This window comes from Mesoplodon bidens (genome assembly GCF_964165515.1).
Source record: "Mesoplodon bidens genome assembly, chromosome: 3".
NCBI lineage: Eukaryota > Metazoa > Chordata > Mammalia > Artiodactyla > Ziphiidae > Mesoplodon > Mesoplodon bidens.
In genome coordinates this window covers 6,367,630-6,511,808 of record NC_138178.1, presented here as the reverse complement: position 1 = coordinate 6,511,808, position 144,179 = coordinate 6,367,630, and the positions used below count along the sequence as shown (strand labels likewise).

The 144,179-nt window shown below is 38.7% G+C and overlaps 1 protein-coding gene across 1 annotated transcript; it reads right to left on the bottom strand.

The window, feature by feature from the left end:
* Positions 1 to 34,846: 34,846 nt before the first annotated feature.
* MINDY3 (MINDY lysine 48 deubiquitinase 3) lies at positions 34,847 to 131,048 on the bottom strand. The gene is made up of 15 exons (XM_081226759.1): positions 130,743 to 131,048; positions 119,232 to 119,311; positions 115,376 to 115,436; positions 113,530 to 113,703; positions 110,227 to 110,278; positions 109,240 to 109,354; positions 106,574 to 106,647; positions 105,602 to 105,681; positions 93,139 to 93,209; positions 87,967 to 88,047; positions 59,921 to 59,993; positions 44,666 to 44,738; positions 41,945 to 42,032; positions 39,311 to 39,382; positions 34,847 to 35,786 (listed from the first exon to the last, which is right to left on the bottom strand). Exons 1-15 carry the CDS (start codon positions 130,834 to 130,836, stop codon positions 35,637 to 35,639), a joined length of 1,338 nt encoding a protein of 445 aa, XP_081082885.1. The 5' UTR covers positions 130,837 to 131,048; the 3' UTR covers positions 34,847 to 35,636.
* Between the last annotated feature and the right edge of the window lie 13,131 nt (positions 131,049 to 144,179).

Sequence of the window (144,179 nt, the reverse complement as noted above, 5' to 3'; positions counted from 1 at the left end):
TACAGTATGTAGCTCTTTCAGATTGGTTTTTTACACTTAGCAATATGCATTTAAGGATTGTCCATGCCTTTTCACGGCTTGACAGCTCCTTTCTTTTTAGTGCTGAATAACGTTCTGTTATCTGGATGTCCCACAATTTAGTTATCCATTTGCTTCCAAGTTTTGGCAATTATGAATAAAGCTGCTGTAAACATCCACGTGCAGGTTTGTGTGTGGACATTTTTTTTTTTTTGCGGTACTCAGGCCTCTCACCGTTGTGGCCTCTCCCACTGTGGAGCACAGGCTCCGGACGCGCAGGCTCAGCGGCCATGGCTCACGGGCCCAGCCGCTCCGTGGCATGTGGGATCTTCCCAGACCGGGGCATGAACCCATGTCCTCTGCATCGGTAGGCGGACTCTCAACCACTGCACCACCAGGGAAGCCCTGGACATACATTTTTGACTTCTTCATATAATACCAAGGAGTACAATTGCTGGATAGTATGGTAAGAGTATGCTTAGCTTTGTAAGAAACCGCCAAACTGTCTTCCAAAGTAGCTGCACCATTTTGCATTCCCACTCACAATAAATGAGATTTCCTGTTGCTGTAGCCCTATTCAGTGCTGTGGATTTTGGCCATTCTAGTAGATGTGTAGTGGCATTTCATTGTTTCAACGGATTCTATTTTTAATGGTTGCTAAGAATTCCTTTTTAAAAATAGATTGGCCCTTTCCGAGACCTCATCCTCCTGCATCACTAAGGCCTTTGGAGCTTCATCTCAGATTAGACACACCAACAAACAAGGCCATTGCTAGCAGACAAAGTCACCCAAACACCGTGTTTACGCCACTTCAGTCCACTTGCTGCTCTCCCTTCTGGTCATTTGTCTCTGGGAGTAGCCCTCTGACTCTCCTTCATCCTGCTAGTTTCTTGGAAGTAGCATATCTTTTTTGGTAGGTTCCAGTCCTTTTTTGTTGATCGTTGTTCAGCAGTTAGTTGTGATTTTGGTGGTTTTGTGGGAGGAGGTGAGCTCAGATCCTTCTATCCCACCATCCTCGCCCCAAAGCCATGCTGCTAGTTTCTAAATAAGAATATTTCCTTTGGCATGACTTGCTGTTCCCACTCTATGCTTAGTCTAATAGAATGTGTGAACACTGCAACCATCATACTTAGGCTAAGAAGTCTCAAATTTACATCTCCAGTCCTAAGTTGTCACCTAAATTCTAGCCCTGTATTTCTAGGTACCTAGAGAATGCCCCCATCCTGAATATCTTACAATTCTTTCTTTTGCTGTCTCTCAAATTATCTGTGTGTGTCTGTCTCTACTTCCCTCTCTGTGTCCTCACGGTGTCTTTCTCTGGTATCTGCAGGTGTGAGTCTTGCAGGATGACTCTCTGTTCCTCACACCCTACCTTGAATCCATCAGCAGGTCTTCCATCAAAATGTATCCACCGACAGGTTATCAATGTCTCAACTCCTCTCCTGCTAGCACCCTAATCTAGACCAAAATCTCTTCCCTGGAGCCCTTCAGTAGCTTCCAAACTGGTCTCTCACCTCCACTTTTACTCCTTAATAATATATCCACCATAGAGCAGCCAGAGCAATCTTTTTTCGCCAGTTTTATTTAGATGTAATTGACATGAAACATCATTAAGTAAATGTGTGCAGCATATTGATTTGGTACACTTATGTACTGCAACACAAGTGATTTTAAAAATCAGATCCTATTACTTTCTTGTTTAATATTCTTTGGTGGTGCCCCATTGCTATCAGAATAAAATCCAACCTTCTCACCATTACTTAAAGCCTCTATATTATCTGACCTCTGTCTCCCTTCCCCAAACCAATGTCTTACCTTGTCTCTCTCATTTCCAGTTTTCAAATATGCAAAACTAGTTCCCACCTCAGGGCCTTTGCACTTACTGTTCCCTCTGCCTGGAACGCCTTCCCCAAAGGCTCCCTTCCCTAGCTCATGTCCACCATTCACGTCTTGGATTTCCCCTGACTTCCCCTGACTTCTCAAAGTAATGTGGTTAGCACCCTCCCCTATGAGTCCCATTCACTCTCTCTCCCATTTCCTTGTCTTATTTTCTTCGTGTCATTTATAAATTGTTATCCGAAATTATTTGCTTACATGTTTGCAGTCTGTTGCTCTCCAGTAGAATGTACGCTCTCTGAGGACAGGGTCCTTGTCTTATTCCCCACTGGAACCTAGAGCTTAGAACAGTGTCTGCATAGTGAGAGCTCAAAATATATCTGTAGAATGAATGAATGTATTTGAAACTCAACCCCCCCACCCATGCCAATAAGTCATCATCCTGTTTTTTCCATCCAACTCCAAACGATTTTGTTTCTCAAATTCCATTTTTTTCAATTCCCTAAATCAGTATTTTGGAGTCATCTTTATTTCCTCCCTCTTTGTGTACCCTGTATCCAGTACAGCCCTCAAAGCAAGTCCTTTTGGTCTTTCCTTCCTGTGATTTTTCAGATTCCTTCTTCCCTTCCCTAGTCATGGCCCACATCATGGATCTATTTTTCCTTCTTTCGTCTTTCTATATTTTCCTAACGTTCTGGAGAACGATGCCAGACTGATGTTGCTAAACACTTGTTTTCAAATTTTATGCCCAAATCGGGTACATTCCTTTCTGGAATTGGAGGCAAGTACAAAAATGCTGCTCCGTATAACTGAGGCTAAGTCGAAGCATCGAGAAGTGAATGTGATTGGCTCTTGGAGTAAGGTATGTGTGAGGTATCACGTATGTGTTTTGCCGTTGATACCGGTATCCTTGAATTTCATCCAGAAACCATCACTTTAAATTTAAAATAGCAGAAGCTTTGTCCTTGGTAATCTGGTGGTATTTATGTTTGACACAAGAATTGCATACATCCATACCATGTCTTTAAAGAAGACATTTAGAGAATGAAATCTGGTTTCTTGGTCTAGCAGTGTCCAGAGAGCTCATTACTTGGATTCTAATGGCCAGTTCCACTGATGGAGATGAAATATTCTTAGACTTGGAGAATGATAACACACTAGGTATTTTCAGTTTGCTGAACATGTCCTTTTGACAGTGCAGAATTTCCTTTTCACTGACTCTTTGTGCACCACATGAACTGCCGTCTGGTCTCCTGTTGAGCCTTCCCACCACGAGGACCTGCTGCCCCTATGTGTATGGTTCCAAGTTTTGATACAGATTTCCCAAGAAAAATGAATGGGCGTTATCACTGATAAATCACACTGTCACAAAGTTGGTTCGTGTGACGTGAACTCCCAAATTAGTTCATACTTTATCACTTGGATACAGTGATGAATTTGAGATGTTGGATGTTCAATCTGTATTTGGTCCAGATACTCCCTGAGGTGTTCCTTTGGCTGCCCACAATGACCCAGACACCCCAGTGCTCACATCCTGGTGTAGTTGCCTCCCTCACTGCCTCTGATCTTGGCCATGTGTCTAACATTGACCAATGGAACATCAACAAATGAAACACGAGTCGAGGCTTGCTTGGCATTTACAATTTGAAACTTGCCCTCTCGGGACATTCCTTTTTAGAATCCAGCTTCTACTGTGTTCAGAAGGCCAAGCAGCTATAGGGAGAGGTCCACATCGCAAAGAACTGAGAACCCTGGATGTAACCCCAGCTGAACTCCCAGCCAACAGCTGGCAACAATCTCAGCTCTGTAAGCAAGGCCATTTGGAACTTCCCACCATGCCAGTGTCCTGGACCCAACACAGAATTTTCCCATCTCAAAATACCTTTGGCATTTATACCCTAATTTCAGTTGCATATACTCCTTGACCTACAAATAACAATAGTAGACATCATAGCAAACATTTATGCAGCATTTGTTATGCACCAAGCATACAGATGACTGGTTTACTGTTGTGCAGTCTCAGTGCTGTGGTATTTTTTCCCCCAGTCACTGGTTTAAACCATAATTTGTCAAATCTCCTTTTCCTATCCTGTGACAAATTCTTGGCTAGAGTAGTTCATTCAACAAATGCTTACTGAGTTCCCACTGTGTGTTAAACACTGGTGATATAGCAGTGAACAAAACAAGCAAAAATCCTTGTTCTCACGGAGCCTACCTTATAGTGGAAAATGTAGGTAATAAACAAAATAAGTATCAGATTAGTTAGGTGGTTTACATATAATGCAAACAATTTTAAACAAGGTTATATTGTATGGCCTCTGTAGGTTGGCTGCTTCTCTACTCCATGTCTCCTTCAAGGTCAAGGAGACATCCCTTCCTGGGACATGCTGGTCTGTGGCAGAGGGAAAAGAGAGCTGCCTCTTAAAGCTTCTGCTCAGCAGTACCATGCATCAGTGCCTCTCACGTTTTATCACCACGTGAACAATCCTGACAGCAAATAATTGGGAACATAGTCTTCCATAACTAGCAAAATATTTTAGATATACACAAGGGCTGAGTTGAAAAATAAAGAATAAAAAATGAGGAGGAGAGTGCTGGGGACCCGGAAAAGGAAATACATTTTAATAGCATGGTCAAGGGTGAACTTGTTCAGAAGGTGACATTTGAGCAAAGATTTGAAGGGGGTAAGTGGGTGAGGTTTGGACTATCTGGGTAAAGAGAGCTTTGAGAAAAAGGAAAGCAAGTGGAAAGGCCCTGAGGCAGGAGCATGTGTGGTAACTTGAAGAACAGAAAACAGGCCAGTTGTGTCTTTGTAGGAAAATTACAGGAAATAAGATCAGAGAGAAAATGGGGATGGGGTGGGTACAGATCATGTATGACTGTATCAGCAAGTGTAAAGACTTCAGTTCTGATTCTGAATGAGAAGGGCAACCACTGGAGGGTTTTGAACAGGAGTGACGTGAACTGAATTGCATTTCAGTAGGATCTTTCTGTCTGCCGCATTAGAGACAGGCTGTAATGGGGCAAGATTGGAAGCCAGGCTACAAGTGGGGAGGCTTTTTGCAATAATCCAGGCAAACAAGAATGGTAGCTTGTTCCAGAATGTGTGGTGTACTGGGGTGGTGGTGAGAAGTGGTTGAATTAAGGACATATTTTAAAGGTAAAACTAACAGCCTCCTTTGATGGTTTGATTGGGGTGTAGAGAGAAAGAAAGGGAATTAAGGGTAACTTTTAAGAGTCCTTAACTTTCAGCTCACTTAGTTATTAAATCAATCCAGCCTGAAGCTTCAATTTCAAATTCAATGACAATATCACCTCCCTCTCTTCCGCACCCTCACTAGGCTAGTACCGATTTGAAGTGAGACTCGGACTTCTCAGACTGGGGGGTAGGGAAAGTATTTGGAATGATGCTCCAATGTGTGGAGCAAGGATGGAGGAGAGAGAAAGGGATGGAGTTGGAAAGTTGTGCAGTCCCCTCTTGGCTGGTGGTCACTCCTTTCCTGGCTACACTGACCCACTGATATGCTCATTTCACTGGGTTCCCACATGATGCTCTCTCAAGGGCGTACATGGGTGAGTCCTTTAGACTGTACTGCGGAGCTCCCTTCGGTGCAGTTACCTGGTGTGTGAAGTACTAGTCCCTGGTGGTGCTGCTCTAGCTGGGCCACCTGGAGGACAGCTCCAGCACAACTACATCCCCTGGTGCCTCCAGCAAGTGGACATGATGCCTGCCCCACCACCTTGTCACCGCTGTCCCAAGCGTCCTCCTCCTTGATATCCCCATAGCTTCTGTCTGAGGAGGTGCCTCATTTTGCCAGCGCCCACCATCTCAGAAGTGTTTCTCTTGGGGCCTCACTCATTTGGTTTCAGGGAGGGGAGACCCTTTTCCATCTATGCCCAAACTTGGTGTGAGGAGAGGATGCTTTTTCACCATGAATGTTCCACTCCCACAGGGATGGACAACCAGAGAGAAACCTCTCTGCACCTCTTCTTTCCCTTCTCATTTTCTTTTTTTTTTAAACTGAGGTATAATTCAAAAATATAAAGTTATTTATTATTGTTTGGCTGTGTTGGGTCTTTGTTGCTGTGCGCGGGCTTTCTCTAGTTGCGGTGAGTGCGGGCTACTCTTCTTTGCGGTGCATGGGCTTCTCACTGTGGTGGCTTCTCTTGTTGTGGAGCACGGGCTCTAGGCACACGGGCTTCAGTAGTTGTGGCATGCAGGCTCAGTAGTTGTGGTGCACAGGCTTAGTTGTTCCACGGCATGTGGGATTGTCCCAGACCAGGGCTCAAACCTGTGTCCCCTGCATTGGCAGGAGGATTCTTAACCACTGTGCCACCAGGGAAGTGCCGAGGTATAAATGACATGTGACATTATATTGGTTTCAGGTATACACATAATGATTTGGTATTTATACATATTGTAAAATGATCACCCCAATAAGTCTAGTTAACGTCAGTTACCATTCATAGATAACATATTTTTTCTTGTGATGAGAACTTTCAAGGTCTACTCTGTTAATACTTTCAAATATGCAATATAATATTACTAACTATAGTCACCATGCTGTAAATACATCCCCAAGACTTATGTATTTTATAACTGGAAGTTTGTACCTTTAAAAAAATTTTTTAAATTGAAGAATAGTTGATTTACAATGTTGCATTAATTTCTGCTGTACAGCAAAGTGATTCAGTTATTTATATATATATGCATTATTTTTTATATATTCTTTCCCATTATGGTTTATCATAGGATATTGAATATAGTTCTCTGTGCTATACAGTAGGACCTGGTTGTTTATCCATTCTATATATAAAAGCTTACATCTGCTGACCCCAACCTCCCACTCCACCCCTCCCCCTTCCCCCTCCCCCTTGGCAACCACCAGTCTATGCTCTATATCCTTGATTCTGTTTCTGTTTTGTAGATAGGTTCATTTATGTCATATTTTAGATTCCACATATAAGTGATATCATATGGTATTAGGCTTTCTCTTTCTGACTTACTTCACTTAGTGTGATAATCTCTAATTGCATCCCTGTTTCTGCAAATGGCATTATTTTGTTCTTTTTTATGGCTGAGTAGTATTCCGTTGTATATATATACCACATCTTCTTTATCTGTTCATCTGTCAATGGACATTTAAGTTGTTTCCATACCTTGGCTACTGTGAATAGTGCTGCTATGAACATAGAGGTGCATGTATCTTTTTGAATTACAGTTTTGTCTAGATATATGCCCAGGAGTGGGACTGCTGGATCATATGGGAATTATATATTTAGTTTTCTGAGGAACCTCCATGCTGTTCTCCATAGTGACTGCACCTGTTTACGTTCCCACCAACAGTGTAAGGGGGTTCCCTTTTCTCCACATTTATTATTTGTAGACTTTTTGATGGTGGCCATTCTGACTGGTGCGAGGTGATATCTCATTTTAGTTTTCATTTGCTTTTCTCGAATAATTAGTGATGATGAGTATCATCATCACTAGGCATCATGATGATGCCTTTTCTCTACGTCCTCACCTACACTTGTTATTGCTTGTCTTTTTGATAATAAGCGTTTTAACAGGTGTGGGGTAATGATCAGTGATCTTGAGCACTTTTTCATGGACCTGTTGGCCACCTGTATGTCCTCTTTGTAAAAATGTCTATTCAGATCTTCTGCCTCTTTTTAAAAAAAAACAGATTGTTTTTTTGCTGTTGTGTTATATGAGTTCTTTATATTAATATATTTGGATATTAACTCCTTACCAGATATATGATTTACAAATATTTTCTCCTGTTCAGTAGGTTGCTTTTTCATCGTGTTGATGGTTTCCTTATCTGTACAGAAGCTTTTAGTTTGATGTAGTCCCACTTTTTTGTTGTTGTTGTTGCTGCCTTTGCTTTTGATGTCAAACCCAAAAAAGTCATCGCCAGAACTGATGTCAAGGAGCTTACTGCCTATGTTTTCTTCTAGGAGTATTATGGTTTCAGGTTTTTTTTTATAACAAATTTAATCAGTTATACATATACATATGTTCCCATATCCCCTCCCTTTTGCGTCTCCCTCCCACCCTCCCTATCCCACCCCTCCAGGCGGTCACAAAGCACCGAGCTGATCTCCCTGTGCTATGCGGCTGCTTCCCACTAGCTATCTACCTTACGTTTGGTAGTGTATATATGTCCATGCCGCTCTTTCACTTTCTCACAGCTTACACTACCCCTCCCCATATCCTCAAGTCCATTCTCTAGTAGGTCTGTGTCTTTATTCCTGTCTTACTCCTATGTTCTTCATGACATTTTTTTTTCTTAAATTCCATATATATGTGTCAGCATACAGTATTTGTCTTTCTCTTTCTGACTTACTTCACTCTGTATGACAGACTCTAGGTCCATCCACCTCATTACAAATAGCTCAATTTCATTTCTTTTTATGGCTGAGTAATATTCCATTGTATATATGTGCCACATCTTCTTTACCCATTCATCCGATGATGGACACTTAGGTTGTTTTGATCTCCGGGCTATTGTAAATAGGGCTTCTATGAACATTTTGGTACATGTCTCTTTGAATTATGGTTTTCTCAGGGTATATGCCCAGTAGTGGGATTGCTGGGTCCTATGGTAGTTCTATTTGTAGTTTTTAAAGGAACCTCCATACCGTTCTCCAGAGTGGCTGTACCAATTCACATTCCCACCAGCAGTGCAAGAGTGTTCCCTTTTTTCCACACCCTCTCCAGCATTTATTGTTTCTAGATTTTTTGATGATGGCCATTCTGACTGGTGTGAGATGGTATCTCATTGTAGTTTTGATTTGCATTTCTCTAATGAGTAAAGATGTTGAGCATCCTTTCATGTGTTTGTTGGCAGTCTGTATATCTTCTGTGGAGAAATGTCTATTTAGGTCTTCTGCCCATTTTTGGATTGGGTTTGTTTTTTTGTTATTGAGCTGCATGAGCTGCTTATAAATTTTGGAGATTAATCCTTTGTCAGTTGCTTCATTTGCAAATATTTTCTCCCATTCTGAGGGTTGTCTTTTGGTCTTGTTTATGGTTTCCTTTGCTGTGCAAAAGCTTTTAAGTTTCATTAGGTCCCATGTGTTTATTTTTGTCTTTATTTCCATTTCTCTAGGAGGTGGGTCAAAAAGGATCTTGCTGTGATTTCTGTCATAGAGTGTTCTGCCTATGTTTTCCTCTAAGAGTTTGATAGTGTCTGGCCTTACATTTAGGTCTTTAATACATTTTGAGCTTATTTTTGTGTATGGTGTTAGGGAGTGATCTAATCTCAAACTTTTACATGTCCCTGTCCAGTTTTCCCAGCACCACTTATTGAAGAGACTGTCCTTTCTCCACTGTACATTCCTGCCTCCTTTATCAACGATAAGGTGACCATATGTGCATGGGTTTATCTCTGGGCTTTCTATCCTGTTCCATTGATCTATCTTTCTGTTTTTGTGCCAGTACCATACTGTCTTGATTACTGTAGCTTTGTAGTATAGTCTGAAGTCAGGGAGCCTGATTCCTCCAGCTCCAGTTTTCGTTCTCAAGATTGCTTTGGCTATTCGGGGTCTTTTGTGTTTCCATATAAATTGTGAAATTTTTTGTTCTAGTTCTGTGAAAAATGCCAGTGGTAGTTTGATAGGGATTGCATTGAATCTGTAGATTGCTTTGGGTAGTAGAGTCATTTTCACAATGTTGATTCTTCCAATCCAAGAACATGGTACATCTCTCCATCTATTTGTATCATCTTTAATTTCTTTCATCAGTGTCTTATAATTTTCTGCATACAGGTCTTTTGTCTCCTTAGGTAGGTTTATTCCTAGATATTTTATTCTTTTTGTTGCAATGGTAAATGGGAGTGTTTCCTTGATTTCACTTTCAGATTTTTCATCATTAGTATATAGGAATGCCAGAGATTTCTGTGCATTAATTTTGTATCCTGCAACTTTACCAAATTCATTGATTAGCTCTAGTAGTTTTCTGGTAGCATCTTTAGGATTCTCTATGTATAGTATCATGTCATCTGCAAACAGTGACAGCTTTACTTCTTCTTTTCCAATTTGGATTCCTTTTATTTCCTTTTCTTCTCTGATTGCTGTGGCTAAAACTTCCAAAACTATGTTGAATAAGAGTGGTGAGAGTGGGCAACCTTGTCTTGTTCCTGATCTTAGTGGAAATGGTTTCAGTTTTTCACCATTGAGGACGATGCTGGCTGTGGGTTTGTCATATATGGCCTTTATTATGTTGAGGAAAGTTCCCTCTATGCCTGCTTTCTGCAGGGTTTTTATCATAAATGGGTGTTGAATTTTGTCGAAAGCTTTCTCTGCATCTATTGAGATGATCATATGGTTTTTCTCCTTCAATTTGTTAATATGGTGTATCACGTTGATTGATTTGCGTATATTGAAGAATCCTTGCATTCCTGGAATAAACCCCACTTGATCATGGTGTATGATCCTTTTAATGTGCTGTTGGATTCTGTTTGCTAGTATTTTGTGGAGGATTTTTGCATCTATGTTCATCAGTGATATTGGCCTGTAGTTTTCTTTCTTTGTGACATCCTTGCCTGGTTTTGGTATCAAGGTGATGGTGGCCTCATAGAATGAGTTTGGGAGTGTTCCTCCCTCTGCTATATTTTGGAAGAGTTTGAGAAGGATGGGTGTTAACTCTTCTCTAAATGCTTGATAGAATTCGCCTGTGAAGCCATCTGGTCCTGGGCTTTTGTTTGTTGGAAGATTTTTTATCACAGTTTCAATTTCAGTGCTTGTGATTGGTCTGTTCATATTTTCTATTTCTTCCTGATTCAGTCTTGGCAGGTTGTGCATTTCTAAGAATTTGTCCATTTCTTCCAGGTTGTCCATTTTATTGGCATAGAGTTGCTTGTAGTAATCTCTCATGATCTTTTGTATTTCTGCAGTGTCAGTTGTTACTTCTCCTTTTTCATTTCTAATTCTATTGATTTGAGTCTTCTCCCTTTTTTTCTTGATGAGTCTGGCTAATGGTTTATCAATTTTGTTTATCTTCTCAAAGAACCAGCTTTTAGTTTTATTGATCTTTGCTATCGTTTCCTTCATTTCTTTTTCATTTATTTCTGATCTGATTTTTATGATTTCTTTCCTTCTGCTAACTTTGGGATGTTTTTGTTCTTCTTTCTCTAATTGCTTTAGGTGCAAGGTTAGGTTGTTTATTCGTGATGTTTCCTGTTTCTTAAGGTGGGATTGTATTGCTATAAACTTCCCTCTTAGAACTGCTTTTGCTGCATTCCATAGGTTTTGGGTCGTCGTGTCTCCATTGTCATTTGTTTCTAGGTATTTTTAAATTTCCCCTTTGATTTCTTCAGGGATCACTTCGTTATTAAGTAGTGTATTGTTTAGCCTCCATGTGTTTGTATTTTTTACAGCTCTTTTCCTGTAATTGATATCTAGTCTCATAGCATTGTGGTCGGAAAAGATACTTGATACAATTTCAATTTTCTTAAATTTACCAAGGCTTGATTTGTGACCCAAGATATGATCTATCCTGGAGAATGTTCCATGAGCACTTGAGAAAAATGTGTATTCTGTTGTTTTTGGATGGAATGTCCTATAAATATCAATTAAGTCCATCTTGTTTAATGTATCATTTAAAGCTTGTGTTTCCTTATTTATTTTCATTTTGGATGATCTGTCCATTGGTGAAAGTGGGGTGTTAAAGTCCCCTCCTATGATTGTGTTACTGTCGATTTCTCCTTTTATGGCTGTTAGTATTTGCCTTATGTATTGAGGTGCTCCTATGTTTGGTGCATAAATATTTACAATTGTTATATCTTCTTCTTGGATCGATCCCTTGATCATTATGTAGTGTCCTTCTTTGTCTCTTCTAGTAGTCTTTATTTTAAAGTCTATTTTGTCTGATATGAGAATTGCTACTCCAGCTTTCTTTTGGTTTCCATTTGCACGGAATATCTTTTTCCATCCCCTTACTTTCAGTCTGTATGTGTCTCTAGGTCTGAAGTGGGTCTCTTGTAGATAGCATATATATGGGTCTTGTTTTTGTATCCATTCAGCCAATCTGTGTCTTTTGGTGGGAGCATTTAGTCCATTTACATTTAAGGTAATTATCGATATGTATGTTCCTATTCCCATTTTCTTAATTGTTTTGGTTTCGTTATTGTAGGTCTTTTCCTTCTGTTGTGTTTCTTGCCTAGAGAAGTTCCTTTAGCATTTGTTGTAAAGCTGGTTTGGTGGTGCTGAACTCTCTCAGCTTTTGCTTGTCTGTAAACCTTTTAATTTCTCCATCAAATCTGAATGAGATCCTTGCTGGGTAGAGTAATCTTGGTTGCAGGTTTTTCTCCTTCATCACTTTAATTATGTCCTGCCACTCCCTTCTGGCTTGTAGAGTTTCTGCTGAGAGATCAGCTGTTATCCTGATGGGGATTCCCTTGTGTGTTATTTGTTGTTTTTGCCTTGCTGCTTTTAATATGATTTCTTTGTGTTTAATTTTTGACAGTTTGATTAATATGTGTCTTGGCGTATTTCTCCTTTGATTTATTCTGTATGGGACTCTCTGTGCCTCCTGGACTTGATTAACTATTTCCTTTTCCATATTAGGGAAGTTTTCAACTATAATCTCTTCAAATGTTTTCTCAGTCCCTTTCTTTTTCTCTTCTTCTTCTGGAACCCCTATAATTCGAATGTTGGTGCGTTTAATGTTGTCCCAGAGGTCTCTGATACTGTCCTCAGTTCTTTTCATTTTTTTTCTTTATTTTGCTCTGCAGCAGTTATTTCCACTATTTATCTTCCACCCCACTTATCCGTTCTTCTGCCTCAGTTATTCTGCTATTGATCCCATCTAGAGTATTTTTTATTTCATTTATTGTGTTTTTAATCAATGCTTGATTCATCTTTAGTTCTTCTAGGTCCTTGTTAACTGTTTCTTGCATTTTGTCTATTCTATTTCCAAGATTTTGGATCTTGGAAATAGAATCTTGGATCATCTTTACCATCATTATTCTAAATTCTTTTTCAGGTAGACTGCCTATTACCTCTTCATTTGTTAGGTCTGGTGGGTTTTTATCTTGCTCCTTCTCCTGCTGTGTGTTTTTCTGTCTTCTCATTTTGCTTATGTTACTGTGTTTGGGGTCTCCTTTTTGCAGGCTGCAGGTTCGTAGTTCCCGTTGTTTTTGGTGTCTGTCCCCAGTGGCTAAGGTTGGTTTAGTGGGTTGTGTAGGCTTCCTGGTGGAGGGGACTAGTGCCTGTGTTCTGGTGGATGAGGCTGGATCTTGCCTTTCTGGTGGGCAGGTCCACGTCTGGTGGTGTGTTTTGGGGTGTCTGCGGACTTTTTATGATTTTAGGCCACCTCTCTGCTAATGGGTGGCGTTGTGTTCCTGTCTTGCTAGTTGTTTGGCATAGGGTGTCCAGCACTGTAGCTTGCTGGTCGTTGAGTGAAGCTGGGTGCTGCTGTTGAGATGGAGATCTCTGGAAGATTTTCGCTGTTTGATATTATGTGGAGCTGGGAGGTCTCTTGTGGACCAGTGTCCTGAAGTTGGATCTCCCACCTCAGAGGCACAGCACTGACTCCTGGCTCCTCAATTTGGGATGATTTGTTGTCTATTCATGTATTCCACAGATGCAGGGTACATCAAGTTGATTGTGGAGCTTTAATCCGCTGCTTCTGAGGCTGCTGGGAGAGGTTTCCCTTTCTCTTCTTTGTTCTCACAGCTCCTGGGTCTCAGCTTTGGATTTGGCCCCGCCTCTGCGTGTAGGTCACCGGAGGGTGTCTGTGCTTCGCTCAGACAGGACCCGGTTAAAGGAGCAGCCTCTTCGGGGACTCTGGCTCACTCAGGCCGGACGGGAGGGAGGGGCACGGAGTGTGGGGCGAGCCTGCAGCGGCAGAGGCCGGCGTGACGTTGCACCAGCCCGAGGCGCACTGTGCGTTCTCCCAGGGAAGCCGCCCCTGGATCCCGGGACCCCGGCAGTGGCGGGCTGCACAGGCTCCCAGAGGGGCGGTGTGGACAGTGACCTGCGCTCGCATACAGGCTTCTTGGCGGCGGCAGCAGCAGCCCCAGCGTCCCACGCCCGTCTCTGGGCTCCGCGCTTTCAGCCGTGACTCGCGCCCGTCTGTGGAGCCCCTATAAGCAGCGCTCTTAATCCCCTCTCCTCGCGCACCAGGAAACCAAGAGGGAAGAAAAAGTCTCTTGCCTCTTCGGCAGCTCCAGAGTTTTCCCGGACTCCCTGCCGGCTAGCTGTGGCACATTAGCCCCCTTCAGGCTGAGTTCTCGCCACCAGCCCCAGTCCTCTCCCTGCGCTCTGACCGAAGCCCGAGCCTCAGCTTCCAGCGCCGCCCGCCCCGGCGGGCGAGCAGACAAGCCCCTCGGGCTGGTGAGTGCCGCTCGGCACCGCTCCTCTGTGCGGGAATCTCTCCGCTTTGCCCTACCCAGGTATGTGGGGAGTTTCTTGCCTTTTGGGAGGTCTGGGGTCTTCTGCCAGTGTTCAGTAGGTGTTCTGTAGGAGTTGTTCCACGTGTGGCTGTATTTCTGGTGTATCCGTGGGGAGGAAGGTGATCTCCACGTCTTACTCTTCCGCCATCTTACCCGGAAGAAGTCCTGGTTTCAGGTTTTATGTGCAAGTCTTTAATCCATGTTTTTAAAATAAATAAATTTATTTATTTATTTTTGGCTGTGTTGGGTCTTCACTTCTGCGTGCAGACTTTCTCTAGTTGCAGTGAGCAGGGGCTACTCTTCGTTGCAGTGCGCGGGCTTCTCATTGCAGTGGCTTCTCTTGTTGTGGAGCATGGGCTCTAGGCACACGGGCTTCAGTAGTTGTGGCACACGGGCTCAGTACTTGTGGCTCATGGGCTCTATAGCACAGGCTCAGTAGTTGTGGCTCACGGGCTTAGTTGCTCTGTGGCATGTGGGATCTTCCCGGACCAAGGCTTGAACTGGTGTCCCCTGCATTGACAGGTGGATTCTTAACCACTGTGCCACCGGGGAAGTCTCTTTAATCCATTTTGAGTTAATGTTTGTTTATGGTGTAGCATAGTAGTCCAGTTTCATTCTTTTGCATGTGGCTGTCCAGATTTCCCAACACCATTTATTGAAGGGACTGTTCTTTCCCCATTATATATTCTTGGCCTCTTTGCCATAATTAGTTGATCATATATATGTGGATTTATATCTGGGCTCTCAATTATGTTCCATTGATCTATGTGTCTGTTTTTATGCAAATTCCATACTGTTTTGATTACTATAGCTTTGTAATATAATTGGAAATCAAGAAGCATGAAGTCTCCAGCTTTGTTTTTTCTCAAGATTGCTTTGGCTATTTGGGGTCTTTTGTGGTTCCATATACATTTGAGGATTGTTTCTTCTATTTCTGTGAAAACTTCCATTGGAATTTTGATAGGAATTGCATGAAGTGTAGAGTGCATTGGGTAGTATGAAGTGTTTAATGCTATTAATTCTTATAATTTGTGAGCCCAGAACATCTTTCCATTTATTTGTGTCTTGAATTTCTTTCTTTCTTAAAAAAAATTGTTTATTTACTTATTTTTGGCTGTGTTGGGTTTTCATTGCTGCACTTGGGCTTTCTCTAGTTGGGGTGAGCAGGGGCTACTCTCCGTTGCAGTGCGTGGGCTTCTCACCGTGGTGGCCTCTTCTGTTGTAGAGCACGGACTCTAGGCATGCAGGCTCAGTAGTTGTGGCTCGTGGGCTCTAGAGTGCAGGATTAGTAGTTGTGGTGCATGGGCTTAGCTGCTCCATGGCATGTGGGATCTTCCCAGACCAGGGCTCGAACCCATGTCCCCTACATTGGCAGGCGTTTCTTTCTTTTTTTTAAAAAACATTGTCTTTTTTAAAAAAAATTATTTTTATTTATTTATTTATGGCTGTGTTGGGTCTTCGTTTCTGTACGAGGGCTTTCTCCAGTTATGGCAAGCGGGGGCCACTCTTCATCGCGGTGCGCGGGCCTCTCACTATTGCAGCCTCTCTTGTTGCGGAGCACAGGCTCCAGACACACAGGCTCAGTAGTTGTGGCTCACGGGCCTAGTTGCTCCGCGGCATGTGGGATCTTCCCAGACCAGGGTTCGAACCTGTGTCCCCTGCATTGGCAGGCAGACTCTCAACCACTGCACCACCAGGGAAGCCCGGCAGACGGTTCTTAATCACTGCACCACCAGGAAGTCCCTTTGAATTTCTTTCATCAGTATCTTAAAGTTTTCAGTGTACAGGCCTTTCACCTGCTTGGTTAAATTTGTTCCTGGGTATTTTCTTATTTCTGATGTGATTGTAAATGGGAATGTTTTCTTAATTTCTCTTTCTATAGTTTGTTATTAACGTATAGAAATGCAACATATTTTTGTATACTGATTTTTGTATCCTGCAACTGAACTGTTTATTAGTTCTATCTGGATTTTGGTGGAGTCTTTGGGCTTTCTCTGTATAATATCATCTGCAAACAGTGACAGTTTTGCTACTTCCTTTATAATTTGGATGCATTTTATTTCTTTTTCTTGCATAATTGCTCTAACTAGAACTTCCAACACTGTGTTAAAGGAAAGTGGTGACAGTAGGCATCCTTGTCTTGTTACTGATCTTAGAGGAAAAACGTGTAGTTCTCACTTGTTGAGTATGATGTTAGTTGAGGGCTTGTCATGTATGGCCTTTATTATGTTGAGATACATTTCCTCTATACCTATTTTGTTGAGATTTTCCATCATAAAAAGATGTTGAATTTTGTCAGATGCTTTTCTTGCATCTAGTGAAATGATCATACGATTTTTACGCTTCATTTTGTTAATGTTTTATATCATATTGATTTCAAGGACGTTGACCCATTTTGCATCCCTGGAATAAATCCCACTTGATTATGGTGTGTGATCCCTTTAATTATTATTGAATTCTGTTTGCTTCTATTTTGTTGAGCATTTCAGCATCTGTGTTCATCAAAGATACTGGCCTGTCATTTTCTTTTTTTGTGATGTCCTTATCTGGTTTTGATATCAGAGTAATGCTGGCTTCTTAAAATGAATTTGGAGTGTTCCCTCCTCTACTATTTCTTGGAAGAGTGTGAGAAGGATTTATATCAATTCTTCTTTGAATATTTGGTAAAATTCAACAGTGAAGCCATCTGATCTTGGACTTTTGCTTTTGGGGAGGTTTTTATTACTGATTTAATCTCCTTACTAGTAATCAATCTGTTCAGATTTTCTATTTCTTCTAGATTCAGTCTTGTAGGTTTCTAGGAATGTATCCATTTCTTCTAGGTTGTGCAGTTTGTTGGCATAAAATTGATCACAGTAGTCTCTTATGATCTTTTTTATTTCTGTGGTATGAGTTGTAACATCTCCTCTTTCATATCTGATTTTGAGTTGTCTTCTCCTGTCTTACTTGGTAAGCCTAGCTGAAGGTTTGTCATATTTATGTATTTTTTCAAAGAACCAGGTCTTAGTTTCACTGATATATTTTATTGTCTTTTTAGTCTTTATTTCATTTATTTCCACTCTGATCTTTATTTCCTTCCTTCTACTAATTTTTGGCTTTGTTTGTTCTTCTTTTTCTAGTTCCTTGAGGTGTAAAGTTAGGTTATTTATTGGAGATTTTCCTTCTTTCTTGATACATGCATTTATTGCTATGAACTTCCCTTTTAGAACTGCTTTTGGTGCACCTCATAGGTTTTGGTATGTGGTAATTCTGTTTTCATGATCTAAGGCATTTTCTAGTTACCCTTTTGATTTTTCTTTGACCCATTTGTTTTTCAGTAGCCTGTTGTTTAATACTCACATATTTGTGAATTTTCTGATTTTCTTCTTGTAATTGATTTCTCGTTTCATACCACTGTGGTAGGAAACAATGCTTGATATGATTTCAATCTACTTAAATTTATCAACTTGTTTTGTGCCTTAATATATGATCTATCCTGCTTTATGTTTCATGTGCCCTTGAGAAGAATGTTTACTCTGTTGTTTTTGGATGGAATGTTAAGTCCATCTGGCATAATGAGTCATGTAAGACCGATGATTCCTTATTGATTTTATGTCTGGTTGATCGATCTCTTGATGCAAGTGGCTTATAAAGTCCCCTACTATTATTGTATTGCTGTTTATTTTTCCCTTTAGGTCTGTTAATTGCTGTATATAGTTAGGTGCTCCTAGGTTAGTGCATACATACTTACAAGTGTTATATCTTCTTGCTGTTTGACCCCTTTATCATTATGGAATGCCCTTCTTTGTCTCGTATAAGAGTCCCTGTTATAGGATAGAAAGCCCAGAGATAAACCCACGCACATATGGTCACCTTATCATTGATAAAGGAGGTAAGAATATACAGTGGAGAAAAGACAGCCTCTTCAATAAGTGGAGATGGGAAAACTGGACAGCTACATGTAAAAGAATGAAATTAGAACACTCCCTAACACCATACACAGAAATAAACTCAAAATGGATTAAAGACCTAAATGTAAGGCCAGACACCATCAAACCCTTAGAGGAAAACATAGGCAGAACACTATGACAGAAATCACAGCAAGATCCTTTTTGACCCACCTCCTAGAGAAATAGAAATAAAAACAAAAATAAACAAATGGGACCTAATGAAACTTAAAAGCTTTTGCACAGCAAAGGAAACTGTAAACAAGATGAAAAGACAACCCTCAGAATGGGAGAAAATACTTGCAAGTGAAGCAGCTGACAAATGATTAATCTCCAAAATATACAAGTAGCTCATGCAGCTCAATATTGGGAAAACAAACAACCCAATCCAAAAATGGGCAGAAGACCTAAATAGACATTTCTCCAAAGAAGATATACAGATTGCCAACAAAGACATGAAAGGATGCTCAACATCACTAGTCATCACTAATCATTAGAGAAATGCAAATCAAAACTACAATGAGGTATCACCTCACACCTGTCAGAATGGCCATCATCAAAACATCTACAAACAATAAATGCTGGAGAGGGTGTGGAGAAAAGGGAACCCTCTTGCACTGTTGGTGGGAACGTAACTTTCCCACCAACGAAGTCGGAATAGACTGGACTCAAGGTCCTGTGAGCCCCTGCTCTGCCACCCACTGCTATAGGACCTGGAGCCTGAACCTCTGGGTCTTGCTTTCCCATCTGTGCAGTGGGGATAGAACCTGACATCTACCAAGTACTGTCTACCTTTTGGGACAGCCCCTCCTGCCTCCTGTTTGAAAGTTTCCCCACCTTGGATGGGGCTGTCTGGTTTTGGCTCCTAAATACCCCATTCCTGTTATGACACCTTTACCTTTTGAGAATATTGACCTGGGATGTTTGCGTTTGGCCTTCTCCCACCTCCCTTTCTGTCAACTGTCACCCGCTTTCCACAGCCTGCACCTCGACATCCAGGCACCAGACCTCTACTCCTCAGTACAAGAATCTAACCCACGTCCCTGGTGCTTCTGCTCCAGAATTATTACCTGCCTCCCCTATGGCCAAACCAAAGCTACTATCCCCTCAAGGTTTGGCTCTGTATTAGGAGAGAGACAGAACCCTTTCCTCCTAGAGCCATCTTTCTTAGCCCAGTGTCTGAGGTGTTTACCTAATCTTGTAACTGACTCTATTTCAAATTTCACCAATCAAGATTCACTTGGGTTACCCATTATCCTCATTTATTGGAGTATGGGATCTGCAGATAATGTGTTACTTTAGTCCATATGCATCTCTTATCCTAGTTGTACTAGGTATTACATTTACTGAGGACAAGTGGAGGAAAGTTTTCGAACACCAGCAGTTTAAGAGAAGAATCAAATCATGAAATTTCACTTCCTCAGATGAGTGAAGATTATAATGGATTGCAAATAGGTATTATATTGAATAACAATTCAACATACCACTCTGAAGTCTCAACTGTGTTCCATAAACTGTTACTAGAATTACAGATACGAATAAGATCTGGTGGCTGCCTCTGAAAACTTATTGCAGTGATTATTAACATTGTAAGTGGGCTCTCAAGCCCACTTCTGCTGAAAACTGTTGCCCCATCCCACAAAACGTTGAATTGTTTGAAAGCTTGAACATTTTAAATGTAGTTGTATTTTTCTGTCTATTCCCAATTGATTTGTGTACCGTCTCCTTTATAAAGTTAGTATTTTTGGTTGATCAGGATCCTGACTCGTTTGTTGGCAAGTGAGGAAGCTGATAATCAATAATAACGATTAGAATACCCACCACTGGGAATTCCCTGGCGGTCCAGTGGTTAGGACTCGGCACTCTCACTGCTGGGTCCCAGGTTGAATCCCTGGTGAGGGAGCTAAGATACTGTAAGTCGCTGGGCATGGCCGGAAAAAAAAAAAAAAAAAAAAAAAAGAATACCCACTATTTATTTCCTTTGCACCAGAAAATTTATGCATAATATTTAGTATTCTTACAACCCACTTCTTGGGTGAAGAAAACAATATAGAAACCAAGGAACTGATTCAAGGATTCGTAGTCAGTGGTAGGACGTGTGTCAGAGGTCTACCCTGCCTTCAGAAACATCCATTATGTCATCTTCTGGCTCCAGCTTCTTGCAAGGAAATAATCTGTATTTCAGTTAGAATTTTGGAATTTTGCCATGGGAAAAAAATGGTACTCACTTTCTAGGATTTGTAAAAGTAAGTAGATAAGAAGTGTGACAGAAAACAAACAAGACTACATAAGAAATGTAGTAAATAAAGAGAAACTTTTTTTTTCCAGAGCAATGTGATTTTGACATGGCATATTTCCCCTATTAAATTTTAACAAGATTATATATGTGTTTATAGACAAAATGTTTTAATTTAACTCTACATGACAGCTGGAAATTGCTCACATTTGCTTTTTTGCTCAAAATATTTGTTTAGAATTAGTCAATTGATTTAATATGTAACATCAGTGTGAACAAGAAAAAAAGTGCAGTCGACAGGGAAGAAAATATTATTGTTTCATGTGACCATTGTGTTGATAGAATGAGTTAGTGTTCTTCAGTAGAGACATTTCGTGTTAACTCTGATGTGGAACATAGTGAAAAAAATTGTACTGTCAATCTTACACTCAGATAAAAAAAACCTTTGTAGCATAACAGGTTTTTTTAAATTCATGCTTAGAAAATTAAGTCACATAGCTTGATATGATAAATACTGTATTACATTACAGCGAGTCATGTAATGTATTTTCTTCTTATAGTTACAAATTCTGGGCTGGTATAGATTTGGCCGTGTGGTGCAAGCGTCTCCCAGGTACATAAAGCAATTCCGTCATCTTCATAAGGAAGTGGTGGGAAGAAAAGAACAAACGTTCATTTGATCATCCAGTATGATCCAAAGCTAGATATAAAGCTAGAAGGCTTTATATTTAAGATCTTATTTAGTATGTACAGTAATGCTTCCTAAGGTCTTGTGAATGATAATGAGTATCATTTTCATCTCCATTTTACATATAAAATGCATATAAAATATTTAAGTAAATTGCCCAAATCCATGCTGGGAGCAAATATTCAAAGTGAGACTGGGTTCCTTTTGTGTCTCACTGTACTGAGTGTGCAAAATCATCCCTATTTGCAGGTGTAGGTGACCTTGACTGTTCTCTGGGCTTAGTGCCACTGTGGTTTGCTGGCATTGAACAGCAGTGTCACCAGAGATGGTTAAGCCTGCCTTGTGCCTCAGCCCTGCCATGTTCTGATTGTGTGATTATGGGCAGTAAGTTCGTCTCTAAACCTCAGAAACTGCACCTATACAACGGGGAAACTTATACCATAGGGTTGTTGAAAGGTCACAGCTGATTCAGAGACACTAAAAAATGGTTCCTGTAATTATAATTTAAAGACACTGAGAAAATGATACTGGACACATGGTAAGAACTAATGAAAACTTTACCCACAGTGTGACTATTTTTTTCTAATTGCCCTCTTTTTGTTTTTTTCCTGAGTATTATCAATAATCTTTATTCTGGGGACTTAAGCAAGTGAAAATGTTTTCAGTCAACTATTATTGAGTGTACCTCACTTTGCGAGGTAGGTATAATTATTCCCATTTTATAGCAGAGGAATTAGGATTCAAAACATTAAGTGGACTGGAGAGAGTCGATAAATGCTTTTGCTCAATGAATAAATAAGTAAAGTAAGTGACAGAGCCAGGATTTAAAACCAGATTTTATAAGCTTAAGTCCAGTGTTCTTTCTGCTTTATTGTTTGTCTTCCTGGAAAGGATTGGGTGAGCCTAAGCCATCAATGGTATCCTGTGCTATTTATTCAAGAATTAATGCTTGATTTTGAAAGAAGAGAATTATGTTGGTTTCATTAGCCTTTATTTAATGATAGATAAAGGACGTGTGTACCTTTTGCTTAGCCTATAACTTATAGGCTATCCTTAAAATTATTCCCCTATCCTTCAAATTATTTTTAGATATAACTGGCACATAACATTGGATTAGCTTTAGTTATAGAAAATAATGATTTCATATATGTGTATATTGCAAAGTGATTACCACAATAAGTTAACATTAATCACCATGCATAGTTATAAACTTTGTTGTTCTTGTGATAAATTTTACCTCTTAGCAACTTTCCAATATACAATACAGTATTATTAACTATAGTCATCATCCGGTATGTTACCTCATCAGGACTTATGTATTAATGAGAAGTTTGTACCTTTTGACCCCATTCACCCATTTCACCCACTCCCTACCTCTGGCAACCACAAATCTGTTCTCTGTATCTATGAGGTTTTTTTTCCCCTCCAGATTCCGCTTATAAGTAAGATCATACAGTATTTGTCTTTCTCGGTGTTACTTATTTCACTTAGCATAATGTCCTCTAAGTTCATGCAAGTTATTGCAGATGGCAATATTTCCTTTTTTTATGGTGGAATAATATCCTTTTATGTATATACCACATTTAAACAATTCATTTATCTGTCAGTGGACACTTAGGTTGTTTCCCTGTCTTGGCTTTTGTAAGTAATGGTGCAATAACATGGGAATGCAGATACCTTTTTGAGAGAGAGAGATGAAATTTCCTTGGAATTCATACCCAGAAGAATTATTACTGGATCATAAGGTAGTTCTACTTTTAGTATTTTGTGGAACCTCCATACTGTTTTCCATAGTGGCTGTATCAATTTACATTCCCACCAACAGTGCCCAAGGGTTTCCTTTTGTCTGTATCATCTGCAACATTTGCTGTTCGTTGTCTTTTGCTAATAGCCATTCTAACAGGTGTGAGGAGATACCTCACTGTGCTTTTGACTTACATTTCCCTGATGATTAGTGATGTTGACCACCTTTTCATGTACCTGACGGTATTTGTATGTCTCTTGGAAAAATGTTTATTCAGATCCTCTGCCCATATTTTAATCAGACTTTTTATTAGGTACATGAGATCTTTATATATATATATATATATATATATATATATATATAGGTTGAACCCTTATCAGATATACAATTTGCAAATATTTTCTCTCATTGCCTTTTCGTTTTGTTGATGGTTTCCTTTTCTGTACAGAAGCTTTTTAGTTTGATGTAGTCCCACCTTGTTTATTTTAGGTTTTGTTGCCCTTGCGTTTGCTGTCAAATCCAAAATATCATCACCAAGACTGATGTCAAGGAGCTTACCACCTATTTTCTTCTAGGAGTTTTACGGTTTCAGGTCTTACGTACAAGTCTTTAATCCATTTTTGAGTTAATTTTTGTGTCTGGTGTAATGTAGTGGTCCAGTTTCATTCTTTTGCATGTGAGCTGTCCAGTGTTCCCAGCACATTTTACTGACAAGACTGTCCTTTCCCCATTGTATATTCTTGGCCTCTTTGTTGTAATTAATTGGCCATAGATATGTGTAGACTTGTTTCTGAGCTCTCTATTCTGTTCCATTGATCTGTGTATCTGTTTGTAAGCAAATACCATATTGTTTTGATTACTATAGCTTTGTAATATAATCAGAAACTAGGAAGCATGAAGCCTCCAGCTTTGTTCTTAAGATTGCTTTGGCTATTTGGGGTCTTTTATGGTTCCATATACATTTGAGGATTGTTTCTTCTATTTCTGTGAAAACTTCCATTGGAATTTTGATAGGAATTACATGAAGTGTAGATTGCTTTGTGTAGTATGAAATGTTTAATGAGATTATTTGTTACAATTTGTGAGCCTAGAACATCTTTCCATTCATTTGTGTCTTCCATGTCTGTCATCAATGTCTTAAAGTTTTCAGTGTACAAGTCTTTCACCTTCTTGGTTAAATTTGTTCCTGGGTATTTTTATTATTTCTGATGTGATTGTAAATGGGATTGTTTTCTTAATTTCTCTTTCTGTAGTTTATTAGTGTATAAAAATGCAACAGATTTTTGCATATCGATTTTGTATCCTGCAACTCTACTGAATTTATTAGTTCTATCCATTTTTTGGTGGAGTCTGTAGGGTTTTCTATATATATCATCTGCAAATAGTGACAGTTTTACTACTTCCTTTACAGTTTGGATGCCATTTATTTATTTATTTATTGTCTAATTGCTCTGGCTAGGAATTCCATTACCACATTGAATAAAAGTGGCAAGAGTGGGTATTCTTGTCTTGTTCCTGATCTTAGAGGAAAAGCTATTAGTTTTTTTACCAATGAGTATGATATTAGCTGTGGGCTTGTCATGTATGGCCTTTATTATATTGAGGCATGTTGTTCCCTCTATACCCAGTTTGTTGAGAGTTTTTACCATAAATGTATGTTGAATTTTGTCATTTGATTTTTCTGCCTCTATTGATTTTTGATTACTGTTTCAATCTCCCTGCTAGTAACGAGCCTGTTTAGATTTTCTCTTTCTTCATGATTCGGTCTTGACAGGTTTTATCTTTCTAGGAATTTCCACTTCTTCTAGGTTGTCCAATTTATTGGCATACAATCGTTCATAGCAGCCTCTTATGATTCTTTGTATTTCTTGGTACAGTTGTGTCTCTGCTTTCATTTTTGATTTTTTTTTTTAGTCATCAATTTTATACACATCAGTGTATACACGTCAATCCCAATCTCCCAGTTCATCACACCTCCACCCCCACCCCCTGCTACTTTCCCCCGCTGGTGTCCATATGTATGTTTTCTACAGCTGTGACTCAACTTCTACCTGAAAACTGGTTTGTCTGTACCTTTTTCTAGGTTCCACATATATGCGTTAATATACGATATTTGTTTTTCTCTTTCTGACTTACTTCACGCTGTATGACAGTCTCTAGATCCATCCACGTCTCAACAAATGACCCAGTTTCGTTCCTTTTTATGGCTGAGTAATATTCCATTATATATATGTACCACATCTTCCTTATCCATTCATATGTTGATGGGCATTTAGGTTGCTTCCATGACCTGGCTATTGTAAATAGTGCTGCAATGAACATTGGGGTGCATGTGTCTTTTTGAATTGTGGTTTTCTCTGGGTATATACCCAGTAGTGGGATTGCTGGATCATATGGTAATTCTATTTTTAGTTTTTTTTTTTTTTTTTTTTTTTTTTTTTGGCGGTACGCGGGCCTCTCACTGCTGTGGCCTCTCCCGCTGCAGAGTACCGGCTCCAGATGCGCAGCCTCAGCGGCCATGGCCCACGGGCCCAGCCGCTCCATGGCATGTGGGATCCTCCCGGACCGGGGCGCGAACCCATGTCCCCTGCATCGGCAGGCGGACTCTCAACCACTGCGCCACCAGGGAAGCCCTATTTTTAGTTTTTTAAGGAACCTCCATACTGTTCTCCATAGTGGCTTTATCAGTTTACATTCTCACCAACAGTGCAGGAGGCTTCCCTTTTCTCCACACCCTCTCCAGCATTTGTTCTTTGTAGATTTTTTGATGAAGCCCATTCTAACTGGTGTGAGGTGATACCTCATTGTAATTTTGATTTGCATTTCTCTAATAATTAGTGATGTTGAGCAGCTTTTCATGTGCTTCTTGGCCATCTGTATGTCTTCTTTGGAGAAATGTCTATTTAGGTCTTCTGTGCATTTTTGGATTGGGTTGTTTGTTTTATTGATATTGAGCTGCATGGGGATTTGGAGATTAATCCTTTGTCCATTGATTCATTTGCAAATATTTTCTCCCATTCTGAGGGTTCTCTTTTTGTTTTGTGTGTGGTTTCCTTTGCTTTTCAAAGGCTTTTAAGTTTCATTAGGTCCCATTTGTTTATTTTAGTTTTTATTTCCATTACTCTAGGAGGTGGATCAAAAAAGATCTTGCTGTGATTTATCTCAAAGAGTGTTCTTCCTATGTTTTCCTCTAAGAGTTTTATAAAGTCTGGTCTTACATTTAGGTCTCTAATCCATTTTGAGTTTATTTTTGTGTATGGTATTAGGGAGTGTTCTAATTTCATTCTTTTACATGTAGCTGTCCAGTTTTCCCACTACCACTTATTGAAGAGGCTGTCTTTTCACCATTGTATGTCCTTGCCTCCTTTATCACAGATTAGTTGACCATAGGTGTGTGGGTTTACCTCTGAGCTTTCTATCTTGTTCCATTGATCTGTATTTCTGTTTTTCTGCCAGTACCATACTGTCTTGATTACTGTAGCTTTGTAGTGTAGTCTGAAGTAAGGGAGTCTGATTCCTCCAGCTCCATTTTTTTCCATCAAGACTGCTTTGGCTATTTGGGGTCTTTTGTGTCTCCATACAAATTTTAAGATTTTTTGTTCTAGTTCTGTTAAAAATGCCATTGGTAACTTGATAGGGATTGCATTGAATCTGTAGATTGCTTTGGGTAGTATAGTCATTTTCACAATATTGATTCTTCCAATCCAAGAACATGGTATATCTCTCCATCTGTTGGTATCATGTTTAATTTCTTTCATCAGTGTCTTATAGTTTTCTACATACAGGTCTTTTGTCTCCCTATGTAGGTTTATTCCTAGGTATTTTATTCTTTTAGTTGCAGTGGTAAATGGGAGTGTTTCCTTAATTTCTCTTTCAGATTTTTCATCATTAGTGTATAGGAATGCAAGAGATTTCTGTGCATTAATTTTGTATCCTGCAACTTTACCAAATTCATTGACTAGCTCTAGTAGTTTTCTGTTGGCATCTTTAGGATTCTCTATGTATAGTATCATGTCATCTGCAAACAGTGACAGTTTTACTTCTTCTTTTCCAATTTGTATTCCTTTTATTTCTTTTTCTTCTCTGATTGCCGTGGCTAGGACTTCCAAAACTATGTTGAATAATAGCGGTGAGAGTGGACATCCTTGTCTTTTTCCTGAATTTAGAGGAAATGCTTTCAGTTTTTCACTATTGAGAATGATGTTTGCTGTGGGTTTGTCGTATATGGCCTTTATTATGTTGAGGTGGTTTCCCTCTATGCCTACTTTCTGGAGAGTTTTTATCTGGAGAGTGTTGAATTTTGTCAAAAGCTTTTTCTGCATCTATTGAGATGATCATATGGTTTTTATTCTTCAATTTGTTAATATGGTGTATCACATTGATTGATTTGTGTATATTGAAGAATCCTTACATCCTGGGATAAATCCCACTTGATCATGGTGTATGAGCCTTTTAATGTGTTGGATTCTGTTTGCTAGTATTTTGTTGAGGATTTTTGCATCTATATTCATCAGTGATATTAGTCTGTAATTTTTTTTGTAGTATCTTTGTCTGGTTTTGGTATCAGGGTGATGGTGGCCTCATAGAATGAGTTTGGGAGTGTTCCTTCCTCTGCAATTTTTTGGAAGAGTTTGAGAAGGATGGGTGTTAGCTCTTCTCTAAATGTTTGATAGAATTGACCTGTGAAGCCATCTGGTCCTGAACTTTTGTTTGTTGGAAGAGTTTTAATCACAGTTTCAATTTCATTACTTGATTGGTCTGTTCGTATTTTCTATTTCTTCCTGGTTCAGTATTGGAAGGTTATACCTTTCTAAGAATTTGTCCATTTCTTCCAGGTTGTCCATTTTATTGGCATAGAGTTGCTTGTAGTAGTCTCTTAGGATGCCTTGTATTTCTGCGGTGTCTGTTGTCTACTTTTTCATTTCTAATTTTATTGATTTGAGTCCTCTCCCTCTTTTTTCTTGATGAGTCTGGCTAATGGTTTATCAATTTTGTTTATCTTCTCAAAAAACCAGCTTTTAGTTTTATTGATCTTTGCTATTGTTTTCTTTGTTTCTATTTATTTCCTCTCTGATCTTTATGATTTCTTTCCTTCTGCTAACTTTGGGTTTTGTTCTTCTTTCTCTAGTTCCTTTAGGTGGAAGCTTAGATTATTTATTTGAGATTTTTCTTGTTTCTTGAGGTAGGCTTGTATAGCTATAAACTTCCCTCTTAGAACTGCTTTTGCTGCATCCCATAGGTTTTGGATTGTAGTGTTGTCATTGTCTTTGTCTCTAGGTATTTTTTGATTTCCTCTTTGATTCTTCAGTGATCTCTTGGTTATTTAGTAACGTAGTGTTTAGCCTCCACGTGTTTGTGGTTTTTACATTTTTTCCCCTGTAATTCATTTCTAATCTCATAGTGTTGTGGTCAGAAAAGGTGCTTGATATGATTTCAATTTTTTAAAATTTAGTGAGGCTTGATTTGTGACCCAAGATGTGATCTATCCTGCAGAATGTTCCATGCGCACTTGAGAAGAAAGTGTAATCTGCTGTTGTTGGATGGAACGTCCTATAAATATCAATTAAATCTATCTGGTCTATTGTGTCATTTAAAGCTTCTGTTTCCTTATTTATTTTCATTTTAGATGATCTGTCCATTGGTGTAAGTGAGGTGTTAAAATCTCCCAGTATTATATATATTGTGTTACTGTCGATTTCCTCTTTTACAGCTGTTAGCAGTTGCCTTATATATTGAGGTGCTCCTATGTTGGGTGCATATATATTTATATTTTATCTTTTTTTTTTTTTTTGCGGTTCGCGGGCCTCTCACCGCTGCAGCCTCTCCCGTTGTGGAGCACAGGCTCCGGACGCGCAGGCTCAGCGGCCATTGCTCACGGGCCCCTCCGCTCCACAGCATGTGGGATCCTCCCGGACCTGGGCATGAACCCGTGTCCCCTGCATTGGCAGGCGGACTCCCAACCACTGCACCACCAGGGAAGACCGCATATATATTTATAATTGTTATATCGTCTTCTTGGATTGATCCCTTGATCATTATGTAGTGTCTTTCCTTGTCTCTTGTAACATTCTTTATTTTAAAGTCTATTTTATCTGAGATGAGGATTGCTACTCCAGCTTTCTTTTTATTTCTGTTTGCATGGAATATCTTTTTCCATCCCCTCATTTTCAGGCTGTATGTGTCCCTAGTCTGAAGTGGGTCTCTTGTAGACAGCATATATATGGGTCTTATTTTTGTATCCATTCAGCAAGCCTGTGTCTTTTGGTTGGAGCATTTAATCCATTCACGTTTAAGGTAATTATCATTATGTATGTTCCTATGACCATTTTCTTGTTTTGTTTTTGTTTTTGTAGGTCCTTGTTTTCTCTTGTGTTTCCCACTTAGAGAAGTTCCTTTAGCATTTGTTGTAGAGCTAATTTGGTGGTGATGAATTCTCTTAGCTTTTGCTTGTCTGTAAAGCTTTTGATTTCTCCATCGAATCTGTATGAGATCCTTGCCGGGTAGAGTAATCTTGGTTGTAGGTTTTTACCTTTCATCACTTTATTATGCCACTTCCTTCTGGCTTGTAGAGTTTCTGCTGAGAAATCAGCTCTTAACCTTATAGGAGTTCCCTTGTATGTTATTTGTCGTTTCTCCCTAGCTGCTTTCAATAATTTTTCTCTGTCTTTAGTTTTTGCCAATTTGATTACTATGTGTCTTGGCGTGTTTCTCCTTGGGTTTATGCTATATGGGACTCGCTGTGCTTCCTGGACTTGGGTGGCTATTTCCTTTCCCATGTTAGGGAAGTTTTCGACTATAATCTCTTCAAATATTTTCTTGGGTCCTTTCTCTCTCTCTTCTCCTTCTGGGACCCCTGTAATGCGAATGTTGTTGCGTTTAATGTTGTCCCGGAGGTCTCTTAGGCTGTCTTCATTTCTTTTCATTCTTTTTTGTTTATTCTGTTCTGCAGCAGTGAATTCCACCATTGTTTCTTCCAGGTCACTTATCCATTCTTCTGCCTCAGTTATCCTGCTATTGATTCCTTCTAGTGTAGTTTTCATTTCAGTTATTGTATTGTTCATCTCTGTTTGTTTGTTGTTTAATTCTTCTAGGTCTTTTTTTTTGTTTTTCCGGTATGCGGGCCTCTCACTGTTGTGGCCTCTCCCGTTGTGGAGCACAGGCTCTGGACGCGCAGGCTCAGCAGCTGTGGCTCACGGGCCCAGCCGCTCCACGGCATGTGGGATCTTCCCGGACTGGGGCACGAACCCGTGTCCCCTGCATCGGCAGGCGGACTCTCAACCAGTGCGCCAGCAGGGAAGCCCTTCTAGGTCTTTGTTAAACATTTCTTGCATCTTCTCGATCTTTGCCTCCATTCTTTTTCCGGGGCCCTGGATCATCGTCACTATCATTATTCTGAATTCTTTTTCTGGAAGGTTGCCTATCTCCACATCATTTAGTTGTTTTTCTGGGGTTTTATCTTGTTCCTTCATCTGGTACGTAGCCCTCTGCCTTTTCATCTTGTTGATCTTTCTGTGAATGTGGTTTTTGTTCCACAGGCTGCAGGACTGTAGGTCTTCTTGCTTCTGCTCTCATTTCTGATGTTTGAGTTCTCTTTTTCTTGGTGAGTCTAGCCAAATGTTGTCAATTTTGTGTATCTTCAAAAACTAGCTTAGTTTCAGTGGTCTTTTTTTTTGTGTGTGTGGTACATGGGCCTCTCCTGTTGTGGCCTCTCCCATTGCAGAGCACAGGCTCCGGACGCACAGGCTCAGCGGCCATGGCTCACAGGCCTAGCCTCTCCGCGGCATGTGGGATCTTCCCAGACCGGGGCACGAACCCGCGTCCCCTGCATCGGCAGGTGGACTCTCAACCACTGCGGCACCAGAGAAGCCCTCAATGATCTTTTAATTGTCTTTTTAGTCTATTTTATTTCTGCTTGATCTGTTATTTCCTTCCTTCCACAAACTTGGGATCCATTTGTTTTTTGTGTCTTTGAGGTGTAAAGTTAGGTCGTTTATTTGAGATCTTTCTTGTTTCTTTACATAGGCGTTTATTAGTATGAACTTCCCTCTTAGAACTGCTTTTGGTGTCCCGTAAGTTTTTGTATGTTGTATTTCCATTTTCAGTTGTCTTAATTTTTGATTTCTCTTTTGTATTCTTCTTTGACCCATTGGTTGTTCAGTAGCATGCTGTTTAATATCCACATATTTGTGAATTTTCCAGTTTTCTTCTTGTAATTTCTAGTTTCATACCACTGTGGTCAGAAACAATGTTCGATATGATTTCACTCCTCTTAAATTTGTTAAGACTTGTTTTGTGGCCTAACATCATATACCCTGGAAAATGTTTCATGTTAGCTTGAGAAAAATGTGTATCCTGTTGCTTTTGGATGGAATGTTCTGTATATGTTAAGTCCATCTGGTCTAACATGCAGTTTAAGTCCAGTGTTTCCTTTTTGACTTTATGTCTGGATGTTGTATCCGTTTATGAAAGTGGATTATTAAAGTCCCCTACTATTGTTATACTGATGTCCACTTCTCCCTTTAGGGATGTTAATATTTGCTTTATATATTTAGGTGCTCCTATGCTGTGTGTAATTTACACGTTATATCCTCTTGTTGGATTGACTTATCATTTTATAATTACCTTTTGTCTCTTATTACAGTCTTTGTCTGGAAGCCAGTTTTACCTGATTAACGTTTAGTTACCCCAGGCTTTTTTTTTGTTTTCCATTTGTGCAGAATATCATTTTACATCCCTTCACTTTTGAGTGTGTCCTTACAACTGAAGTGAGTCTGTTGCAGGCAGCGTATAGATGGGTCTTGTTTTTTGTTTGTTTTTAAACCTATTCAGCCATGATATGTATTCTGATTGGAGAACTTAGTCCATTTACTTTTTAGGTAATTATTGATAGGTATGTACTTACTGCCATTTTGTTAATTGTTTTCTGGCTGTTTTGTAATTCATTTTTTTTCTTCTTCTCTTGATCTCTTCATTTGTGTTTTGATGATCTTCTGTAGTGATATGCCTAGATTCCTTTCTCTTTATCTTTTGTGTATCTATTACAGGTTTTTGCTTTGTGGTTACCATGAGGTTTAAATTTATAACAGTCTCTTAAGATAATAACAACTTAAGTTTGAATGTACTCTTAACTCCAGTCTTTTTAATACCTGGAGAATTTAAAGCAATGTTTCCCTTTTCTTTTTTGGTGTTAATAATTTCTTATTTTGTTCTTGATCAGTTTTGTTAGGTGTTTTTATTCTTTTTTATTAGTTTCCCCCCTCCCCCCAGAGAACTAACTTCTGGTGTTACTGACGTTTTTCATATTACATATCTGCTATTTCATGGGTTTCACGTTTTATCTTTTATTCTTACAATTCAGTGGTTTTTAATATATTCTGTTGTGTAACCATTACCACTATCTATTCTAGAACATTCCTATCACCCCAAAAGAAACCCTTATACATTGGCAATCATTTCCCAATTGTGTTCCTCCACTCTGTCCCCATCCTAGGTTTTTGTGGCTGCTAATCCCTTTTCTGTCCCTATGGTTTGCCTATTCTGGACATTTCACATAAATGGAATCATAATGTGTGGTCTTTTGCAACAGGCTTCTTTCTCTTAGTGTGTGTTCCAAGTTCATCCGTGTGGTTGCACATACCAGTAATTCTTCTTAATTTTCAAATTATTTTTCATTGTATGTATATACTACATTTATTTATCAACCCATTGGTTAATGGACATTTAGGTCGTTTCCATTTTTGGCTAGGATGAATAACACCACTATAAATATTTAAAGAAAAAATTTTGTGTGTATATATATGTTTTGCTTCTCTTGGGTGTATACCTAGGAGTGGAAATGCTGGGTCATATGCTCACCCTTGATTTAACTTTCTGAAGAACTGCACTACTGTTTTTCTAAAGTGACTTCACTATTTTATATCCCCACCAACAATTTAAGATTTCCATTTCCTCCACATCTTTGCCAACACTCGTTACTATCTAGCTTTCTGATTTTAGACATCCTAGGGTAGGTGAAGTGGTATCTTATGGTTTTTATTTTAATTTCCCTAATGACTAATTTTGTTAAGCATGTTTTTGTGTGTTTACTGGCCATTTGTATATCATCTTTGGAGATATATCTCTTCAAATTATTTGCCCATTTAAAAATATTTTTAATTTATGTGTTATATAAGATTTCTTTATATATTCTGGATACAAATTCCTTATGAGGTATGGTTTTCAAGTATTTTCTCCCATTCTGTGGGTTGTCATCTCACCTTCTTGATGGTGTCCTTTGATACACAAAGGTTTTAATCTTGATGAAGTTCAATTTATCTTTGCTGCTGCTGTTGTGTTTTTGGTACTCTAAGAAACCACCATCTAACCCATTGTGATGACGATTGTTTTTTCTTTTATAGTTTTAGCTCTTACAATTAGATCTCTGATAATTTTAAGTTAACTTTTACACATGGTGTGTGAAGTCCAAATTTGTTTTGCATGTCAGTATCTCTTTTTATCTCATTTACTTTACTTTCAGTTTCTTGTTTTTGAGATGAAAGCTTATTTTTCTAATTTCCAAACTTTCTATTTTTCTACTGTATTTATTTAAAGTTATACATTTCCCTTTAAGCACTGCTTTATTTACATTCCACAATTTTTACTATGTACTATTTTCATTATCATTCAGTAAAAAATATGTTCTAATTCCCACTGCCAAGTCCACTTTGACCCTTGGGTTATTCAGAAGTGTGCTGCTTAATTTCCAGACTTTTGGGGATTTTCTAAGTTTGTTTTATGGCCCAGCATATAGTTTGTTTTGGTTAAGTGTCCCACTTGGACGTGAAAAGAAAACGTATCTGCAGTTGTTTGTTTGATGTCGTGTTTGACAGTTGTCAGTTAGATCAAGCTAAGGTCCCAGTCATGCCAGTCATGTGAGTTAAGAAACCTACAGTTTCCCAGCTGGGCCTCCAGATTGAGAGGCAGATAAGCCATGCCCACTGTATTCTGTTCAAACTCCTGAGCCACAGGCTTTGTAAAATGATTATGTTGTGGAATTTTGGAATGGTATGTCATGAAGCAACTGTAAGGAGAAATGACTATATTGTAGGCGCAATGTTTGAGAAGAATCTATGCTTTTTCATAATCCTTATGGAATATAGGACCAGAGTTAGAAATTAATTCTAGCATGTGTTTTACAGCCATTTGGTAATAGGCAAGATGATGTACCAAAAATACATTTTACAGCTGTAACTGTAGTAGCTAGTATCACACTCCTGAACACAGTGCTACCAAAAGTTGTTATATATAGAATTTTGTGTTTTCTTATGCTAAAATCTAATCATTGTAATTGTTAATGTCTATAAAAATATAAATAAAACCCCCAAGAGACTTATAGAGGAAATACATATTCAACTATACTGCTGAAGGTAAAGTTCAGTTCTGAAATTCATAAGAGGATATCTTGTTGGCTTCTCAAGTGAAGGAAAGAAAGTATTTTCTGGCTATTCACATTTCAAATCGCTGGGCAACAAACCTATCAACATCTAGTAAATCTCTCTCAGAGATGAACAGGATGAGGCTTCTGCAACTTTGTCCACTGATGCAGACAGGTGCCCGTCAGGTTCTGGTGCTCCTGGCTGTCTGAGTTACAGAAGTCCTAGGTAAGCATAAGGTTTGGTGTCCCTGTCAAGGGGTCATGTGCATCCGGTAGGCGTCTGTTCTATGCTGTGCTCTCAGGGTTACTGGGCGGATCATTTTTTTTTTTTTTTTTTTCTGTACGCGGGCCTCTCACTGCTGTGGCCTCTCCCGTTGCGGAGCACAGGCTCCGGACACACAGGCTCCGCGGCCATGGCTCGCGGGCCCAGCCGCTCCGCGGCATGTGGGATCTTCCGGAATAGGGGCACGAACCCGTGTCCCCTGCATCGGCAGGCGGACTCTCAACCACTGCGCCACCAGGGAAGCCCCGGGCGGATCATTTAAAAGTATTTATTTTGAGCCATGAATGTGAAAAATCAAGGATATGGTTGAAGAAAAAAAGTGTTTATTTAGGCCATCAACTAGGATCGTAATAAATAATGCAATATACTAATGTAATAACAGATGTTCTCATGCATTTATCACATTTAAAATATACAAGAAAGCTGGCTTACAGGGCTGTTGGGACAAATTTGGAAAAGTGTATTTGGCAATACAGTGAAAGCTGACAGTCTTAAGACTATCAGATTCTTTTCTCTATATGTCTGTGAATAAATGGTAATGTTCCCTTATAGCTTCTACTTTTTATAAACATGCCAGAGCTAAGCCCATTGTCAAAGGTCCAGGTTGACAATTTGTTATTTATCAATCAGTGTTTCTAATGGAAACCAGATTTTAGAAAATAACAAAGATAAACTCTTTTGCATTTCAGCTTGGAGGCTGATATATTGCATGCCAGAATCATTTAAACAATAAACTGTGCCTGAATGAAATAAAACCCCAAAGTAGAAGTTTATAAATAGTAACTTTGATACTCAATATAAAAATGTTATAATATGATGTTTGATAAATGACCAAATTATCTGACTGCAACAGTGATAAACTTTGATTACAGCTTAGTTTTGCTAGTAAATTTCACATAAAGAGTTTAAACAGGGTAACCTTTAACTTAAAGCTTTAAAACAAATAATTTAAACATATCTTAAACACTGAAAATGTGTTTTCAATTGTTATCTACAGTTACCAGTGTATAGCTTAATTGAGCCAATCGCCAGTCTTTCATCCCTCTTTCAACACCTGCTATTACAATCTTCCTTATAAATACTTCGGCAAATCAGTTTAGTGAAGGAGACCGATCTGTGGTCCAGAGTAATTCAATGTATGGCCATTTGGTTTGGAGACAGCGTTTAATAGGGGTGTCATCTGTCTGTAGCATGGGATCTTCAAAACCCATAACAACTGCGGTTCCTTCCACATACATTACCTGTTGAACAAAATAAAGCCACCAAGGTCAAGCAATCAATATTCTTAGCAAAGTCTTGTGAGGGATACAGCACTTTTCATAGGCTAGCAAACAGGGCACTGTGTACCGTTTCATATGGAACTTTATATCTAATTTTATTTTGATAGAAATTATAAGCTAGAATATCTGCTTCCTGATTAATGTGAAAATAAATCTGGAAACGAGATGGTGAAACAAGCTGAATTTAGATTATAAGATCATGATTTATAAGAAGCATATGCAAATCCCAAGAACATACTATTTCTGATTAAAGAAAAATCATTCTTCCAATAATATATACCCCTTGAATAAATTTACCATTTTCTTTATATAACATTTACATAGTTCCTATTGCTTTAATATGGAGGCACTCGGCTATATATTCTGAGAAGGACTTTATTTTCTACTTTCAATTTAAATGTTGAATTTCCAGAGCTGCAAGCAAACTGGATGTTTGTCAATGAAATTTTCTATTACTGTACTAAATACTTCTGAAATGTTGTTCATGAATATACTTTGTTCTGCATGAAAAATCATGGAGAAAAAAAATTAAAGGACGTCAGGTCAGAAACAAAAATCTCTATATGTAATAATGGCAATGACTATTAAAAAGATACACTGGCAGGTGGATATCAGAAAAGTTTTATTCTGATTTCTTTGAACAACTTTTAGAAGTCATCTGTGAAGTAACATACTAGCTAAAGCCCTAACTCATTATAAGCACCCACTGTATACATTAAAGCATTCAGTCATGAATTTTGCTTTGTACCAAGAGAAATTCTGATAATTTAAAAGGAAGATACAGACGAGAGCCCTCTTCCAAAGTATGTGTAATGATTTTTTACACTCAGTGGCTGATACACATGATTGTAATTACATTCTTCCAAGATAAAAGCTATAAACTATTTGACCAAGGAGCCAAGAGAAACAACTTGATTAGCTTAAGTTGGAGTCTCCTTAAAAAACATTAAATATGGGAATATTTTCTATTACTAGGCCAGATAATTTGGTTTCATAAATCTCCTTTTTTAGGAGGCTCTAAAGGCATACTTTAACAAATACTTTTACTTTTTTGCATCTTTACTTTGGTTACTGTATTACTTTCCAGTTTTGATGGAATAAATTTACTATTAAAACTGTAAGTCATGCTTTTCAGCTCTCCAAAGCAAAACTTTTTGCTGAAAAATTGTCCACGAAGAACATCCATCCCTTGCTCATGGTGTTAGAGCAGACCTGCTTGGGTGGAGTACCCCGACCTGCCGGTGTGGCCTCCCTGGCCCGTGCCCCCTGGTGGGTCACATTCCCTTCCGCTTGGCCAGCCTTCTGTTGTCTGTTTCCTCAGGTATTTTTAATAGTACCTTACTCTCTGGTCTACCAGATTTCTAGCTCCTGAGTAACTTTATGGTATACCTCTGCAACTTAATGGCATACACGCTGCGTGTTAAGATTGCTTACATACTATTGTCATGTTAATAGTTCATCTTTGATTTCTGACCTCTTTGTTAGTATGTCAGACGCTTGTCATGAGCACGACTTGAAAACTTACTATATACAGGTAGCGTGGTCAAGCAGACCAAGGACACGATTGGGAATCAGGAACTCAGTTCCAATCCCTGCTCTGACAATGACTTGCTCTGTGACCCTGAGTGAGTCACTTAATCCGCCTGTCTCAGAGGCCTCATCTGTAAAATACGGATAATATTTGACTGACCTACCTTGCAGGGATTGTGTAGGCAAGTAACTAAGTAGTGACTATAAAGTACCTTCTATTACAAGGCTACATAAAACTTCAAAATCTAGAGGAAACACTCATTTACACATATGAGAACAGAGCATACAAGTTTGCTTATTGACAATTTATATTTTGCTATAGATATCAGTAAATCATTTTACTATGAAAAAGATCTTCAAACCTAATGTAATAAAAGTTCTAATTTATATTATGAAAATAAAAGTAAATTTTAGTCACAGGTTTAGATTTGCTCTAACTGAAATTATGCATCTAATATACATTATGATCTATTTTCTCTAGCCATCCTCAATTTAGATACATCTGAAACCAGCATGGGTATTTCAAATTAAAGAGGCATGTTAGCCACCAAATGTAAAATAGATGGCTAGTGGGAAGCAGCAGCATAGCACAGGGAGATCAGCTCGGTGCTTTGTGACCACCTAGGGGGTGGGATAGGGAGGGGATATGGGGACATATGTATACGTATAGATAATTCACTTTGTTATACAGCAGCAACTAACACTGTAAAGCAATTATACTCTAATACAGATGTTAATCATTTAAAACGGAACCACCTGCTTCAGGACAATGGGGCCAGTTGCTGGCACGAAGAAGACACCCCTACCACAGTATTTCAAGAGACTGGAGGCCATTCATGAGGGAAGTAAAATAGGGGTTCAGCACCAACTGTCTCTATGGCACCTTCCAACTCAAAAGCCAGTGGGAGCTCCCAGCTGTGAGGGGTGAGTCTGTTGACGCTGCCGGGAGTCGCCCCGCTCTCTGGGACACAGCATGCTCAATTATCACACTTTCTGTCATCATTTGTTCAAGTCTTCCTTTACTCCCTTAGTACAGTTTTATAGTTTATTATTTTACTTGTATAAATACTTGTTTTTTTTTGTTTGGTTTCTGCTTTCTGAGATTTAAAAGTTATAGTAAAATAAAGGAATAACTTAAACTTCCGTATTCCCCCCCACACACAAAAGGCATGTTAGGCTTTATTCCTTCTAATATTAGCTATATCTACTGTGACCGTTACTGGCATAAATGCAGACATAGGAGCTATATCTTAGGTGTAGACAAAGCTCATTAATCAAAGAGGGTGAATTGGTGAGACCAAAGTTTTGATTTAAAGCCGGTGAGTATATCTGGACGTGAAGCACTGATGTGCCTTTGTCCGTGGAGCAAAGCACAGTGGGTGAGCCGCGCGCGGGCTCTGAGGGGGACGCCCTCGGCTCCCGTCCCAGCACCGCCGTTTCCCGGCTGCCTGACCGCGGCCAGCTGCTTACCTCTCCCATGCGTCAGTTTCCTCCACTGTAAAAGGGGGATATACAGGCACTACTTACTTCATGGGATGGTGTTAAACTTCACATAAAACGAAGTGCTTAAGACAGTTCCAGGGAAATGCTCAATAAATGCTAGGTGGTGTTATGGATATTAATTTAAATCCTTTAAAATATTTTTCTAAATCAAAAATCTCACTCTTAACCCTTCTTTCTCCATTTAAACGGATCAGTAACTTTCAGCACACTGAGCTCGATTTAGTAGTATCTACAACACCCAAGGGTAACAACATGTATGTAGATGGAGTTACCTCGTCCCCGTGACACCACTGCTCCAGAATTCCAGTGAAGATCTCACTGAGTCCAGGTCTCAACTATGCTCTGAAGAGACTCCTAGAACAATTTCCTTCTTTATGGGGATCAAACAGTGTTATAAACTCCTGCAGTTTACCAAGCCAGCTGAAGACGAATGACAACGTGAGTTATCATACCTTTTCGCTGTAATTTGATTGCTTCAGTCCGTTGTAGTGGTAGACAGTAAAAGACTCTGGACCACTGGAACCCTGTTAAAAACAAAGAACAATTAAAACTTTGAATCTTTATATCAGGCAATTTCTAATAAGCAATTGAAAGTAAAATGGAAGTTTCTTAATGCCACGTCCTTTGATTACAGAATCATCTGACAAAGCAAGATACTTAGACTTATGCAGGTAACTACCATAAAACCTAAAGACTGAAATTTGCTTCTGGGGAAGAGAGTGGAAATTGGGGCAGTGCCGATTTTTATTATAAGCTCTTCTACAGTTTATATTTTTAAATACGTGCATGCATTACTGGAATTTTTTTTAAAAAAGGACACAGTTCTAAAATGCAAAAAAACTTCCTAAAATGTATCTCTGCTTTTTTCCTGCTTGTAAATAATTTGTTCCTCTCAATAAATACAGAAAAGCAGTGACACCACTTTCACTCAGATTACAAACATATGCACCAATCCTTCCAATTCCATCCATAGTATCAAATTGGGGGTTTCCATCCCCATAAATATCTTCTGAATATTGTGAACTTTAACTGTGAAAAGGAAACATAGTGCTTAGAGACTTAAACAACATTCAATAGAGAAAGGAAGCTGAATAAATCATTATACTAACTTCCAGAGAAAGTGATCATGTCATTCCCACTGTTCTAACTTTGGTTCTCCGTTCGCTAAAGCTCAAGTTCACCTCTCTAAACGTAGCCTTGAAGGCCGTTAACGGTCAGGCCCCTGCAGGTGCCTGACTCCCAGTGATTCCCTTTAGTGCCTACGGCTGAGTGTCCCCGTGCCCATCCCCCTTAAGGATCTTCCTGGTCATATCTGATTGTGACAAAAGTTGGGCCAGTGTCCCTCCTTGGAATTTTTTCCAGTTGGAACCAAGAGAAGAAGCTCCTTTCCAATGAGAAGGGATGAGGTGGGGATGAGGCTCCTTCCAGGCGCTGCTTCCTCTGTCCTCCCCCTCCCAGTTCCCATCTTTCCGGCCCACGCCAGGCAGTTCAGGCTGGGATTTGCAACCAAGAATCCTAAACTACAGGACCTAACCTACCCTTCCAGTCTTATCTCCAACCACTCACCTTCCTGAATTCTGTTGGAGACAAGCATATTCCTCATCTTCCCATGAAGAGACCTTCGGTTGTTGGCGCTTTGCACATTTGTGATTTTTTAAAACTCTTTTCTCATTTTTCAAGATCTGGTTCAAATCTTACTTTGTAAAGTTTGCCTTAAATACACTATTTGGGTTCCTTATTACTTTGGGGTCTTTCTAACAATTGTCTCAATTAATTTGTGAATCATATACTACCCTGCATTATCTCTTCAGTTGTTATTCTGAAAGACTGTTTACATTTTTAACTGTTTTCAACTTTTCATGTCTAAAATCTAAGCTCTCAATTTTTTGTATCCCCTTCAAATGCTTTACAAAACAGGAAAATCTAGAATTTATTCAATCATCTTAATTGTATACATGAGTCAGTGCAATTAGTCACTTAGATAATTTGGCTGTTGATTTTCAGAGTTAGTTAATATACTTTAACTTACAACATAAATATTTTACTACAATTGAATACAATTTATATCTCCAGTTCTAGAAACTAACAACTGATACAAAATAAATAGCAACGAAAGGTAGTGTAAAACAGTGGTTAAAGTACTTGGTCTCTTTGCGTAGATAACCTACACTGGATCCTGAATTGGCCTCGTGCTAGCAGTATGACGTTAAACCATTTTCCTAAGTTCTCTAATCCTCCATTTCCTCATTGACAAAATGGGGGAAAAATAATACCTAATTTGTACGGCACACGGTGCCTGGGTGCATAGTACATGCTCAATAAATGGTAGCTGCACCTGCTAGTCTCACCATAAACCATGCTGGTATCTGACGAAATGATCACAATACACCTGGCTAAATAATTTGGGTGAGTGGTAAAACCCTGCACTCAGATAGGAAGACAAGCCAGGTGCAGGCTGTAGAATTAGCCAATGACACAGACATAACTTGAGCATACTGAGACGGGTAAAGATAGAACCTTTTAACTCAGCTCCTGTCACAGCCAGTGGAAGGCATGTCCCAGCATGAAGCAGCACAGCTCCACTCCAGTAAAAGGCTTTCCTTTTACTCAACTAAAATTCTCCTCAAACTTAGCACTGGTAGCAGTTCGCACTACATACAGGCTCCTTTACCTTCTTTGCTAGTATTTAGAAAGTTCTAAAAAGATACATACCAATGAATTAACAGCAGTTACCCGAGAGAAGGAAAATGGGGGTGGGAGTGGTTTAAGAGAATCTTTCTCTCTTTACTCCACAAACTTCTGAATTTGAATCTTCCTTTAGAAAAACAATATCAATGTGTCTATATTGGTGTATATACTCTCTTCCACCACCCCTGCCCCCCAGTCAAAGTTTTGCGTTGCTGTACGGGAACACACAACTCTTCTATCCTCTCTGTTGGGAAAGTATTTACATGATAATAGTGCTTTATTAGTCTAATATCTGAATGTTAGAACATTTTTAACTCGTAGAAAAAAATGCTGAAACAATCATAATATGATCCTCCCAATAGAACAAAACAATAAATATATTTCTTCAGCTATGTTACCTGATCAGGAAAAAATTCTTGAAGAAATGGACCCAATAATATGATTCCTAATCCTTCTGGATCTAATTTATTCTTCATGAGATTTATACTATGGGGAGAGAAAAAAGAAAAACAGTGGATACCAATGGGGAAAAAAAGCTTATTTTTCTTCTTTCATGATTAAATTACTAGTACTGTAACACATTTGACTGCCAAAAATCCTGACAGCTGTTCTTTTTAGACCCTTACTGACAAATACACAGGATGACATCTAATTTGCCAAAACTCGGTTATTTTTAAACCAGAGTAATCTGTTACTATTTAGAATTTAAATTATGATGATGACTTTGGAATATTGTTCCTTATTAGGTAAAGTAACTTAAAAACCCAGGCTTGTAAAAACAGGCTTTTAACCTCCCAAAGGCACATTCTCTTTGCTTCATAGCTATGCCTGAATTTAACTATCAAAAGAGGCATTTAACTTAAAATAAACATTTTTTTTTTTAAGCCCAAAGAGAAAAAGAAACAGCATCAAAAGCAGTGGTACATCAGACATCAGATAATCAAAAACATCTCCGAAAAAGCTTACTTTCAAGAACCAAATGAGGTGGAGGCTTAAAATTCTTAGTGTAAACTGAAGGTTAAAAAAGGTAAGATAATTCTCAAAGAGTAAAGTGTAGGTGTAACGATCAGGTGTAGCCGAGGCTGCTGAAAGGTATTATGCGTGACTAGAAAGAAGGCAGAGAAAAGTGGACTGCAGTTTGAAGAGAGTTTTAAAAATGAAAATGGTCTTTTCAGAAAATTTTCATTCTCCATGTTATCTTTCAAACTATAAGTGTCAGGTTAAATACAACTTCTTATACAGTTGACCCTTGAATAACATGGGTTTGAACTGCACAGGTCCACGTATATGTGGATTTTTTTTCAATAAATACATGTACCATAAATAAATTCTCTTCCTTAATGATTTTCCTAATAACATTTTCTTTTCTTTAGCTTACTTTAAGAATACAGTAATATAATATATATAACATACAAAATATAAGTTAATAGACTGTTTATGTTACTGGTAAGGTTTCCAGTCAACAGTAGGCTATTAGTAGTTAAGTTTTGGGGGAGTCAAAAGTTACACACGCATTTTCATCTGCGCGGGGGTCAGTGCCCCTAACCCCTGTGTTGTTCAAGGGTCAACTGTACAACATGCAAAGGATATGACACTTTAATGGGTCTGAGTAATGCCAGGAGGTTATGACATGAAACAGAGAAAGGCAAGGTCATATTATATTTAATATAATTTATTAGTCCTTGATAATAAGGCCCTGTTAGTTTATGGGCCATCACATATTATAAATGTGACTAGACCAAAGGACCGAATAAATAACTCAGTGCAATCTTTCAGCTACTTCTAGAAAAACAGTTTGACTCTACTGTGCTAACTTTAAAATTCAGGGTGTGTTATGTATTCTGATGAAACAAGGAAAATTAAGTAGATGACATATAGGCATCTACATTAAGAATCTGAAACAAAAAACCAACTTTGCCTTTTTCCTCCTTTCCACCTTAAGAATTGTTAGTAACCAAAATTACCTCAGTTCAATTCCCTTTTGCATATTAGAGCAATGTAAACAAGGTCTCCACTTGGAAATCAGTTAAGAAATATGGTAGTTACTATTATATCATTTATTGGACTAGTTCAACTGTCTCTGAATTTCTCCTCTTTAAGTTGGAATCAACAATTATGTCTACTAAGTAAGGGTAACATCACAGTGCTAGGTACTGACATTGAGACATATTAATTCAGGTGTGATTAGTTTGCAAATGTTTATATGTATTTCATACTTTCAAAGAAAATACACCCTAACTATTTTAAAACAGAACAGGATCAAGTTCTAAAAACTGTGTACCAATATGTTTTATGCTGCTTTTGCTGAATCCTTTCCTTAAATGTGTGTAAGCTAAAGTTTGTTCATTGTCAGATGCATTTTCAGAAGGGGGAAAAAACAAAACAAAACAACAACAACTGTGCAGAAAAAGGAAAACAGTGTAGATCAAATGTGATTTTTAAATCACCTATATTTGATCATTATATATTTGATTACCATATTTGATCAAAAGATCTATCCACTTAACCAGAGAAATATTTTCCCATGGATAATAAAGATCCCAAATTTATGGAAGAAGTTATAGATGTAATAATGTACATTATTAACGAAGACAACGACTGATATTAATGTTAGGCAATACTGAAAATTATATTCTGTAACATACTGGGGCCACTTACAAAGGTTTCAGATCATTTAGAATGTTCAGGGTCTTTAAGACTGAATGTCAGAGGCCTGCTGGTTATTTAAGCAGGATGACTAGCAATATAGACATTCTACGTAACTGTCACTACTTTCGCTGAAGGTACTAAAGACATGCACAAAATTTCAAAATATGGAAGAAGTTTCACAGTGAGAAAAAACATATTTAATATGGAAGAAGGCATTTATATTTTTAGGACCCTTTTATAAAACTAGACCATAAGTGCAGAGTGGAAAAGGAAGCTCATTTTAAGTAAGTCAAGTCTCTGCTATAATACTGATTGGTCTGACTGCTTCCTAAATCGTTGCTTAATATAAAGTGCTATGTTTATATATGCATGAACGCTTAGATTTTTAAAAAAGAGGCAATAATGTGTGTATAATGTTTTACATTTAACAGAATCAGAGTTGGTTAAATAATACTTCGTATGTAGCTTACTATTCAGGGTCTGAAACGAGGTCCAATGCTTTCATCACATCTTCTAGAAGTGAGTCAGGTATGAATCCATTATCTGGAAAAGAATTACAGAAGCAATTTGGATTAAGTTTACTTCAAGAAATGCTATTATTGCTGCTCAGACAGACTCCAGCAAAGAATCACTTAAGAGGGATACAAAGAATTAAGAAACAACATATTAAGTTTATTTTGGGCACATTATTAGGTACTCTCTTAGTTTTCTTGGGCACATAGGCAAAGATTTATTTTCAAGGTTAGTTTCCTAATACAAAAATGAACCACATGACTTCTCCCTGAGAACTCCAAGGAAACCTGAAAGCCAAATTACTTCTTAAACAGACTTACAAATTTAAATGATACAAATTTTTTTCTACTTAAGAATTCTTTAACAGTTATCCAATTAAAATAATTTACCAGTAAATTCTTTTTGTCGCAATGTTATTTTAGCTTCTTGCAAGAACGTTCATGATCCACTGTTATTTAGATCTCTGACAATATACGATCAAGAAAAGATATCTCTTGACTTACATCAACAGACCTGATTTAAATAAAAGCCATAGATTTAATAGCGAAAAAAATTCAAAGTTGGAACGCAGAGTAGAATCAAATGTTGATGCCGAGTAGTTTATGGAAAATATTCCTTTTCTTGGGCTCGATGAGGAAATAGCATTGGTAAATGGCCCGAACTCAGATGATGCAATAGGACGTGACACACACAAAAAGCTTGTAGGGCAGTTTGAAATCACAGTACTTATAAACAAGCGACTTGTTGATTCCCTTAAATGTACAATGCCTGACTTCCTCCACCCCTTTATTCTTTCCTGAAGACTGTCTCAGCTATAAATCAACTTCCAACACAATAACCTTTTCAGGGATTAGGATAATTAAGGAAAAAAAAAAAAAAAAAAAACCTTGTCCTGCAGGACAAGATGCCTGAAAGCCCTGCTTCTATAATCAAACTACAGAACAAAGTGGAGTTGCTCTTTCTGCACACATCGTGTGTACTATCAGCGAGGAAATAAAGTTAAGATTTTTTTTAAAGTCTTTTCTTAAACCTCATAAGCACATGCTTACCCATGTGAAGACAGATTGGCTTTGACTAAGAGGCTAAGAATCATTTAGGATAATTAAAAATTATCCTAAATATAATTTTAGAAAGTGAACATTTAGAATAATTCCAGTTTGTCAAGTTACCAATAATTGAAGGTATAGAGAACAAAAAAACTTGTTTGAAGGCACCTGTGAAAAATATTCAAGCTTTGTAAGCCTAAGTTTGATGAGTCTGAAAGGTAGAAAATTACTCATTTTGCTTAGTTAGGTCACAGCTAAAAGCTTAGCATTTCCAAATGTAAAACAGGCTTTATCTGGCTACTGGCAGTCAGGAACAGGTATCTGGATAGGTTTCTATGTTTATGGGCTATCATGTGTATCCACTTGACAGAAGCAGTGTGTATTACAATATTCCTCTGAAGCTCTGAATGGCAGGCAGCCTTATCTCTTCTTACTGTATGTAACCCGAGACTCAGCTCCCATCCCCAGAAAGGGCTAATGGGCTGTACACAGACACAGACAGCAACTAGGAAAACAACACAATGACCTCCTAACTCAAACATGATTAACCTCAAGCTTAAACATTCTGACACATTTTTAAGGGGCCTAAGAGATTTACAACTTGTAAACACAGACATTCTGGAGTACAGCAATGACCACACCAAGCCAGTGACTCTAGTTTTTGTACATACAGTATTTTATAACTGGAGACTGCAGAATCATTTTTTTCAATACCTCAAAGACTTTTAATACACCCAAGATTAGAAGAGGAGATTTGGAATTAGTTACCTTTTTAAAACACTGATTTTGAAATTACTTTATTCTTTAATAATCATACCTGTCAAGACAAATTCTTTAGAAAAAGCAGCCTTAAGTCTAAGCAGATCGAAACTCACACCATCTAGTATTTAGTCAGCTGGTTCCTCAGAGAATATGGAAACAGAGACACAATGATAAGAAGACCTCAATACCAACAGCAGAGGAAATCTGAGCATACAATTTGTTGATTGCTCAAGCCGACCTAAGAAGCACCAAAGGAAAAAGTAGAACTTGAATGCATCGTAATTTAACCACATGAATATAAAATGGACTGGTACAGGCTTTCAAGCTCAGAAGAATGGGGAGGATGGGCGGGGAGGACAAGGGGGCACTGCCCGCGGCTGTGACGGTACGCGGCTACGGTGTCAATATTCACATACAGTTAAACTGTGTTTAAGACATTTGAAAAGGAGCAAAAAAGCTGTTCGTTTATAAATTTAAAAAAGAGGGTTTTTTTTTTGTTTCTTTAAAACCCAGTAAACAGATGGCAAGAAGCGCCCAGCTCCTAGAGCTCAGGAAGAGGAACTCTGCGCAGAGCAGCGCTGGGTAGGGGGACCCGTTCAGAATGGTGAAGGAGTCAAGCTGGCCTCGAAGGAGAAGGAAGGACCCATCGTGACTCCCGTTTGGAAAGACGGGTTGTCGGGGGGAGCTTGGCAGGCCTCCTAGCAGAGGCACCAGCTGAAGGGAGAGCTGCGGGAGAGAGCCGGTGTCAGGAGGCCACGGCGGGACGAGAAACAGCGTGAGAGGAGATGGGGACCCAGCACTGGGGACCGTAACGTTTTCAAACCCCCGTAGGTGAGAAAGAGTACAGTTTCTTAGGAACAGAGGAGACAATGAAGATCAAGTTGAGGAGAATTTAAATGCTGTTGGTTTTAGTAAAAAACTAACAAATTATTTTAGTTTTACTCAATGTTGTATCATACTTTACCTAGCTATTATTATTGACGATTTAATACCATATCCCTACAATTTAATAGAACTCTTAGTGAAAAAAAGTATGTGGCTTTTGCCCGGAGGCAAGGTTAGGGCATTTTCGTAGTCGCGCTTGCCCTGGTCTCCTGGCTCCTGTCTCCCTGCTGCTTCGCGCCTCTGGCCCCGTAAACGGAGGCCAGGGACACACAGGGATGCCATGACCCGGGGGCCGAGCACCGTGCTTGACACAAGTAGCTGCTCAATAACATTTGTTACATTCAATTATTCAAGCGAATCCTAACTTCAGATTTCAGGCACCATGGTTCAACCAAAAACAGCTCTGTGAATTGTACCTAGGAAGTTTACAAAGAAATGAGTAGCTGCTTTATGGCCTGTCCTGCAGAACCACTTCAATTATGTGATGGAAAGTTGCAAACCAAACCACACACGGTGCACAGGATACAAAACAACTATGGCTGGAGCAGCAGGAAACAGTGATGAGAACGGTACAGCAAGGTGAACGGCAGCGACGGAAGGGACGCTAAGGTAGAGAGAAGACAACGTGATGTAAAAGGAAGGGGAAAGACAGGACTAAACAAAAGGCAACTTCTAGATAACGTCGAAGGATGGGTGTATACTAAACTATCTACAAGTAAAAGTATTCTTAAAGATTCAAAAAATGTACCACACTGAAATCATTCAGACAAAAGATGCTATCAATATATTTCAGCAGCCTAAAAAGAATACAAGGGCTCTTTAAAATCAAAATATATATCCCTTGTCCAAACAGGGTTGATGAAATCTACAACGGGGCAGGGTGAAGAAAGAGAATAAGAGGGAGAGAGAGAGAGAAAACAAAACAAACCCCATTACGGGTGATGCTAAAAATTTCAAATATCATCTGTGTAGAATTCAGTTCTTTGGAGATTACTGAATAAGCTCTATGCTACACAGTTTTGGATTTTTTTCTTTTTTAAATAACAGTATGGTCAACTTATTGAGTACCTGAATAATGATGTAAAGTAGATACAAAGCCTTACATCTGAGGAAACTGAGGTTAAGGAACTTGCCCAACATCACACAGCTGAGTTTACAGAGGTGGGATTTAAATCCAGGTTGTCTGATACCCACTGGAATGCTTTTAGCATTTTAGAAAGCCATTTTCTGATACGTGGAGGCACTCCAAAATTCCTCTCTTGTCCAGTATCTTTGATCACATTGCTCAATTTACCTCTGTCCTTACTCTTTTATTGTTGTTTTTAAAAATTACTATAAAACATGTATCTGAATACAAACCAAATACCCAAACTTTCCCCCACAAAAGAGATGTAAAAAATAAAATGAAACAAAACATAAAAACAAACGCCACCCCCCAACCCAAATCCCCAGGAAACAAAACTATGGACTTCCTCTAAAGCCCACATGTAACACCTTATATAGGGCCAGTACCTGATTCTCTTTAGGATCTGAGCACGCACACTAGTGTTCATTTCCATTTCTAAATTTGGGATTCTTCAGTAAAGGGACCACGTAATTAGAGATAGTATGTCAAGGTCCTGCTTGAAATTAAAATTCTGGAAGTATTACAAAGGAGAAACTAACAGCTAAAAATATATTTTTAAACTTATTTGATATGTATGCTTGGCGTCAAAATAATTATTGAGCTCCTTAGATCCTAAAGACTCTGAAGTAGAGACTAACTACTCAGTGGGAATGACAGTCAATATCATATCCTTATTCCAATAAATTAAAAATAGTTAAAAGTAGACAAAGAGGTTAAAACACAGCTCTTTATGACCTCAGCCTTTTAAAAAGGTACTGGTAGTGGAGAGAGGGGGAAAGACTGCTTGACCTTCTGGAAGAACACCACGAATCTGGTCTCAGTTCTCACAACTAGGCATGCAGCTCTGAAGAAGTGACCTAAACCCTCACAAGGTTGGTTTTTCTTAAGAACAAAATGGTGCTGGTCATCCCTGCTTATCTCCTAGGTTTATGGAAAGGTTTTAATGAGACCATGCAGGTAAACTGCCTTATAAACTGTGATGTTTCATGCAAAGGCCAGCCATCATGATTATTACTATTTTTAGACAGGTCCTCAGTTACTAACGGTCTTTTGAAACCTAAACCTGATTTATAAGTCACCTGTTTAGAACACTGAAAATAACAGTCTCACGGAGGCAATGCTGTAAATGGTGATTAGCCTGCAAGTGCATTTAATTCATAATATGCCTAAAGCAGGCGCTAACAGTGCTGATTACAGGTCTACCTACCTGACAGGCACGTGCAGACACCAGGGGTGGGAGCGAGGGTGAGACGGGGAGAGTGAGACAGACACCGAAGTACCCACGGGTACCAGAGCCTGAATCCTCTTTTCTTTAGCTTCCTTCTAGGTCAGGTTTTCTACAAATATTCTAAAGAGGGGGACAAACGGCAACTGTCACCACACCAGCCTCTGCTAAACGGAAACTGGAACTACCCAGAAACTTGTAAGTACTGTTAATATAGTTTCTGAGAAAGCCAGATCTGTTCAGATCCTGAAACAAAAGTGTGCTATGTTGGGGGAAGGGTGAATCAAATCAGTAAATTAGCTGATTAGTTTGTGACTAAAAATGAAGAATTTTCTATTTTTAATCTTTCAGCTTCCTAGAGTGGACGGTCTATAGCTAAACCATAAACTGATATTCAAATGAGAAAGTGGAGTTTATTTTCTCCGTAAGTCATAGACAGAAAGAGATAGCTTTTCTAAGATGACCGAACAAGTTTTGTTTGCTTCTTAACAATTCAGATTATAGTCCTGCTAAGCTGTCACACATAAAACTATATAGATGAAAACTAATTTATTTAATCAATAATTTTCTCTCTCTAGTAAAAACACAGCAAATTTATTTTCATATGTATTTCTCAGGACTCAATTCTGAAAAATTGCCACTGATCATAAATTATGTTTTAATATCGCCAATAAGATAGTCTAATTTTCCTTGTAATTTAGTAGACAAAATGGAGCCCGCTACCTCGTTAATGATTTTAAAAAACTGAAATTGCAAAAAGCAAACAAATCTACTAATTGTGACTATAAGATACTAAAGCTTAGTTTTAGTATCTTTGTATTCCTGACGGAGTTGTTTCAAACTGGCCTTCTAGATAACATCAGGCTCTTCAAGTCCACGTCTCCTATGGCTGTGAACACTCCTTCTTGCTCTGAAGGCGTTTCTCTATGCCTTTGTTCCTTCACAGTTATTATCTCCTAAGATATTCTGATACTCTCCTTGTACATTTCCTTTCTCAAGAAACTCATTCACTTCCAATTTCAATTTCAGTTCTAAAACTCTCACTAAGGAAACTAATGCAGAGGGATCCCAAAAGGCAGATTACAGAAAAGCCATACGTTTGGTTTGAGAATGGTCTGTAGTGGTTACACTGGGGTAAGAGTATGCTTGATATCTTGGACAATCATTTCAAATCAAAATTAAGCAGCACTATAAAGACCTGACTGGAAACTCCGGAAAGATACCCAGTTTATCCATGCCATCTTACATACTTCATCCTATAATGTATTCCACTCTAGAAGGAATCCTCCTCTCATACAGTAATTACGATCAATATGGGTAGAAACATGTCACCTAACATATCTTGAAACAGAGCAGGCATTTACATGTGTATGCGTATACCACTTCACGACCACTCCCCCCTGGGATATGAGGTATAGAAAAGGCAAACATCTAGAAGCAGGGTGAGAGATGGCAGGGGAAAAAAACCAAATACTTTACATAAATCCTTAAGAGGAGGGTATGCCACAGGAAATCGCCTGACTCATTCTCTGAAATATATTTCTTTAAAATATAAATCCAAGCCTTGACTGTTAATTTCCTTGATCATTCCAATAACCACTTGCCTCTAAGCATCACTTCTCTTTAGTAAATGCTACATAATTATTTTTCTTGTGTCCTGTCTTTCCATTCAAGTCAAACACTTTGCTGGCTATTCCTTGTATATAAATTTCTATCTCCTACCTCGTGTTCATAGGTATCATTTTCTCTTCTTTGTGCTTCCATTTGCCAACATGATCGTACCTCCTCAGGTCTTCATGATAGCTCTCTAGCTAATCTCAGTTCACTGTGATCACATTTCTTTTAATCTTATATTATTTATATCAATCTTATTTCCATTTTAACTTGCTACAGTTTCCAAAAACTGCACTCGATTAAGTTTGATCCTAACTCAAAATATATTAAAAGCATTTAGGAATAGAAATGATTTATTTCCTATCTCTTCCATCAGAGGGTTCATATTGGTAAGAGAATGACTGTATCTGTCACCCTCCATGACATAGTTCAATGTGCTACATATCCCAATGATTCCAGCTGAAGTTGTTAGCTTACTATAAGACGAATTTCATTCAGTGGTGGGAAAATATAAAGAAGTAAATTACTTTTACTTCTAAAGACTTAGAATGAAATGTTATTGGAAGTTTAAAAGATTATTAATTCCAAGAAGAAAGCAACATCTATTTTTCTTAAGTTAGGGAAAAGGCATAGTGGAAGAAGCTAACTGAATGTCAACTCACCAATACCAGCACCAATTAACTTGAGGTGTAGAGAGAGAGGAACTCATATTTATAAAGTACCTACTATGTGTTAAGGACTGGGCAGGTGCCTTCTACAATGCTATTCATTTAATCTTCATAAGGTCTCTCAAGAAACAGGTGGTTATATTATCATCTGATATATAAGAAAACAGATTTATAGACTGAAAAGTAACTAAAGTTATATGGTTACTAAGATTCCTAGAATTTGTATGACTTAAATTTTCAGAGACGGAAGGAATAGGTCTCCAAGAGTTAAAAATTTCAAGACAGAAGAAAGTGTATTTATAAAGACAACTGAGTCCATTCAGGAGTTGATAAGGATTAACCCAGCAACGTAGGTTCCTTCCTGGTAATTTACAATGGAACATAAGGCATGGCTTGGTTTTAAAGTTATACCGGAAAAGTCAGTGAGTTAGCTGTCATAGTTTAGTCATAACAATTATCGAAGTACATAAATGCAAAGATGATTAAAATAACCTAGCTAACAATGACAGAGTTGACATTACAGTGACATATATGTGAGCTTTTAAGACAACCTTTGTTAGTGCAGTAGAGAAGCTAAGCTCAGGATCAAAAGGGAATCCTAAAGATGATTTTTCTTATCCTTCTTCTGTATTTTCTTCTGGCACAGTCAATTACACAGAAATGTTCTGGGGAGTGACGTCAGCAAGATGGAGGGCTAGGAGACCCCAACTCATGCCTCCCACACAAGAAGCCAACAAAAACAATAAACAAACAGCACAAACTGAAGAAAACAGCCCAGGGAAAGTACTGGGCTACAAAGAAGCAGCAAAAAACCCTGCGGAGCTCCAAAATAAATCAAGGATAGCTGCACAGGACGGTACAGGAAGTGTACTACCCGAGTCAAGCCATTACCCAGTCAAGAGCAGCCTGGCACCAGGAGGGACAGCCTCAGAGAAGTGCACCACAGGGGGAAAAGGAGAACCCCTGCAGGCCTCTCCACTGGGGACATGTGCAGCCTTTGCTGCAGTGGTCTCCTACCAACATCGCTCCCAGCTGACGGAGCTGCCCACAATGCTCCCCAGCCCCTGCATCTACTCCCAGAGGCTAGAGCTGTGGCTGGAGGAGAACTGCCCTCACGGACCCCAGTCTCTGCTGTACCCTGCTCTCTGGAATGAGGTGCGCCTCAGCACCTCACCATACACAGGACTGGAGCTCTGGGCCTCATCCATGGTTTCAGGGTAGTGGCTTTGTCCCACCATTACCAGCACAGTGTCTGCTGCCCTGGGCCCCACCTACTGGATACCAGGTTATAGCTCTGACCCATCATCCTCAAGGATGCTACCATGACTGAGCCCTGCCCCCCGCCCCCAGGTTGAGGCTCTGACACATCAGTGCTAAAACCGGGCTGCAATGCCCTGAGCCCCGCTCCTGATGCTCAGCTTTAACAGATCAGCATTGCAGTTGTGCTGCTGCTACTGCCTTGTGACTGCCGCGTGGGGCCAAAGGTGAGACTCCGACCCACCATCCCCAGTCTAGGCTGCTACTGCAGCCTGGGCCCAAGCCACCACCACAGCTTGTCATCCCAGGGCCTGTGCCACTGTCATACACCCCCACACCAGCGAGCCACCATGGGGAGCCCCTGAAACTCAGGTCCCAGGTCCACGGAAGAGCTGTACGTATGTATACCGCAGACATCAGTGCCATACCTGCAGCAAGTGCACCTGTACCTCAGGACTACTGTGGTAGTTCTGTACGCACCGGATCCTAGGACCCTGGCTCTGATACTGTACTGCTCCACAAAGGACCCCGAATGAATAGCCAAAACGATCTTGAGAAAAAAAGAACAAAGCTGGAGGTAGCACACCTCCCGATTTCAAACTATATTACCAAACTATAGTAATCAAAACAGTATGGTATTGACCTAAGAACAGTCACACAGATCAAAGGAACAGAACAGAGAGCCCAGAGATAAACATACACTTAAATGGTCAATTAATTTACAACACAGGAGCTATGATATACAATGGAGAAAGGCCAGTCTCTTCAATAAGTGGTACTGGGCAAACTGGACCACTATCTTACACCATACACAAAATTTGATCTATTTTGAGTTAAGACTTGAATGTAAGACCAGAAACATTACAATTCTTTTATTATGTAGCAAACACAGGTGGTAAGCTCCATGACATCACTCTTGGCAATGATTTTTTGGATTTAACACCAAAAGTGGGGGAGTAGGTGAAATGAGTGAAAGGTGTCAGAGGTACAAGCTTTCAGTTATAAAATAAGTGAGTCATGGGGATGTAAGGTACAGCATGGTGACTATAGTTAATAATACTGTAGTGCTTATTTGAAAGTCTCTAACAGAACAAATCTTAAAAGTTCTCATCACACACATAAAAAATTTGTAATTATGTATGATCAATAGGCCTATTGAGGTGATCATTTTGCAATATATAAAAATATCAAATCATTATGTTGTGCACATGAAAGTAATATAATATTAAACATCAGTTACACCTTAAAAAAATAAAAATCCTGTAGTGGTGGTGTGTAAATCACTTTGAACTCTACCATACAGGCTAAGAGACAATGGTTAAAAATAACTACATCTACAATATTATGTTAATGGATACACAATATAAAGAGATGTATACTGGGACATCAAAATAAATTATGGAGGTCACGTAAATGCCTTGAACTTTCTTATGTAATTGAAGTTAAGTTGTTGTTAGCTTAAAATAGTTATAAGACTAAGATGTGTTACAAAAGCCACATGATAACCAAAGAGCAAAAACCTTTAATAGACAGACAAACCATAAAGAGAAGAGAATCAAAGCATACTACTATAAAAAAATCAAGTCACAAAGAAACCAACAGAAGAAGAAAACTACAGAACTACAAAACAGTTAATTAATTAACAAAGTGGCAATAGTAAGTCCTTACCTATCAACATTTACTCTAAATGTAAATGGTTTTATTTCTCCAATCAAAAGACATAGAGTGGCTGAATGGATAAAAGAACAAAACCCAACTCTATGTGAGTCTATAAAGACTCACTTAAGCTTCAATGACATGGACAGGCTGAAAGTGATGAGACGAAAAAGATATTGCATACAAATGGAAAACAAAAGAGAACTGGGGTAGCCATCCTTATGTCAGATGAAATACCTTCTAATCAAAAACTGTAACAAGAGACAAGGTCATTATGTAATGATAAAGGGTTGACTATATCAGGAGGATATAACAACTATAAACATATATGCACCATATATTGTAGCTCCTAAATGTATTAAATGATTATTAACAAATCTGGAGGGAGAAGAGAGAGCAATGAAATAAAGCAGGGGACTTCAATACCCCACTTTCAACAACAGTTTGATCATGCAGACAGAAAATCAGTAAGGAAATAATGGATGTGAATTACACTTTAGACTGCATGTACCTAACAGACATATACAGAACACTCTATATACCAGAAGCAGAATATGCATTTCTTCTCAAGTGTACATAAAAGATTCTCTAGGATAGATCACATGATAGGGCATAAAACATGTCTTAGCAAATTTAAAAGGACGGAAATCACACCAAGTATTTTTTCCTACCACAATGACAGGAAACTATAAAAAAACCACAAGAAGAAAATACAAAATATATGCAGATTAAACAACATGCTCCTGAACATCCAATGGGTCAAAGAAGAAATCAAAAGGTAAATCAAGAAATATCTTGAAACAAATGAAAACGGAAGCACAATGTATCAGCGCTTAGGGATGCTACAAAAGCAGTTTTAAGAAGGAAGTTTATACAGATAAATGCCTACATTAAGAAACAAAAAAGACCTCAAATAAACCACCTCACGTTACACCTTAAGGAACTAAAAAAAGAAGAAAAACCACAACAGAGATATATGAAATAAAGAACAGAAATATAGAAAAAAAGCAATAAAACTAACAGCTGATTTTCTGACAAGATAAACAAAACAGAAAGAGGAAACATTGTAACTGTTACCACAGAAACACAAAGAGAAGAGACTGCTATGAACAATAACACACCAACAAATTGGACAACTGAGAAGAAATTGATTAATTCCTAGAAACATAAAACCTACTAAAACTGACTAATGAGGACAAAGAAAATCTTAATAGGGCAGTAACAAAAAGGAGACTGACAAGGTAATCCAAAACCTTCCAACAAAGAAAAGTCCAGGAACAGATGGTTTCACTGGTGAATCTATGAAACAACTAAAGAGGAATTAATGGCAATCCTTCTAAAAATCATCCAAAAAATTAAAGATGAGGGGATACTTTCAAATTCACTTTGAGACCAGCATTACTCTGATACCAAAGCCAAATATGGACACTACAAGAAAAGAAAACTGCAGATCATAATCCCTGATGAATACAGATACAAAATATTAGCAAACGGAAGTCAACAGCAGATTAAAAGGACCATACACTATGATCAAGTGGGATTTATTCCAGGGATGCAAGGATGGTTCAACATGTGCAAATCAACAGATCTGATATACCACATTTATAAAAGAAAAAAATTGTATGATCATGTCAGTATGCAGAAAAGGCACTTGATATAATACAAAATCCTTTCATAATAAAAACACTAAAAAAAATGGTACAGAAGGAATGTTCCTCAGTGTAATAAAGGCCATATACAACAAACCTACAGCTAATATCATACTCAATGGTGAAAAGTTAAAATCCTTTCCTATGAGAACAGGAAAAAGACAGGATTGCCCACTTTTGCCATTTCTATTCAGCATATTATTGGAAGTCCTAGCCATAGCAATTCGGCACAAGAAAGAAATAAAAGGCATCCATATTGGAAAGGTAAAAGTAAAATGATCTGTTTGTGGATAACTTGGTCTTATATATAAACCCTAAAGACTCCACTAAAAAACTGTTAGAAAAAATGATTTCAGTTAATTTGGAAGATACAAAATCAACATAGTGTTATCAGTTGCATTTCTATACACCAACAAGAACTATCTGAAAGTGAAATTAAAAAAGCAATTGCATTTACAATAGCATCAAAAACAATGAAACGCTCAGGCACACGTTTAACCAAAGAGGTGTAAGACACTGAAAACTGTAAGACACCGATGAAAGAGATCGAAGAAAACACAAATAAATGGAAGGATACACTGTGCTCATGGATTATATCAAGAATTAACAGTGTTAAAATGTCCACACTACCCAAAGTGATCTACACAGTCAGTGCAATCCTTACCAATATTCCAGTGACATTTTTCACAGAAATAGAAAAGACTATTCTAAAATTTATTTGGAACCGCAAAAGATACTGCACCACCAAAGCCATCTTGAGAAAGAAGAACAAAGCCAGAGGCATCATGTTACCTGATCTCAAGCTATACTGCAAAGCTCTAATAATCAAAAGAATACGCTACTGGCATAAAAACAAGCACATAGCCCAGTGTAACAGAATAGTAAGCCCTGACATAGATTCATGAATATATGGTCAGCTAATTTTTTTTTTTTTTTTTTTTTTTTTTTATGTGGTACACGGGCCTCTCACTGTTGTGGCCTCTCCCATTGTGGAGCACAGGCTCCGGACGTGCAGGCTCAGCAGCCATGGCTCACAGGCCTAGCCACTCTGCGGCACGTGGGATCTTCCCAGACTGGGGCACGAACCCGTGTCCCCTGCATTGGGAGTGCGTAGTCCTAACCACTGTGCCACCAGGGAAGCCCTGGTCAGCTAATTTTTTATCAGAGTGCCACGAACATACAATTGGGAAAGGATAGTCTCTTCAATAAATGGTGTTGGGAAAAATGGATATCCACATGCAAAAGAACGAAACTGGACCCCTATCTTACAGTATTCACAAAAAACAATTTGAAATGGATCAAAGACTTAAGTGTAAGACTTCAAACTGTAAAGCTACTAAAAGAAAATGTAGGGAAAAAGGTCCTTGCCATTGGTCTTGGCAGTGATTTCTTGGATAAGACAGCAAAAAAACAGGCAGCAAAACTAAAATAAACAAGTGGGACTGCATTAAACTAAAGAGCTTCTGCACAGCAAAGGAAATAATAAAATTGCAACCTATAGAGTGGAAGAAAATATTTGCAAGCCATATATCTGATAAAAGGTTAATACACAAAATATATAAAGCAAAATATATAAAGACCTCAAGAGCAAAAACACAAATAATTCAATTAAAAAGTTAGCAATGGACCTGAATAGACATTTTTCTAAAGACATACAAATGGCCAATAGCTATATGAAAAAATGTTCAGTATCAGTAATCATCAGGAAAATGCAAATCAAAATCATAATGAGGTATCACCTCACACCTGTTAGGATGACCTTTATCAAAAAGACAAGAGACCGGACTTCCCTGGTGGTCCAGTGGTTAGGACTACGCACTCCCAATGCAGGGGGCACGGGTTTGATCCCCGGTCAGGGAAGATCCACATGCCGCATGGTATGGCCAAAAAAAAAAAAAAAAGACGAGATTAAATGTTGGTGAGTTTGTGGAGAAAGGGGAAACCTTATGCATTGTTGGTGAAAATATAAAATGGTATCTCTATTAAAGAAAACAGTACAGAGATTCTTCAAACAATTAAAAACAACTTCCATATGATTCAGCAATTCCACTCCTGGGTATATATCTGAAGGTAGTGAAATCAGTAGTTCAAAGAGATATCTGCACAACCACAATCACTGCAATATTATTCACAACTGCCAAGCTATGGAAACAGCCTAAGTGTTTGTCAACGGATAAAGATTACAGTGTGTATGCGTGTGTACACACACACAATGGGATATTATTTAGCCATGACAAAGAGCGAAATCCTACCTTTTGTGACAACATGGATAAACCTTGAGGACATTATGCTAAGTGAAGTAAATCAGACATAGAAAGACAAATACTGTATGGTACCACTTATATGTGGAATCTAGAAAAGCTGCATTTGTAAAAACAGAGTAGAGTGGTGGTTACCAGGGGCTTGAGGTAGGTTAATTGGGGAGATGTTGTTTAAAGGTAGAAACTTGCAACTAGTAGATAAATAAGTTCTGGAGAACAATGGTGATGACAGTCAACAATACTGTATTATAAACTTCAAACTTGTTAACAGGCCAGATCTTAACTGTTTTTACCACAAAAAAGAAGTAATTATGTCATGTGATAGAGATGCTAACATAGTAAAAATCACTTTGCAAATATCAAAGCAACATGCTGTACACCTTCAACTTACAGAATGTTACATGTCAATTATACCTCTCAATTGTTAAAAAAAGAAACATTCTGAAACATTGATCCATTTGAGTAAATAAATAAATAAATGACTTAAGCTCTTTGAAAAGTTATTCAAGAGGTGGTATTTTTTCCTGTTTAAAACCATCAGAGGTCAAGATTCAAGTAATCATAACTTTAGTACCACAAGAAACACAAAACCCTATACCATGTGAGAATATGATGATCACTGAAGTTTCCTATTTTTCTTGGTTCCCATTTTCACCATTTCCTATTTAAAACTGTCAAGAAACGCAAGCTACATTTCTTTCAATCATCTCATAACTCCTTAAAAATAAAATTCAGGGGGCCTCCCTGGTGGCGCAGTGGTTGAGAGTCCGCCTGCCGATGCAGGGGATACGGGTTCGTGCCCCGGTCTGGGATGATCCCATATGCCGCGGAGCGGCTGGGCCCGTGAGCCGTGGCCGCTGGGCCTGCGCGTCCGGAGCCTGTGCTCCGCAACGGGAGAGGCCACAACAGTGAGAGGCCCGCATACCACAAAAAGAAAAAAAAAAATAAAAAAAAATAAAAAAATAAATAAAAAAAAATAAAATTCAGGAAAGTCTCAATATATTTCAAACATATGAAAATATAAAACACAGAGTCCATGTTAATGAAAATTAACATCTTTTACCTTCTGGATCGTAAGTTTGAAACACTCTTCTGGCTTGTTCTGAAGGAGCCTCAGGGGCAACTAAAGCCATATCCTGAAAACATAAAACAGCATGCTATCAATGAGCTACGATATAATGGCATTGAACATAATGACTGATAGTTTTGCCTTATAGTATTGTCCAAGTGACACGGCTAACTGGAAGCAGACTCTAGTTTTCCAATAGTTAAAGATTAAATCCAGAGAGATGGCAGCAAACAATGACGTAGGAATGCGCGTGAACTTTACTACTTGAGGAGGTACGCTGCCTCAATACCTAGGCACAGATCAATAATCAAGGTCTGCATGTTCAGAAGGTTAACGTTTATGAAAGGAAATATCAGAAACGTGGATTTCTGGTTCCCATAAAACTAACTCTCCATCATGACTGGTTTCTTTACAAAGTAAGCAATATTATAATTTACCAAAACTAAGCACAGAATTCACTGTTATCTTGGACTCTTCACAAACCTTTACTCCACATATATCAACCATTGTGAAACTACACTTGACTGACATGAAACTAGAATCTAGGTTCTAATTGTTTTCCTCTGTTCATAAATCTGGTCCAAGCATCTTCCTCTAATTGTGTTCACTCAGACACACCTCATCAGAGAACAAGTTTCCAAACACCCCTTTTTACTATCTTGAATCCTTTTTAGGAAGTGGGTATAAAGGGAACATATCTCAACATGATAAAAGCTATTTATGACAAATCCACGGCCAACATAATACTCAATGGTGAAAAGCTAAAAGCCTTCCTGCATATAAATTAATGAACTTAGAACACTCCCTCAACACCATACACAAAAATAAACTCAAAATGGCTTAAAGACTTTAATATAAGACAGGACACTATAAAACTCCTAGAAGAGAACGTAGGCAAAACATTCTGACATAAACCACAGCAATGTTTTCTTAGGTTAGTCTCCCAAGGCAATAGAAATAAAAGCAAAAATAAACAAATGGGACCTAATCAAACTTATACGCTTTTGCACAGCAAAGGAAACCATAAAGAAAAAAAAAAAAAGACAGCCTACAGAATGGGAGAAAATATTTGCAAGTGTGCAACTGACAAGAGCTCAATTTCCAAAATATATAAACAGCTCATACAACTCAATAACAAAAAAACAAACAACCCACTCAAAAAACGGGCAGAAGGGGCTTCCCTGGTGGCACAGTGGTTGAGAGTCTGCCTGCCGATGCAGGGGACACGGGTTCATGCCCCGGTCCGGGAAGATCCCACATGCCGCGGGGTGGCTGGGCCCGTGAGCCATGGCCGCTGAGCCTGCGCGTCCGGAGCCTGTGCTCCGCAACGGGAGAGGCCACAACAGTGAGAGGCCCGTGTACCGCAAAAAAAAAAAGAAAAAAAAAAAGGGCAGAAGCCCTAAATAGACATTTCTCCGAAGAAGATATACAGATGGCCAATAGGCACATGGAAACATGCTCATTGCTAATTATCAGAGAAATGGATTCAGAACTACAATGAGGTACAACCTCACACAAGTCAGAATGGCCACATCATTAAAATGTCTACAAATAGTAAGTGCTGGAGAGGGTGTGGGGAAAAGGGAACCCGCCTGCACTGTTGGTGGGAATGTAAGTTGGTGCAGCCACTATGGAGAACAGTGTGGAGGTTCCTTAAAAAACTAAAAACAGAACTACCATACGACCCAGCAATCCCACTCCTGGGCATATATCCAGGGAAACCCATGGTTTGAAAGGATACATGCATCCCAACACTCATAGCAGCACTGTTTACAATAGCCAAGACATGGAAGAAACCTAAATGCCCATTCACAGACGAATGGATAAAAAGATGTGGTGTACACACACACACACACACACACACTCACTTACTACTCAGCCATAAAAAAGAATGAAATAATGCCGTTCGCAGTAACATGGATGCACCTAGAGATTATCATACTAAATTAAGCCAGAAAGAGAAAGTCAAATACTGTATGATCTCACTTGTATGTGCAATCTAAAATATGATACAAATGAACTTACTTACAAAACAGAAACAGACTCACAGACACAGAAAACAAACTTATGGTTACCAAAGGGGAAAGGGGGTGTGGGAGGGATAAATTCGGAGTTTCGGATTAGCTGATACAAACAACTATATATAAAACAGATAAACAACATGGTCTTCTGTACAGCATGGAGAACTATATTCAATATCCTGTAATAAACCATAATGGAAAAGAATATGAAAAAGAGTATATATATTTGTATAACTGAATCACTTTGCTGTACACCAGCCTTGTAAATCAAACTATACTTCAATAAAAAAAAAAGAAGTTGTGGGGTATAAAAGTCAAAAAGAATTTAAATTGCTGTTTCTCTGTGGAAATACATTTTTGTAAGAAATGCACTAATTAACTTTTATCCTAATCATCCCACCCTTACCTCAAAGATGAAGGAATAAACTCTAAGAGTCAATTAGAGTAGTTCTTTTTTAAAACTTAATTAATTAATTAATTTATTTATTTATTTTTGGCTGCGTTGGGTCTTCGTTGCTGCATGTGGGCTTTCTCTAGTTGTGGTGAGCTGGGGCTACTCTTCACTGTGGTGCGTGGGCTTCTCTTGTTGGTGGCTTCTCTTGTTGCAGAGCATGGGCTCTAGGTGCGTGCGCTTCAGTAGTTGTGGCACGTGGGCTCGGTAGCTGTGGTACTTGGGCTCGGTAGTTGTGGCTTGCGGGCTCTAGAGTGCAGGCTCAGTAGTTGTGGCGCACGGGCTTAGTTGCTCTGCGGCATGTGGGATCTTCCCAGACCCGGGCTTGAACCCGTGTCACCTGCATTGGCAGGCGGATTCTTAACCACTGTGCCACCAGGGAAGCCCCTAGAGTAGTTCTTACTGGGCCATGCCTGAACACCTCAATAGTATGTTCGGTTCATACAGGAGTAGAAATCAAATGGGTATGGGAATCAAAACAACGGAATATATACAAGCTCCTACACAGTTTTAGTGTGTTAAAATAAATGATAAAATACTTTTTAAAATCTGTTATTTTATAACATAGTAAAATTTGGTAAGGTACAATTATTTCCCTTTTACCATCCTGTGTTAGCAACTTTTAGGGTCTCCTTTGCGTGCATTTTCAACGTTATTTTGTAGATAATACACATGTCAAGGGACATGCTTTCATCTGGTTCAACCTTCAATGCCTTTCTGATTTTATGATCCAGTCCTTTACTGCTGGACACTTGGATTGTGTCTAATCTTCTGTCATAACCAATGCTGCACCAAATAAACTTGAACATGTAATTTCATACATGAACAGTTGTATCTGCAGGACAGAGTTCCAGAGTAGGATTGCTGGGCCAAAGAAATTAAAATTAAAATTCTGGTAGAATACTGCCAGATTCTTGGGTTAACTTTGTTCATTTAACCTATTTTTAACAATATTTCTTAAAGTGCTTTTCTGTGTCCAGTACATCACCAGGACAGTCTTAGCTCTATAATTACCTTTATACCAAGGCTAGGATTGTAGCATCAGCTCTCAGGTTTAGGGAGCAATTACTAGCACAGGGCTATCATTATTATTACTCCTTAGCTTCTTTTACCACTCCCAAACCTTCATTGCAAACATTTCTACATGTATTCCAGAATAAGCTTTAGCCCCCTGAACTATTTCCAACTCTCCTTTCTTTCTTCAATTCTTCCCTTTAGAATGGCTGTTGGAATTTGTGGATGAGTACTACCACTGAAATTCTCATGGAGGAGGAGGTATACAGCTGTAGATGAGATTTTACGCAAGGGGGAACATTTGGAGACACAAGATGAAGATACAGTCATTCTTCCTATTCACAATCTGTTGCATTTCAACCTTTATTACTAGTAAGTGATGAGGCAAAGTTTGAAATGAGTTTTAAAACACCTACCTCAGAATTGCTAAATATTAATTAAAAGTATGATCTAAATAGAAGGAAAGGGAATATTGTTTTTCTTGGTCAAAATAAAACAAACACTCTTTTAGGGGAAGAGGTGGCAAAGAATATGAATGAAGCATCATTTTAATCTTCCTAAGTTTTGGGAAATTACTACCATTTATAAAGTTGGGGGAACAAGGAAGATTCCATTTTTAGCCAGAGAAAAAGGTCTGCATCAAATTCTCCAGCATTAAAGATTTCAGAAAATGCAGGAATGCAAAAAAAAAAAAATTTTTTAACATGAACTACCTGATGCCTCATCTCTAAGTTTCAAGTGCTACAAATAAAAAATATACTATGCTTATGCAGAAAAAAATTAAACTTAATAAAATGTTTACTGCTTATCATCTGCCTCTGGTTATGAACATATAAAAAAATTAGGCTTCAGAAAATGTGTTCTTAGCTCTTGTTTGAATAGGCCTGGCCTGATATAGAAAGATGAGTTGAAGCCTAGGGAAAACTCCTGGCATACTCTGGTTTAACAAGTGTTCATTTAGAGTAAGGGCTGCCACATGTTTTCTGTAATGGGCCAAAAAGTAAATATTTTTGGCTTTGCAGGCCATAAGGTAGCATGATAATACAGTGCATAGGCAGCAAGATGGTACGATAATATAAACAAATGCACATGGCTGTGTTCCAATAAACTACAAAATAGGTGGTAGGGCTTGATTTGGCCTGTGGGCCATAGTTTGCTGACCCATGATTTAGAGGATATATTATATTTTTTCCCCCAATGCTCTAACACTTAGTACACATGCCTTCTTTTGACACATCTGCAGATATAATGACATCTTAATCACCTTACTAGGTTTTACCAAGATGATATTTTGGGTCTCATCTGAGAGAGAGAAAAGAGGGTAGGAAGTTCCAGCTGGCAGGAACGGAATCATGAGAGGCAGAAAGGTGTGAATTAATGCAGCACAAGGGGAATTGAAAGAGCTGAAGAGGACTGAGAACTGTGAGAGGCAAGGAGTAGTTAGGCAGGGAGGTCAGCTTTGACGGGAGAATGAACTGACTCCGAACATGCAGAGTTTGGAGGTGATGCGCATGGCTGTCTTAACGCTCGGCACACTACGATCACCCAGTTGCCCATCGTAGGCTTCTCATGCGCCAGGAGAAAGAGGCCATGGGCCCTAGAGAAGGTCAAGGCTGGAGAGCCTGCCAGGTAAGATATGGAAACAGGTGAACGCAGATTACTTCAAAGACGTCAGAATAGAGTATTTCCAAAAAGGAATTTAGAGAATTTCTTGCTTGAAAGCTTATAAGTGTGAAAGTATCTCAAAACTGTGAGGAAACAACAAAAAACCTCCAGATGTAAACTACCAAAACAGAAAATCCTTTTTTCTTCTCAAAATACAACCCAGTGGTAGTGGTCAGGTTCCACATAATAAAACCATCAACTCTAACTGTCATGACTAATAAAGCAAATTGTGTCTTGAACGATTAAGAAAAAAAAAAATCTTGCTTGCTCCTTTGGTCTCAGTGATATACTAATAGCTAATGTGCTAAACTCCTTAGGAATTAACCATTCTTAATCATATCACGTATTTTAAGATGTGTTTATATAAGAGGGGTGAAAAAAAAGGCCAAAACAAAAACAAAAAAAGATTACAGTAAATTCTAATGAAAACATTCTAAAAGTTTTCAGCTACTAATCAAAACCAGTACAGTCTTCCAAATTGATTATTGCTTGCTTATTTTGAATGTTTACAATGCTTTTTAGATTACTGTAGAAAAAGATCTCTTAGTTAAAGCTTGTTTAAATTTATATAATGTTTAAACGTTTATAGATGAAATCAGGACAAGTTACAAAAACACCTTCTATTCTCATTAAAGCGCTTCATCCTGAACTACTTTTACCTTCCTAATTCGATTTAAAATAACAAATTCCAACACTCACTTTTACCAATTTATTTAACTTAAACACTTCTGAACAAGGCTTCTGGTTTAAGACCTGGAGCAGAATGATCCATGTAGTAATTTTGGTAATATATTAATATTATATATATTTCATATTTGCATAGCAAGTTTGAACAGCAAGTATAGAATTCCATTAATTGAGAAAGAGTCCTTTACAACCTTAAGATATACAACTTGTGTGAGATATAACTGCCAAATTTTTCTCATTGCACATAAAGGAAATGATTTAATTAGAAAGGATAAAGTAAAATAGAACTCTTACATAAAGACTGTGTAGGTGTGAAGAATAATACAAAGAAGAGGATTCTACCCTCAGATTTTCCATTTCCAAGACTTAATATGGCAATGGCTTTTAGATTACATATTTAATATATTTTTCCCATATAACTATCCACACGGCCGTAATGTTTTGATACTGTCAAGCCTATTAGATGAGATAAAGACCTAGTCTATACATTTAATGTCACAATCTAATGGAAGAGAGAAAAATATGTTCCTATGTTTCCACGAATATTATCTTAAAATTACCTTTTCAAATAACATTCAAACATACATTAAGCCCCCACCCTCAAAAAACTGTTGAGTTATAAAGAAGTACAGATTCCAATGATGTAATTCCAAATTATCTAAGTCAGCAAGGATACTTGTAAGCATTTTCTTTTTTTTCATCCCCAGCTGTAGCACTTAAGATTTCACTGTGTACTGCACCTGAAACTCCTTAGGGTACTCCCACTAGCAAGAGATTCTAAACATGAGTCTAATATTTAAATAATATTTTAATGCACTATGCTTTTAAACTCTGATTTATCATCAACATTATTTTTACTTTAAAAGTAGTTCTCTACATTAGTCAAATATAATCAGATGCTTTTATCACAGGAACGTTAGGGCAAACAACCCCTTCTCAGCCAATTTACTGGTCAACAGGGATTGCTAAACAATATAGCGTTTAAAATTATCTAGCCTCACCCAACTTTCCTTAACTGGCAAAGTGCTACAGAAGAGAAGAGGGGAAAAAAAAAAAACCCAAACAAACAAACAAAAAAACCATCAAGGTGTAACGGGACTATCTAATATCCTAGAGTCATGAAACAAATGTCTCTTTTTCATGTAGCTCTGTCTGTTCACCATAAACCTTTTAAAATGTTGTAACATTAGCTACCCTTCTAAACACCTACAGAAATATAAGGAAGGCTCGTGTTCAGTTCGTTAGCTAGGTCTAAGTATGTAGCTCATTACTGGAAAGGTCTTTAAAACTTATTTATTATACCTTTCATCATTATCAAGAGCAATCTGCTATCATGAGTCATCAAGGAACCTCTGAGAACTTTATCTTCAGCAATGATCACGCACACATAAATGACATTCTAGCTTGCAGACAACATTTTATAGTGCTATTAAGAGTCCTTCCAAAAAAATAATAAAGTTAACTGGTATATAATTTCCCTTTAGGCTTTAAGTAAAATTTTGCTTTAAAAATCACTTTATTGGGCTTCCCTGGTGGTGCAGTGGTTGAGAGTCCCCCTGCCAATGCAGGGGACACAGGTTCGTGCCCCGGTCCAGGAAGATCCCACATGCCACGGAGCGGCTGGGCCTGTGAGCCATGGCCGCTGAGCCTGTGCGTCCGGAGCCTGTGCTCCGCAACAGGAGAGGCCACAACAGTGAGAGGACTGCGTACAGTAAAAAAAAAAAAAAAATCACTTTATTATATGTTCCATATTGACTCTTCACTAACTACCTAGGAAAATAATTTGGGAACCACTGTGAAACATATTGTAAATCAGTTGTCAAATGCTCTCAAGTATATAATGTGCTTCAGTGCCAGTGTTAGAAACAGAATTCAGTTAATGCCATTAATTGAAAGTAGGTAGGACAGTGGTCTTTTTTCTTACTCTTCCATGATTTCCCAAACAATGCGCAAAAGGCCCGGCTACTCCAAAACAGCCCACTGCTGTGTGCTGACTTGTGTTGTGTCAGCAGATAAGTCAGGGTAGGAAACAAAGCAAAGCCCTTTGGGATTCTTTCTACACAGAAACACACACTCTAAATGTGTAAGTGGAATAAGGTAGGAGGAGGAAAGCCTCCGACAGATATGATGTGCCATGGTCATTACCATTATTAATATTAACCACTGGACTTCTTTTTCTCCCTATTGCCATGACCGTACAACTCACAGTAGGGGCCCCTCTAGCCTTTCTCCACTGGTTTCTGCCAGGGGATCCATCCCTCAGGCCCGAGGCGTCCACTCTCTTATGCATCTAGAATCACCTTCTGTGTTCTCTCATTTACTATGGAGAACTGAATGGACCGAGAGAAGCTCTTTGCCATTTAACCACTGTATGTCATTAAAAAAACAGCTAACATAGCCATTACTCTCTAGGCACATGACACCTACAAAATTCAAGAAAAATGATTATCTGACTTTTTTAAATGGTAGAAGTTAATACTATATAATCACCTGGGCGAAAATCAATCTGACCGTCAAAAATTCCTCCTTATTTCTAGGCAAAGACTCTTTATATCCTTTACATTAAACTCTGTTAAGTCACCTGGACCCACAGTTACCCATGGCGGTAGATTTGGTCCTGCTGTTCTCAATTCCTCACACTTCCCTGTGACAGTACAATCACTGCTTGTTGCTATGGGACCCGCAGTACCTCTTTGTGGGTGTCTACTTCCTAGCCGCACTGACTAGCTAATCAGGGATTAGCCAGGTCGGTTTTTGGCCAGAGAAATACAAGCAGAAGTGACATTCTGCCAGCTCCTGGCAGAAGCTTTAGGTGCCGTCAGTGGCTGGGCCAGGCGTCTTCCTCTTCTCCCTCTGCCAGGAGAACTGCCCCGTCCTGACAGAGGCTGCTCCTCCGTCCAGATCACAGCAGGGGAGAGGCACCTGGAGGACACGTGCAGCCAGCGTACAAATTAAGAGCAAGAAGCTTCGGTGTGTGTGTGGGGGGAGAGGGCTATGGTGGGAACAGGGTGCCCCAGCACAGGCCAAAAGAGGGTGCCCTGTTTGCAGTTTAAACATAATAAAACTGACTTGGTCGAATTCGTCTTTATCATCATCACATGCAGGCAGTTCTAGACAATTTCAGTGGTCAAACATCCCTCCTACCTGGGGTGGACTGCTCTCACTGCCTCCCCTCCCCCCTTCTTGACTACTACTGCGTAAATCACTCAAATTTTAGGATTGTTTGTGACTGCAGGAAGCTGGCAAAAAGAATTAAACCCTAATATTCTGGCTGGGGTTTCAGCTTGCTTATGTCACATGTATAGTATCTGCTCGTCCCATTCAAACTTGACCTATTTTTTCCTCTTCTATTCCTCCATGCTACCCACTGACACTGATTTTAACAATACAAGCTGCATATAGAGAATCTCCACATATACACACTTCCTGTGTTTCCTATGAAAATGGATGCCTAGAAAGATGACTGACATTGTAGTCCACACAACACTGGTCACTTAAGCTTGGTAGGCTTGGATTAGTATAAATGCAAAGTGAGGGACCTCCCTGACCCTACATTCCCCCAAATCCTACCTCCTTTTCTATTATTTTCAACAGGGTTTGACTGTGAAAAATAGTGAAAATACTCAATTGTTAATACTCTTAAGTTTTATCAAGCTTCACAGAGAAGTTCTTACTATTCCTTAAGTAACTGTTCTACTTCCATGAATAGGCTTTACATTCATGACCTGGATGTTCATGTTTAGCCTTTCATATCAAGATAAGCATGCAAACATAGTATAGTAAAGACGGTCTGGGGAGAAATGATTATTTCAGCTGGTACTGCACCTGATCCCAATTTTTGCTTCCATCTTAATCTCCTAGCACAACGAGTATGGTTCAGCCATACTGAACCAGTTACTATTCTCCAAATATAGCCCGAAGTTTCCCATCCCACATCTCTTGCCTTTTTGCTTACTCTTTTCCCAAGCCTAGAATACATTCTTCATTTCACCTCAGTCTAATACACATCATGTCCTTTAATTCAAGTATCATCCCCCGGCACCCCCTCCCCTCTTTCAGTCTCTGTTTCACACTAGAATAATAATTTGCTTGTTTTCCTAAGGGACAACACTACTTTCCTAAGTAGCTAAAAGCTCGGGAGACAGAATCCTTGCTTTAGCCAGTAGGTGCTATTTTCCTCTGGCCCCAGAGTATAAAATGTAGATGAAAACGGAACGTATTTTACAGGGTTGCGTTGAGGATTGAATGACAAATGCACGCAAGATGCTTATCACAGTGCCTGACACGGAGCAAACACTCAGTAGAATTACCTAGTAAACTACTGTAACGTATCATTATTATTATTTTTGGCCGCACGGTGTGGCATTCAGGATCTTAGTTCCCCGGCCAGGGATTGAACCCGTCCCCCCTGCAGTGGAAGCGTGGAGTCTTAACCACTGGACCGCCAGGCAAGTCCCTATAATGTTATTATGAATCTTGCATTTCAACAGTACTTAGCACCATGGCCAGTGTTTGCTCTACTAGGTACTGGGGGAACACAGATAAATCAGGTAGTACCCCTGATCACAAGAAGGTAGAAAGTTTAAAGAAATTACAGGAGCGTAAGGGAGTAAGAGAATCAGCAATCACATCACAAAAGATGTCAAGCAAGGCTGGACCATGAATGCTGAGCAGGATTTTGATCACCATCTGGGCAGATGATAACATAAACAAAAGCACAGGAAAATAAACAAAATCATAAACTTGTTCATACTTACTATCATACATTAAATATATGCTATAAGGCCTTTTCTGCTACCCACTCCATTTGCTACAATTATTTTCATCAATTCTAGATGGACAGGTAGAGATGTGGACTCATCAGTGCTGATTCTAATGAAAACTCATGGACTTCACTCATAACAGAACGCCTTTAGGCCTTTATATCAGCGATGCTTATCTGGCTTGGACAATTATCTGGGTTCTACTGTAACAAAAAGTTATAAGAAATAAATTCAAATGGAAAGAGGAACTAATTTCAGTAAGCTGGGTGACATCACTGACATGATTAACTAAGAGAAAAAAATTCATAAAAACCAATACAGAAACATGACAAGTTATGATTTAAACTATAAAAATTAATACTCTAGCTCTTAAATCCATTTCCTTTCTGTAGCAGATAAGGCATGAAATTTAAACAAATGCACAAACTCTAAAATTTACTTAGGATAAACGGATGGGATGACTAAACCGCCTTAATACATAGGAAAACCCTATTATTTTACAAAATGCCCAACTGTGAATCTAATTATATTCCAACTCCCAAGACTTTTACCCAGTAATTAAAGATACATAGAAGTGAATTTTCTTTATAATAAATAAGATCTATAAAGCATCATTTTACTTCATTTCCTTAAAACTGTGTGGATACATGTAGAGGAATGTATTAATGGTAAAGTAGAACTGTCCAACTTTTGAACACCCTCAAAAAGGGCTCTATCATGTAACTGCAGTAGTCTTGTTAATGTTACACTGAAGAGTGATACACAAAGGAGCCTGCTCTGTAGAAAGAAGTCTATCTAGATTCCCAGGAACAGATACCACTGTAAGAACAGTCTGCTCATGCAGGAACAGTTAAATGTTTTGTTTCTCCTTTGCATTAAGTTCAGTTTCTCTATATACTGTGCCTTTAAAGAGAAGTGTGTTTTCATGTGTTCTTATCTAAAAGGAAAACTGCTTTATCATAGGAAAGGTCAAAGGTGACACTGTATACACATACAAAGAGTCCTTTTATAACCATAAAAGAGAACAAAAAGGAATGTAAAACTCATCTTCCCAACTTCAAAAGAAAGTCTGAAATGGATTACCACGGAAAGTAGTCACCGATCTTCTGAAGATGAAATTAGATGTTACAGGTAGGTTCCAACTATTTTTATGTTGTATCAGCAGCTGTCATCCCAGAGATTCAAATGCACGAAACCAAAAATGACAAATTTATTTGTCTAACATTTTATATATATAATTCTAATAATATTAAAGTATCATATTTTCAAACTTAAAGCCCTTGTCTTGAATTTGCATTGAAAATTAATTCCAAAATTAGTTCCAATTCAAGGGGGAAATATGTAAGTGACCAAAGTAATTTAATCTTAGGCCCCAAATATAAAAAAGGAAGTCAATGAGGCAAAGGGAAAAACGATGATTAGAGAGAAGAAAAACATAACAGGACAAATGTCCAAATGTTCTATCAGGTAATACTTGGGCACTTAAAGTATATTAACATGTCTCAGTATGAAAAGGCCTGGCTTCTAAAAGAAGAAAAGATTTAATATATTATAAAACAAATGTTACACCATCTTGTTTTAACAATAAAGTTCTAAATTCCTTAAGCATCTACTGTTCAAGATCATTTCTTTTACCTGTGCAGGAGATCTAACTCATGAAGAGTACCATGGTTACCATGGTATATCTGAATACCCTGCCCATGCACACAGGGCTCGCTCCCTCCCGAGGTACGGATCCAAAGGTTTTACTCTGCCATCATCGTTCAGAAGGCCTGCTTGGAGCATTCTCTACCTTACTTAATAGAAATTGTCTCCTTCTCTGAAGAGGTCCATGGACGTACACTGTACTACAATTCACCTCACCCACATCCTTCCCCCCCACAAGGTCGTTTTACTGTCAAACCATAAATACAACATTGAGATGAAATCATTTAAGCAACTGATCCTCCCTAACCATTAAAAGGATGTCTTTTTGCCTTGCCATCAACCAATTGGGAAATAATGTTGCAAGAATTCGGGGGGGTAGGGGGTGCTGAATTTCGGGCAGGGGCTTTGGGCGACTTAAAGGAACCAAGTGGAACCTTCCTCTTCTCCCTGGGAAGGTCCCACTTTGGGACAAGGACAGGTAAAAACAGCAACATTTAAACAGCTCAGTTTTAAATTTTATTACTTTGTAAAAATCTTTTTTTTTTCTGTTCCTTTCCTCCATTTGACATCAGTAAAAGTTTTAAACACCACAAAACTGATTTGGTTGTAAATGGCAAACGGTACCAAAACGAAATGAAACCAAAAATCCAAAGGACAAACAGAAAAAAAGCCTAAATAAACCCTCAAGTTTGGTCTTGGGGGTTTACATATCACAAGAACCGTCAACTCAACCCCCATGCAACGTGAGTCCTTGGAGAACTGCTGGGTCCACACGAATGACACAGGAGACCAGAAACGACGTCTTTTGTTAATGAACACAGCAAGGGTGACACTAGCTAACTTGTTTTTTTAAATACAGTACATTGTACACAGGTCCCAAGAAAACCCTGCATAAGCCCCTTGTGGAGACTTGAGCCAAAGCACTGGCTGTTTATAAAAATATTGTGTTGCTACAAAAGTATAAATTAATGCTACTGGTATTAAGAAATATTAAACACATAAAACTTATAAGGATTAAGGAAAATATTCATTAGTACCTGTAGAAAACTCTGGCCTAAAAAGATATTTTTTGGTGTGTTTCTTTTCTTGTAATTTTTTTTTGGTATTTTTTTAAGATGACTTGAGTTTCTTGCACTCAGAGAGAGAGACACAGTCAGCTGTGCCTGTGGCATTGCCTAGAACGTCTTAGCTACTGAGAAAGGCTGGGGGTGCACACGCATGGGTACTGAGTGGGGCCCGGGAGGGAGGGCACCAAGGCTTTCTCAAGACTCACCTGATGTGAAAGAATCACTGATGCGAAGTCACGGGGAAAAGAAAAAGGCAGGATCATCACAGAACAACTGAGCATAATTTACGCTTTTAAAAAATATCTCTGCTTCAGGTGGTTGCACAAAATGACTTCCTGATGCTTGGCATCTGAATGGCCCTGGACGCACTGCCCGGTGGGGCTGGGAGCCTCCAGCCCCGTGCCAGTCCACGAGCTCGCTCACCGCTTTGGAACCCGGCCCCCCGGCTGGGTGGGAGGGTAGGGACCGGCTGCCACCTGGGTTGCTCGAGGAGCCCCCCTTCCGGCTGGCCTCAGACCCCGCGGTCTCTTGCCAACCTGGACTCCAGGAAGCGCCACAGGGATCCCAGACCGCTGAGGCTGCGGACCAGGCCGGGCTGTGCCCCTTTAAGGAACTTTGGTTCGAAGAGTCAAGGTGCCCGGTGGGACGCGTGGGTGGGGAAGACACCCATGGGTCCTGATGCTGACACCCAACTGCAAACTTAGCAAATCCTTCTCTGTACAGGAGGTGAACCTGTAAAGCGTCGCCCGCGGTGGTGGAGGGGCATGAATACAACAAACGGCAACCCGCTGACCTTCACCCTCATCAAAGCGGGAGCAGGTGCCTCTTCGCACAGAAACCACAGGGTCCCTCCAGGGGGTGGCGGGGCTCCACCGACCACGATCCTCAAACGCAAATGAGAGAGGAAGAAAACAACAACAACAACAAAATCCTCCAGCAAACCCTGAAAAGGGGAAACGGGGAGGGAAACAGAAGAGGGCAAACACTGCCTCACTGGTGCACCGTAACTGGCCTAGCAAACATGAGCCACCGTGGAGAGGGGTCAGGCCCCCTCCCAGTTCTCCCACTGCCCGGCTGGATACAGGGGGCCGAGGCGGGGCTGGCGGGGCTGAGACAGGAGCCCCCAGCCACCGTCTCCAGCGGACAGCCTGAGCCTTACTTAGCCTCCTGGTTTCATCTAAACCAGCAGCCTTTCTAGAGGCCCTCCCTCAGGTACGTCCCAGGGACAAGGCACTGCCGCTGTGCCCAAGGCGAGGGCAGAGCCATGAACCTGGCCGGCTCAGTGGGCAGGAGACTGGCCGTGCTTTGGGTGCCTCCGCTTCCCGTCTCTGCAAGCACATCCACCGTCACGGCGACACCCAAGTACGGGCCCCCTTCCGGGCCATGGCTCACAGGACCTCCCTTCTCCATCTGCATCTCAGGTTCATTCCAAACCTTTCTTGTGAACCTGTGCCCCCAAGGGTGCATGCTGCATCCGTGACAGCTCTTCAGGTGCCCACTTTCCAAGGAGTCTAGTCCAAGTCCAGGTGCAAGCCTAGGGGATCCCTAAAGGCAGAGGGTCTGTTTCACAGTGGAAAACACGCCTTGCAGAGTTTTTCTCTGGTGTTTCTTGAAAAGTGCAGGAGAGAAAGGAGCAAACTGAAGGAGAAGACGCTTGCCAGCCTACAGAGCTGGTGTCAGAAAAAGTCCTTCCCAGAAATCTGAAGATGCAGAACGTCTCAACTGTGTCATGGGACTGTCCTCTCTTCACCAGGAAACCTTCTATTGGCGGGTTCTGGGAAACCCCTGCTGCTTGATGACTCTGAGTTCCTAAAAGGTCCCTGCAGTTAGATTCTGTGCTTTTCCCCCTCAGTATTAAGTAGAAAACTCCTATTTATGTAGGATAGCAAGCTACATTTTTTTCAACCACATTCTCTAAAATACATCAGAGTACAGTATCATGTCTGTTGCTTCACACAGATGTTAAGATTAAAAAGATGACCATGTCTACATTGGATAGAAAAGATGATTTATAAAACATGGCAGAGTTCAATTTAAAAATTTAAAGATTACATACAGAAGATGTTCATAAATTATCTGAAGTTTTACAACCTGTTCATAAAGATTATTAAAATTTATTTTCAACACTGACATTCAAATAAAACTCAGTTGTGAAAAATCTCTCCCAGTCCTACAAAATGTGTTCAGTGATTCTCTATGGGTCAAGAAGACGGCTCCAATGATATAAAACTAAGTTCTGGGCCATTGGACATCTCAAATATCAAGTGATTTTATTAAGTAAACAGATTGGCACTGACATTTAAAATGACAAACTTACAACTCTTCTTAAAAAATTGTAATTACTTAGACTCCTAAAGATAAACTGTTCATCTCAAAAAGAAAAACCAAAACAGCTATTTCATGAATAGAAACAATTTTCTTACCCATCCTCAAACCATGAAGGCAAATTTTAAATATGATAGCATATATAATGTGACAATGTTTACTTACAAATACTCATCAAAATTGTTCTTATTCACTAATCTGGAGAAAGAACCTGTGTATGTTATGTGTATTTAAGTTGATCAGGCAGAAGAATAAAAGCAAGTTATTCTGTTTTTGTCTCCATATAGGATACTGCATGCATTAACTGTTATTTCTTGATTTATAAGCTTAGGGATCTACTGAATAATTTTTTTTAACTTTACGGGAGTATAATTGCTTTACAGGTATGTTAATTTCTGCTTTATAACAAAGTGAATCAGCTATACATATACATATATCCCCATATCTCTTCCCTCTTGCATCTCCCTCCCTCCCACCCTCCCTATCCCATCCCTCTAGGTGGTCACAAAGCACCCAGTTGATCTCCCTGTGCTATGCGGCTGCTTCACACTGGCTATCTATTTTACATTTGGTAGTGTACATATGTCCATGCCGCTCTCTCACTTTGTCCCAGCTTACCCTTCCCCCTCCCCGTGTCCTCAAGTCTATTCTCTATGTCTGCATCTTTATTCCTGTCCTGGCCCTAGGTTCATCAGAACCATATATTTTTTTTAGATTCCATACATATGTGTTAGCACACGGTATTTGTTTTTCTCTTTCTGACTTACTTCACTCTGTATAACAGACTCTTAGGTCCATCCACGTCTCTACAAATAACTCAACTGTGCTTCTTTTTATGGCTGAGTAATATTCCATTGTATATATGTGCCACATCTTCTTTATCCATTCATCTGTTGATGGAAATTTAGGTTGCTTCCATGTCCTGGCTATTGTAAATAGAGCTGCAATGAACACTGTGGTACATAACTCTTTTTTTTTTTTTTTTTTTTTTTTTTTGCAGTACGCGGGCCTCTCATTGTTGTGGCCTCTCCCGTTGCGGAGCACAGTCTCCGGACGCGCAGGCTCAGCGGCCGTAGGCTCACGGGCCCAAACGCCCCGCGGCATGTGGGATCTTCCCGGACCAGGGCACAAACCCGTGTCCCCTGCATCGGCAGGTGGACTCTCAACCACTGTGCCACCAGGGAAGCCCCCCATAACTCTTTTTGAATTATGCCCAGTATATGCCCAGTACTGGGATTGCTGGGTCATATGGTAGTTCTGTTTTTGTTTTTTTAAGGAACCTCCATACTGTTCTCCATAGTGGCTGTATCACTTTACATTCCCACCAACAGTGCAAAGGGTTCCCTTTTCTCCACACCCTCTCTAGCATTTATTGTCTGTAGATTTATTGATGATGGCCATTCTGACCGGTGTGAGGTGTGAGGTGATACCTCGTAGTTTTGATTTACATTTCTCTAATGATTAGTGATGATTAGTGATGTTGAGCATCCTTTCATGTCTTTGTTGGCAATCTGTATATTTTCTTTGGAGAAATGTCTGTTTAGGTCTTCTGCCTATTTTTGGATTGGGTCGTTTGTTTTTTTGATACTCAGCTGCATGAACTGCTTGTAAATTTTGGAGATTGATCCTTTGTCAGTTGCTTCATTTGCAAATATTTTCTCCCATTCTGAGGGCTGTCTTTTCGTCTTGTTTATGGTTTCCTTTGTTGTGCAAAAGCTTTTAAGTTTCATTAGGTCCCATTTGTTTATTTTTATTTCCATTTCTCTAGGAGGTGGGTCAAAAAGGATCTTGCTGTGATTTCTGTCACAGAGTGTTCTGCCTATGTTTTCCTCTAAGAGTTTTATAGTGTCTGGCCTTACATTTAGCTCTTTAATCTCTTTTGAGTTTATTTTTGTGTCTGGTGTTAGGGAGTGTCCTAATTTCATTCTTTTACATGTAGCTGCCCGGTTTTCCCAGCACCACTGATTGAAGAGGATGTCTTTTCTCCACTGTACATTCTTGCCTCCTTTATCAAAGATAAGGTGACCATAGGTGCCTGGGTTTATCTCTGGGCTTTCTATCCATTGACATATATTTCTGTTTTTGTGCCAGTACCATACTGTCTTGATTACTGAAGTTTTGTAGTACAGTCTGAAGTCTGGGAGCCTGATTCCTCCAGCTCCATTTTTCTTTCTCAAGATTGCTTTGGCTATTCGGGGTCGTTTGTGTTTCCATACAAATTGTGAAATTTTTTGTTCTAGTTCTGTGAAAAATGCCATTGGTAGTTTGATAGGGATTGCACTGAATCTGTAGATTGCTTTGGGTAGTAGAGTCATTTTCACAATGTTGATTCTTCCAATCCAAGAACATGGTATATCTCTCCATCTGTTAGTATCATCTTTCATTTCTTTCATCAGTGTCTTGTAATTTTCTGCATACAGGTCTTTTGTCGCCTTAGGTAGGTTTATTCCTAGGTATTTTATTCTTTTTGTTGCACTGGTAAATGGGAGTGTTTCCTTAATTTCTCTTTCAGATTTTTCATCATTAGTGTATAGGAATGCAAGAGACTTTTGTGCATTAATTTTGTATCCTGCTACTTCTACCAAATTCATTGATCAGCTCTAGTAGTTTTCTGGTAGCATCTTTAGGATTCTCTATGTATAGTATCATGTCACCTGCAAACAGTGACAGTTTTACTTCTTTTCCAATTTGGATTCCTTTTTCTTCTCTTGTTGCCATGGCTAAAATTTCCAAAACTTTGTTGAATAATAGTGGTGAGGGTTGGCAACCTTGTCTTGTTCCTGATCTTAGTGGAAATCGTTGCAGTTTTTCACCATTGAGAATGATGTTGGCTGTGGGTTTGTCACATATGGCCTTTATTATGTCGAGGTAGGTTCCCTCTATGCCTACTTTCTGGAGAGTTTTTTAAATCATAAATGGCTGCTGAATTTTGTCGAAAGCTTTTCTGCATTAATTGAGATGATCATATGGTTTTTCTCCTTCAATTTGTTAATATGGTGTATCACATTCATTGATTTGTGTATATTGAAGAATCCTTGCATTCCTCGGCTAAACCCCACTTGATCATGGTGTATGATTGCTTGGATTAATATGCTGTTGGATTCTGTTTGCTAGTATTTTGTGGAAGATTTGTGCATGTATGTTCATCACTGATACTGGCCTGTAGTTTTCTTTTTTTGTGACATCTTTGTCTGGTTTCGGTATCAGGGTGACAGTGGCCTCGTAGAGTGAGTTTGGGAGTGTTCCTCCCTCTGCTTTATTTTGGAAGAGTTGGAGAAGGATAGGTGTTAGCTCTTCTCTAAATGTTTGATAGAATTCGCCTGTGAAGCCATCTGGTCCTGGGCTTTTGTTTGTTGGAAGATTTTTAATTACAGTCTCAATTTCAGTGCTTGTGATTGTTCTGTTTATATATTCTATTTCTTCCTGGTTCAGTCTCAGAAGGTTGTGCTTTTCTAAGAAATTGTCCATTTCTCTCAGGTTGTACATTTTATTGGCATATAGTTGCCTGTAGTAATCTTTCATGATCCTTTGTATTTCTGCATTGTCAGTTGTTACTTCTCCTTTTTCATTTCTAATTCCGTTGATTTGAGTCTTCCTTTTTTTCCTGATGAGTCTGGCTAATGGTTTATCAATTTTTTTTATCTTCTCAATGAAACAGCTGTCAAGTTTTATTGATCTTTGCTATTGTTTCCTTCATTTATTTTTCATTTATTTCTGATCTGATCTTTATGATTTCTTTCCTTCTGCTAATTTTGGGTTTTTTGTTTTTCTTTCTCTAAATGCTTTAGGTGAAAGGTTAGGTTGTTTATTTGAGATTTTCTTGTTTCTTGACGTAGGATTGTATTGCTATAATCTTCCCTCTTAGAACTGCTTTTGCTGCACCCCATAGGTTTTGGGTGGCTGTGTTTTCATTGTCATTTGTTTCTAGGTATTTTTTGATTTCCTCTTTGATTTCTTCAGTGATCTCTTGGTTATTTAGTAGCGTACTGTTTAGCCTCCATGTGTTTGTATTTTTTACAGTTTTTTTCTTGTAACTGGTATTTAGTCTCATAGCATTGTGGTCGGAAAAGTTACTTGATACGATTTCAATACTCTTAAATTTACCAAGGCTTGATTTGTGACCCAAATATGATCTATTCTGGAGAATGTTCCATGAGCACTTGAGAAGAAAGTGTATCGTGTTGTTTTTGGATGGAATGTCCTATAAATATCAATTAAGTCCATCTTGTTTAATGTATCATTTAAAGCTTGTGTTTCCTTATTTATTTTCATTTTAGATGATCTGTCCATTGGTGAAAGTGCAGTGTTAAAAGTCCCCTACTATGACTGTGTTACTGTCGATTTCCCCTTTTATGGATGTTAGCATTTGCCTTATGTATTAAGGTGCTCCTATGTCGGGTGCATAAATATTTACAATTGTTATATATTCTTCTTGGATTGATCCCTTGATCATTATGTAATATCCTTCTCTGTCTCTTGTAATAGTCTTTAAAGTCTATTTTGTCTGATAAGAGAACTGCTACTCCAGCTTTCTTTTGATTTCCATTTGCATGGAATATCTTTTTCCATCCCCTCACTTTCAGTCTGTATGTGTCCCTAGGTCTGAAGTGGGTCTCTTGTAGACAGCAGATATATGGGTCTTATTTTTGTATCCATTCAGCCAGTCTATGTCTTTTGGTTGGAGCATTTAATCCATTTACATTTAAGGTAGTTATTGATATATATGTTCCTATTACCATTTTCTTAATTGTTTTGGGTTTGTTATTGTAGGTCTTTTCCTTCTCTTGTGGTTTCCTGCCTAGAGAAGTTCCTTTAGCATTTGTTGTAAAGCTGGTTTGCTGGTGCTGAATTCTCTTAGCTTTTGCTTCTCTGTAAAGGTTTTAATTTCTCCTTCGAATCTGAATGAGATCCTTGCTGCGTACAGTAATCTTGGTTGTAGGTTCTTCCCTTTCATCACTCTGAATATGTCCTGCTACTCCCTTCTGGCTTGCAGAGTTTCTGCTGAAAGATTAGCTGTTAACCTTATATGGATACCCTTGTATGTTGTTTGTTGTTTTTCCCTTGCTGCTTTTAATATTTTTTCTTTGTATTTAATTTTTGTGATTAATATGTGTCTTGGCATATTTCTCCTTGGATTTATCCTGTGTGGGACTCTCTGCTCTTCCTAGCCTTGATTGACTATTTCCTTTCCCATATTAGGGAAGTTTTCAACTATAATTTCTTCAAATATTTTCTCAGTCCCTTTCTTTTTCTCTTCTTCTTCTGGGATCCCTATAATTTGAATGTTGGTGCATTTAATGTTGTCCCAGAGGTCTCTGAGACTGTCCTCAATTCTTTTTTCTTTATTCTTCTCTGTGGTATTATTTCCACTATTTTATCTTCCAGGTCACTTATCTGTTCTTCTGCCTCAGTTATTCTGCTATTTTTTCTAGAGAATTTTTAATTTCATTTATTGTGTTGTTTGTCATTGTTTGTTTCCTCTTTAGTTCCTCTAGGTCCTTGTTAAACGTTTCTTGTATTTTCTCCATTCTATTTCCAAGATTTTGGATCATCTTTACTATCATTACTCTGAATTCTTTTTCAGGTAGACTGCTTATTTCCTCTTCATTTGTTTGTTCTGGTGGGGGTTTACCTTGCTCCTTCATCTGCTGTGTGTTTCTCTGCCTTCTCATTTTGCTTAACTTACTGTGTTTGGGGTCTCCTTTTTGCAGGTTTGTAGTTCCCATTGTTTTTGGTGTCTGCCCCCAGTGGCTAAGATTGGTTCAGTGGGTTGCATAGGCTTCCTGGTAGAGGGGACTGGTGCCCCTGTTCTGGTGGATGAGGATGGATCTTGTCTTTCTGGTGGGCAGGACTGCATCCAGTGGTGTGTTCTGAGGTGTCTGTGTCCTTATTATGATTTTAGGCAGCCTCTCTGCTAGTGGGTGGGGTTGTGTTCCTGTCTTGCTAGTTGTTTGGCATAGGGTGCCCATCACTGTAGCCTGCTGGTTGTTGAGTGGAGCTGGGTCTTAGCATTGAGATGGAGATCTATGGGAGAGCTTTCACCGTTTGATATTACATGGGGCTGGGAGGTATCTGGTGGACCAATGTCCTGTACTTGGCTCTCCCACCTCAGAGCCACAGGCCTGACACCCAGCCGGAGCATGAAGACCCTGTCAGCCACATGGCAGGTATCAGCTCCATGGACCGTGGGGGCCTTCAGGGGCACCCAGGTGCCAGGGGGGGACCATCCTCCCACAGCAGCCTCCAGGGTAGGGCCCGTGTCAGACCACCGGGATCTATTGAATTCTTGTGATCGAAGACAACTTGGCACACTTAAGTCCCCTTTTCCCCCTTTATCAAGTACCAACATGCTTGTATTACAATGTGAAATAAATCTTCAGTGTTTTCTGCTAATTTATTTCTTTAACAGCAATCTATAGAGCATGAACACTGTGCCTGACACTGTTCTTGGTGTTAGGAAACAGAAACAAAACAGACCAAAATCCTGCTGTCATAAAGCTTACTAGTGAGACAGGTAATACATAAAACAAATAAGTAAGATATATAATATGTGCCTAGTCACCAGGATTTATTAAAACCTTACATTTCAATAAAAAGACAAACAACCTAATTCAAAAATAGACAAGGGACCTGAATAGACAATTCTCCAAAGAAGATATAGAAATGGCCAAAAAGCACATAAAAAGATGATCAACACCATCAGTCATGAGGAGAATGTAAATCAAACCACAATGACCACTTAGCTGCAACTAAGAGTCCACATGCTGCAACTAAGAAGTCTACATGCTGCAACTAAGAGCCTGCAGGCCGCAACCAACACCCAGTATGGCCAAAATAAATAAATAAGTAAATATTTTTTTTTAAAAATCTATTTTTCAGGGAATTCCCTGGTGGTACGGTGGTTGGGACTCTGCACTTCCCCTGCCAATGGTGTGAGCTCAATCCCTGGACAGGGAACCAAAATCCCGCAAGCTGCGTGGTGCGGCACGGCGCACCCCCCCCAAAAAAATCTATTTTCGAGAATGAGTGGGAAAGAGAATCTTAATGAAAAGGGGAAAAGGATGGGGTTGAGCTTTTAGAAAAGGTGGCTAGAGAGGGCCTCACTAAGGAGGTGACACTTGAATGCTGACCTGAAGGTAGGAAGGAATCCTTTATACAGACACCTGATGCAAGATCCTAAAGGGAGGAGCCGGGGCAGAGGGCCTGCCTCACTTCTGAGGCAGAGAACAGGTCACCGTGGCCAAGCAAGACAGGAGGGGAGAGCAGTAGGAAATGAGATCAGAGGGCAACGGGGAATCCGACAAGCAGAGGAAGGGCCTAGGGGCTCATTCTAAGGACTCGTGAAAAGGGAGCCAGCGACGTGAAGTGACTTACATTTGAACGGGCTCATTTGAGTCCTGAATTGAGAAGCTACTGCAGACCCATGAAGGGCAACAGCATGGTCTAGTCATCAGTTAGGAGCCACGGCAATGATGGAGGAAAGAGAATTCTCCAATCTGTCTTTCAATCCTTTCAGTAAGTTTTCAGTTTCTCTTTCGTCCTTCAACTGTTCTGTCCTCATGGCCTCCACAGTTTCATGGATATAATAACTTCTCTTATGGTTTTTGGTTTTTTGAAGTTTTGTGTTGATGCCTTCACTGTCTCTAATCTTTTCGGTTCCTTTTTCCTTATTTGCTCTTATTTCTGTTTTTCTTTTTCTTTTTTTTTTGGCCAAGCCACTTGGCTTGCAGGATCTTAGTTCCCCAGCCAGGGACTGAACCCGTGCCCCCTGCAGTGAGAGCGTGGGGTTCTAAGCACTGACTGGACTGCCAGGGAAGTCCCTGATTTCTGTTTTTCATGTTAGCATTCCTCAAATGTCTGATGATCCTTGGTGGTCTGCTAATATGTGGAAAAACTAAAAAGCACTGTCTGTGTGGGCAGGACTTGGAAACCTCACTGTGAGATTATTTGGTTGGGCCATTTCATTGCAGTATCTTGGCCTGGTCAATTTGGCCAAAGAAAAATAAACTGCTTTAATCATGAGTGGGTACATTCAACAAGTGCAAAGCTGCTGAGATCTAATCATTAAAAACACATATCTCAGGGCTTCCCTGGTGGCACAGTGGTTGAGAGTCCGCCTGCCAATGCAGGGGACACGGGTCCTGGTCCGGGAGGATCCCACGTGCTGTGGAGCGACTGGGCCCGTGAGTCATGGCCGCTGAGCCTGTGCATCCGGAGCCTGTGCTCCACGGCGGGAGAGGCCACAGCAGTGAGAGGCCCGCGTGCCGCAAAAAACAAAAAACAAAACCCCCCCCCCACATCTCATGAGGCTTCTCACCCCTCATCTATCCGAGCCAATCTATCACCAAGTCCTGTCAGCTTAACTCAGGTATAAATCTCTCAAATTTATATACAGTTGATCCTTGAACAATGCAGGGGTTGGGGGCGCTGACCCTCAGCACCATCGAAAACTCACATTTAACTTATAATCGGTCCTATGTATCCATGGTTCCTCTGTTATCTGTGGTTCCGCATCCACGGATTCAATCACCTGGGGATCCAACCAACTGGGAATTGTGTAGGACTTACTATGGAAAAATAATCCATGTGTAAGTGGACACGCTCAGTTCAAACCTGGTGTTGTTCAAGGGTCAGCTGTACTTCTATCCATCTCTATCATCATTCCCCTGGACCAAAATACACTCTTTGCTCACCAGGAAGACTACCGGAGTCTTGTTCACCTACCCCTAGGATATCCTTCAGTGTCTGTCTTCCACAATTGGCCAGAGTGATCTTTACAAAATGCATTTTTAGTCCTGTTCCCTTCCTTCATATCTCCCCCCCCCAAACTACTCCCACCGATTTTTAAAGTCTAGTGGCGGTCCTTACTCTTAGAAGAGAGTCGCACGGGCTGCCTACCTTTGCAGCCTCCCCCCGCCCCCGGCCCTGCCCCCAGTTCTCAGCGCTCCTGCTCTTCTCTCAGTCGTTCACACCACAGTCCTTTCTTCTACGGCTGTTTGCTTGCTCCAACTGTTTCTTTAAGTAGGGAATGCTCTTTTTTCCCTCTCCCTGTAGTTTCATCTTACTGATGCCTCAGGGCTCATTTTCAACATCAATTCCTCAAGGAGATGTTCCTAATCTTCCTTAAAGCTTTACAGACCTGTGTTTTGTTAGCATCCATCACAGCTGTAATTTTATAAGTGTGACTCTTTGATTAATGCCTCCCCCATTAAAATGCACACTTCCATAAAAACAGGTGCCTAATCCTTTCCCTTACCATGTATTCACAGCACCCTGCATAATACCAGGTGCGTATTATACGCCCTGTAAGTATCTGACAAGTGTGTATATACGTGAAGGCAGAGAACTGCAACTATTACCACCTCCAGTGTGTAAGTCACATGAAGAAGGCAATTGCTTTTCAAAGGCATTTTACAATGCCAAATTACAGACTGCCTTGAAAACTGTGACCTTAAAACATGCTTTTTTACTTCATCATAATCAGTACAAAGAAATCAGCACACAAAATACATTTCCAGACAAACACAGCAGTTTTACAGAAAAAGATATAAACATTCACATTAAGGTCTAGGGCAGGTGGGGGTTGGGGAACAAAACTCTGTCGTTCATTTCAGGCCAAGAACATAAAGTGAACCTACCTACCAGAAACAAAGAAACCAAAAATCAAACAGAATAACAAAAACAAAGCCATAGCCAAAATTACTTGTGCAAATACATAAATATCCAAAAAAGAATGACCAAATAATGGATCTTCTTGTAACATAAAGAAAAGCAAAATTTACAGTATTTTCTATACGATAAAGACTATATAAATATTGCTTCATTTAAAATAATTTAAAATTGGACCTAGTAAATGCTATCAAGTATCATCAATGTTATTTACCATTTACGTGTTCTTCCAGCTTTAGAATACTTTATTTCAAAGGGAAAAGTTTTTTACCTGTAACTCTATAACGATAACATGTTCAAGCAATCCAAATTCAACTGTGCTAAAATTCATGGAAAAGGAAGTACCTGTGCTTTTAAGAAGCTTCAGAGTGAGTCATGAGGAAATATTTTTAGAAGATATAAATGTCACTGGAACCTAACTGTAGAAAATTCGTGCAAAGGCTTTATTCATTAAACTAATGAATTCTCTACACTATGTGCCAGTCTATATACCAGATGGGGAAAACACAAAGGTAAGTATCAAAACAATCAGTACAAAATTTAAGAGTTCTAAAAGACAGATAAGGTATTTGGAATACCTGGTTTTTATGGTTTATAACAGTAGAAGAACCTGAAATCTTAACGTAAGCTTTTCTATAATCACTTTATGTCTGTGTGCACTTTCCTATCAGGATTATTAGTAGCTTCAAGGATGCAAATACATGAAGACAGATTTTAAAACCTTAACTGACGTCCACGGTGTACGCTGAGTGTGTTTTGTCAGGTCCACAACTGGTGTGGCAGGGTTTTTAAAGTTTGTCTATGTAGTTCATAGCTCAATTCCACTTTTCAATGCAGTGGCTGAGGCCTACGGATAAGAAGATGAATGAGAGAGTCCCTGCCCCACACAAGGCTCACTGCCGACCACGGGCCATGCAAAGAAAGGCGTGGGAAGTAGCAACGGTGCATCACGTGACACATTCAACAGCACAATGGACCCACTGCTATGGGAACAACAAAGAATACCAGGACAGGTAGGTAAGGAGTGTCTGCTCCATAGAAAGGCGGGTATCATTCACTCCCATGACTCTCTCAATATACCTAACATTTCGATGTTTGAAAACAAAATGTCTGCATATTTACATAGCGCAAGTGACACTGTTCCTTCTATTAACCTCCCGTGAAACCGCTTCTGCTGTTTTGACAACAAAATCATTTCTTAATTATCAATCATAAAATTTAAGGTTTAACATATTTTTATCTCACTATATCTTTTATATTTGACACATATAGTTTGACAGAATTTATTAGTTTTCCTAATGTTAAAGAATAGAGTTGGTGATAAAAATAATAATTGGCTTGAAAATACATTTCTGTATGTGAACTGGAATTGATTTCCTTTTCTGGAAATTGATAACACTTGACACTGAAATGAGTCAAATGATGAAATCCTCAGGCAGGAATTAGTTGTTTAGGTTCTGTAGTTTACATTTGCTTTTAACTTCTTCCTCTCTACGTCAGGAGGAAAAGACAGAGCAAAAGCTGCCAGACGAAATGTAACAAATCAGTATGGTCTGCACTCTGACGGCTGTACTGTATAGCGTTCCCTGTTTAAGGACAGGTAAGTATGCATCTCTCACTAAATCCACTAGCTGGACGTCTGCCAGCACAATAAAAGTGAACACAGTAATAAATGAGGAAATAGATCCACAAAACTTAGCACTGTCCGTTCAGCCTTTGGTACAACTTATACAGTTCATACTTCTTACAGACACAAATAAAGGACTTTAACAAGTACAAGCTGAAAAGGCACGCTGAGTAATCAGGAAAGTGCAACAGAATTAAGAAACGTCAAAAATGTAATTATACATTTTCTTCCCTTAGTCCAACATCTAGCAACTCTTTGTAGGCATACCAGAAATGTTTAATAAATGTAGAATAATGAAAATGGCAACGATGATGATGACAACAGCTAAGAGTTACTGGGCATTTAACTTGTACTAGGTACTGCTAATTGTTTAATATGTAAGCCTGACAACAATCCTAAGAGCAAGGCACTATTCTTAAACCCTATTCTGAAGACAGGGGAGAAGAGGCTGAGCCATGTTAGGAAGTGGCATGGTTGGGATTCTCACAAAGGCTGTCTGACTTCAAGGCTCTTAACCACTCGATTGCGGAAAAAGAAATATTATAAAGGCTGGGATTTAGCAACACTTTTGTTGCAAGAATTTTATAGCAAACATATTCAAATGTATTTAATCTATTTCAATATTGTAATACTGTATCTACTAAAACTGTAGGAAATATTCCATCCTGAAAGAGCAACTGACTTCTATACCACTGAACTATTAATAGATTTTAAAATGCTTTTTCCTAGATGTTATGACTAAAACTATTTTATATCACGTTAGATTTTTATCCTCTCTATAAAAGAGTAACCCAAAACATTTAATGTCAATTATTTTCACCATAACACAAGCGACTTCTGAAAAAAATCAAGAGCCAAAGTTCTAAAGTTGGAAAAGATAAAGAAATTCTCAGTAAATCATGACTGATTTTACTGAAATGATTCCAAAACCAAAGCAGTACAACTTAATGTCCTTTAGTATTAATTTTTTAGATTTTGAAACAATCCACTTCACAGTGGGAATACACTGAAGTCTGTACAAAGATCCAAACTAAACATGGACTTATATTACTTGTTTGCCTGATGTCATACTTAGAAAAAAAAAAAATCCTGCTATAAGCATACCTTGGCAAAAAATACGGTGAGGTGAGTTTCACTGCCAACAATCCAAATAGGGAATTTTGGAGATTTCAAGTAAGAACCAACCTAGAACAAATGTAGCAAAATAAATAAACAAATGAAAATTTTATACCGCCTGTTAAATATCTGCCAACGAATATTTGAAGCATAACTGAAGTGTCTAATTCATATTTCAAGGGAATAATGGATTGTGCCAGAATGCCTTACCCGTAATGGTCAAATGCTAAGTGTAAAAATGAATGTTATAAAGACTGTCAGGGCTAAGTTTTACTGCACCTTTCCACTAGAAGAATAATACAGATTTAACAAAGCTAAAAAGAATTAGTTTAGCTCTAAGAATCATTCTCAGGTTTCACTAAAGATCCTAGATAAAATGACCACTTCTAGAATTTCAGCTTGGTACCTCAAACCCTAAAACTATGAACTTGACAACAATTACTTTATCAGGAAAATAATTATAAATTAACAAGTGAGTAGATATATGAATAAATAAGGGGAAAAACCTTAAGAACATTCTGTCTTCAAAGAACCTGGGGCAACACAGTAATCTCTCTAAAGCAAAACACACACTCCCAAACATTTAAGAATATAAAAGAATCCTGTCATTTGATTCTTCATGGTAGGAAGTAAATTCAAAGTTTTACAGTATTAAGTCTCTTTAAAATAGGTAAGAAGTTATACTTTATAGCCTGCCTTTGAGGTTATATATTTAATATAAAAATGACAGTACCCAAAATTTGAGAGTAGCATTTTTTTGTGCGTGACAGAGGGAAAAAAAAAAGCTTAAAATTCAACCGACTTGTGAAATCCGATCATGTTCACATTAATCTCCCACACTCTTAGATGGACAGACTCTGACTGAAAAACAACTAACCTTACCAATCACATTTGCTGAATTTTCTTTTCTCACACAGACTCCCTAGAACTGGAAAATTCCAAGTGGCTGCTCGCAGCAGTCCGGCCAACTATTTGCCCCTAAGCAGCCAAAAGCCCTGCTCTGGTGCCCGGCTTTCAACCACCCTTTGGAACTGACTGCTATCGTTAGGAGGGAAGTGGGAAAGAGGCAGGTACTCCTTTGTATTCGGGGATCGTAAAGCTAGTATCTCTGACCTACGACGGGAGGGATGAGAGGGATGTGCTAACGGCAGTGGTGAACCAGCAGAGGAGGAAGGATGGTTTGAGGACAACAGAAAAGTGTTAACAGCAAAAGGACAAAGAAACAGGAAAAGCTCTGGTCACAGTTCAGAGTGAAGGGATTTTAGAGGCGTTCAGTGCAAGGCCTTCCACTTTACATAAGGAAGCTGCAAACTCCACAGGACCTGTGCTTGGCCTGAATTCAGACAGCTAACTAGTACAGAGCTGGGGTTAAAGCTCAGGTTTTATAATTCCTCATGTGGCAGCTTTCTATTACATCATGCTGCCTCTTGTGGTGAAAAGCTTAGGTGCTGTTGAACTTCTCTTTTAGAAAAAGTGTGTGTGTATATATATGCGTGTGCGTTTAAGGTAGAAGTAAAACATGAGGATAAAATTACAAACACTGGGATCAAAGGGTAAATGAGTGCTGAGCTCACGAAGTGTCTGTAATAAGAAAAATAAATAAAAGAAGGCATACATGGAGCAAGCACTTTGGAAAACAGTTTGACAGTTCCTCCAAAAGCTACGTATATAATTACTGTATGACCAAGTAATTTCACTCCTGGGTGCACACTCAAGACAAATAAAAACATGCTCACAAAAGACTTATATATTAATGTTCATAGCAGTATTATGCACAGTAGCCAAAAATCAGAAACAAGCCAAGTGTCCATCAACTGATGAACAGAAAAATGAAACTGGCATAAACAGATACATCATACAATAGAATATTATTTGGTCATACAAAGGAATGAAGGACTAATACATGTGAAAACGTGAATGAACGCTGAGAACATTATGCTAAGTGAAAGAAGCCAGACACTGAAGGCCACGTACTGTAGGATGCCAGTTACATGACATGTCCAAAACAGGCAGAACTGCAGAGACAGACAGTTGCCAGGGGCTGAGGAGGAATGAGGAGGTGACAGCTGAGGGGTTCAGAGCAGCAGGGTCCCCGACCCTTTTGGCCGGTGACATGGAAGACCAGTTTTCCATGGGCCGGGGTGGCAGGGGAGTGGGGGGTGGGGATGGCTCAGGCAGTAACGTGAGCGATGGGGAGCGGCGGGGAGCGGCCGATGAAGCTTCGCTGGCTCGCTCGCCCGCCGCTTACTGCCTGCTGTGCGGCCTGGGGTTTGGGGACCCCTGGTTTAGAGGATCTTTTTGGAGCGAGGAAAACATACTGAAATTAGACAGTGGTCATGATGGCACAGCCCTGTGAATATACGAAAAACCACTCAATAACACACTTTAAAATGGTGAATTTTATGCATGAGTTATATATGAGTTTTTTGAAAGGGGCACAGCCAAAAGCACTCAGAGTCACCTTTTATCTCGCGCGCGCACGCATACAGGGGCAGGAGAGGGAAGGAGAGGGAAAGAGAGAGAGAGAGACCTAGAGAGCCCGTGAGAGAGACTGTTTCATTTGTCTTAATGAACACAGGAGCAAAATGATATGAAAATGTTCATTTCAATTCTAAAGGGCAATTTGCTGCACTGTCAAAGAACAGGGAGATGTTCAGATTCACAAAACTAATACAAACACAATTATTCCCTTAACGCCATTTCTCTAAATGTTTGATAAGTGAATGTATATATTTTTTCAGAAGGATATCTACAGTTATATACAGATGAGTACCAGAGTGTAAGAGTGAGTGTTTTGTTGTTTCTTTAATGCTGTCTTAACTCAGCTTTGAGGCCCTGATTGGGGGCTGGTCAATTTCCTTAAAAAAGACAGCTCATAAGTCCAAACCCCAGCCACCTGACGTGTCTCCCCACCCCAGGCCACTCTGCATGGCCCTAATCGCTCTGGAGCCAGGCCCCAGACAACAAGGGACAACTCCCAAGCCCAGAGCTCACCCAAACTATTCAAACCAGCCAGGTCACAGGGAGCCCAGGCAACCCAGCTAACTCCATCCCAAGTTCCACACGTAAGCTGCTCCCTAGGGCTGCAGCCTGCTGTTGCCTTGTCCCCAGCTATAACTCTCTTCTTGGCCCTGCCTGGTAGCATTCTCTTGTTTGGAGCTGTAGGTCACAGAGTTCTGCCTTTCATCTATCTGAGTATCAGTGTGCTGTATCCCACCATTAAAAATATCTTTAAACCTAGAAAACACCACAGTTACTGCTAGAACACTAGAGCAGTAACACTAGGTTGGCACTAGAGCAATAATACTGGAGTAACAGGAGAACATACAGCAGCTAATGATGTCCCACTAAGATTTTGGGGATAAAACAGACATTCCTCTGTTCTATCTAACAGTTAAAGAAAAGCAAATGCACATATTTAGAAAATTACAATTCTGGTGAAATTGTCTGCTCATTCATTCAACAAATATTGACTGAGCATCTAATATGTACCCAGAAAGACAATGTGCCTGCCTTCAAAGAGTTTATATTCCATTAGGAACAACAGAAAAACAAATTCAAGATTAAAAAAAAAGATAACTAAATCAATAAAAAAGATCACTGCAAGGTGATTATTCCTATGAAATAATGTGAAAAAAGAGTCACTGAGGGAATGGTCCAGGAAAGGGTCTTTGAGGCACAGTCTGAAGTAGAGTCTGAAGGAGAGAGTGAGCCATCCATTTAAGAGCTGGAGTATTCCAGGCAGAAATGAAGGAAGTATGAAGGCTCATCAGGCAGGAAAGGGCCTGGCGTGTATGAAAAACTGACAGGAGACCAGCGTGGCTGGAGCACAGCAATGGAGAGAGTGCAACGCAACTCTGGAAGGACAGACAGAATCCAGACCATCAGGGCCTTAAGGCCACAGGGTGAAGATTTCAAAATATATCATCTTCACACCCTATCTGCCTGCAAAACACACACCACACACTTTTCAGAAAAGAGCTTCACTGACGTATCTTTGTATATATTTAAGGTGTACAACTTGATACTTGGATATACGTATACACCGTAAAAAGGTCACCACAATCAAGCGAAGTAACATATCCATCGTCTCTACGTGGTTACCATTTTTTATGTGCACACAGACTTTTAGGAATATGAACGTCTGTGGGTGTGCTGGGGAGGAGGAGACGCAGTTTGATTCTCCGGTCGCTAAGCTGCCTCAGAATAGCTTTACCTTGTGTAGTCAAAGTCACTGAAAATATAAGAGTTGCTACTGTTTGACAGTACAATTACTACTAATGAATAAGGGCAGGATGACACCTATTTGATTATCATATCCGTGTCACCCCTGTCCAAGTGTTGTCATGAAAGAGGAATGCTGTCTGGTAAAAAAGAAAGGGAGGGGAGGAAGGGAAGGAAGGAAGAAAGGAAAAAAGAAAGAAAGGCACCGTTACTGTTACTAAAAATAATCACCACCAGAACCACTGCTATGGAACCACCATTCTAAAATGGAAAAGAATATGAGATCTACTTCTTTCTTTCCCCCAAATCAGAACATCTTATTAAGCACAAATCATTAACGATTTAAACTCCATTTAAAACTATTTGGAATATCCAATAGTTATTTCAGATTGTGCAGGAAAGCTATGAAATATATATCAAAAAACGAGAGTTTCAGGGCAGTTCCTAATTCTAGCACATGTTAAAGAGTTTAATGCTGTGAAGTGCTTAGATTTTGCTTTTTAGTGTGAAATCAGTTTTCAGATGAAAAACACAAGTTAGAATTTCAGGCATTTAGCAGATTCTTTTTCTTTGCCTGATAAAGTATTATCAGTTGTTTCAGCGAAGCATGCTGTTAGGCATTCTTTCCCCTCAGTTTACCCAAAACTGTATTTATATTCGATAATGGATATCTGTTTTTACAAATTATTTCATGCTGGGTTCTGACCCCGACCCTCAAAAAGGAACAAGCCTCAAAAAATAAGGAGACTCAGCATGATCAGCCAGCTTCGCTCCATCCTTGAGAAGCCTGTCAGGTCAGGAAGGGAGGTCAGAAGAGAACTGAGAGGACACACTGTCGGTAGTGAGCTAAAATACGGTGTCCCACGAGCAAAATGCTCTCTGCAACAGTGGACGTGTGAATACAAACCATTCAAAGTACCTTAAAAATCAACTTACCTTACAGTATCTTAACGCTTCCATGAGTGTTAAGAATCCTACAGCTGCTTGTTCATGGATACCAAGAAGTTCTGCAACAAAAAAGTTAGCACTGCATTAGCATATAAATCTGAAAGGCACTTCAATGTAAATATATATGTACACATATATATGTTCTACACCAAAACTTTTACTTTTACCCAAAACTATACTTTAAAGCCCAGCATATATTTATTGTTAGGAGTTCACATCAAGTCATCATGACAGTACTACTCATTATAAAATACCATTAAATTAGGTAGTGGGTAATGTGATCCTTCAGATGTACATTAAAGGTATTTATAAAACTTTATATTCAATGTTAACTTTTGATGGACATTTGATACCATTCCCCTCTCCTATAAACAAACACAAGCAGCATGCTTAAAAGTGGGGAAGTAAGGATGAACAGAACACAGTAACTGCTTTACAAAGGCTAAGAGCTTATCAAAGGAGGCAGATGAAAAAACCTGTGCTCTGTTTACATGAACACACACATCTTATAGTAGTATTAAAGCACCTGCTTACTGTGTTAGGGAAGGTGTACACAAGTGGTAACATCTGAGTTGAATCTTGTAGCATATGTAGGAATTTTCCAGGCCAAGAAGAGGATAAGAAGAAAATTCAAAGCAGAGGAAATGGCAAAGAAGTATGATAAATCAATGTATCTAAGGTGTGAAGAAGTTGTCAAAGCTTCCTTAAAGGTTTCTAGCCTGGGGAACCTGATAAATGGTGATTAACTAAGAGAAAAAATTAAGAAGAAGTAGGTTCTAAAGTGGCGTGAAGAGAGAATATGAGTTTGGTTTTAGACAAGCTAGGATTGAGGCGCCATTAGGACTTCTAGCTAGAGATGGATACACAACTAGAAGTAAGGCTCAGGAACACGGAAGAGAAATCAGGGTTAGGTGTAAAGTTTGGGGAATCACCCGCATAGAGATGAGAGCTGACATCATGGAAATGGGTAAGAAAGAACAGAAAAAGCAAAGAAAATGAAAAGACAGATTATTCCACATCAGAGATGTAACTGTGATGGTAATAAAGTCTTTTCAGACTACAGCTTTCAGCTAAAGTACATCAAGTACCACTATAATAGTAATTTGGGTCCACACATATTTCTAAAAAGCATGTTTTTTTCCAGTTAAAAATTATGTCCACTGTAAACACAATGTATATATAACTCTACATCCTTTTTACCATCTGGTTATATATCATCCATTTTCCTATTAGGATATTATGTTTTTCTTATCAATTAATGTAATAATATCAACTTATTTGCTTTTGTTGTAAATATTTTATTGTGTATCCTGAAGTACAACATCTGGATGGTGTAAACCAAGAACTTGTTTAAGCTTCAAGATTTGTAAATTCAAAATTAATAGAAGGCACGTATACATATAGTCTGTATTTTTCCACAAACTTCTTACAGGCAGAGAAGACAAAGCGATAGTTCCCAAATTTTGGTTACGATCCTTAGGGATGCCTAAGGCCCTTTTAGAGACTACATGAAACTGAAATGATTTACATGAAAAGACGTTATTGTCTTTTTCACTCTTACTCTCTCATGAGTGTAGAGTGGGGTTTTCCAGAGGCTAACTGATACGTTACTTCCCAACAGATTGAATCTATAAACAGATATGAGAATCCAGCTGTCTGCTAATAAACTAGACATTAAAGGGATTTGCAAAATTTTAAAACAATGTCACTCTTCTTACGAAATTTTTTTCTTATTTGGGAAGATAGTTTAATTAAAAATATTTATATTTAAAGTAATTTTAAAATGAATACATCTTTTAAAATTTCTCAGTCTTAATTTTTAACAAAAAACCCAGTGATTATTATTTTCTTATAAACCAAATAAGCAAAAGCTTTTTGGGATCCTCACTATATTTAATAGTGTAAAGGTCATGAGACCAACAACTGAGAATCGTTGAATTATAGCCGTCAAAGGAAAAAGAGGAAGTGAGGGTGAGCAGCCCACATAGGCAGAGATGGTACTCCACAGCCTTTCAAAGTTTTTCCTCCTCTTCCTTCCAAAATGTAAGCAGCACTAAATGTTTCAAGTTCAAAGAATACATGTTAAGAAACATTTTCACACTTTAATTTCTAAAATCAGTTACCACCACCTAGTGTTACAACTTGATACTACATCATCTATTTCCTTAGAATTTTAAACAAATGTCTAGAATAGTATATTTATAATATCATGCTACTAAATATAGCAAATTAGCTGTTCATAATTCTTGAATAATGAATTGTTCAGATTAGGTCAGTAATCACATGTTTAGGTATGTTGTTTGAATGGTAGCATTTTAAAAATGTGTCAACTCCTATTTCCTTAAACAGGACATGTACTTATAATTTTTATCTTCTTTTGATAGCTAAAGTACATCATTAAGAATATTTATTATTGTACAAAGTCGTAATTATAGTGAGGATATACTACCCTCATATTAAAACTTACAGAATTTAGTTATAAGAGACTTAATAAGTCTCAAAGAAGTCTGCTTACATTTGCAGAAAATTCTAATAATTAAGTCATTACATTTCAGAATTTTCTGTCTAACTTCGTTTTCTTAGCCTAGCATTTAAGACTAATCATGGTGACTGTCTATCAACGCTTCTGTTCAGTCAGTGACACTGCACCTAAACGCAGAGCTTTATATTCCTGAGTTTGCTTTTTTATACCCTTCTCCTCCACTCCCAACTAACGCTTCTCACTACTGTCAGGGTGTCTACAGAAGTCCTTCTTGGGCCTTTCAAACTTGACGCTGACTTGGAAAGCAGATAACTGCACTACATTTATTTAACAAACATGCTCTGGCTGCCAGGTATGAAAAAGAACAATGCTAAGCACAGTACAGGAATACAAAGGTACCACTGGGAATGTGAAGACGAAGAAGCAAAGAGCCTCTCTGCAAACCATGTATCTGATGAGGGGTTAATATCCACAATATATAAGGAACTCCTACAACTCAGCTGCTAAAGACCAAATAACCCAGAAAACAAAACAAGACGCCAAAACAAAAAAATCTGGGCAAAGGACTTAGACGTTTCTCTAAAGAATACATAAAATGGCCAACGGTATATGGAAAGATGCTAAACATCACTGATCATCAGAGAGGTGCAAACTGAAACCACAACGTTAGGCTAACCATTCTCAAGAACACGAAAGATAAATGCTGGGGAGGGTGTGTGGAATCTGAATCCTTGTACACTGCTGGTGGGGATCTAAAATGGAAAACAGGATGGAGGTTCCTCAAAAAATTAAAAATAGAACCACCATATGATCCAACAGTTCCACTTCGGTGTACTTAGTCCAAAAGAATGAAATCAGGATCTCAAAGAGATACCTGCATTCCCATGCTCACTGCAGCGCTGTTCACAATAGCTGAGAAACTGAAACAACCTAAAACTCCAGCAACAAATGAATGGATAAAGAAACTGTGCAATATCCATACAATGGAATATTACTCAGGCTTACAAAAGAAGGAAATCTTATTATATGTGCACATGTATGAACCTCGAGGACCTTATGCTAAGTGACATACGCCAGTCACAGAAGGAGAAATACTGCATGATTCCACTTAGATGAGGTTTCTAAAATAGTCAAACTCATAGAAGCCGAGAGTACAACGGTGGTTTGGCCAGGAGCTGGGAGGGGGAGGAGATGGGGAGCTGCTGTTCCACAGACAGAGACTTTCCGTTATGTAAGATGAGTAAGTCGTAAAGATCTGCTACACAATCTTGTACCTACAGCTAATACTATACTTAAAAATTCGTTACAGGATAGATCTCATGTTAAATGTTCTTACTACAGTTAAAAAAATTCAACCCCTTCGCCCCCTCCAAAAAAAACAAAGGAGAATGTGGTAAGTGCCATGAAGGCAAAGTGCTCAGAGGCAGGATGGATGACCTGCAGCTGTGGGAATCAGGAAGTGCCCCAGGGAAGGGAGGGCACATGAAGTGTGAGCTGAAGGACTGGACAAGCACAGATGCGAGGGATACAGGTCTTCAGGCACAGGGAGTGGCATGAACAAAGAAATGAAAGCAAGTAGCATGATTCTGTTCAAGCACAGGTTCACGATGGCCGAAAACTTAGGCTGGGGTGAGATTATGTAGGGTCCCTGAGTAAGTAAGGTAAAGAATCTATAGTTAAAAATATGGAGAAAAAAGAAAAAGAGGACTTTAAGGATGTTAAAATACCTAAAATAAAAAACAATACAATACAGAAAAAGGCTTGGTTGTCTCACTTATAGGTAAAGGTGCATGCCATCTGAGCCATAAACTTTGTGAAATCTATTTTTGAAGTGAGGAGCTTTTTAAAACCCCCTTATTAGCTGTCTGTCGTACCCCTGAGAAGTCAGGTTGCTAGAGAGTTGGCATCTAGCCAGGGCTGCCAGATCTAGCAAATAAAAAGATGCCCAGTTAAATATAAATTTCAGATACAAAATATAATTTTTCAGTATAAGCATATTCCAAATACTGAATGGGACATACTTACACTAAAAATGATTGTTTATTTGAAATTCAAATTTAAATGGGAGTCCTGCATTTTGTCTGGCAACTTAGTTCCAGCTAACTTAATATATTTTTACAACTAATAGAATTTGGAGAAAAGGAGCACTTCTGACTTTCCTCACATAAATTCTGATAAACCAAATACGTTTCAAATTTGTATAGCACCTGGCCACTAACTGCAATTCACATTAATTACTTAAAAATATGAAAATTTCAAAATGATCTTAATCTTCAGAGTTTAGATTCTCATACTGTCTATGTATCATGAGTCTAAATCAGCTTTCAATTAACTATGCCTGGAAGGACTGCCATAGTGATTTCTATCAAAAGAAAAAAGAAACGAAGAATGTGGGTTTCTGATTTATAAGACCTGACTCTATTTCAATCCCATAAAATGAAGAAAACATTAAAATAAAAATAATCATCAAATAAACATACGAAAGCAATAAATGTACAATACATACAAAAAGAGAGGGTACGCAAATGCTGAGGGATTCGTTTACGAAAGAAAGGAGGCCATGGGAAGACTGATCTATGGGAAAATAAAATCAAAGAAAACCTCAGCTCAAAATACAGGCAACAGTAAAAATGAAGATATCTGGCAGGTTAATAGGGGCCAGACCACAAAAGGATTTTAAGACCTTGCTAAGAAGTTTGGACTTTATTTTAAGGGCATGGGGAAGCCAGCTATTGAATGATTTTAAGTGAGAGAATATCATGATCAGATTTAGTGTTTAAAATACCAGGCTAGTTACTGTGAAGGACTGAGGCGTGGCCAAGAATGAATTCAGTGATTAGTTCTATTGCAGTTTTATCTGTACTCTATGGCAGAAGCAGAAGCTAGTCTTAACAACTGAGGTAGAATAATGTACATGAATTCAAGAACTATATGATCAACAATATATACTTTCATTTAAAGATATAAAAAACTATCTAGATGGGAAGACCTAATATTGGAAAGATGTCACTTCTCTAAAATAATACACAAACTTACTGTAACCTCAAGCAAAATGTTTAGAGACTTCTTAAAACTAGAAATTAAAAAGCTGGAAAAGCAGTTAATTGGAATAGATAGTATGGAAAGGACCATGATAAATTTGAAAAAGTACAATATTAGGGAACGTGCTAATAAATATCAAAGTGTGTTATATAACTATGTACCAGTGTACTTTTGGCATAAGAACTCACAAATAGATTAGTGGAATAGAAGACTCCAAAAAATGACTCATACCTATGGGAAAATCTGTTATTTGATAAAGCAGGTGCTTCATATCTGTGGAGAATTGACTGGAATTAGGATATTAGGAAATTCTTTGGGAAAAAGTAAAAAGATAGATCCCTACTTCATACCACTCATAATCAGATGGATTCACGAGCTAAACGTTAAAAAAAATAACATCTACAAAAGCAATTGAAGAAAATACTAGAGAGTATTAGTTTTAATCTTGGGTAGGAGAAACATAAAACAGATACAAGGAAAAAAATTTAAAAACAAAAGCCATAACAGAAGAGATCAAATGATTTAATCTCATAAAAATGAAAAGCTTTGGTATAAAAGATACCAGTGGCAAAGTTAAAGGAGACAGAAAAGGCTGAGAGAAAATATTTGCAACACAGATTTAACACAGAAAGAACAAAGAATTTATAAAGCATCCCTAGAAATTGTAAATAAAAGAAAATAAATAACCTCTCCCCCGAAAATGCCAAAAAATAGAAAAAGACAATTCCCAGAAGAAGAAACACTGAAAGTTGAGAAACATATGAAAAGATGATCAAGTGCAGCCTCACTAGGAATCAGAGAAACATGAATCAAAACAGGCTACCAGGTGTCAATAAACTGATGGACGAAACATTAAAGACGGAGAGCTCTGAGTGTCGGCCAGTAAGCAGAAAAACAGGAACTCTCCTACGTGCTGGAAGCATCAGTTTATACTTCTCTAGTTGGTAAAGCAAATCTTAGAAGGTAATTTGGCATTATCTATCAAAGTTTAACAGGTGTTCCTTAAAAGGTTAAATAAACACAGAATTATCATATGACCCAGGATTTTCACTCCTGGGAAGATGCTAAAGAAAAATAAAAACATATTCTCACAAACATTTGTACATAAATGTTCCTAACCACATTACTCATCACAACCAAGTGGAAAGAAGCCCAATGTCCATCAACTGATGAACGAAAACAGAAAATGTGGTATAAAGCATACAATGAAATATTGTTCAGTAAAATGGAGTGGAGTGCTGGTACATGCTAAAACATGGATGAACCGTGAAAACATTATGCGAAGTGAAAGAAGCTGGTACAGAAGACCAGCTATTAAGGACAGGATTCTGTTACCAGAAATGTCCAGAACAGGCAAACCTACAGAGACAGGAAGTAGATTAATGGCTGCTAAGGGTTTGGGGGAAGTGACTGCTAATGGGTTCAAGGATTATTGCGGAGATGATACAAACGTTCTAAAATTGATGTGGTGATGGCTGCGCAACTCTTAACATACTAAAACCAGTGACTTGTATATTTTAAATGGGAGATGTGTACGGTATGTGAATTACATCTCAATAAATCCATTTAGTTAAAAAAAAAAAAAGAAAAAACCCAGAAGCCTAAATTTTTTTTTTTTTTTTTTTTTTTTTTTTTGCTGTACGCGGGCCTCTCACTGCTGTGGCCTCTCCCGTTGCGGAGCACAGGCTCCGGACGCGCAGGCTCAGCGGCCATGGCTCGCGGGCCCAGCCGCTCTGCGGCATGTGGGATCTTCCGGGATCGGGGCACGAACCCGTGTCCCCTGCATCGGCAGGCGGACTCTCAACCACTGCGCCACCAGGGAAGCCCCAGAAGCCTAAATTTTTTTTTTTTTTTTTTTTTTTTTTTAAAGGACTCTTATTATTTCCAGTTTTTTTTTTTTTTAATTTTTTTTTTTAAACCCACATTTGTTTATTTATTTATTTTTGGCTATGTTGGTTCTTCACTTCTGTGCGAGGGCTTTCTCTAGTTGTGGCAAGCGGGGGGTCACTCTTCATCGCGGTGCGCGGGCCTCTCACTATCGATGCCTCTTTTGTTGCTGGAGCACAGGCTCCAGATGCGCAGGCTCAGTAGCCGTGGCTCACAGGCCCAGTTGTTCCGCGGCATGTGGGATCTTCCCAGACCAGGGCTCGAACCCGTGTCCCCTGCATCAGCAGGCAGACTCTCAACCACTGCGCCACCAGGGAAGCCCCTAAATTTTTTTAACATACGTTCTGCTTTTAGGAATCCATCCTACAGGAATACTTGAATTTGAACAGAGAGATATATACACAAATGTTCACTGCAGAATTGTTTGTAACAGCCAAAAATGGTAGACCCATCTAAACGTTCATAAAAAATAAACTAGGGGCAAAAGATAAACTGGGGAAAAAATGTTTACTACATATATGACAGATCAAGCATTGATATCCTTTATAAATAAAGGTGAGAAAACTGTCCATTTATCTTTCATTGAAACTTCTTGGCCTTTCCTGGATAAACACGTAATGTCCATTTTCTTTCCCACTGCCAGATTGATGATTATTGCTAGGAAAAAGCCTAATTATAAGCTTTACTGGTTAGATCCACTCTAAATAATTCTACATAACCTCATCTCAACTCATAATTCTGATTGCACATTGAAAAGCTTTTCATAATCCATCTTTATATTCCTTCTTACAGCAGTTGATTCAAACTCTCTCTCCTTTATATGCCTCTTTCTGTCCACTCATTCTCAGCAACTTCAAACTCTCTAGAGTTCTCCCACTTCAAATCTTGCATATTTCAAAATGCCTTTTTCTTTTCTCAGCACTCTTCCTGTTTCAGAAGAACTGTGCATCCTTCCAACGTCACTGTTACTCTTGACTCCATTTACTCTCTCTTCTATTAAAAGCAGTTCCCTTTCTTACGAACAATTTAGGTGACTTCTATCCCTTAAAACAATACCTGTGTATACCATCTCTTGGCCTTATTTTGACCAGGCAATGAACTCCTGTTTCCATCCTTTCACCAGCAAAATTTCCTTGCTTACACTGCTAAAATATTTACTCCCTAGGATATGGCTTCTATCTCAATTGCTCTTTTAAAGTAAAGAGCTAAATTGCTCTTTTAATTGCTAAATTCATAGCCTACTTCTAGTCCTCATTCGCCTTGATTGAGGGATACAGCACAGCTCATTCACTAACTCTGTATCAGGGACAAAAATCTTTGGATTAAATTCTCAATCTCAGCTTCCCTCTATAAATGAGGCAAATAACTACCTCTCAGGGCTACTGTGAAACTTAATAAAATAAACTTCTTCCACATCATCCTACATATTTATTTTCACACTGAAGACTCTGTTAAGTATAGTTTAAGTGGCTGTATATCATGATGATTAAGTATGCTGGTTGCAGGAAACCAGACTACTGTGGTTGAAATCCCAGCTCTGCTGTTTATTAAACTGTATGGATGAAGCAAGATACTTAATTCGGTGCCTTAACTTTCCTTTATTCTATGACCTTCATAGAGTAGTTATAAGAACGAAGTGAGAAAATGGAAAAAAAAAAAGACAGTCATTAAATACTAAGAACAGAGCTTGGCATTGTTAAGATAATGTTTGTCACTGCTGCATAATGGGCATTCTTAACAATCGTCAACAGTTGTAACTGCTCTTTAAAGAAAATGAAATACTTGAGGAAAAGGATTGTTTTCTGTCACCAAAACATACACAGTGACTTAAAGCTGGCTTCCCATGATGCTTCTTTCACATGTTCATTTATTCATAAACTTTATTTGAAAACCTATTGGTTATTTGTACCTTACCCTCATCTGTCTAATTCATAGCTGAATTCTACAAGTTCTACTTTCCTGTAGGCTCTTTCACAGAGGAAGAGTGGTCCAGGAGGAAAATGTGCTACGGGGGACTGAGCGCAAGCCTTGGCTATGGTCAAAAGCTGTGTATGCCTGCCGTTGGACACTGGGAAAATCACTAAATTATCGGAGCCTCAGTTTTCTTACCTGTATATATTGAGATTGAGAAGATACATATCCAAAACATACTGCTTAGCACAAAGTACCTAAACCCTAGTGCCTCTGTTTCTCTTCCTCTGCCATGCCTATTTCATCTTCTTACCTCCCAGCTGTCTTGACTATGTGCTATAGCTTTCGACTTGTCATCCCATTCCCTTCCAATGCATTCTACAAGCTGACAGATTAGCGTTCTTATCTTGTGTCTCACGTTATTGCTCTGTTTAAATGCCTTCAATGACTCTCTTCCTAACGTTTGCCAGCTAATGTTTGAACTTCTTCGAATCAAGATCCTCTGGGTTCTTACCCAGCCCTACGTTTATGATCTTCCCTCCCACTGTCTCCTTCACAGAAGTCAATGCTCTTGTCTCCTCAAACCTGGCTGCACATTAAACTCATCTAGGGGTAATTTTAAAATGATCCATGTCCAGACCCCACTACCTAGAAATTCTAATTTGTTTATTTATTCTCAGCTGTGGCCTGAGCACTGACTTACTCTTAGGCACCCTAAGTGATAACACATAGTCGGGATTAAGATACACTGTTTTAATCAGACTCATCTGTCTCCCTGTCCCTAGACACACAACCTATATTTTTCCCTCTCTCTCATTCCACGTGGTCCCATTAAAAGGGTAACTCTTACTTTACGGCTCTCCACCTATCACAAAGGTTTTCTCCTTCCCCTGAATTCTATAACACTTTATTTCAACATGCTTCATTTTACCTCGCATTATAGTTATTTGTGTGCATGTTCTTGTTTTCCTCTTTTGAGGGAAAGCCAAGTTCTTCCCATGGGTCAGTTGAGGCATTTTAGAAATTTAACCTTAGTCTTTACAATCTAACAACCCTTTGAGGATGATATTACCTCCCTATTAGCCAAGAGAAGTAAAGCAGCTTGCCTAAAGATTTATAAAACTAGTAACTCTTTAATTATAATTTTTCTTTGTATATTACATATATCACAACCTCCTCCCATGTTGTCAGACAGAAAAATATCCAATAAATGCTGAATGAATGTATGGATTTTTATTGTAAGTTTGGTGACTGAAAACAGATTCAACCTTAAGTCAACATTCCTAACGATTAAGGGAAAATGCACACTTAATCGCAGAGAATGCAAAGAAATATACCCTGCCTATTTTCTTTTCCAAGATAATTATTTCAAAGTCATTGCTTAGTTTTGACATTTAAACTATAGTTTAAAAAAAATCCACAGCAAGACAACAGCTTTGAAAGCTAATATTTCAAGAAACAGAAAAGGATGAATTAGTACACATCAAGAACCTAAACTGGAATAATTGACCAATATCCTATAAAGGAAGTACACAGCATGAAGAAGAGCCTATGGGAGACTTGAGAGGCTGACATGCCTTTAACCAGCAGGATTAAATACTTTCAGCTATCAATCAGAATGAGGGCTCAAGAATAGGATGGGGGCTTCCCTGGTGGCGCAGTGGTTGAGAGTCCGCCTGCCGATGCAGGGGACACGGGTTCATGCCCCGGTCCGGGAGGATCCCACATACCGTGGAGCGGCTGGGCCCATGAGCCATGGCCGCTGAGCCTGCACGTCCAGAGCCTGTGCTCCGCAACGGGAGAGGCCACAACAGTGAGAGGCCCGCGTACCGCAAAAAAAAAAAAAAAAAAAAAAAAAAAAAAAAAGGATGGGCGATGGGCTCAATTACCAAAAAAAAAAAAAAAAACAAAAAACAAAAAACAAAAAAAACAGAGCAAGATAACCTGGCTACTTTTTTGTCAGTGAATTTTACTGTTTAAGTTTTGACCTTTACCAGAAGTCACCTAAATTAGGTTCTCATTCTAACCTCATCACTCAGATAATTTTGCATATATTATCTAACGTAAGAAGGAAGGGTAGCTCTTAAATCTCTTAAACAGTAAAATGAAGGGTTGGATTGTGTTAAGGTGCTTTTTAATTTTGAAATTCATTAATTTTTACTGATTTTTTCCCTTACTATTGTATTCTTTCATGTTTCTGTTAACTATGTGTCTTTCTAAAATTTGAGAGAACTTCAAATTTAAGATCAAGATTCACTCATTTAAATGGGAGCAAAAAGCAGTAACTATTATTTTCTCAATCATAATCTTTGCTTCTGTCATTTGGTGACAGTTTTATCTAATTATAGAAGAAAAAATAAATTTCCCTGTGAGCCATGATGCTTTCTGTTCTGAACCACATACTTCAAGAGGAGGTACATGGCAGTTATTCAGTAGAAATGAAAGCAGGCTGACTGAGTAAGAACAAACCAAAGGGAATCTCTTCAGGGCTGTGTGTCAGCCCTGCCTACTGGATGGCCTGGCCAAAGGGGTTTCATGCCAACATCCCTGGCAACAACATGAAGCTACAGGCAAGAAATGATGAAGGCCAGAAATGGAGGCGATGGTGGTTTAAAATGCTCAGAAAAACTTAAATGTGCCCCACATTTTAAAGGAAATTACGAACATTAAATGTAATACAGGAAAAAACCCACTAGCCTCTTAAAGCAAATATTTTAAATCACAATACTTGTAATTCTCAATTTCAAGCAAAATGCAATAGCGTTCCAGACTCACAGATACCACTGGATAAATATGTACTAACTTTACGTATATTAAGAGGATTATTTATTACTTTTTCTAAAGAAGTTAGTCCTACAATCCTAGTTTTATACTAGAGAAAACTAAAGGCTTGAGAAGTAACTTGACTCAAGTCATGCACTTGGGATTTGAACCCAAGTTTGTCTGCCTCCAAAGTCTACGCTCTTCACATTACAGCACCTTGAAAACTGTAAGGGATTCTCCTATAATAAAGCATTTATCTTAACCTCTAAGTAACGCAGAGCCACTAAACAGATTAATTAACCATCAACTGTATTCTAGTGAAATATTAATCATAAACGAGATGAACACAATGAAGAACATACTTACTCATTCCTGAGCATTCTCTATCACCGTCCCATACGTTAGAAACTGCGTGTCCCGTTAGAAGGAGGTTAATTAAACTTTGGCTATTAACAAAAATTAAAAAGTAATTAAAATATGAATACACTAATTTTCAAAACAAATGATTCCTAAGGTAAGGCATAAAATAATGACTTTTTGCATTAAATTATATTGTTTAGAAAACCAAGTTAGAGAGAAACTTTATAGTTCTCATTTTATGTACTTTGCTGAACAACTACCTTGCTAAATGTGTCACTTGCTGTATCACCGCAATGGTATCTATTGTTCTACATGTGCATATAAACTTAACAACTTTTTCCAAGACATCGTATTTAAATGGATGAGAAAAAACGATACTTAGACTAACACTTTACTTAATATTTATAATCGTCTTAAAAAATATATATGTAATTGTAAGATTTGTGTTTGATGGAAGATACGTAAATTTTAACCCCTGAGGCAGAAAGATCTAAAGAAAAGGACTTATGTTTTAGAGTGAGTTAACAATCGATCACTGTGCTATTAATTTTAGTACAAATAGCTATAAAGAGCTTGAGAGGGAGGGTATTCTCAGAGAAAAATAAATAAAAAAATTTTTTCACCCAAGCAGGAAAGCATTTACAAATAAGGGTATACTTATTTCTAAGTCGAAATGAGTCAATTTCATCTATTAGAAAATTTCATGAACAGAATATCAAGCAGAATTTGTTAAAATATCCCCAGTGTCATCTTAAAATATTTCCTATAATAAATCCAATGCACACATAAACCTAAAGTGGAACTTGACACTTCATACCTAAAGCAAACACTGCATAAAGCATAAGACTGCTCAAGTTCATACACGCTACGCTGCTAGCACTGAAAGACAAAATTATCTGACCCAGTAGTGTTTTATCTGAGGTCAAGTCCCTAAAAACAAAAGTCCCTATGAGGAAATAATAGATTTTAGTTAATTACCTGCCATGTCCATACACAGGATCTATCAAAGGTTCACTTGAATCTTCAATTTCATTTTTTATGTTTTCAATGCCCTAAAGAAACCAAGAATTCATTGGCTTATTTTAAAAACTAAAAATGAAAATTATGGTAGTTTAAAAACTGATCAATTTATACTATAAATTAATAAAACACAATTACTTAATTAACTTTTCTCCCAAAGAATTACCCAGATTTGAAATGGGGGGTGCATTTGAGATGATAATGGTGAGTAGTAGTCAGTCTAAGAATCTTTTCTTTTCTTCCATGGGCTCTACATAAGAACACAGGTAACAGATCCAATGTTGGTATGTGGGTTAAAGGGGTAGAGAGAGAAAAAGAATGTTTAAGCTTCAAGAGGAGGGAGGAGAAAATTATTGTGTCCGAAAGTTAATACTCACTTAACTTCAGGTGAAACTGTATTCAAACCTAATATACCTGCTAAGGCGTCTGATGTGTATTTTCTTAGATCATTAAAAAAACTTATTGGCACTAAATACATACACACATGAATGCTGATAAAGATATGAATTTAAATACACAACAGGTATATCTGGTACATAAGAAAATGGAAGGTTTGCTTCTGATTGTGTGTTCTTACATATTGGTAATTCAAACATGCACTGACAAAATAAAATGTATACTAGGGGGGCAGGAAGCTTCCTATTTTCCTGAAAGCCAATTTTCAGATATTTTTAATCCCCCAAAAGAGCATCCAAATCCCTGACGTCTAGATACTGGATAAGTACAAGAAGAGCTAGGCATTTTAACTCCATCAATTCCAAAATGACAAACATAAACTGCCATTCATTGTGCTATTCACCTAACTGTAACCATTGGTTCTATCTGACAACAGGCCATTTCTAAGAATTAAAGAGATGATAGTCAATAATCAAAATAGTAATGATTGTGTAAATATTATAGAAGGATACAAACAAGTGTGAGATCTTGCACTGGCCTTCTTCGTAAACAACTATACAAAACAGACTATGATACAGCCATGATGAATAATATGAGCAAATGACATAATTACTGGGGAGAGAGGGCTCATCGTTTTAAAGACCAGCTCAAGGAAGAACAACCAGACATGATGGTTTTATTGGCTGTAAAGGACAAGAGACAGAGGAGGCATCAACATTTTTGAGCATAAAAAACTGGTAGAATACTGAACGGTCACAGCGAACTCATAAGAAACCAGTCATCTTAGATACCTCCACAAGTGCCATTCCCCACTGCTAACGAACTACCAAGTACTTTAAGTTCCTTCTCTTAAATATTCTCCTAAATGTGTTAAAGTTTCTAAGTTTAAAACATGCTTCTAAACAGGCTCCTTTTCTTTTCCATGGTCACGGCTCTGGCTTAGGTTCACCTATTGCAGTAACTACTTTTCCACTTTTTCCTGACTCTAGTCTTGTACTCCACACACCAACCCCCTCCAGTACAACTCTCATACCAATTTTAAGAATCTTTTATCAACAAAAAGATCTCGTTACCCCATTGTTCACAATTTTTGTTTTGTTCTAAGTTTGGCCGCATGAAAGGAAATCCTAAGTATTTCTGCACAGTATACAAGGATCTCCATATTCTGAGTCTTTTCTATGTAAATGCCCAGTCTCATCTTCCACAATTGCCTTTCTGGTATATTATGCTACACTAATACTGAACTACTTAGAGTTTCCCAAATGTGTGTTATATCCCCAATTACAAAGGCATAATCGTAAGCCTTTATACTTGCAGTTCCCACAGCTTGGAATATCTTCCCACAGCTATTCCGTCCAGAAAACTTCTCCTCATCCATCAAATGATCCCTACAATACAAGGTCTGCCCTGGACTTCACCAAATGAACTTTGGCATCCCTTCACCTATTTCCCACCATGCTTTGTGTATGCAACAAACAAATAAACACCAAAACACACTGCCATGATGGAAGTAACTATTAATGTGTTCACTTTTTTTTGTTTGTTTACAACACTGAAGAAGAATGATTTAAAAAAACTGTATCCCATATTATAAGTTTAGTTCCTAGCACAGAGTCAATGCCCAATAAACATTTGTCAAATGAATGACGTCTGATTTCAGATACAGCAAATCTAGCAGGATAACTGAGACTTAACAGGCTGCTAGAGATGTGAGGTTGGCATTTGGGGAAAAGGGTAGGACTGGAAGTGTACATGTTGGAATTAACCACATAAAGGTAAGCTGAGAGAATAAAAGGTAAACAACAGGAAAAGATGGAAATGAAGCTATAAGCAAAAATGTAATTATGAGGCATTACAGAAAGAGAACTAGTGATGTATCAGGTAAGTTAAGAAGGGAGTGGGGTTTAGAAAGAGCTTCCAGAAGGGGTAAAGGGGTCAAGTGCCAGAAACTGCTAATATCAAAGAAAATTAAATTCCAAAGAACTGACTGTTCTTCATCATTAGAACATTACTGATAATCTCTGCAGTCCAGAAGATCATGGGTGAAAGCTGGAAAGTGGTTAAGTAACAGATGAGTGAAGAAAGAGAAGTCAATTCTTCATTATCAGCATAAGAGATTTTAATTCTGAGATTTAGAAACAACATGAAGAATAAAATTTCTCTTCACCTCAGGAAAAATACTAAACTCAAACTAATAAAAAAGAGAAGAAGTATCTTCTTCAACAAACCTTTGTCAGTAACACAGAATACAGAAAAAGCAATACTCCAAATTTGTTTCCCCACACTGAATACTGGTCCAAGACAGCATCTTTTAATTCTGATAAACTTCTGAATGATCTTTTTCTGGGGAGGGGGAAAAGAATTAAGTATTAACACCACGATGAGACTGACTACATTCATAAATAGGAAAAATTTTTAATTGTCTTCTACATTAAGATACATACATACAAACAGGAGATTTTTGTAAGTGTATCAAATTTTCAAATACAAATTTAGCCATTAAAGGCAAAAGCTACTGCTGACAACTGTCACTATCTATAATAGATACCATTAAAATAGAATGCCTACATAGTAGGGACCTCTTCATCTCTTAGGTGAACTGTCTGGCAATAACAACTTCTTCAATGATCATACAGTTATTTAAGGAATGAGGTGGCCCTCTTCTAGGACATGGTTAAGAACAAAGAAAACTTGACTTTTTAAAGCCTGAAAATTATTTAACAAATACCTGAACACCAAAGATAAGGTGTACATTTGTGGCTTCTTTTAACATAATGTTATATTGCAAATCAAATGCCACCTGTAATTCTATCAACATAGCTATCCTTACCTTTTATTTTATAACAAAAAATTTAAATACTCTGATGAAAATATGGCACTTTTAATGAAAATTATAGAAAGCATATTTTGGCAAACAATAAATAATAATGCAAATATTTATCACACTAGAAATCTTTATATTCACTCAGAAGTTAAAATGATTTTTTCATTATAATGATGAAAAAGCTTTTAATGTTATGAAAGGGTATATTTCCATAGTTAATTTGGGAATCAGAATATTTTAAGTACACATTTACAAATTAGTTTTTTTTTGAAATCTGAAAACAAATTAATCCTCAAGCATACAAATCTAACTACCTTTCCACAGTATGAACAGACTTAAAATGGCAACGTGTCCACAAGGTAAGTATTTTAAATGTTTCAACGTTACTTACTGAATTAATGCATGAAATCGCTCAAAGCCAAGCTCTTCGACAGCCAAGGCAGCTATACATAAAAGACACTTTTCAGCACTACACATGGCAAATAAATGACACAAGATACACACAGCAGGCTGTAAATACTTTCAAGCAATTAAAAGTTTCCCTCTTTCCTTACTCCCTTAAAATTCTCAGCTTATTTTCAACTTTACTGTAACATAAATTTGTATTTCAACATCTTAGTTACCATGATTTTTAACTAAAATGGATTTAATCCTGAGAATGGAGAAGGGTGATTAAATAATAAACATTTCTTTTTTAATTCAGTTGTGCTGAAATCGTTAAAATATGAGAAATTATTGACAATCATAGTGCTTCACACATAGTTGTAATGTGTCCTGCACTTTAAATAATCTTTCAGTTCATAGCGCCAAGTAAAATCCTCATAGCTAACCTTCCTCCTACATAATATAAAATCTTTAGGCTTGATGCTTAATTATTAAACAGATATATATACAAAGGCAGAGCGCTTTGAAAGTACACAGGTTCAACGACAACTTTAAGTTTGTTTCCGCGTTTATTGGTATAACTGTTGGGAAGTTTTCAGTAACTTATTTAGATTATGTTTATTAATACAGGACAATTATAAATTTTTAAGAAATCAAAGGTAAAGCTTACTTAACACTTTTCTAAGGGCCAGGCCCCTTTCTAAATGCTCTACGGGCCTCAACCTCATTTAATCCTCAAACAACCCTATTACCCCATTTTACAGAGGAGGAACCTGAAGCCCAGAGAAGAATCCTCCCAAGAGCACAAAGCAATAAACAGCTGAGCTGAGATCCGAACCCAGATAGTCTCGGCTGCCCAAAGATGAAGTCTTTAAAGATATCCTACACGGATCAAAATGCCTACTCTCATTTATCACAGTGGACAATTTCATATATATTTTATACAGTAAATCTTAGTACTTTCAAATATTAATTCTCACTAGAGAACTGAATTGATTTCTTATGAAATCAAAATTAAAATTTTGATTTACAATGTAAAATGTCACATTATTCTAGCCTTCCAAAATCCAGTTTTAATTTTCAAATGTTTCAAATTACTTTTTTAAATCTTTAGAAGGCCAAAAGGATTCATTTAAATAATCATTTGATTTGTGTGTGGGAAACAAACTGAAATTGAACCTGAATATTCACTATTGCAAACAAGTGTGCATTACCAAAAGCCAAAACTACACACCACACAAGCCAATGAAATTAATGTTTGTACAGAATGTTAATACTGACAAGGAGGAAAACAGTTCATTTTTAAAATTTCAGGATAAAATAAAAATTCTACCTAATCTTTTCCAAACCGTAATTGTTCTGCAGTGCCTGATTATCTAAATCATTTTACTGGGTATATACTATGAAAGCTGACATCAAGATAGTAATTTAGAGAAAAGAGGCAAGCAAAATAAAAAGCTTAGCAGGCAGGATGGTGGAAAAATATAACACAAGAAAAAGAACATAGCTGGGAATAAAGGAAGGAACAGGTAAAACAGATTGTTATATGGAATAAAAATTTTAATATAAGTTCATTTCACTGTCAACATCTAAGGTGAATTTTCAAATTTTCAGCTACCAAAACTTTTCAAATTTATACCACATTAAAAACAAATATAAAATATAGTTTCATTTCATGTCCATTTTTAAAATGAGACAAAGTAAATTGGAAAATTACTAAACTATGTCTTTTGGAGGGGAATTCAATATAATATGCCCACCTAAATTAATTACTGAAGTGCCAAAGTTAATGAATCATGAGGCCATTTAACCTAAAGCGATTTAGCCTATCAACACAGAAATGTACAGCACATCCCAGGGAGCACACAGTATACTAAGATACTAATGAAAAATGTTACAAGAAAAGATCTCACTATTTTCTTATATATTAATACGTAGACCAGTTTTAAGCGCATATTCTTTAAAACCACTTCTAACTAGTTCAATTACTCCTATTAAAATTTTAGTATCTTAAACAACACTTTTAACCATGCTTACATGCAAGCCAGTAAAACGTGGAAAGTGTTTTAAAACCAGTATCGATGACACATTTTTTGACTATCAACCTTGTGAATACTTTCCACTTGTTTTCTTCAACTGTCATTATCAACTCTAAAAATATATTAAATTCTCTTTGAAAGGCTATGTTTGAAAGGCCTGAAAAGGAAATGCCATTCAACTGTTTAAATTTTAAAAATTATTCCTTGCAAATGCACTATTAGTAGAATCTGCCACTGTAACTGCAAAGGTGAGAGAGAGAAGGCGCTGACATCACAGAGATAGTTCAGCTCAAGGAGGCAATGTGCCTCACAGACAATCCCCCCAGGAAAGCCAGGTGTGCATCTCAAGCAACTGAAATCTACTTTCTAGAAACTGGGTGTCTAGTTTCTCTAAAAACAAGTTCCACAGAGATGATAGTTAATGGATTGTATCACAGGTAGATTAAGTCACTTATTCAATATAAGCACCTGGAACTACCAATTATCAAAAGCAACCTACTGGCAAGTTAATTCCTGCAAAGAAAACCAGAAAAGCAACTGTTTTTATCTAGTTTCTGTACCATCAGAAGTCTCCATTTTACTAGCTCATTTTGGCAGTTTTTAGGTCAACTATGTAAGAATTTTCAAATACTAAAGACCACAGAATTCTTGTGAATGAGAACAGCTGTTATTTAATTTATCTTAAAGAGAAACCTTCAAAGTATGAAAAACTTAAATGAATGCAAAATTAAAACTATCTTTTAAAATAATTCATCCATAGTAACCATGTCCAAAAAGTTCAGGAGGAGAAGAAACAACACATAGTGAAGAAAAACGTCCCCTTCTTCACTTTAGGAAACAACTAAAGATATTTAAGACATTTTCTAATGTTAAAAAAAAAATCTCCTTTTTCCCCAATACCAGAGAAAACATTAAGGTATTTGAAATGAAAGAATATGGAAACATGTTATTTAAGCTTTCTAAATGCGACTTCCAAAGCTCAAAAGAGATTGTCATCAAGCAGAAGTTAACTACAACTTTTACGTAAGTTTATTTTTAGATGCATTTCCTGTTTTTTCAAAAATGAAAGAAAAAATAAACAATGTAACATCCTCTAGTTAATTAAAATAATCAAAAGGGAAATGAAAAATACTAACAAAGCTCATGAAATAAGCTTAGGCTAAAAAAGAGACCTTATAAAATGTTTAAAGCTTTTTTCCTTTAAAATTTTCAATAGTTTTATTTAAACAAACATACAAGAAATTACTTCAGGAAATCAAAGTGTATCTTACAAGAATGGTCCACTTGGCAGCTAGACTGTGCAGGACTCCCAGGAAGACCAGCAGTCTCTTCAGCCGTCTTTCCTCTTAACCATGAAGCCAAGCAGTATGGTCCAGAGTCGCTACAACAAGCACTTTCTAAAATAGCACATAAGGTGTGACAAAGGAGTTCCTTCTGCTCTCCCTCTAAAAATAACCAAAGGGTAAGTTATAACGGTTGTCTGTAGGGAAAAAAATCCTGTCATAAATAACAATATTAAGAATGCATTAATTTAATGATGAAAATCAAGCATTTTTAGTGGGGGAAAAATCCGTAAACCACTGATCTTAAACTACAGTTCAGAAAAACAATGTGCTTGAGGGTTAAAATGTCACCTCTGTTAAATATTTCCATTAATGAAAAAAAAGAATCCTGGAAAATGCAGAATTAAACATCAGAAGAAAGAATATGCTACGTGGAATAACCTGATACTGATCGCCCCTTTCTTAGGCTGCAAACGGAGCCTTTCAGCCATGAGGATTCCTTTATTGTAGAACCAGGCCAGCATATGGGCCTGCTGAGACCTCTGTTTTTCCCCATTTCTGAATTAGTCTAATGTCTTTAATCTCCCAGTCCCACAGGGGTAAAAGGATAATAAGATAACACACCGTCAGCACATACAATACCACCATCCATTACATTAGCAGAGGCCACAGCGGTTATACTGCATAATACAGAAACCACCAATACTGTATTGCAGTGATTTGAGCATTAGACATTTACAGAAAATAGCACAAATGCGCAATTTCTTCCTGAACCTTAGCCACCCTCCCCCTTTCAAGCAGTATTAATCTCCAGAAGTAGTACCATTTTCTGAAACTTTCAAACAAAGGGGATAAGATGTATACACATCCTATGTAAAATTTTATGCTGGAACAAGCTTTCTCTTTCTCCTAATTAAAAGTTCTTTAAAGACAGGAACTGTGCCATTCACCCTCTAGCCACCACAGCGTTTATGACATTTATGACAATGCTACATTCATTTTTTTATCCATATGAATATATTTCTGTGCAAGGAATATTATAAATTTTATTAATAAAGTGTTCATGTTAATAATAGTATTTTTTGAATAGTTTCTTCTCTCCTCAAATTTATTTTGCATTTCGGCTATTAATTAATTAAAAATACATGACAGTGACACTTTTAACTCAAGTTCACAACCACTAGTAGAGTCTACATGCATGGTTTGGAATGGAAGCTGTTTTGCCCGCAATTATAATATATCCTACCTTCTTTCAGCAGTTACTATGAGTTCACATAAAACTGTGCAAGTGAAGGAAATATCTTTGTAAACTGTCAAGCAGGATGCAAATGTCTGTTATTATCAGGTAGCACATACAGTTCTCTGACTTAATCATATTGCAGAAGCCATGAAAGCTTCATTTGTGATTTAATTCAGAATTACTTGAGGTATTATCTGAATTGTGTAAGGCGTTATACTAAAAGATGCAGGAATACAAAGATAATTCTGGCTTTTTGCTTAAAGCTAAATAAGACAAAACAAACATATGACTATCCTTATAGTATGCTATCATTTAACAGTTCAGGGAAATGCCCCAAAGGATTTTTCCCTTAGTGTAATATCCTGTCTTTATACCTCTTAGGAAAGACAAATTTGGAAATATACATTTTAAAATTTGGAGTCATCCATGAAACTTTCTGAAACATTTAAAAAGTAAATCTCAGGAAAAAGTAACCCATTGATAATTTACTTTTTAAGACAGATAATTGCAACTAAATTACTGCCAATGAATACTGCATGGATCATCTATAAAATAGAAGATGGAGTAAAAGTTGATAAAAGACAGGTATCATACCTTGGCAATCCCTCCAAGAAGACTTCTCAGAAGAAAACAGGAGCTTCTTCAAAAGAAATGCCTTTATACAATTAAAGCAATAATTATTAGAATGCATTATAAACATATCTTATATCATTCTTTTATTTTAAAATGGAAAAAATAACTAATTTGCGCCTCCTTTCTGATCTTTTGAATAGTGCTATAAAAATTTCAAATGGCTTCCCTTCACGTTCAACAGTAACTGAGCATAATTACTTACTCAGAATATACTACAAGCTTGATTCTAGATCCATACAATTCTTCCTCCTTTATAATACATATTTTCTGTCAAAGAGAAAAATTGACTCAAAATAATAACCACATAACTGGAAAATTAAAGAAATTTACTGTTCCATTCACAGAGTGAAGTCCCTTTAGACCAGGAAAAATCTATATTTCTCCTTGATTCCTTGGGGGAAAAGAAATCTAAATACAAAAGTGGTTCTGCTCTACTAGCTCTGATTTATGACACAAGATGACCAAGGTGTAGGTCATCACTTTATTATAAGGAGCTCCTAACTTCCTGGTTTAACTGATAAAGCTTTAAGATTCCAAAGAAAAAGCAAACTCATTTCTAACCTTTCCTTAAGTGAGCCAACTATGTTACATTGGTGATTTGATAGATAACAGCTCAGTGTATAACAGTGTTTCCTTCTCAAAGTGTAGCTCAAGGGCTATTTGCATCCTAGTCACCTGACTTGTTTATTTAAAAGGCAGATTCTGGCACTCCACCTATTTTATCTCTAGGGAGCAGATTCAAGAAAAAAGAGGTTACTATGGTGATTCTTACTCACAGGTATTTGAAAACAGTAGTATTCAGATTAGAGGACTGCTTATAGTCAGACAGACCTAGATTTGAATCCTGGTTTCATTACTTTACTAATTAAAAATAATAATAGCGCAAACTTTAAAAGGTTGTAGTGAGGATTATATGAGATAAACTATTAATACACTTAGCACAGTACCTGGTACCTAATAAGCAATCAATTCAAAGTATTTTAACAAAAAAATAAGTAACGTTCTGTATATTCACGTTGAAATAAAATCTACAAATACTACAACCAAGTGCTTCTGATCCCCCTCCCAATAACAAAAACCATAAAATATAACTACACCTCAAAACTCTGGAATGGTGAAGTGGGACAACCATTATTTCAACACTAACAGAACCACCATTAGCATTTTGATATACTTCCTTCCAGTCTTCCTTTCATACCTGTTTTAAATTTTATTTTAAGTGAGAAGCATAATGGGTATGTGATTGTTTTCCACTTTTCTGTTTTCCCACACAATTCATAACTTTAACTCTTAATCTCTAAATGGCTATTCAAGCTATTAAAATTTATTTAAACATTAGTCCATGCTTAAACTACATTACTGTGCATTACATTGTTTGCAATTTTTTATACTATAAAATATATAATATATATATAAATATATGTTTTATATATATATAAATATATATAAAATATATCTGGACTTGCTCTAAAAACAGCTTCTTCTTGAATACAACCTTTTCCGTATTTAGGATTATTTCTTTAGGAAAGATCCACAGAAGTACAATTATTCTCATCAAAGAATCTGCATTATCATGGTTCCAATTATAACGTAAAATTCCTTCCCTAGGTCAAAGTACCAATTTGTACTACATAGAGATATCTGAGTATACCAGCATCACCCTACCCTTATATGCACTGGCAGTTATTTTGTATCTAAAGATTAGAAAGAGTATGCAATAGAATCTAGTTAAAGTTTTATTTGTACTTTCTTGGATTCCTAGCGAAGTTGGACACCTCGATTCTTTGGTTGTCCAGAATCATACCACCTGTCATGATTGCATACACTTGCCCGTTTCACCTCTGAGGTTTTAGTGTTTTTCTAACCAATTTGTAGGAGTTCTCTGTATAAGAAAGACACTGATTTATTGCTAATATTACCTCACATTTTTTTCTGAGCCTGGAACTCATCTTTCATCTTAGTTGGTAATGCATTATTTTCAGCTTTCTGTGCTTAAGTATTATATCAAGAATAAACTTGGTATATGCTATGAGGTGACCTAAATTCAGTTTTTCCCCTCAAATTATCAAATAGGCCTATCAGTGACACTTAGTAAACATTTTATTTCACCACTGATTTATATTCCTTCTTATCATGGTTGTGATTAATTCTTGGTAAATTATTATATGTCATGTAGTCTACTACTGTATTATCTATCGGGTTCCATAATATGCCTATTCTTCTAGCAAAAGTGTCATGTTCTAGTTTATATAGTTTTAAAAAGTTTTAATATCTGGACTCGCACATTTCCCTTCATTACTCTTAGTAATTTAGTTTTGACTTTTACATTGAAATATTAATATAAACAAAATTCTTCTATGATTGAAAACATTCATATGACTATGAAGCTAAATTACTACCTCAAAGATACATCACAGTTTTGAACATTACAATTAACCCTTGTTACATAGCAACCCCACTTGTAAAAATAACTACCATTTTTGAAATATACTAAATTTTATAAACATGAAACTGCTGTGGTTTACTTTGATTTAACTATATTCAAAGACTTGCAATAAAGACCCTAAGGGTATTATTATTATGGTCCAAGAGGGTCTATGTTAATATAATCTAACATGCATATGAACAGGACAAGTCATCTTCAAATTCAGGTAAGATTCCTACTAGCAACCAAAATCTGTCTCAATTACTCAACATAACAGTCTCATAACTAATTTATAGTTAAATTTTATTCTTTATACTCTGTAATCCCCAGGCAAAGCTCAAACATTCAAGTTTTTCTTAAATTTTTTTGGTAAATCTACTAATGAAAAAAAATGTATCAACTTTACTCTTCAAAAAAATAAAAAATAATGACCTACAAAGGATGTTTTAGAATGAACCATAAAGGAAAAATTTTTTTCTCCTTCAGAAAATACATTTTCAATTTCATACTGTAAGTGTATGGAGTATAAGGTTTGAGACACAAATTTACTTTGCAGCTAACAGTTCAGGAATGCATTCTTTATGCCCAATGAATAATAAATACCACATTAAATATGTATTTTCAAAATGTGCTGATTAAAACAATAAATTCAAGCTTCTTTTATAACGGTTCTGAAGTTATACTTCTGTTTAGACATTGTAAATATTATAGCAAACTGAAAATTCAATTCTCCGTTTTAATAATGTAATGGTTTATACCAAATCAGCCTCTGAATTTCAAACAATGCAACACATAAAGATTCAAAATCAAATACATACATTGAGATTCACTCTATCTTTTGCCCAAACAAAAAATCTTTTATTTTGGGGATTCTGTTTGAAATTGGTTGCTACTAATTTTATTTTAAAGACCAAAGCTAGAGCCTAAAACAGTATATACTGTCAACTTATTTTAAAATTTGATGAAGTTTTAGGCCATGAAAATATTAATGCATCTTCAACTTTTTAGAAAAAATGTTTTTAAAGATAGAACAAATGTAAATAGTACCACTGCTACGGTGTCACTATCTTTGGTATAAAATGTTATTACTCAACAGATCACTGTATAAGAAAGATGTCATGATCATTAACTCCAAATTTTCTGAAAGTCAGAGAACACCTACTATGTTTTCTTGAAAATAAAGACAGCCAAATGGCTACTGCTGTGTAACCTACTCATGTTCTGAAATCATTTTTATTTTGGATATTTAAAGCAATTTACAAGAACAAAAGTTAAGAGGTAATTGATCATGCCTCATGATTACAGAGTACAGGTATTAGAAAACAGAAAGTAAAGCATGAAACGTTTGAACACGTCCCTCTAAGGAGTTGGTAAAGTAGCAGTCTATGTTACCTGAACAGGTGCAATAACAGCACAGGGGCCACCTTCAAACTGTTCTAATGCAGATCCCTCTGATTCACTAAACACAAACCCTAAAAATGAAAGCAAGTAGCAAAGATTAAAAATGTAATTCAAGTAGTAGCTAAAAGAATTTTTAATGTACTTTGCTTTGAGAAAGATCACTTATCACAACAGCAAAATATCCTCAAGTCTGTCAAGTGCAGTGGTTCTTAACTTTTTGGAGGATAAAGGAGCTCTTTGAAAAAAGATATGGAACCTAGGCTCCCTGCCAAATGCACATAAACACACACACACACACACACACACACACACACACTTTTGCGTCCAGGGACCCCACTAAGTGGACCAGAGAGATAAAGTGTGGCCTTCAGTAAAAGGACACTAAATCTGATTTTTAAATAATTTACTGAAAGGAAGACTAGACAGTCTACGTACTGAATTTAAACAGATATTTTAGGACCCTTTTCAGAGAGTATCTTTTTTAGTTTCAATCTTTGAGTCACATTCGCTAAGCTAAAAATTAAAGAACATCATACACAGTGAATGTGGCCATATTGGTTCTATCTTAATTTAAACACTACCCAACTAGCACTGACTGAGAGTACCTAGTACAAGTTCTCTCAGAGAGCACTGGCACACTGCACAGAGCTTGGGGCCGGAAGTCAGGAGAAGTGTGTTACCATCTGTATAAGCTTCAGGAAATCATTTCACCTCCCTGGGCCTCAGTGTACTTAGCTTTAAAATGATTACTTCCAATTCCAACATGCTAGGAATGTGTGAAATTTCACTAATGGTCATAATTCTGTCATTTATTTAACAAACATTTAATGACCCTGAGATACTATACCAAGCATCTACGATATATAAATGACGTGAATGACAAAGTCCCTAGTCTGGAGAAGCCAACAGTCCAGGTGAAGACAGATATATGAACAAATAATTACTAAGATGAAGGGATAAACGAATGTTATAACAGAAGTACGAAGTGTTGAGGATACAGAAAGTAGTGACTTGGTCTGAGTCAAGTCATACCAGCTAACTTTAAGGCTGACCTTGAACAGAAATTTATCAGAGAGGCAAGGGTGGCAGAACGACTTTCAGGTAAAGAAAATACCTTATTAAAGGAAAGAGGTTTTGAAAGAGCAGGACAAGTTTATGGATCGGAGGGAACGTTAATGCAGCCAAAGGGCAGTATGGAGGCAGACAGGAGAGATGGGAAAGGGGAGGAGGGAGAGCTGACGGCATGTTAATACTGGGAAGGGCCACACCATGACAAGTGCTAATTAAAGCAGTAATACAATCATACTGGTATTTTTTTCTTTTTTAAAGGACCAGAATGGGGAAGAGGCCGTTTCAACAGACCTATACAGTGCCGAACTAATAAAAGAAACTTAAGTGTGGAGGGAAGACACTATATCCAAACAGTATTTCTAAGGTAAAAATTAATATTTGATGAATATGTGCAAGTGGGGAAAGGCTTGGGACATAAGAAATTAGAACTGACTGAAGTTTCTAGCTTGAGACACTAGATAGCAGGACAGATAAGAAACAGTATGGAGCTTCCCATTCCATCCCACCTCCTCTCTCTTTACCCTTCAACCTCTCTTTCAAACGGTATTTAAACGTATCTCACATATTTAAAAACAAACAAAAATTCTCTTCAAGATTCTACCAAAAGGTCCTTGGTATTTACCCAAAGGAGTTGAAAACTTATGTCCACACACAAAAACCTGCACACATTGTTTACTGCACCTTTATTCCTAATTGCCAAAACTTGCAAGCAGCCAAGATGTCCTTCAGTAGGTGAATGGATAAATAGTACATATTATTCAGCATTTAAAAAATATTAGCTTGCGAGTTGTGAAAAGACATGGAGGAACCTTAATTACATATTACTAAGTGAAAGAAACCAATCTGAAAAGGCTACATACCATATGATTCCAACCATATGACAGTCTGAAAAAGGCAAAACTATGCAGACAGTGAAGAGATCGGTGGCTGCCAAGAGGAGGGCAGTGGGTGAAAGGTTGAACAGACAAGGCACAGAGGATATTTAGGGCAGTGAAAATACTCTATGGTCTTGTAATGATGGATACATTCCATTACACATTTGTCTCACCCATAGGATGTGCCACACCAAGAATGAAAACTGTGGACTTTGGGTGATAATGATGAGTCCACGCAGGTTCAAAACTGTAACCAACATACTACTTTGGTGGGGGACACTGACAGTGGGGTGGGAGGCTGTGCATGTTGAGGGAGCAGGAGGTATGTGGGAAATCTCTGTATCTTGCCCACAGTTTTGCTGTGAACCTAAGATGGTTCTAAAAAGTAAAGTCTTAATTTAAAAAATCATTTGACCATAAAAACAACAACAACAACCTTCCACCCAAAACTCCAAACACCACTCTCTCAAAGCCCACCTAATTGTCTACATGCACTGTCTTAAGTTACCCAACCCACAATAATTTGGTTTTCAACCTGTGACTGCCCCAAACTCATTCTCACCAAATTCATCAATAACCAGACAGGCTATTTCTCAAGTCTTTCTTATTTCAGATGAATCTCCCAGAGAACCATCTGAAACGCTGACCACTGACTTCTGAAAATCTTTTGGCCCTCGGCTCTAGTGGTACATCTTGTTCCAAATTTTCCTTTTCTGTTTCTTCTCAGTATGAGCGGTGACCGACTCCTTCTAAATGCTAATGTTCCTCAGGTCTTGGCTTTAGAATCTTTTTTCTTTGCATTCTCCACGTTCTCCCTGTGTAACTCACCTACGCCCAAGGTTTCCATTATGGGTGATCATCAGGTAAATCCCAAATAGAGCTCAGATGAGAACTCCAGACACAGACAGAATCCAAATTCCTCCACATGGTCTTGCATGGTCTGGCTTCTGCCTGTATCTCCTCCCTCGCTCTTCGCCACTCTCCTCCTTTAGGCTCTAGGCAGGCTGAACTCCTTTCAGGCCCCCAAACATGCATTTTCTCTCTGGTTTCTTAAACTTTGAACACGTTGTTCCCTCCGCATGAAACACCTGCTAACACGTTCTCTGAAAAAATCGGACTTATCTTTAAGGCTTCACCTTAAGGTAAGGTCCTCTTGGTTCAAGGAACCAAAACATATCTCTACCCCATTTCTAGTCCACCTTCAGGTTCAAACCACCATCACCTTTCACTTAGAACACTGTTAAGAGTTTCCAACCAGGTCCCCCCATTCTGCCCACATTCCCACTCCCACCCCACCCCTTATCTATTCACCATAGTTACCAGAGAAATATTTTAGAAATGGACGTCAGGTTTTGTCACAGCCTGCAATGGCTTCTCATTGCAATTATAAGAAAACTCCTTTTCATGGCCTAAGAGACACTGTAGGATCTATCAACCCCACCTTCCCTCAGTTCACTCTTACCTTCATCATCTACAGTGATCTCAGGCCCTCAGAACATCCCAAGGTCTTTACCTGGGGCCCTGATGCTTGCTGTTCCCTCTGCATGAAAAGCCCTTTTTCCTTCTCTTGTCATATAGCTGAATCCTTCTCATCCTTAAAGACCCAGTTTAGGTATTAACTCCTCCTGAGAGATATTCCCTGATAGGCCTATCTAAGTAGATCTTTCCTACCATCCCTCAGCACAACCAGTACTTATCATCATCTGTAATTATATGATTGTTCACTTGTTTATTGTTTGTCTTGCCTTACAGGTATCTTGCCTGCTCTATTAACTACTGTTTTCCTAGTATGTTATATAGTTAATACTCAATAAATGCTTGCTGAAGTTTTGGGAGTGAAGATAATGGGGATGTTTGTTTCTAAATTCAGTCTCTAAAATGTGAAACAACAATTTGGTTGGGGAAACATGGGTCTGGAGCCCAGGGCAGGGTTTAGGATTAGAGATAGCAAGTTGAATCACCCTAAACATGGCAGTTAAAGTGAATGAGAACGTGTAGAACAAAGATAATGAAGCCGGTTAACATTAAAAAAAAACAAAAAACAAAAGTGAGCAGACGCTGAGTCAGCAAAGGAGATTGACAAAGACTTGAAAGGTAAGAGAAGAAACACACTGAGGTCCTAGAAAGGAAAAAGCAGCAGTCACCTGTTACAAATGCTGAGTAGAATAAAAACATAAATGAAAATACTGGATTAAGCATGTCACTGGGAATACTAAAAAAAGAAATGTAGAATGCTGGGAAGAGCAGCCAAATTTTAAAGGGTTGAGGTGTGATTCAGAATACAAGAAGGAGAAAATGCAAACTATTTGTTAAACAAGTGAAGGGGAAAAGGATAATGGCTTGAAGGGTAGTTGGATAAAGAATTATTATTTTACAGAGGGAAGGGCATGAGTTTAAAAGAAGGAAAAGAGTGATTAAATGGGAAAGAGAGAGTTTAAGGACTCCAAGTCCTGAAAGAACTGAGACAGTGTGGTGTGGTGGTGGTGGTGGTGGTGGTGGACTGAATACAGATAGGTTCTCAAGGTGTGGCCTACAGACCCCAGAAAGTTCCAGAGACCCTTTAGGGGACCTGCTAGAGGTGAAAATCATTTTTATTACAATACTAACATATTTTCCCTTTTCACTGTGTTGATATTCACAGCGATGGTACAAAATGAATAGCAGGTTACGTTACTGGTGCCTTAGCACACATTAAATGACATTAAGCTGTACCAGCAGTCACTGTACTAGGAAACACCACAATATGCTCTCAAACACACAAAAAAGCCAATTTAACTTTAAAAAGCCCTTACTAATGCTAATCTTATTAAATCTTGACTTTGAATACAATGTACTTTAAAAAAAATAGTCTGTGTGACAAAATGGGAACTACCCATAAAGCACCTCTGCTACATACCTTGAGCGATGATTGACAGATTCTCAAAGCACATGTGTAATTTTTTGAACTGTGAGCTGAACTAACAGCTTTTCTGTGGAATGCTGTTTTTACTTTGAAGGCCTACTAACAAATTATGATTATTTAGACTTTTTCTCAGAAGTGAATGAAGTGAGCCTGATACTTCAAGGAAAATAACTTGACAGTATTTCTGCCAGTGATAAAATCTCAAGCTTTCAAGTAACAACTAAACTTCTGGAAAACTCAAGTCCAGCACTGTAGCTTGACAGCTTCTCAATACTCAGAGGTTTTTCTGACAAGATCAGAAATAATTAATGTGACTTTTGATACTGTATAACAATATGTAGTTAACATTTAGAAGATCTGCATAAACCACCAGACCGATAACTTCCAATGACCAATGCACGCTGTTACAAATTAATGCATGGGTAAAAGATCCAGTCAAAGTACAAGACAAACCAATGGATTTCAATTTAACAGAGGACGAAAAGTTCATTGATGTGGCTTCAGATTCTGTATTTCAAGTAACCGCTAAGAAACTACCACTTGTTGAGTTTTGGTGTAGTATCAAAGAAGAATATCCACAATTATCTGAAAAGGCTATTATAAGACTCCTATATTACCGACTGCATATCTGTGTGATGCTGGATTTTCCGCAGATACTTCAACCGAAACAACATATTGTAACATATTGAAACAACATATTGTAACATATTGTAAGACAGAATGGAGAAGCAAGTGGGAGAATCCACCTGTCTTCCTATGGGCTAGACACTGAAGAGATTTTTTTTTAATGTAAATTAGTGCCACAGGCCTCATTAATTTTTTTTTATTTTTTATATTGAAGCCTGTAATAGTTTTTAAGAGTGTAACAGGGCCCTGAGTTTAACAAACTTGAGAAAAAGGAAATCTTAGCAGGCTTCCAAGTTAGACATGCAGGCAAAGAGGAAGGGAAGAGATGCTGTTGATTGAGAGTGGGGGGCATGAGGGCACAGAAAATTGAGGAAAATGTTAATTCCAAAACACAAAAGAAAAGCAGACAGGATAAAGAACTAAGAGAAATACTGAGGGCTCAGCTAAGGTTTAATTCCTACATGTGTACTGATGCTGACCACAATTTTCCCCAGCAACACACACCACCACCTTGGGAGAAACAGAATAGAGGATAAGAAAAATGCAGGATAAGAAATAGGTATGGTGGATGGGGCAAATTTAATAAGGACAAATGAGAACTGAGGGTGCTGGTTATCACATCAGGACCACCAAATCTGAGAGCCAGTCTAGAAACAGGAGGTGAAGCCAAGGGGCCTCTGGCCTCTGCTCTTTGTCTACCGCTTCTCCTACTGGGAAGGGAGGGTCATTGGTGTTGGGCCTAAGTGCAGCGGTGAACTAGGCTCTGTCAAACTTCCAGCGTATGTGATAAACAGGTCTCAGTAATGGATTCTTGCCTTCCTTAAAATGACTAATAACGTAACTCAATTTTCAAGATCCATGGGTGGGGCTTTTAGATGGAAATGCATTCTGATAAGTTGCTTTTGTACTTCAGAGATAAAAACCCCAGGGAGAGAGTTCTAGGCAGATCTGCTTTATGCCAAATTCCGTTAATTACAGTATATATGCGTGAGTGTGTTATTTGATAATGAACAAAGCCTCTTAGAGCTTAAAAGTGAAATAAAGTTAGACAAATGGAAATTATCCTATCCTAAAACAGGATTATGCTAAGTAGGCATCCCCTTTTATAATAAGGTTTCACTTGAGTTTGAATTTTTTAGGATATAGAGTTATTTTTCTTGTCAAGTGTTCTCATATTCATCTTATTTCCTAGTTTTAAGAGGAAGTAACTTATCACAAAATGGCTGTTTTCCTAATTAGATCTGAAATAGGCCATCTAAAGCATCTGATCCTAAATATACGATTTTGTATCACATTCCACAGCACTACAGACATAGAAGTCTTTCTCAGTTCTACAGCTCATAACTAATTTAAACCTGAGCCATGAACCTCTCTGCAATTTCCCAGTCTTTTATTTTCATATGACTGACTTACGTTATTCAAACCAGTTTGACAACTAGTGCCTCTGTAGTTCTAGCCTTCCATGTGAACAAAAGGCCACAGAAAGACTTCATTTGTCATTATAAGTCAGATAATACGGGTTGAGTGGAATCTGAACTGAGCCTTAGTTTCCTCATCTACAAAAAGGAGGATAACTATTGATACATTTATCCTTTGCTATCTCTTGGGGTTGCTGTAAGGATTAAGTAAGATTTTCAAAACCTGTAAAGCCTAATACAGACGTAAGGTATTATGATAGATGCGTTGAGCTGAAAAACACATTATGTACTCAAAAGTACCAAGAAATTAACTTTGTCACATAAGCTTCCAAATTGTGAGTTTAAAAAAATTGGTTTTTAGGTGACATATGATGTAGGTAGGTGGGAGAAAGTAAAACCTATATTTGAAATAAAAGGCTTCCATCAACAACAAAAACCTCTGAAATGATATGGTCCACAACACCAATTTACCTTCACTTTGGAAGACAAACTAACGATACTGGTGTATCATTTTAGTACTTTGATAAAATGTTAAATCACATTATAATAGACATCATACTTCTGGACTTTAATCCAAACGCTTTAACTCCTGCATACAATTTATGCTTACATTTTAACTGATCCCTCAGTTTTCCAAAGTTACTTAGAATCTTTTTATTTCATATTACATAACAAAAATTGTCCTATACCGGAAAGTCCAAAACTCTAATTTCAATCCACTACAGCTCCCTCCCCATCTCCACCCCAAAACACCACTGAACTGCTATAAACTGACAAATTGGGTTTCTCTTCTAGCTAATCTTTAGGTGAAACAACGAAGTAACTTAAAACTTGAAGCAAGGGGGCCAAGAAAAGGAAAAAAATGGGTTCTCAGAGTTTATAATTTAGACCAGGGTTGGCCTGTTTTTTAAATGCAGTTTTGGAACACAGCCATGCCCTTATTATCCAGGGCTGCTTTTGCTGCAATGGCAGAGATGAGACAGAGACAATAGAGGCACTGGCCCTTTAAAGAAAACATTTGCCAAACACTGGCTAGACAATCAGTACTGAAAAGAAAACAAATTCTCAATAAGTCAAAATGTTTGCCTTTATAATAAGATTAACACTTACTTTTGTTAGATCTAGATGACTCTTATTTTGCTTCTGCTGGGATGAGGTCAATGTGACCACTTCCCACTATCCTGGTCTAAGCCATGGTCTTCTACCCTCTCTCATTTGGTCTTGCTGTCGCACTCAATACACTACTGTCTATCCTCAAACTTAGCAGTCAGACCAGCCCTTTAAAAACCTGTCCTCTCCTGTCTCTCCGCTGCTCCAAACCTTCCAATGACCTCTCATCTCATTTAGAATAAAAACCAAAGTCCCTACAATGGCCTATAAAATCTTAGTGATTGGGGCCATATTATTTCTTACACCATCTCTATCACTGTCCCGTTCCCTCATTCCCTCTCCAGCCAAACTAACCTGCTTCCTGTTCCTTGAACAAAAAAACAGACGTATTCTGCATAAGTCATTAAGTCTTTTACGATGGCCATCCTCACTGCCTGCAACACTCTTCAGATACCTGCATGACTAACTCAGTTACTTCAATAGTCTGCTCAAATCTCACCTTAAAATGAGGCCTGTCCAGGCTACTTCACCCTGTAATTCCTTATTTCTCTACCTTCTTGTATATATGCTTAACTTATGCTATATTATGTTTATCATTTGTCTTCCCTCCCACCCTATCAAGTCTAGGTCTGGAACACTGGTCAGTTTGAGGGAGAAGGCAAAGAAGGATAAATGTGCTTACCAATAAGGAGGTAGAAAATATACGCTTTTCTTTAAAAAGTATTATAGGCAATTGAGCAGGAGGGAAGCAGGCAGGAGTAGGGAGTAAATTCCCAAGTTAAAAAACAAAACAACTTCAAAGCTTTAAATAATGTGACTTATTGCCTTTAAAATAAAAACTGTTAAAAAAAAAAAACCCAAACCAAACCCCTATTTTGTTTTCTTAAGAAAAAGTCTTTGCAGAAGAGAATTATCTAAAACTGCCAAATGAATTTTAAACGAACAAAAAAATATTATGTGCCACTCCTGCACTTACTGCTTTAACATATTATCTAAAACTGCCATATCAATTAAGAGAGAGAAAAACAAACAAAAAAACCCCCAACTGCTGCAGCTGTTTAACATATCAAAGGAATTTAACATGACCAATCAATACAGTTTCATAAACGGAACATCCCTGGACATAGTTCTGTTTCTTTACCCCAAACACCTCACACCTGTAACTTGTTTCCAAAAGACTAATGAGATTACAGCTGCCAATTCAAAGCACAGATGTAGATGATGAAATAAAGCCAAAGCTGATGTCACAGTATGAATGCAGTAAGGCAAGCGCAGCAAAGCAGTGTCCTGTGCCCGTTCCCACAATCCCAAGTCACTGCCACAGCAATCGTCAGCAATGGTCTCTGCCTCCTCTAAGAATGGATAAATGAATACAAAGTTAACACAGCAAGACCGATGACAACATCCCTCTGAATCAGAGGTGACAAGTTAAAAGTACATATTTGGTTGCCTTAAAAATCATGATCAGTTTAAGACTCTGAAGAATTACCTAGCCACAATATAACTGCACTCCCTGTAGAGCAATAAATAAATAATCCTTTATTTTGAAATGGTATTGATTGAACAAATCTTGTAAAGGAACTTCTGTATGACTACAAGGTGGCAAGGCATCCTCATATGTCATTACGAAGTTCTCTTTTAGTGATTATCTATCAAATTAACAATAACTTCTTGCAACCGTCAGGGCATGGCCAGAGGGCGATCTTCGGCTTGGTTTACAATTAAACACGTTTTAAATCAAGCTACCCTTTTCTGAGCGTTTACTCCATGTCAGATATTGTGCTAAGTGCCTAAACGAATTCACCTGCCTTTAATCCTCACAACAACCCTGTAAGATTGGCACTACTATTATCTGCACTCTACAGAGAAGGAAACTGAGGCTTAAATAAGCTAAAAACCTTGAACCTAGAACCCAAGTACGCCTGTTCCAAAGCCTGTTCTTAACCATTATTAGAACTGCCTCTGAAATCTCCTTGCCTCTGCATCACAGTACTACAATAAATGAGGCTGAATATCACCTTATTCTGTGTTGTATGACTAATTAATTAACAGGAAGGAAAACTTTTCTCAGTCCTTCACAGTCTTGCATACTTTAGGGCTGTTCACTAATAGGATAAATAAGACAAACTGGAAAATAAATTTTAAAATCTGCAAATGTGGATGTCCAATATTTCAGAAAATATTCGTTAAGCGACATAATTAAATCTGTAAAGAAAAAAAAAAAGCCAAACTAATTACATGCCTGGTTGAGCCACACAAAGGAAAACAACAAAGACACAGCTGAATTAGGAGATGGGAGAGGTGGAATTCGTTCCCAGTTCTATCAATTTGTGCAACTTTGGCCTGGTCATTTAACCCTTCACAACTCATTTTTCTCATCTTCAGAACAAGAGTAAAGGACTAAATAACCTACCTGGCTGTAATATATTACGATTCTAATTTTACCAGCTCTTTACCAGTATCTGGGAGGAAGGAAGGGATTACTTAAACCCTGAATTTTTGTTACTAAATACACATTACGAAGCAAGGACTTAGATTTACTATGCTAAACTTCCCCCAAACCCGCTGAGAATCGGTATTTTCTAAATAAATATTTTAATAAAATGTTTTAGTAATAGTACTAACTAGCTATTATTTGCGTGCTTGGGATGTTTTACATACGTCCATTACTCATTCTCCTAACTCCAAACACTATGCTCTTAACCTCAACCTCACCATTGTCCCTTTTAAGTCACCTGAAGTAATGTGCCCGTTGTGTTTTAATACTGAAACTTACGAGTTAGGGATGATGACTAATAAATACAAACAGATGGTGTTTTTTCATTTCACAATTACTCGTAGTATTAACAAAACTTCTTATATAACTCAAAAGCCTGTCTGCGTAATCGGCCCAGGAAGTCCTATGGGCCATATTCCTTTGAACTGGAACAGATCCCACACCACCTCAAAACCGGGGACGCTTCGGGTCAAGGGAACAAACACTCTGCAGCCGCAACATTACATTTCTGCACCGAGTACCACGCCTAACCCCGCCTAACTGAAATACGAGCAACACAATCGCTTTCTGGAATTAACCACTGCGACTTTCACGTGGACTTCCCTCTCTCCAAAATGAGACCAAACGACCAGACTCGTTAGGGGGTAAAGATCCAGGCAGCCGGAGCCCTGCTGGAGGAACGGACGCCGGGGCACAGGGCACACCTTCAGTGTCACCCGCTGCAGCCCGGCAGCCGCCCCCTCCTCATCTCCAACCCAAAGGCAGCCCAGGGAGTGGCAGGGGCGCCTTGGGTCTTTGGCGGCCCACTGGCACCGTTCCCCTACTCAGCCTCTAACCCTCAAGGCAGGGAGGGCTTTTCTAGAAAGTCCCGTTTCTGAGCTGAGCAGGGGAACCGGGACGGAGTGCGGGGCACGCGAGCGGGGTGGCGCGAGAGGCGTCACGGCTCGACTCTCGCGGGGCTAAAGGGAGCGGCGGCCGGAAGCCAGAGTCCAGCCAGGGTACCTTGCGTCCAGCGGCAGAAGATGGTGTCAGAGAGACCGGGGCTGCTGTTGGCGCCCCACACCAGCTCCATCAGCTCTTTAGTCAGTTCGGACATGATGGGGTACCGGCGAGCGGGTCTTGGCTTTCCGGACTCCTGCCCCGGCACATGGGGAAGGGGCGGCTTCGGAGACCGGCGTGGCGGGACGGCAGCGGCAAACGAGCTGGAAGGTTAGACGGGAGGAAGGCAACTGGAGAGAGACCTACTTGCAGGGACCACGCCTGTCAAGCCCGCTCGGAGCCGCAGCGAGGAGTTTCCCGCACCGGAAGTACTGCGGCCACTTCCGGCTCCTCTTTCACTACCGCCCCCAAGGCCGGAGGGCCAGGCGGCGCCTCCCCGGAAGCGGAAGTGGGGGGTTGGGAAGAGCCGAGGGCGGCTTGGCGAGCACCTGGCGGTTTCAGAGCTCAGTCCCAGGGCCCGGTGGTGCGGTGGCGTCTTTTGTGTTGGGAGGAGCATCGCGTCCCGTGGGCGTTGGCACATTTCTACCCCTGGAATACCCCCTTCCTGTCCGCACTGCTTTGGCCTTAGCTGGGGTGTCTGAGGCCCAAGCCCTAGGGCCCAGAAACATGGCCTATACCTTAAAATGTGTAATATTAATTCTGCCAAACCAGAGCTTTGAGACGATGGTTGAATCTCCATGAGGAAACATCCGTGTCTGTGTCGAGGGGCCGCCGATAAATTGAAGGCTGTCAGCCTCTTGATCAGTCATATAAAGTCAAACCAACTATTAACAGGACCGAAAAATGTCGCGTAATGGGCACTGGAAATGTCTCTCCCAGGTGTCTAACGCAGAATTACAAAGCTACTTAGAGGAAAACAGATTCAAAGCGGCCTGTTTGTAAATGGTAGAGCAATTTCATCTACAGTTTTCTAGACTGTAGGGTGTGTGGGCTAAAGACCAGGTTATAAATCATTGACAAGCATTCAGTTAAATTTAGTTTGGGTGAAAACTTCTATCTGTGCTGCTTCAAAAGAAGGAAATTTATTCTGGTTGAGCTTTGAATTTACAACGAAAAGGCAAACTCTGATGGGTTTCTTTCAGGTAGCAAGTAAGAGGGTTTGCTAACTTACACTTTATTTCCGACTTAGGCAACCTTTGCTGTAGTTAAAAGGAACTATTCAAAGTGCCTGAACCATATCCATAGCCTTCCTCCTAATTGTTATTCCCTTCGGAATATTCTTTATCTTACTATTTTTTCAAACCAAATCTTACCCATTCTTCAGGACGTAATGTAAGTGGCACTTTGTAGTAAAGCTTTCTCCAGTTATTACAACGTAAAGGAAAAATTGCAGCTTCTGAAATTTCATACTACCTTATCTATAACTTGCTTATATTTGCAAAGAATTATTTACTCTTCTCATGCGGTATATGTTTATGGAAGCCAAGGACCTGTCTTATTCATAGTACCTAATACACAGCCTTGAATATACCTGGGTCTCAGTACCTGTTAGATGACAGAATGAAACTTGTCTTTATTGGAACTTAAGAATTCACTATCTTTCAGTAAGTGAGGGAACCAGGGGAAGTACCACTGACTGGTCCAATTAAATATCTAATATTTGCATGGGTGATTTACAATTTGCATAATTATTTCACTTCCTGAAAAACAGAGAAGGGTCAATGTTCATAGATCCTGTAAGTGGCAGAACTCTTAAGTTCAGAGGTGTTTGCCACATTTGGTTTCCTTCCATTAGTATACATATAGTAGTTATAGATTTGATTAACTGTCCACAGATAGATAGAAAGAAAAAGCTATACTTTCAAAAATGTATTCTTGAAAATGAATTATTTCTTGATCTGTGATTTTTCTTAGTTTCGGGCTATGGGGAAGCTGGCAAAATCTTGGGTAGACGTTAATATGTATGTTCTTTCCACCTTTAGATTATAGTCTTTATTTGCAGTGTTCTACATTTTTTAATTAGCAGGACATATTTTTAAGTAGGAATCTTTGATTAATGTTAAATTATTTATGTTCCTTAATTATTCATTACTTACTGCATTTAAATCGTGAACTTGCTTAAATTAGAGTAAAAATGCAAATTAATCGTCATTTAAAATGTTCTTATTCAGTAATTACCTAGAAAAATAAAAATTGCAAACAGTCAAGTTTGTTGCATATATTTCTGGTACAGGACAATAAAGCCTTTTTCTTTTTTATAATGACTTGAAAATTATGTAAATTTCCTTCGGAGTATTTATCTTACTCCATATTTTAGCATACTATTATTTTTTTTCCTTAGGACCATCTATGGTTTTGATTAAATTGATGTGTCTCATTAAGATGCACATAGGTTGCATAAAAGATCTTTAATCCTAAAAGAGAGTTTAAAAATATCAGAAGCTTCCTGCTCACACATTAAGTTTTATTTGTGGTATTTCTCTTTCTTTCAAATTCAAGTCAGGGCACTTCCATAAAACTGGGCTTAGATTTCCATAATAATTAATTCTCTTTAGCCATCTTCACTACTTCACAGAAGCAGTATTAATTACTCATTATCAAACACTAACTCTGTGCTTAATTATCTTTTTGTCTTTCCCCAAATTTCCCTGTCAACTAAAAGCAAAACAGCTTCATTACCAGGTTCTTAGCAAGTATCATGAAAAGAACAATTCTCTAACTAGAAGCCCTTGACTCCTAATTTAGTGTATTTGCACTACCACGTATTTAGGAGAAATCAATCTTTCAAAAAGCCTGCCCTATGGGCTTCCCTGGTGGCGCAGTGGTTGAGAGTCCGCCTGCCGATGCGAGGGACACGGGTTCATGCCCCGGTCCGGGAGGATCCCACATGCCGCGGAATGGCTGGGCCCGTGAGCCATGGCTGCTGAGCCTGCGCGTCCGGAGCCTGTGCTCCGCAACGGGAGAGGCCACAGCAGTGACAGGCCCGCATACCGCAAAAAAAAAAAAAAAAAACACACAAAAAACAAACCTGCCCTACAATAAGGTTAATAAGTCCTAGGCAGGTTGCTAAGACAATCCCCTACTCATTTATTAATAAAACTAATTTATATGCCCTATGTCTTCCAATAACAGTGTAAATCTATCAAGCAAATGAAACGCTTTCCTTTGCATGACCCTAACCTCATCTCAGCAGGATAATTTTCCTATCAAGCATACCACGTTCCTTTTAAACCCACCACTGTCATACTCAAGTATAACACAGTGTATCATTTTCCAAAGCATTTCCTATGAACATTAATACCTGGTGGAAAAGGAGTTCTATCATTAAATGCGGGGTTAAATAAAGTTAAACAAGAAATGGGATTATATTCAGGGTTAAAAGACACATTTGAATCATTTTGTTCACTGAGCTTCTCACAGTTTATGTTCTGCCGAATACTGTTTGGGAATCACTGATATAATGGAATAGACTTTTGATAGGAATTAGAAAACTGAATGTTAGTTTTTATTTGGGTACTGTGACCTTGGGTGAGTCACTTAACTCGCCATACTGTGCTTTCTTCATCTATAGAGAGGACTAACTTTGATCATCTCAATATCCCATTTACTTTAGATCCTGCTCAACTTCTATGATTTAACAAATTGGCTGTTTAAAAGTTTAAATATATGGAAGGAGTAAGAAGGAAAAGAATGTTGAACAAGCATAAAGAGTAAACAAATAATTTAACATTATTCTTCACTAACACATAGAATAAAAGAAGTCAGTCATTTGCCACTGATCACTTACTTGTGCTAACATTTTAACTAAGATCCAATCCAAACTTGCATATTAATCCAGAACTAGCTATATTAGATGAGTACATAATATATGCACACTTGGATGTGTCATAGGTGCTTCAAACTCAGTACGTGCGAAATCAAACATCTTTCCCCATAAAACCTGCTCCCCTTTCAATGTTTCATAATCAGTGAATGGTGCCATTATCCATAAAAAAGCACATTTTAAAAAACATCTTTATTGGAGTCTAACTGTTTTACCATGTTGTGTTAGTTTCTGCTGTATAACAAAGTGAATCAGCTATACATATACATATATCCCCATATCCCCTCCCTCTTGCGACTCCCTCTCACCCTCCCTATGCCACCCCTCTAGGTGGTCACAAAGCACCAAGCTGATCTCCCCGTGTGATGCAGCAAAAACACATTTTTTAATGGCACCAATAAATAACTTCTTTGAGCCTCAGTTGCCACATATATAAAATAAGCTTATTAATAAGAATTATATCGTACAGTGATTATGGGATTTAACAGAGTACGTTGTATGCAAAAGATATATGCACAATGAAAAATCCTATTCTTATATTAGCTATATTAATGGTTTGAACAAGGAAGCATAGGAGGAAAGGTGGAAGATGAATTTTTCCTGCATTTGAGCTGGAGAAGGCATCAGAGAAGTTTGAACTGGATAGAATTTTGACTAGAGAAGAAAGGGAGGATGTACATTTAGGCATTAAATAACCCATTGTGGCAGGAGCCTGGTATTTGTGTCACTAGAGAGAGATGAGTGAAGAATGTCAGGTTAAGGAGGGTGCCATAGACTGAACTGTGTCTCTTCTGAATTCACATGTTGAAGCCCTCACCTCAATGTGACTGAATTTGGAGATAGTGCCTTTAAAGAGTTAATTAAGGTTAAATGAGGTCATAAAAATGGGGCCCTGATCCAATAGAACTGGTGTCCTAATAGGAGGAAGAGACACCAGGTCTCTCCCTCTCTCTCCTTCTCTCTCTGTCTCTCACTCTCTCTGTCTCTCTGTCTCCATATGTACACAGGCAAAAGGCCACGTGAGGGCACAGTAAAAAGGCAGCATTCTCTAAACCAGGAAGAGAGGCTTTACCATTAATCAATGCTGACAGCACCCTGGTCTTGTACTTGCAGCTTCCAGAACTGCGAAAACATTAATTTCTATTGTTTAGACCACTCAATTTCTGGCATTTTGTTAGGGCAGTCTGAATAGAATAATATCGAGAGCCAGAATCTTAAGAATATTGAATACTATCTTACACAATTATAGAAGCAAATACTGATTGAGCACAAATTGCCAGTTACTGTAGTAAGCTCCTTACATGTATTACAGTACAAAACCCTCAAAATTCAGTGAAGTACTACAATGATCTCCTAGAAGGATAAGGACTTTGTCCTGAATCATGCAGTAAATGGAAAAACCAGGATGCAAACCTAGGTTTTTCTGACCTAGAATCTGTGCTGAAACAAGGTTCAGAACCCAGGCGATTTGATTCCAGGGTCTATGGCCTCAGTTCTTTTTTTTTTTTTTTTTTTGCGGCACGCGGGCCTCTCACTGTTGTGGCCTCCCCCGTTGCGGAGCACAGGCTCTGGACGCGCAGGCTCAAACGGCCATGGCTCACGGGCCCAGCCGCTCCGCGGCATGTGGGATCTTCCAGGACCGGGGCACGAACCCGTGTCCCCTGCATGGGCAGGCGGACTCTCAACCACTGCGCCACCAGGGAAGCCCGGCCTCAGTTCTTAATAAACAAACTTTATTCTAAATATAACAGGAGCTAGTTAAGATTTTTTAATAGGGGAGTGATAACATCATCTTTCAATTTTATAATGATACCTGGAAGAATGCAGTGAGATGAGAAAGCCTGGAAACATCTAAACCAGTAAGGAAGGAAGTTATTGGAATAAATGCAATCATGAAGAGATGCTTAGCACTTGAACTAGAGCAGTCCATGGAGATTTCAATGAGGGGCAAATTCCGTGGACATTTTAGAAGCACAACAGATAAAACCTGGTGATTGACTAAGAAAAGACGGTGCTATTAAAAAGTTAATAAAACACAACTATGTGTCATCAATACAAAATTAGCATTTCTGTTGACCAGAAACATAATAGAAACATGAATGGGGATTAAAGCTGTAGGTTCCAGGTGTGGGAATAGGACTAGATGAGCAGGAGGTTGACTTCTGAAGGCTGAAGTTGACTGAAGCCAGTACATGAAAACTGGAGTTGAGGGAGGGGACACTTTGCCCATTAAAGGAAGCTATGACCTCTGACTAAAAGTGTGTCCCTGGTAATAAAGAGGGTAGAGGAGAACAGGCAGATCTGAGGAGAATGGGGAGGAAGTGTGTCCGTGTTCTGTGCAGTCTAACAATCTACCTCAAAATTTAGTAGCTTAAACAACACAAATGTATTCCCTTAGCTCTGCAGGTCAGAAGTCTGAAATGGGTCTCACCAGCCTAAAGTCAAAGCATTAGCAGGGTTGTTCTCCTTTCTGTAGGTCTGGGGAAGGGTTCATCTCCTCGCCTCTTCCAGCTTGTGGGGGCTGCCTGCATTCCATGCCTTGTCACTCCTTCCTCCATCTTGAAAGCTGCCGGAACCCAGTGGTTGAGTCCTTCTGATATCCCATCATGTCACTCTGAGCTCCTCCTCTTGTTCGTCTTCTACCTTTAAGGACTCATGATTACGTTGAGCCCATCCAGCTACTCTGGGATCATCTCCTATTTGAAGGTCAGCTAATCAGCAATCTTAATTTTTATCTGAAGCCTGATTCCCCAATTACATAGGTTTTATCCCCAAATTGCAGGGATTAGGACATGAGCAACTTTGGAGGGGTGCACCCCTCTGCCTGTCGCAGGGCATGGGAGATAATGACTGATCAGCGTCTTGGAAGCAATAAGATGAAGATATTCATTAGGCAATTAAAATCTGGGGTCATTCACCCAATAACCATATATACATGGGATCAAGCAGTTTAAAAAAATGGACAAATATCCTTGCCCTCATTGAATTTACACTCTAATGTGAATGACATGGAGAAAAACAGATAAATGAAATATATAGTGTGTTACATTAAATTCTCTGGGAAAAAATAAAGCAGAGAAAGAAGAATAGAGTGGTGGGTGAGGAGTAGGGGACTGCAATATTAAATAGAGCCCATTCCTGACTCACAATAAAGTGGTGTGTAAGCAGAGACGTGTAAGCAGGAGCTAAGGTGTGTGATGAAGGAGTATTTCAGGCAGAGGAAATAGCAAGTGCAAAGAGAAATCGAGAGTTTGCAGGACAGTTGGCAAAGCTGCAAGGAGAGTCCTGAAGTTGAGGACAGGCGAGGAACTGGCCTTTGTTCCGTGCTGCAAATTTCCTACTGGGGTGCATTGCGGGTCCACCCAACTTTTTTCTTCCCCACAGATGTGTTACCTTGGGAACCACAAGGGCTGTAAGATTATATGCAGGAAGGGGCGGAGCTACTTTACCTGTAGCCTGACCTTGCAGCAAGGTATCTTCTTGCTCTCGGCTCCACTCAAAACTTGTGTTTCACGTGATGAATGAGACTGAACATTATACTCAAGTATGGAATGTATTGCTTCTGAAGCATAAAGCAAGCTACTCAGCATTGTTCTTTCTCAGTGGCAGGAGGTGCAAGGTACAATAACGTGTCCTTTATTTTGGAGGGATGTCTTGAAATGCCCAGACAGTGGAACCCATTAAGATTTCACCGACTTGGTAGGCCCTCGAATCTTTGTAGAGTTTCTCTCTTAACCTCTTCAGGTATCCCACTTCTTAGTTAACAGGTCCAGTTAACAGGATGTCCTGTGCAGTAGCCAGCCTCCAAGGATGTCCCCAGTGGTTCTCTCTTTCCGCTACTCCTACATTTGTGTATTCCCTCTTCACAGTGAATAGAGCTATCATTCCCAAGTCAAGGTCATGAAAGTTTCTTCCTTACTTTCTTAGGGGATGCGAGCTGCTGTGTTACAAAGACGCTCAAGTAGCCCTTAGGAGAGATCCATGTGATGAGGAACTGAGGTTTTCTGTCTATAGCTAGCACCCACTCACCAGTCATGAGTGTGAGCCCAGGTGAAAGTGGGACCTCTACCACCAGGCAAGACATCAGATGACTGCCGTCCTGACCAACACCTTGAATGTAAACTCATCAGAGACCCTGAGCCACAACCTCTGAGCTAAGGTGTCCCCAAATTCCTGACCAGCAGAAACTACGTGAGATAATAAATATTTATTGTCATTTTAAGTCACTAAGCTTTGGGTGCCTTTGTTATGCAGCAATAGATAATGCACCATCGATATACTGTATCCATGTGTGCTGTTCTGTGCAATTTCTAGATAGTCCCAATCTCTTGGGGTATACACAGTAACAGAGAGCAGCAAAATAAATACAAATTTGGGGCCAGACAGTGCATATGTACCGTTGTCCATCCTGTGTGAATGTGAACTCTCTCCGATCCTCCTTCCAGATAGGTAATGACAAGACACATTCATCACGTCAATAGCCATATTCCATGTACCCAAAGTTGTTTTACTCAACTGTGGTAAAGATACCACAGCCTGTGCAGCAGCTGCAATCAGGTCCACTCTTTAGCTAAGTTTGTAGTAATCTGCTGACATCCACCTTTATCCATCCAGTTTCGGGAGGGGCCAGACTGGTGAATTAGATGGAGAACATGCTGGCCACCATCACCCCAGCATCCTTTAGGTCTTCTAGCGTGGCACTAATCTTTGACATTCCCCTCAGGATGCCATAGTGTACGTGATGCTCTGTCTTAGCTGGAGGAGAAGTCTCAGAAGCTTCCACGTGACCTTTCCTACTTCCTACTCTTATTCTGTGAATAGAAACCCAGATATGAAAAGTCTGATGAATGTCACGTATGTCTGGGGTGGCCAGCCTCCAAGAGGGCTCCAGTGACACTTATCTCTTGCTGTTCATGTCCTGTGTAGTCCCTTCCAAGAACTGACCAGTAAGATATTGCACAAGCGGGCTTCCCTGGTGGCACAGTGGTTAAGAGTCTGCCTGCCAATGCAGGGGACACGGGTTCGAGCCCTGGTCTGGGAAGATCCCACATGCCGCCGAGCAGCTGGGCCCGTGAGCCACAATTACTGAGCCTGCGCGTCTGGAGCCTGTGCTCTGCAACAGGAGAGGCCGCGATAGTGAGAGGCCCGCGCACCACGATGAGGAGTGGCCCCCGCTAGCCGCAACTAGAGAAAGCCCTCGCACAGAAATGAAGACTCAACACAGCCATAAATAAATAAACAAATTAATTAATTAATTAAAAAAAGATATTGCACAAGTGACACTGTGACACTGTGTGATTTCTGCAGCTAAGTCATAAAGGGGACTGCAGTTTCCGCGTTTGTTCTTTAGGATCCCCCCCTCAGGGAGAAGCCAGCTGCTGTGTCATGAGCATGTGGACAGTCCAGTGGAAAGGCTCACATAGGGAAGAACTAAAACGTTCCCCCAGCAGCCAAACACCTCGGCAGCCATGTGAGTGAGTCACCTTGACGTGGATGCCCCAGTCCCACTCCTGTCCTGAGATCAATGCAGCCCCAGCTGACATCTGACTGAACCTCATGAGAACCGCTCAGCCAGAACTGCCCAGCCAAGCTGCATCCAAATTCCTGCCTAAAGAAGCTAGGATGTGATACATGTTTATTTTTATTCTAAATCATGAAATTTGAAGGTAACTGGTTATGTGGCAATAGATAATTAGTACAGGTTTTGATACTGGGAGTAGGGTGCTACTCTAAAAATCTAAAAAATATAGGAATTGCTTTGAGTCTAGGCAGTGGGGAAAAGCAGAAGGCCTTTTTTTGTGTGTGTGTGGTATGCGGGCCTCTCACTGCTGTGGCCTCTCCTGCTGCGGAGCACAGGCTCCGGACGCGCAGGCTCAGTGGCCATGGCTCACGGGCCCAGCCGCTCTGCAACATGTGGGATCTTCCCGGACCGGGGCACGAACCCGTGTCCCCTGCATCGGCAGGTGGACTCTCAACCACTGCGCCACCAGGGAAGCCCCAGAAGGCCTTTTTAATTTATTTTTTTCACATCTTTATTGTAGTATAAATGCTTTGCAACGTCGTGTTAGTTTCTGCTGTACAACAGTGTGTATCAGCTCTATGTATACATATACATATCCCCATATAACCCCGTATCTCCTCCCGCTTGCGTCTCCCTCCCACCCTCCCTATCCCACCCGTCTATGTGGTCACAAAGCATCGAGCTGATCTCCCTGTGCTATGCGGCTGCTTCCCGCTAGCCATCCATTTTACATTTGGTGGTGTATATATGTCCATGCCACTCTCTCACTTCATCCCACCTTCCCCTCCCTGCCCCATGCCCTCAATTCCATTCTCTATGTCTGCGTCTTATTTCCTGCCTTGCCACTAGGTTCATCAGTACTGCTTTTTAAAATTCCATATATATGTGTTAGCATACAGTATTTGTTTTTCTCTTTCTGACTTACTTCACTCTGTATGACAGACTCTAGGTCCATCCACCTCACTACAAATAACTCAATTTCATTTCTTTTTATGGCTGAGTAATATTCCATTGCATATATGTGCCACATAGAAGGCCTTTAAAAGGAATGTTAGTGAAAGCCTAAATGGTAGCAAAGAGACTGTTAGTGGAAGCCTGGTGGTTCCAAGGAGACCAACAGTGAGGAAAGTGAGAAAAATATTGGAAACTACAGAGAAAGGGATCCCTGTGTAACATGCTATCTCCTGCAGTAATGCGGAAAGTAGAAAATTTCCTTAGTGAACCAGGTGATTTAGCTTAGAAGATTTCCAGGCACAGTGTTGAATGTGCCAGCTGGCTTCTTCTTGTCACCTGTAGTAAAATACAAGAGGAGAGCAATACGCTCCGGAAATAACAGTTAAGCATAAAAGAGGTAAGCCTTGCTGATTTGGAGAATCCCTAGACCTTCCATATGACAAATGATGTAAAAGTTAAGAAATGGCTTCCAGGTGAAGATTCAATACAGGGAAATGTAAAAAACCATAATCTAAAGATGAAAAGAAGAATGTGACTGTAAAAACCTTAGAAAAATCAAGCAAGCAAAAGACCCTCTAAAGATTTTACGGGTGTGTGTCTCATGGATCTTCTACTTTAAACAGAAGGGCTTCGAACAATCTAAAGTATGTTATGCTTCAGCAGCCTCACTGGGAAGTCCAATTAGAAAAAGGCTTATCTCAAAGAGAGCCATAGTGTGGCTCTTTTCCAATAGAGTAAACTCTGATAAGATTCACAGGAGACCCACAAAGTTTAAAAAATAATCATACTTATGGAAACAGCACCCGTTTAGACAGAAAGGATTAGAGACAATAAAAATAAAAATTGGACTGTGAACCCTTAAATTTATATAGGAAGAAGGCTGAGAAAACTACCTAGCTGTAAACAGGAGATACCTTTCATGGTAAAAGGAAGGGTGACAAAAAAAAAACCCAAGAGCTCAGAGAGCAGACCCAAAACTACAGTGAATCATCCCCAGGACTTAAATCCTAAATCAAGGAACTATCAACACATGTCCCATTGTGTCCTTCTATATTTCAGAAATGTTAGGGACCCATAACTCCTGAATATCTCCTCTTTTACCAGTTTTGGATGGAAGAGACTATTGTGATTATCCTATCCTGCCCCACCATTGTGATGGGTGTATGGACCAGGCAACTTGTCTCAGCTCCCAAGTCTTCAGAAACTACAGGCGAGGAAGCTCATACCCGCCTAATTTAGATAAGTTTCATGGAGTTCAAGCTGATGCTATAATGGTATGAGACTCTTAGGGCCTTTAGGCAGGGAATAAATAGATGTTACATGTAGGAGAGACTTATTATTAGAGGACAAAAGGTGGTCTGTGGGACCTCCAAGATGGCAACCAGTGACCCCTGCCCTTGAGTAGTCCCCTCCTACTCTGAATGGGGCTGAACTGTATGACCCACACAGTATTGTGGAAGTAATGATACGTGATTTCTAAAACTCAGTCATGAAAGGTATTGCAGTTCTGCCTGATCTCTTAGAGATTCCACTTTGTGGGAAGCCAACTGCCATGATGTGAGGATACTCAAGCTGTCTGTGAACAGGCACACGTATTGAGAAACTGAGGCTAGATACATCCTTTCCAAATCTCTGAATCCCACTTCTTTATGATCAGGGCCCTGACTTGGGCAAGGAGAATTTGGCCTTCTCTGAAGTTCAGCTACTCTCACAAATAAATTATATATCTGGCCTTCAGGTTCGTTTGTTCCCTCATTGCAGAAAATGAGTTTTTGGGTTTGTTTTTTAAAAAGCTGCCTAGGAGAATTTTTGAGTTGCATACTTTGTCTTAGATTGCTGATTAATGAACATGAGGCTACACATTCTTCAGTGTCTCATTGGTATTTACCAAGTATTCAGTCTTTGCAATCCCGTGTGTGTCAGTCATTCGACACTGGTTGCCCCAGGGGCTCCAGTTCGGTCGAGGGTAATTCTTTGTAGAAAGGGGCAACTGTCAACTTTAACTGACAATAATTTCCAGTAGCTGGGGAATGACTTCACTGACCGGTTCAATGAAAGGAGTCTGGGTAGGGACTAACAGCATCCATTACAGGTACCAAAAACTAAAAAGCCTTTGGCAACATCATACTTAGTGGAGGAAGTAGAACATTTTCCCTTTTAGACTGGCAACAAATGATGGATGGCTACTATCATCACTTTCGTTCAACGCAAAAAGGAGGTCCTAGTCAGCAAGGCAAGAAAAAGAAATGAAAGGATTGATAAAGTGGAAACAAAACTATCGTTCTTCATAGCCTGCCTCATGTTTTATTCTACACATAGTGCTTTTTTCTGGAGTTCTATAGCACAGTTTGCCTTTAATGCTCAAGACCTTTCTTTCCCGCTGTTACTAGTGATTTCTTCTAGGGCTTGTCTGAGTTCCTCACAGCATTTACTGAATCCCCTTTGGGCAGGTTGAGACTGTAATAAATGAATATGGAATGGAGCTTCTTAATTTTTGCCAGTCTAATATCTAATTCTTCATCTATATTCTGGAAGAAGAATGGCAATTTCTGTTGGGTAAAGGTCAGAAACTGGATGGAACGGGACAGCCAGAAAAGAACATGCTACTGGTTTTAAACGAAGTCAGCAGTGGTAAAACTGGATAGGAAAATTGGTTCCCTAAGTTGAAGCTGCTTTTAATTTTATCCTGGACTGTCTCTACAGTTTTTTTTGGATATCTTCAGTGGGAGCTGTCCAAGTCTGCTTGACTCAGAGCTGACGTTGGAATGCTGTGTACAAAACCAGAGGAGGAAAAGGTGTACGATCATCAACTCTCTGGTTCATTTAGTGTCAGGATGACTAGCAGGGCTTCTGCTCAGGCAGAATGCTACACTCGCTGAAGGATGAACGACGTCTGCTCCTGAATCTTTTGGTGCTACACGTTCTGCAACATTGGGAGGCAGCCATAGGTGAGACTGGAGTCTAGACGGACAGAGGTCTGGTTCACATTAACCCCTTCTAAAGCAAACAACAGTAGAGCCCCAAGGCTGCTTCTATTTTCTTTGGTTTCCACTTGTGAAACTTGTTATTATAAAAAAATTTTTAAATATACAAAAAAAAGAGAAGAGGATTATAAATATCTCTCTCCTAGATTTAACAATGAAGTCATTTGTTTCATCTATTTTTGGTAAATTTTTGAATATAAATTACAGACATCGTAACA

Coding starts and splice junctions, on each gene's coding strand:
- MINDY3 (XM_081226759.1), bottom strand. CDS start 130,836: ATGTCCGAACTGACTAAAGAGCTGATGGAGCTGGTGTGGGGCGCCAAC. Junction 93,210..105,601: donor TAGAGAATGCTCAGGAATGA/GTAAGTATGTTC, acceptor TTTTTGTTGCAG/AACTTCTTGGTATCCATGAA. Junction 42,033..44,665: donor CTCGTTTCAGACCCTGAATA/GTAAGCTACATA, acceptor CTCTCCCCATAG/TATAAATCTCATGAAGAATA.